At 54.8% G+C, this 136,846-nt stretch overlaps 4 protein-coding genes, 1 long non-coding RNA gene and 1 other non-coding gene across 9 annotated transcripts in view; 2 read left to right on the forward strand and 4 right to left on the reverse strand.

The window, feature by feature from the left end:
- Positions 1 to 1,423, forward strand: part of ELP6 (elongator acetyltransferase complex subunit 6) — a 19,517-nt gene extending 18,094 nt beyond the window's left edge. For both annotated transcript variants that reach the window (XM_086614689.1, XM_086614690.1), the window contains one exon: positions 478 to 1,423. In XM_086614689.1, the coding sequence (XP_086470815.1) occupies positions 478 to 606 (129 nt within the window). In that variant the 3' untranslated portion in view covers positions 607 to 1,423. The remainder of the gene's footprint in view (positions 1 to 477) is intronic.
- A 17,406-nt stretch (positions 1,424 to 18,829) lies between these two features.
- SCAP (SREBF chaperone) lies at positions 18,830 to 82,778 on the forward strand. The gene is given in 26 exon segments (XM_086614384.1): positions 18,830 to 18,857; positions 31,388 to 31,605; positions 46,327 to 46,456; positions 48,804 to 48,961; positions 52,827 to 53,047; positions 54,844 to 54,949; positions 55,917 to 56,089; positions 56,780 to 56,906; positions 61,734 to 61,846; positions 62,743 to 62,837; positions 67,519 to 67,617; positions 68,524 to 68,742; positions 70,151 to 70,584; positions 71,272 to 71,466; positions 73,414 to 73,615; positions 74,483 to 74,598; positions 74,741 to 75,314; positions 78,460 to 78,545; positions 79,045 to 79,127; positions 80,032 to 80,198; positions 81,005 to 81,085; positions 81,967 to 82,059; positions 82,061 to 82,148; positions 82,151 to 82,173; positions 82,518 to 82,658; positions 82,660 to 82,778. Coding segments are annotated over 25 exon segments (3,951 nt in total). The 5' UTR covers positions 18,830 to 18,857; positions 31,388 to 31,483; the 3' UTR covers positions 82,765 to 82,778.
- Positions 82,779 to 84,806: 2,028 nt separating this feature from the next.
- On the reverse strand, positions 84,807 to 102,853 carry PTPN23 (protein tyrosine phosphatase non-receptor type 23). The gene is given in 50 exon segments (XM_086614824.1): positions 84,807 to 84,974; positions 84,977 to 85,043; positions 85,045 to 85,169; positions 85,171 to 85,210; positions 85,212 to 85,393; positions 85,479 to 85,571; positions 85,573 to 85,596; positions 85,710 to 85,774; positions 85,777 to 85,883; positions 85,960 to 86,055; positions 86,336 to 86,477; positions 86,480 to 86,516; positions 86,727 to 86,824; positions 86,827 to 87,290; positions 87,292 to 87,519; positions 87,561 to 87,615; positions 87,618 to 87,813; positions 87,816 to 87,879; positions 87,881 to 87,900; positions 87,955 to 88,104; positions 88,107 to 88,310; positions 88,313 to 88,426; positions 88,528 to 88,740; positions 88,742 to 88,947; positions 88,950 to 88,972; positions 89,188 to 89,367; positions 89,627 to 89,778; positions 89,926 to 90,053; positions 90,056 to 90,096; positions 90,534 to 90,631; positions 90,633 to 90,823; positions 91,253 to 91,327; positions 91,330 to 91,359; positions 91,362 to 91,404; positions 91,784 to 91,854; positions 92,201 to 92,337; positions 92,522 to 92,559; positions 92,561 to 92,602; positions 92,880 to 92,939; positions 93,106 to 93,161; positions 93,438 to 93,489; positions 93,491 to 93,499; positions 93,640 to 93,771; positions 95,047 to 95,127; positions 95,590 to 95,721; positions 96,292 to 96,341; positions 97,090 to 97,166; positions 97,809 to 97,936; positions 100,146 to 100,220; positions 102,765 to 102,853. Coding segments are annotated over 50 exon segments (5,343 nt in total). The 5' UTR covers positions 102,849 to 102,853.
- A 2,301-nt stretch (positions 102,854 to 105,154) lies between these two features.
- On the reverse strand, positions 105,155 to 118,340 carry MYO1G (myosin IG). Of its 2 annotated transcripts, none has more exons than XM_086614375.1 (22): positions 118,246 to 118,340; positions 116,294 to 116,502; positions 115,935 to 116,028; positions 115,025 to 115,190; positions 114,889 to 114,942; positions 113,034 to 113,117; positions 112,821 to 112,943; positions 111,873 to 112,079; positions 111,654 to 111,799; positions 110,858 to 110,972; positions 110,084 to 110,254; positions 109,943 to 110,013; positions 109,457 to 109,531; positions 109,224 to 109,356; positions 108,607 to 108,773; positions 108,332 to 108,539; positions 107,905 to 108,128; positions 106,833 to 106,977; positions 106,637 to 106,741; positions 106,440 to 106,553; positions 105,395 to 105,549; positions 105,155 to 105,311 (listed from the first exon to the last, which is right to left on the reverse strand). In XM_086614375.1, the coding sequence occupies exons 1-22, from the start codon at positions 118,338 to 118,340 to the stop codon at positions 105,155 to 105,157; spliced, it is 3,018 nt and encodes a 1,005-aa protein (XP_086470501.1). The 2 variants fall into 2 exon arrangements, with proteins under 2 accessions (XP_086470501.1, XP_086470502.1); XM_086614376.1 differs by having other exon boundaries at positions 112,821 to 112,928; positions 113,022 to 113,117.
- A 467-nt stretch (positions 118,341 to 118,807) lies between these two features.
- On the reverse strand, positions 118,808 to 119,942 carry LOC147528405 (uncharacterized). 2 transcript variants are annotated; one of them, XR_015222269.1, is made up of 4 exons: positions 119,907 to 119,942; positions 119,442 to 119,485; positions 119,141 to 119,216; positions 118,808 to 118,936 (listed from the first exon to the last, which is right to left on the reverse strand). It is a non-coding gene; the product is annotated as an uncharacterized LOC147528405 (long non-coding RNA). The 2 variants fall into 2 exon arrangements; XR_015222268.1 differs by lacking the exon at positions 119,907 to 119,942 and adding an exon at positions 119,862 to 119,897.
- LOC147528406 (small nucleolar RNA SNORA9) lies at positions 119,573 to 119,705 on the reverse strand. The gene has a single exon (XR_015222277.1). It is a non-coding gene; the product is annotated as a small nucleolar RNA SNORA9 (small nucleolar RNA).
- Positions 119,943 to 136,846: the final 16,904 nt, after the last annotated feature.

A 136,846-nucleotide genomic window follows, 5' to 3' on the forward strand; every position in this document is an offset into this window, starting at 1 on the left:
GACCAGCCTGGTCTGCAGCGTGGTTAAGGACTAACGAGCAGCCTTGCTGCAGGCACCAGGATCTGCTGGAGCACCTGGCTGTGACTCTGCTTCTGCAGGAATGTTTTAGGGACATCCTGCTGCCAGCCCTGGAAGCTGGCAAGGGTTTATACAGCAGCTGCGGTGCCCGCTGTCCCCTGCACCAAGGTGATGGCAAAGAAAAATATCCAGTTCCTGGGAAGCTTCCTCAAAATGTCCTGTCGATAGACCTCAGCCTGGCTGCAGTGGTCTCTTCTGGGCTGGGAGGGCAGCTGGGTGGCCTGGTTGCTGCGTGGTCACCCATCAGGGGCTGCCACCCAGGGGGCTGGTTAGAGGCAGCTCTGTGATGGTTTTTCTGCCAGTGATCCCCTTCCCTGCAGACCAGCAAGAGGTGTGGGATGAGGATGCTGTGCCTGGGGCAGCCAAAGGGATGATATTGCTGTTCCTTTCCCTTTGCAGATTAAAATAATTAAGAGAGTGTCCTTGGAGCTGACGGCGGAGCAGGATCTCGTCCAGATCTACCAGTATAAGATCCAGGACAAGAACGTCACCTTTTTTGCAAGAGGGCTGTCAGCTGCAGTCCTGTGATGCAGCGCTGCGAGAGCGGCGTGGGCTGGCAGGTACCCATAGTGTGGATGTGCCACCCTGGATGTACGGGGAGGCAGGTACCCATAGTGTGGATGTGCCACCACACCAGTCTGGCTGCGTCACCAGTGTCTGCCAGGAGCCGGGCAGCAAACTGACCCAGGAGGGCAGCTTCCACGCGTGTCGAACTGTGTGCCAACGAGGGGATTAAGCCTGCCCAGAGCTTGCGGCATCCCTTTGTCCTCCCACCCCATTCCCAACGTACGCAAGCCAAGAGGAAGAGCAAAAACCTGCAGGAATGGCCCTCGGAGCGTGTAAATACAAGCAGGGGGGATGCCCCGCGGGCTGGGCGTGCTTCACCTTTTCCGGTGCGTTATGGCATGGCAGTGCCAGGCACTGCTGCGTGGGGGGGATCACCCCACCCTCCCGCTGGCGTTTTCACGAGGTGACACAGCACGGGTGGAGGCAGGGATGGTCTGGGAGCGTGTTGCAATTCGTACCTTTCTCCCAGCTCTGGCACAGGAGAGAATTTGCTCAACTCCCAACTTTTTTTTTAAAAAAAAATCTATCGCCACATGTGTAGTCCCTCGCCTCGCTGCTGTAGGACCTAAAGGCCGCCTCGCTTGCTGGATCCCTTATTTTTTTTTTGTTACTTTCCCTCTTTTCTCGTGAAACCCCTGTGCCTGTGTGTGTCTTCCCAAGCTCGTCCTTGGCTCCGGGTGACAGACGGATGCTGGAACTTGAGCCTCTGTGTCAGCCGCTGCCTCCTGACCACAAATCATGACGAGCAGTTCTATGACCTGCCTGTATTGAAGCATTATTGTGGGCTAATAATCACTAATTTTAATTAGATAAGTGTACAGTCATTAAGTAACCGTGGATCTCTGTATGGGAACTGCTCCCCACAGGCTCCTGTGGGAGGGGAGAGAAATGGGCATCTCCTGAGCCTGGGGGAGGAGATGGCTTTGGGTCCCCCTCCCTCCCCACGGATTTGAGGGCACATCTCAGACCTGGACGTCTCCTGGTAGATGCTCTGGCTGCAGCGGGCTATAAATAACACCCCGCACGCTTGTGAGAGACCTGCGAGCCCTTTGCAGCTCCAGAGCCGGGGTAGCAACTCTGGCAGCGGGCTGCATTCCTGCTTTTTCCATGCAGGAACGCTGCATGGCCCAGTGACCCGTCCTGCCACGAGTGTTGGTTTGAGTTTGGGGGCCCTGGTACGCTTGGAGGCTGCAGCTCTTGTCATGGGCCCAAATTTTCTTTGGTGGATGAGCCCCGAGCTGCCCCTGTGTGTGTGGCCCAGGCAGGCAGCTGGATCCCGAGCGTGGCATGTCGGCGGTGTTTAGGGTGCCCGGCCCAGCCTGGCAGCCAGCTAGGAAGCAGCCGGATCCACAGCTTACTATGCCCCAAACCCCGTCCAACCTCCATGTAGAGGCAGCACCGGGGAGACACCACCATAGCTTGTGCCCCTAAGTGTGCACAGAGCCCTTGGGGAAGGTTCGTGGTAGCTGCTGGTGCTTGGCCCCCACCGTGGTGCTTCTGCTGGTGAGTACGAAGCACTGTACCCTGCCCTGGCACAGGCAGGCTGGTGGCTTGGTCTCCTCCCAGGGCACACGAACCCTTGGGCTGGTGCTTGCAGTGCCTCGCTGGGGTAAAAACGTGTCTCTTGGCAGAGCCTGGCGCAGCTGCTGCCAGCCCAGCGTGGTGGCAGTGCCCGGGGGACAGTGCCCAGTCACAATCTGCAAAGGGAAGACAAGACCAGTAGGTTTTGGGGAAGGGAGCTGCTGGCTCCCGTCACTGCGGGCACTTGGGCGGCTTAAAATCCCCTGTAATGGGCATGTAATGGCGTGTAATTGAATACCTGTGTGATTGGCATCCCCTTGGCAAGATCCCAAAACATCCCTGCGCCAAGGCTCTGCCTCCCTCCTCCGAAAGCGGCAGGGTGACCGCGCGACATCGCGGGTGGCCTTTGCCCGGTTCTTCCTGCGCTCAACTGCTGGCTGCATCCAAGCAAGAAACCAGAGGCTGCCCTGGGCTGGGCGTCAGTGTGTCCTCAGGGCATGCGGGCTGGGTGCCATGTGGGGAGCAGCACCCTGGCACCCCATGTCCCCGTGCAGGGGGGACATTTCCCTGGAATCCAAGGCCCTTCCCTTTGCCAGCACCGTGGACTGGTGAGGGCTCGGACAGGCAGCATCTGGGGGATGCCTCCTGGAGAAAGGGCGGTGAAACGTGGCGGCTCCTGGTTCACAGCGAGGACCATGCGCAGCGTTTCCTCCATCCCTGCCCGCCGTCCAGAGCTGGCATCTGCCATCAGGACGCAAACGCCAGGCTGATCTCACAGCTCGGCTGAGCCAAGGCCACCCGGCACGGCCGTGCCAGAGCCGAGACCTTGCCCTGAAGCTGGTGCTGTGGGGAGGCGGCGCAGGAAGCCCGGGCTCCGGAGGGATGGGATGGATAGCAGAACAGGGTGGCCTTGCGCAGGGGCGGCCACCATCTGCATGCTTGGGGCCACCGCGACACGCAGCGCTCTGTTGGTGAGCCAGAGCTTGCGTAACGCCAGCCTTGGCCGATAAAGCAGGTGGCACTTGGCCGGAGGGCTCCGGACTTTGTTCCCTCGACTTCGGCGGGAGCAGCCTGCAGCCTTGGCCCGGCAGCAACCAGGGAAGGGTCCGCCAAGGCTGGGGCTGGTGGGGCAGGGGTGCAGGTCACCTGGGAGAGGGGCAGATGCGACGGTGTTGGGCAGGGCTGCCAGCAGCAGGGACTGTCACCAAGGATCAGAGCCCGATGGCTGCAAGAAAGGCCCTGCAAAAGGCCAGTTTGAGGCGCTGCCTCAAACTGGTCCCATTTCTGCTCCTTCCCTGCTCCTCGCTCTGGTTTTCCACCAAGACCTGTCTTCTCTGGGCTTTCTGGCACCGCCTCTTTCCCCTGGGATTTCAGAAGTGGTGCTTGGCAGCCAGGATCCGTGCCAGGGGTGACTGCTGAGCTGGCAGCACCGGCACGGGGCCGGCTGGCTGTGGGGCAGCGGCAGCTGGGCTGCCATCCACCGTCCCTCTCCATCCATGCCGGCACCGGAGCTTTGCTGCAGACCTCAGCCTGCCCATGGCTTCCTCTGGCATCAGGGGAAAGGATGCGATTGACTTTGCTCCGATGCCACAGGGTAAGCCCTGACCCTGCGGGCACCCTGTGCCTGGGCTGCGTGGCATCCCACGCCATGCCAGGGCTGTGCTGGCAGGAACAGCATGGGCATTCCTGGGGAAAAAAAACCACATCCCTTGGTCTCTGGGTGCCACCTGCCCCTTCCCCTGGGCACCTCCTTACCCCTTGCCCTGCTGCTCCACAGGGCTCTCGCTCTCCTGCCAGAGGAGCAGCCCTCTGAACCCAGCCCATGCCATCTGCCACTGTCCCCTCTGTGCCCAGGGCTCCTGGTGCCTGGCCCTCTCCAGTTCCTGGGAGCTCTGGTATCCAGTTCCCCTCTATCCCCCGTGCCCAGCCCCAGGGCTCCCAGTGCCAGGCCCTCCTCCAGGTCCACTCTCACCAGGTGCACCCAGGGCACCTGGTGCCCAATCCTTCCCCTTCACTCCCCACGTTCGCAGGGCCCCCCGCGCCTCACTCCCTCACTCCCGCCATTCCCCCGTGCACGGCCCGGGCCCCCTCTCCCCCCTGAACCCCGAGGCGGCCGGTGCCCCCGCTCCATCCCCTCTCCCGTGATCCTCTCTGTGCCCCACGATCCCCCGGCCCCGCCGTTCCCCCGTGCCGCCCGGTCTGACACCGCCCGCCCCCCCCCGCCAGCCCCTCCATCCCCGCTCCACGTGTTCCCGCCGCCACCGCGCCGCTTCCGCCCTCCCACGTGAGCGCCGGCGCGCCCGCCCCGCCGGGGGGGCGTGGCCAGACGGCCGAAAGGGGCGTGGGCTGCAGCCAAGGGGCGTGGCTATAGCGGAGGGGGCGTGGTTAGGGGGCGGGGGCGTGGTTAGAGGGCGGGGGGCGTGTTCAAAGCGCCAGGGGGGCGAGTTGGCAGTCAAGGGGCGTGGCTATAGCGAAAGGGGCGTGGTTATAGCGGAGGGGGCGTGGTTATGCAGACGGAGGCGTGGTTAGGGGGCGGGGGCCGTGTTTAAAGCGCCAGGGGCGCGGGTTGGCAGTTAAGGGGCGTGGCTATAGCGGAGGGGGCGTGGTTTGGGGCAGGGGCGTGGTTAGGGACGGGGGCGTGGCCTGACGGCCGAAAGGGGCGTGTTTAAAAGCCGGGGCGCGGGTTGGCGGTCGGGGGGCGTGGCTATAGCAGAGGGGGCGTGGTTATGCGTCGGGGGGCGTGGCCACGCCTGCGGCGGCGGGAGGCGTGGCCGCGCGCGCGCGTGGGGCCCAGCAGCAGCAGCGGCGGCAACGGGGGGAGGGCGGGAGGGGGTGGGTGAACCGGAGAGGGAACGACGGGCCAGAGCGGAAAGGTTTGGGGGTCAGGGAAGGAGTTAAACGGGATCAAAACTCAAGAGAAATTTAAAAAAAAAACAAAACAAAAAACAACACGCAAACCCGAAACGGACTCACGGCGGCGGAGAGGTCAAAGGTCGGAGGTGAGGAGGAGCCGCTTCCCCCCCCCCCCGTCGTCGGTGAGGTGAGAGCCACCGGCGAGCGCGAGCCGGGCACCGAATTATCGCCCCCCCCCCTCCGTTAGCGCGGTTCCCGCCGGGCCTGGGCGCGCGCCTTCCCCTCACGCACACGCACGCGCGCGGCCGCGCGCGTGCGTGTGCGTGAGGGGAGGGCTCGCGCCCCCCCCCAACCGTTAACGGCCGTTTAACGGTCGCTCGTAGCTTTTACCCCCTCCGCACTCCTGAGGGAACCGCGGCCTTTAGGCCTCTCCCCAGCGGGGAGGCCCCTCAACCGGGGGCGGGGGGGTTTCCCGCCTTTTTGTGGGTGTCTTGGCGTGAGGGGGGTGGGAATTTGGGGTGTGGGGAGGCCGGCGGGATCCTTTCCCACCCCCCCGGCAACCTGTGGTGCTTCAGGTGCCTGGTGGGTTTGAGGGTGGGTGTCTTCTTCGAGGGGGAGGGGGTCGCGTTTTATTTTGGGAACGTGTTTTTTGAGCGTGAGGAAGAGGGTGGGTGTTAGCGGAAGGGATGAAGGTTCGTTTTCTTGTTTGTGAAGAGCGAGGTGCTGCGCTCGCCCGAGGCGTGCAGGAGAAGGGGCTGCGCTGGGCTGCTGAGGGTGAAGAAGCAGGTGGTGTTCGTGGGGAGGAAGGTTTGGGGTTGGGTGTTTGTGCAGAGGGTCTGCTGAGGGCCTGGAGGAGGGTTCAGAGATCCCGCTCTGGCTGCAGGAGGATTCCGAAGGAATGGGGATCAAAAGACAGAGCATTGGCTGCTTAGGAAACTGGGAGCCGTCAGCTTGAGGTGTTGCTGTGCTGGAGGAAAGCAGGGAGTGGAGAGGAAGGAATCATGGAAAAATAGAGTCATGGAATGGTTTGGGTTGGAAGGGACCTCAAAGATCATCCAGTTCCAACCCCCCTGCCATGGGCAGGGACACCTTCCACTACACCAGGTTGCCCAAAGCCCCATCCAACCTGGCCTGGAACACTGCCAGGGATGGGGCATCCACAGCTTCTCTGGGCAACCTGTGCCAGTGCCTCACCACCCTCAGAGGGAAGAATTTCTCCCTCAGATCCCATCGAAATCTCCCCTCTTTGAATTCAAAGCCATTGCCCCATGTCCTGTCACTACACGCCCTTGTAAAAAGGGATGGTAAGTGTGAGGAAACATGTCTGAAAGAGGGGTGTGGAAAGTTTTGATGGGTCAAGGATGGGACTAAACCAGTGAAGAGGGTGAGACGAAGGAAAGAGTTGATCATCTCTGCTGCGGAATCAGGAGAAGATGCTTTCTAGAAGAGAAGGCGGCATGTGTACGTAAAGGGAATGACCGGAATGTGGAGCGAGCTGCTCTGCCTGGCAGGTTTGCTTGGCATCTTGGTAGGTGGTGACCAGCCACTTCAGAACCAGAACTGTTCAGCTGCTTTGGTTTTTTGGGGACTTTGCTCGGTGATGACCACACGATGCTGCAAGGGTCTTTCACTCTGGCTGATCGCCCTAGTCGTGGAAGTTTGGTTAATATTTAGGAATCAACTTAAGTATATGGGACCAGATGAACATTTTTCGATAACTTTCTAATATAATGAGCAGGAACTGTGTGAATCTTGAAGCGATGCGGTTGTACTTTTGTACTTGAGAGAATCCTGAGGAAAGGACTACTGACTACATGCCAAAATTTCCTGAATCCCATGTGCTCCTATTTTCCAGGATTGTTGACAGACAAATTAAGCTTCCTTTCATGAAAGGGACAAAGATGACGCATGATCTCACTCTTTGTGAAACCTGTAACTGTTATGACAGTGTACTAGTGGGATAAATTTAGGATTACACGAGCTGTTGTGTAATGCAGAAAGGAGATTAGCTGACTTAAATTCAGAAGAAGGGGAGACTCCCTGGGATTTTCGCTGAATGTGTGGCACATAGGGAGCTGTGCTGTTAGCCCCTGAGTCTTTCCACCAAAACAATCCTGCTTAGTATTTTCAGTTACAAAGCTCAGCTTGATCCAATGCTGTTTATTTTTCCAAACGTGATTCAAACACAATGTTAATCACAAAAGAGTGAAGAAGAACCAGGTTTTGTCTCAGGAGCATTAAAATAGTTTTTTTAAGTGTCAAAATCTCAGTGATGAATGAATTTGTCGCGCTGTCTCTGAAGGCAGCTGTTGAGTTATTCAGTGTTATTTTTATTCAGTGGGTTGCTGGGCCTGCCTGTTGTCAGAGTTTGTATAATTATGCATAAAAAAGTCTTTTTTTTTTTCCCTCTCTGATGAGCAAAGAGTTTAAAAAAAATAGACTAGCTGCAGCTTGATGAACAGAAACAGTTTTACCGGCCTGTAGAGGAACGTGGTAGGTGTGAGCAGAAGGGGAGTAGCAGCAGCACAGCAGTTCCAGCAGATCTCCCGACCTGGGAATCCTCCTTCCTCTTCTCCACTGCGGCGACTTTCTGTGCCGTGCTTGTGGAACGGGCCTCCCTGGACTGTCTTTCCAGGGAGCTGCAGCTTTCCAGGCAGCTTTCTCCCACTTTACCTTACAATTCCTTCAAAACTTACCCGCTGGGTTAAAGGATGAGAAAGAAAGGTCCTAAGGAACATTAGGAAGTTCCGTGGTCGTGCAGCCCTCTGTTTCAAACTCTGTAAGCTTTACTTCTCACACTTAAAATACCAAAAAGAAGGTGGAGGAACAAGGTGGTTGTCTGTAAGTGAATCTTTTAATTTCTGTCCTCAGGTGAAGACACAGTCCTGGTGTTACAGAACAGCCTATGTTCTTTCTGTGTAACTGGGTTTCCTTGGGAAAAAAATAAAATACTAAAGCTCCCCTGAGTAAAAAGAGTGAGTTTCAGCTGCAGTGAGAGCGTGGTGGTGAATGACAAGGGGAGGAGGGCTGCATTTCTTTGGTAAAAACGGAATTAATCTTGTATGGACCATTGTGATAAAGATTCTGTGGGAATAATAGTCGGTTTGTTTTCCAAAGACAATGTCCAAGTCAGACTTTCAGACTTGTTATCTAGCAGGGTAGTTTTGGGGTTGTTTCACTGTTGGGAAGAAAGAGTTTAGTGATTTGCTGACCCTGGGTTTCTACTTGGTGATTATTAGAAAGAAAAATATTTAGTTCTGTGCGATGGTAGAGATGACAAAAAGATCCCTTATGGAACGTTGGGAGTCCTGGTTGTTTGCTCATTTGGGCTTGCCAAATGTTGCTTCTGTAACCTGGAACCTGCTGAAAATCAACCCCGTGCAAGTGACTCACCTTACAGGTGTGTGTGTTCCCCTGTGCCTTCTCGGGGCACGCCTGAGAGATCTTCAGGTGCAGACTTACTTTCTGATAATGAAAACTGTTCTCATTAAAGGTAGGGTGTTTTTTTTCAGGCAACAATGCATGGAAATGCATGCTGAAGTTTATGTCTTAATTTTTGCTTTCTATTTCATAGACTAAACAGTCAGAGTTGTGGTGTTGTCTCCCTTATTTCTGTCGGTGTTAGCGTCCTGCCTGTGAGAGGATCCCTGTTAATTAGATGACTGACACGGCCAAAACTTGCAGCATTCACAAATTTGGAGTGAAAATACCACTGAAGCTCTAACTCTGGGGAGTCGTGGAGAGAGTCTGTGTGGAACAGGAAGCACGTTTCCCCAGAGAGCCACAGGTAGATTTCTGTTTTTCTGCCAAACCCAGAAGTTTTAGAAACTCTTCTGTTGATAGCTGTCAGAAGGTACCCAACTGGCACTACAGAAACCAAGGCCTCCTCCTGAAACGGGCAGGTTATTGTTTCGTATGTTTCCACAACTTATTTTTCAGGAAAGTGATGGTTCTTGATGCATGAGCTTAGTTTGATCTGCCTCCAATTACAACTAGTCAGGAAATTCTGCCAGCGATAGCTGCTCTTTGTCGTAGGGCTGTGTTTGTAACGTGACCACGTGGCTCACTCAAAAGCTGTTTCTGAATATTTTTTGAGGGAATTTTTCTTCTAGGAGGCAAATGATCCAGTATAAGCTGTGATCTTAGTAAACCACAAGCATAAAACTACTGTTGCATGGACAGAGATCACCAAAGCAAGCTGCTGAAGTCGAAGGGTTGTGGGAGCGGTGACGGAAATGGTGATGCTGCTAAAGGTGCTTGAAACCCCCGTGCTGGCAATGCAAGTTGCAGCAGGAGGAAGGGACCTAAAACACCTCTTCTGCCCTTCCGCTGTTGAAGGCAGAGGCAGAACTGGTTTCTGCATGCTGGAGGGACCGTGGCGTGGTATGGGGGAGCAGAGCAGCGCGTGGAAAATGCAGAAGTCTGCTGGAAGTGTTGGCGTAGGTGTGGTTTACCTGGAAAGGTTTCAGAAACCCGCTGCATCGGTAGCACCCAGGACTGAAGTAGCAACCTATACGTAAGCCATGGTGTAGTGGGCTGCTGAATGAACCACATTTCCTTCTGAGGACTGTTTGCCTGTTATGGGCATGTCTAGAAGAGGTGGTTGTCCTCTTTAACTTCCTCTGCCCCCTAAAGCTCTTGAATGAAGTATGGATGTTAAGCATTTATCGTGGCATAACCTCGTAAAAGAGAGTTGCAGTCCGTGGTGGTGTTCAGATACACAGCCAAGACCACCCGTTTGAGAAATAGAACTGAAAACCGTACAGGCAGAATCTGTGGGTGTAAATTAGACAGTGGTGGTTTGGATTTGTTGTTGTTTTTTTTGTTTGTTTTTTTTGAATTGAAGTCATTAGCCGTTAATTCTGTTTTCTGTCCTGAAGGAGAGTTTTGAATCAGGAAATGTGTCCTTGGCAGGGAAAGCAGCCCCAGCTGTAGATACACATGAGCCGGCAATGTGCTCTTGCGGCCCAGAAGGCCAACCGCCTCCTGGGCTGCATCAAGAGGAGTGTGGCCAGCAGGTCGAGGGAGGTGATTCTCCCCCTCTACTCTGCCCTTGTGAGACCTCACTTGGAGTACTGCGTCCAGTTCTGGAGCCCCCAACATAAGAAGGACATGGACCAGTTGGAGAGGGTCCAGAGGAGGGCCACGAAGATGATAAGAGGGCTGGAGCACCTTTCCTATGAGGACAGGCTGAAAGAGTTGGGGCTGTTCAGCCTGGAGAAGAGGAGGCTCCGGGGTGACCTTATAGCGGTCTTCCAGTACCTCAAGGGGGCCTACAGGAAAGATGGGGAGAGGCTGTTCAGGAGGGCCAGTTATGATAGGACAAGGGGTAATGGTTTTAAAATAGAGGGAGGTAGGTTCAGGTTGGATATTAGGAAAAAATTTTTTACTATGAGAGTGGTAGAACACTGGAACAGGTTGCCCAGAGAGGTGGTGGATGCTCCATCCCTGGAGACGTTCAAGGCCAGGTTGGACAAGGCCCTGAGCAACCTGATCTAGTTGGAGATATCCCTGTTCCTTGCAGGGGGGTTGGACTAGATGACCTTTGAAGGTCCCTTCCAGCCCTAACCATTCTATGATTCTATGATTCTAAGTTCTGCTCGTTTCAGGTAGTTATTTGATGAAGTGAGTAATTGCAGCTGCAGAACTGTCAAGAAAAAAAAGAGTGGATCTCTGATGGGTATGTCGTGATAGTAAATGACTGCCTGCCAGAGCTACTTCTCAGTTACATGAACTGTGTCTCAAAAAAGCAGTGCTGGAGCTGGGTACAAATCACATCTTCAAAATGTGACTAATGACAAAAGTTGCTTTCATCACTCCTGTGATACGAGGGTTATTCAAACCCAGAGGTGTTTCTGTGTTTCACTTGAAGAGTAGCAAGACCCCACAGGAAGGATTAAGACAGAAATCAAACCTGACTATTGGAGGCCATCAGGGGATGCAAAAATTATTCTGTGAATGTCTAAATAGTGAGGAGAGGGTGGAGGAAAGAACGTAGAGGAAAACTGACTGTCCAGTGTGACTGAAACCAACCTGTTCAATATCTTTTGACTCTTACTGAAGACCAAAGCCAGCTGGCCAGCAACTAATGCTAGTGACAGACTAGAAAAAAGCAAGAGCAGGTTTGCAAGCAGTCATTTCAGTGAGATATTTTCATCCGTGTACTTACAGTACCGACTGAAAAAAGAACCTTAAAAGCTTTAGTAGGCGTCTTTTGAGAAATGGAAAATAGGTGATGTTTTGAGAGGCTGGGGAGGAGCGAGCAGTTGTGTGGGTGAAGGAGTGGGAGGAAGCGAGTGGGGAGGAGTAGTCATCTGAAAATCCTGCAGCAAGTAGTCGAATGATTTGTAAGCACCTGGAGGATTACGGGGAGCACGCAACAGCCGGTGCTGCTTTGCCCCAGGGGCTTGGCAAAGGGAGTTTGCTTCTTTCGAGGTGTTGTGGTTTGACCCGGCCGGCAACTAAACACCACGTGGCTGCTCGCCCGTCCTCCCCCACCCCGGGGAACGGGGCAGAGAATTAACGGGGAAAAGGGAAGGAGACTCATGAGTTGAGATAAAAAGAATTTAATAATAATAATAACAATAAAATAATGACTATATGTAAAAAAAGATAATCATATATGCACTGTGCATCACTTGTTTGTGATTGCTCACCGCCTGGTAACCAACACCTGTCCCATCCCAGCAAGTGATCCCGACACAGATAAGTCCTGACATCGCAAACCTGGAGGAGTGAGAGGCCCGAAATGAGAATGAGAGAGAGGCGGAACTCAGAGAGCCCCTCTGGAAGAGAAAGATTCCAACTTCCCAGTCAACTCTCATCGAATGCTGCCCTGGCCTGCTTGGCCCTCAGTCGTAAGTCCCAGTTCAAATCCTAAGGGGAGCTGTGTCCCCCCAGCCTGTTGTGCTCCTGCACGCTGACGAAAACACGGGAAGCTGAAAGGTCCGTGATGTCTCAGCACCAACTATCAACATCAGTGTGCTGTCAACTTTCTTCTCTTCACAAATCCCAGATTAAATCCAAAACACAGCACTATTCTGGCTGCTAAAAAGAAAAACTGACTGTCCCAGCCGAAACCAGGACACTAGGATAAGACACCAGGCCTGTTTCTGGCTACAGAAACAAAAGCTTCTGTGTATCTTGAATTCAGGAGGGGTTTGATTTTTGTCCTAATAATATTCTCAAGTAGGTAAGGTTTAAAAAACCCCTCCAGACTTGAGAAGGTGCTGCTGTATAATGGATACAGAACTGTTTAAATAAACAGAGAGCACCAGTGTGTTGGGGGGTTACTGTGGGGGCTCTGGGTTTGCATTCATGGCTGAAGTGGCAGAATAAACTGCATGTTACAGGTGTAAACGACACAAAGCTGGGCAGGACTGCAAACGTGCTATCTGACGGGATTAAAAATGGAGAAATTGATTGGATGACTTAAAATTTTGCCTGAAAAATAGGCTATGGGTCAGTAAGAACAGCGGTAAGGTTTTCTATTCAAGCAAAAAGCGATCAGCTGCAGGCATTGGAATATGGATTAATTACAATCCAGAACTAAAGGAGCGTTTTCATTTGCAGTGATGACAGTGATCTCCCGTGGGGAAAGGAGGAGGGGAGGCAAAAGTTTTGCTTGGGTCTATAAACTGGAAAATAAACTGCAGGTTATGAGATAACTCTCTGTTCCACTCAGTGAAAGTTTCTCGGGACACTCCATGACCTGCTTTTGCTGTGACACTGGAGAAGTGGCATGAGCCAAGTGGAGAGACTGTGAAGCAGAGGCGTTGGTCTCTGGAAAGCGTGACCAGGGAAAGCTGTGTGCCCTGGGAAGGCCGAGGGGAGACTCAAGGAATTTATTTGTGATAATTGCCACTGAGGCTCTCCTGTTCTCGTTGGCCACTGAGAACAGCACAGAGGGACACAGGTGAAATTTTACACAAAGCCATGTAAAGCATAGTGCCAGAGTACGTTCTGTGGGGTGGCTCTCAAGTCTCCAACTAAATGCTTAAGAGCGAGTTGGATGAACATCTGTTGGGAAGATCGTGTTCATCTCTGAGTGAAGTGCAGTTAGAGCCCTCGGAGTCCCTCCCAGCCCCATCTCCTCTCCTGCGTGAGCTGTAGTTACTAACGAGGTTTGCTCTGTGCCATGGTTGAGTGCTGGGCAGGATGAAGGGGGCAGGTGAAGGGCAGCCTGCCTTGCTGTCAGGGCCTTTGGCCGCTCGCAGGGTGAGCCACGAGACACGTGAACGGGAAGGAAGAGATTGGTCTTCAATGCAGAAGCGTGTGACTGCTCTGGTGTGCTTCACAGCATGCTGGCACGGTTGTGCTGAAGTGTTCATCTTGATTTTTTGCGATTTGTGTGCTTTAGTGGGGTGGGAGGGCTGATCTTGGGAGGTTGTGACTCTTTATTGATAGTCCATAATCCACATAGTGCTTGGAAGCTTTTCAGAAATGACACTGAGGATGGATCTGACAAAGTTACCACTTCATAGAATCATAGAACAGTTTGCGTTGGAAGGGACTTCAAAGATCATCCAGTTCCAACCCCCCTGCCATGGGCAGGGACACCCTCCACTACACCAGGTTGCCCAAAGCCTCATCAAGCCTGGCCTTGAACACTGCCAGGGATGGGGCAGCCACAGCTTCTCTGGGCAACCTGTGCCAGTGCCTCACCACCCTCTGGGTGAAAAATTTCTTCCTTATATCCATGAATGACATCCAAAAACATTCTACGTATATCAGAAACAAAAGATGTGGGCTGAGATGTTAAACTTGATCTGGCAGAGGGGTTTAGAAAATGACATTAGTAGAAATTGTCACTGTAGTAGAAAAACCAAGTGTGTTGCAGGTCTGTGCTGGGTGAGCTGTTTGGGTACCGCTCCCGGAAGTCTTGCGTAAAGTGCTGCAACGATACACAGGTTGCAGAGATGGCTATATCAGGAGCCGAGCTGATGACGTTGTGTTGAGGAGGAAGTACGAATGTAGGTACAGCTACTTGGTATTACAGCGATGGAGCTTGACTGAGACCTACCAGAAGGTAAATAACACCGAGGTAATGCTTGGAGTCCATATCTGCCTTCAGCCCTGGCGTCCCCAACATCAGAAGGACATGGAGCTGCTGGAGCGGGGCCAGAGGAGGCCACGGAGATGATGGGAGGACTGGAGCACCTCTGCTCTGGAGACAGGCTGGGAGAGTTGGGGCTGTTCAGCCTGGAGAAGAGAAGGCTCCGGGGAGACCTTCCAGCACCTTCCAGTGCCTAAAGGGGCTACAGGAAAGCTGGAGAGGGGCTTTGGACACGGGCGTGTAGTGACAGGACACGGGGTGATGGCTTTAAACTGGAAGAGGGGAGATTTTGATGGGATCTGAGGGAGAAATTCTTCCCTCTGAGGGTGGTGAGGCACTGGCACAGGTTGCCCAGAGAAGCTGTGGCTGCCCCATCCCTGGAAGTGTTCCAGGCCAGGTTGGATGGGGCTTTGGGCAACCTGGTGTAGTGGAGGGTGTCCCTGCCCATGGCAGGGGGGTTGGAACTGGATGGTCTTTGAGGTCCCTTCCAACCCAAACCATTCTGGGATTCTATGATTTTTTTTTTATAGAAATGAATTTTCTCCATACTTTAGAAATTTTAAAATAGAGATTTAAGATGCCTGTTCAGTGCACTCCTGTAGACAAGTTATATCCTAAAAAAGATCAAAGATACTCTTTGTTGGTTTCTGTTTGTATCTTGGCATTAGTTTCTCTATAGCTGGAGTCAGGAACTTCCTGAGTGGCCAGAGAGTGACAAGTTGACCAAATTCCTCAGCGTTTGTGCCTGGTCACTGAGTTGGGGCACACTGCAACAGGCCAGCATGCTCTTTTGAAGTGAGAGATGGATTTAATGGTGAAGCTCTGATGTGTAATTGCATGTGGGTGTTGCATCAGTCTCTTGGTATTTTTAGGAGAAAGCGATTCCCTCGCCGTTTGCTGTGAAGCGGCTGCATCGATAAACAAAAAGCAGCAGAGCAATCCAAAAGTGATCATGTGAGATGCGTTGCACAAGGATGGTGCTGGGTCAGACTGGCAGCCTGTTTAGGTTAGGATCTGGTTTCTGAGTGTGGTCAGGACTTAGGACTGGGGAAGAGATGGGGATACTGGCAGCCAGCGCAGAGTTTGGGAGAAGTGGCCGGTGGCAGAGTGGCTTCTCGAGCCAGAGGTGCACCTTGGCTTTGCGCTGAGCAGTGCTTAATCACAGAATCCCAGAATGGTTTGGGTTGGAAGGGACCTCAAAGATCATCCAGTTCCAACCCCCCTGCCATGGGCAGGGACACCCTTCACTACACCAGGTTGCTCAAAGCCCCATCCGACCTGGCCTTGAACACTGCCAGGGATGGGGCAGCCACAGCTTCTCTGGGCAACCTGTGCCAGTGCCTCACCACTCTCAGAGGGAAGAATTTCTCCCTCAGATCCCACCGAAATCTCCCCTCTTCCAGTTTAAAGCCATTGCCCCCTGTCCTGTCACTACCCGCCCTTGTCCAAAGCCCCTCTCCAGCTTTCCTGTAGCCCCTTTAGGCACTGGAAGTTGCTGGAAGGTCTCCCCGGAGCCTTCTCTTCTCCAGGCTGAACAGCCCCAACTCTCCCAGCCTGTCTCCAGAGCAGAGGTGCTCCAGCCCTCCCATCATCTCCATGGCCTCCTCTGGCCCCGCTCCAGCAGCTCCATGTCCTTCTGCTGTTGGGGACCCCAGAGCTGAAGGCAGCACTGCAGGGGGGTCTCCCGAGAGCAGAGCAGAGGGGCAGAATCCCCTCCCTCGCCCTGCTGGCCAACCTTCATGGCTCACTCTTCCAAACATTTCTCCGCTTGCTTTTTCAACACACGTGACACGGACGGTGTCCTGGGGTAAAGATTTCCGCAGCTGAGCTGTGTGTTTATTTTGAGCTGCCACTTTGTGGTTTTGTTTGATGCTGAGTGATCCCAGTCCTCACGGAGGCAGCTCTCCCCTGCCCAGTTGCCTCAGATCACCTCTGATTTTTAGAGAGATCCGTTGTAGCTGTTTGCTGATAAAATCTTTTCCAGATTGAAAAGTCTTCCCATGTGTTTTTGTTTTTACGGAAGCCGCTCCCTCTCTTTCACCGTCCTTGCTGAACTTCTCTGTGCCTTTCTAGTGGTCCTGGACACCCTTTTTGAGATGAGGAGGAAGAACGACCAGGATTGTGTATAGCACAGGTTTACACGTGAATGCAGTGATTTCTGTTCTTTCTCCGTTCCATTCTATGCAAATTGTAGATTAGGAACTGGGTTTTTTTGACTGCATCGAGTTCACATTTTCAGAGAATTAACTATTAGGACTGAAGTTATTTCCCAGCTCTTCACTCGGCCTGATTGTTGCCACCATGAATAATGGACAACTGAAAGTGTTACTTGTGTCAACACAGCACCTTTATTCCAGGGAAACCGTGTATGTGTCAAACAGCACAGTGCCCTGTCGGACTGTCTGGTTGCCTCCCTCTATTAAAAGAATCAAACATTTGTTATGATCCTTTTTTAACCTCTTACAATCAACTTCTAGCCCTAAGAAGGCCCTCCTTTGTCATGTGAGGCTGATCTGTGATAGAGCCTGATGTCCCTCCTAAGAGGATTTGTGCAGGGAAGCTTCCTTCCCCTTAGCTTCTCCTCTGTGAAAATAAATTCAAATTTTATTGTAGCTTTTCTTCTGTGCTTTTTTTTGTTCTCTTTGTGTTCTCCTGATCATCTGTTGGTCCTACAGACTCTCTGGTGGAGTTGCTGCTGGTGGTATCTGACTTAGCATTTATCGTTAGCTCTTCTGCCTCTTCCTCAGACCCCCTTTTGACCTGCTGTATACTGTTCTCATACAGAGTGTGCAAGAACCTCTCTCCTTGTCTTCCTCATTTGGACACGTCTTCAGCTCTTCACTGATTTTTTTGATACGTGATAGACATTTCTTCTGAGCTTCCCATGGAATATCTCTAAGTAGCCTCTGTCCCCTCCAAACATTTTGCTCTTCTAATTCCACTTAAGATTTATTTAAAAACACTCTTTTTTTATGTAGTCTCCCCCCGCCTCACTTATTTTTTCCCTACTTTGCTGTTATCCAAAGCAGCGGGTTTTTTTTTGGACTCTGTTATTTCCTGGAAAGATATAACTTTAGTTGTCAGATGAGATTTTCTGGTAAAAGCAGAGCCACTGTCCAAACGTGCGTCTTTGTGCTTTGCTTGTTGAGAATTTAAATACAGAGTTAATTCAAGTGCCGCTTAGGTCTGATCCTGTTGAGGTGGTGCCACACGTGGAGGAAAGTTGTAGATGCCCCGTCCCTGGCAGTGTTCCAGGCCAGGCTGGATGGGGCTTTGGGCAACCTGGTGTAGTGGAGGGTGTCCCTGCCCATGGCAGGGGGGTTGGAACTGGGTGGTGCTTGAGGTCCCTTCCAACCCAAACCATTCTGGGATTCTATGATTCTATGAAATCAGACCTAGTGCGAACCAGGTGATGGCTCAAACCTTTGTTCTTTTTTATTTCTGTTGAACCTTTTAAGGAATTACATTACAACCTGGTCCTGTACGCCCTGCTATGATGCCATCGACAGGGAGAAGTGCACCAAAGCCACAAGAGCTGAGCTGAGCTTGGCTACCAGCTACACAACTAACCCTGTAGCAAAAATAATGGTGCAAGAGCCTTTAGCGGGCTGAATAATAATGAATTGGTGTTGATCTTGTTGATAGAGAAACTCAGTGAAAAACGTGCTCGACGGCAGGTTCTGAACTCAATGAATTCCTTGATAAAATGAGGGAATTGCCACTTTCCAGTTCAGTACAGTCTTTGCTGATAGATGGTGGAGGAAGTTTATGAGGCATTTGGAAAAGTCTTTTTTGAAAGACTTTCTAACTACCATCGTTTAATAGCACTTGAGAGTTTATATCCTTTCCAAAACTCCTGGTAGTTTTTAATTATAGTGTTATATAACTGTGGACGTCTATTTATCTAAGTAAACATCTATTTCCTGTAGTAAAAAATTCAATAATTAAATTAAAAGCCAAAAGCTACAATCTGATTTGTCTCTCTTCCCTTCTTATCTCATTAAAGTAAGAGTTTAGTACTCAGTGGCCTAAGGCCTGGAGAAAATAGAACGTTGTGGTTGCGCTTTTAAAATCCAATTGCAGCTGATACATTGGTATTGTGGAAAAAATCCACCTTGACTGGAAATCCTCTGACTCGCTCCCTGACAGACAAAACAGCTGGTTTCTGGAGGGCTTAGGGGCTTTATCTGGTTGAGATTTGATGTGCTGCTGGGCGTGCTAGATTGGAAAACACGTTCTGGTGGAGCGGCGAAGAAATTAGGAGATTGATGCGTATCTTCCTGATATTTACAGTAGCAGCTTTGGAATTGGGATTCTTAGCTGTATATTTCACGGTATTTTTAATGGAATCAGTATAATTTACTTTCCTTTTACAGACCAGGAAGAAGTGAGTCTAAAGAGGGCAAGCTTTTTGTCCAAAATCTGCTCAGCAGCTTAGTGCCAAAATTGGAAATTACATTTGGGGGTTCTCCGTGTGTTGTGTGTCCTGCACCTTTTCTTCTCCAGACCAAACCTTGTCCTAACTGATTTCGCCGATTTTTCTATCGTGTGTCTCCATCGCTAACCCTGCACCAGTTACGTGCTCATAATATTTCTGAAATTGAAATAAACGATGCCGAAACAAGCTGAACCCATCGTTTAAGGGAGACACTGTCTCATACGATCGTGTTTCTCTCTGTGTAGTGAAGTGCCAGCGGAGAGCAGAACATTGCTAACAAGACCCAGGTTGGGCAAGAGCTCTGCGGGCAGGAGGAAGAGTTTGGGAAATGTTTCCTCGTGTTTGGTAAGCTGCCAATATGCTTGATAAACGAGTAAGCTTCCTGCGGCTGGGTGCAAAAAGAAGAGTAAACTTTGAAGTTGTAGGGTTTTTCTAAATTTGGGTGCTTTCTGTTTTTGTTACCTCTCTGACTTCTGTGTTTGCTGGTTCTGCACGTGGAACATCCTGTCGTTTCATCCACACCGATAAGTGGCAGTATTTTAGGAAGCAAGAAAGGACGTTTGAGAGGAACTACGTTCAGTGAACTGCTCTTCTTAAGCAGGAGTTTAGCTGAGGTTCTTCTCCTGGCAGAAAAGTCCAAAAGCTGTCCTGAAACCAGGCTTAGAAACTTATTTTGAATGCCAGTCCCTTATTTAGTAGTAGATAACATAGTACAGAACTGTAGAATCATTTAGGTTGGAAAAGACCTTCAAGATCATGAGGTCCAACCGTTACCCGGGACATTAAGGTTGTTCAGGTGCTTGTGGTTTGAATCTTTGTGGCAATGTTTCTCTGTTGATGTTGCTACTCAAGCTTGTCAGGATATGATAAAAAATTTGTAAAATGAGTGAAATGCCACTTGTAAAATGGGACCTATTTCAGATAACTTCTGGATTTCTAAAATCTCGAAACGTAAATGAATATTGAAGGGGGAGGAAAACAGGCTGAAAGGTGAGAATGAAGGGAGTAGCTGCTGTTAATTTATGTCAAATTTTGTATCGAGATGTGTGTAACTCCTTCATCTTTAAACCTCTTAAGTTCCTGGCAAACATGCTCTTGTTTGTTTTTGGTGGTTTGTTTTTAGTTTGAGTTTGGAAATGAGTTGCCAAGCAAGTTTAGAGCACAGAGTCCAAACGTTAGACCGGTGCGAAGAGCTTTGAGGTGTCCTCAGAGGAGGACCAACGAGAAGGGAAGGATGTGGGATGTTTGGTCCTTGCAGTGCAGTGTTGTACTGTTGAGAACTCACAGGTCCAGCTCCCATCAAAACCAGCTTGTTTCTGGCCACGTTCTGACCCGAGGAAGGTGAGACTTGCGCTGAGGATGCGTGTGCGTGATTGTCCTGGGCTTGGTGCACGTTTTGCATATTGAAATCAAGTTCAAAAACTCAGTGCAGACTTTTAATACTGTTTTGGCCATGTAGCTGGAATGGAGGGAAATTTAATTTATTGATTAATTTATTAATGGAGCCTGAAATTTAATTAATTGAAGGATTTCTGCTTTTTGAATATGAAAAGTGCCCTTCTATGAAGAATACTCAACTGAGAACGTACAAGCTGTTCTGGAGCCTTGTTTCTGAAAGAGCAGTGTCAGGATTAACCCGTTCTAGACACCAGCCTCCAGGAGGTTAGTGCACTGGTCGTGATTTTCCCATAGGAAGTGTTCTGTTCCTCGTGACCTCTCTGTCCTTTCACTGCACAAAGCACGTTATTCTTCTCATGGGAATGCGAGTGGAGAATAGGAACTTAGTGTTAGAGCTGATTGTGTAGCATTTCTATGAAGGGAGGTTAGTGTCTCGAGCGTATTTCTTATTTTCCCACCTCTGAAGTCTTTGGAAGAATGCTTCATCGCTGGCCCTCGTTGAAGGAGACTCCACACTGGCTGAAGAGGGAGAACTGCTTTCCTGAGGGCTGTTCCACCCACTCTTCCTTCCCCTTCTCCCTTTTGCTGATGCTGGGATGCGAGAGCTCCTGCAGCAGCTGACACCAGTCATTTTTCTGAGAGGATCGCAGCGGGGATAGCTTCTAGCATCTCAAGGATACGAAAGCACCTCTGCAGTCCAACAAAGGGCAAGAAAACCTGTTTTTTCTGTGCTGACGTGTGAGTGATCTAACATCTGGCCGTTTGCTGCCCTGGCAGGGAACCTCTTTGATTTCACTTGTTTTCGGAGGGTGTTTGTGGTACTGAGTTTCTAGCACTGTCATGAAATCATAGCTGTGGCGAGGACTGAAAAGAGGTCCGAGAGACATCTGCAGGTTGAGTAGAGACTCTAAGTCAGACAGGAGACTCAGTATTGGTGATCACTTCCATTTCTGTTTGTGTGTCCTGGTTGTAGCCCAGGAATGCATGAAATACCAGTAGCCATGTGTGTTGGTACGTCCCCGTTGGCTATAGAAGTGCTGCCATGTGAAGGAGATGATACATGGATATGAAGGAGATGTTGTCCTGTACGGACCCTCTGTTCTGTGGCTCAGGATCTTTACTGGAGCCCAGATAAAACCATTTCTCGTTTGACATACGATTTTGAAGTAGCCTGGCTAATCTGGTCTCCAGCAGCATCCATCCTGCTGTCTGCACTTGTTTTGTGATAAATTGGAAGGCAGAAGGTTGCTCCGCTGATTCGGCTGTCCCCGGGGAGCCTGGGTTGGATTGATGGATACGTGGCAAATGACTGCAGCGTTGGGAGGGTGAATTATTGCTAATGGTCCACATGCCTGCTGTGCCCTCAGGTGCTGAGAGAACAGCACTCAAATTGATCTGCTCTGCTGGCAACAGCAGAGAGCCACTGAGTGACCTTTATAAATCTCAATTTTTAATAAACTCTTTCTTCTTTCTCCTTCATTCCTCCCCTTTCCTTCCCCAAATAACAGCCAGGGCAGGAAAGCTGCTGAAATTCTGCCTCAGATCTGAGGCTGCTACAGTGGTGTGATGTGTCGTTCTTCCTGTAAGGAACAGGTATGTTGGAGAGACAAGTCACGCGTTCGACGTGTTAGGTCCCGGGGGGATGCTGTGGCTGGTGGTAGGGGCTTGGGGGGGGCCAGAAGGACCGTGTTGGATCCGTTCCTACTTTACCAAGCTCGATGTTGTAAATGGAAAATGTTGGGTTAAAAGTCATGTTGAAAAGTTAGATATAGGACTTTGCTATAGGCAACAAGATGGAGCAAATAATTTTCTGTATCCAAGTGTAAGAAAAATTACTGCAAGAAAAAAAAAATCACTGCAAGAACAGTGATATTTTAATATATATTTTTTTTCCCTCCTCTTCGCTAGCTCAGTAATATGTTTTTATAACTACCTAATGCTAAGACCTGATTCAAGAACATTTTATGGAAAACTGAGATGTTGGATATACTTTTTAAAAAAAACAGGCTACTGTTTATTGTAAAGGGAGAAATTTCTGTACATTGGGTAATTTTCCCTCTACGCTTACAGTGGGCTTGTGTTGTCTGAGCTGCTGCTACCTACATACGAGCTGCATTTTCCTGTGCTTCTGTGGTAAAGGGAGGCCTCTGTGAAGGCTGTGAAATGTTCTCGGGCAGAAATGCAAAGAATTTGGAACATGTAGCAATTGTTAAGTGAGATAAAAGCTTTTGTCTTGGGAGAAGGAGTATCATTCAGCATCTGTTAGTTTGAGTTTATTTCTGCTGCAAAAAGAAGTTCTGCATTTCTTCCTTTGCTGGTCAGTCTTGTTTTTTCGAAGAATTTGCAGTACAGGCAGCAAACTAGAGCAAGAGTAGGAGTTTTCCAAGAAAGCATAACTGTTCCAGCATCCATAATCCTATGGAATAACAGCAAGCTTGCTCTTCTTGTGTTTGGAGCAGTTTCATATTGGCTTAGCCTGGACTTTTGTGGTCGTACACACAAATATTTAGTAAGGAAATGTTAGAGGCTCTTCTGGTTCTGCGTTCGAGTGTCGCAAACCTCACGTGCTGCAACAGCGGGATGAGAAAAGCTGCTGTCTGTACACAGAGATCTTGCACTGTGTTTCTTAAACCTTAGTGAGGCTTGTAAAACCATATAGTGGGCTACCCACTGACAAAGCAACTTTTCAACCAGAATAAAGCACCAGCATTACACTTCTGCTACACCAGGTTGCCCAAAGCCCCATCCAACCTGGCCTGGAACACTGCCAGGGATGGGGCAGCCACAGCTTCTCTGGGCAACCTGTGCCAGTGCCTCACCACCCTCAGAGGGAAGAATTTCTTCCTCAGATCCCATCAAAATCTCCCCTCTTTCAGTTTAAAGCCATTGCCCCGTGTCCTGTTGCTACACATCCTTGTCCAAAGCCCTTCCCCAGCTTTCTTGGAGCCCCTTTAGGCACTGGAAGGTCTCCCCGGAGCCTTCTCTTCTCCAGGCTGAACAGCCCCAACTCTCCCAGCCTGTCTCCAGAGCAGAGGTGCTCCAGCCCTCGGATCATCTCCGTGGCCTCCTCTGGCCCCGCTCCAGCAGCTCCATGTCCTTCTGCTGTTGGGGACCCCAGAGCTGAAGGCAGCACTGCAGGGGGGTCTCCCGAGAGCAGAGCAGAGGGGCAGAATCCCCTCCCTTGCCCTGCTGGCCACTGATTCCTGTGGTCACACACTAGAACCAGTTGCAGAGAGGCTGTGGAGTCTCCATCAGTGGAGATGCTCAAAACCTGAGTGGGCATGGCCCTGACCAACCTGCTCCAGGTGACCCTGTGTGGGCAGGGGAGCTGGGCAGATGATCTCCAGAGGTCTCTGCCAACCTCTGCTGGGCTACGATGTCTGTGAAATCATCTGGGTTCGGCTTCAGTGCAGCTGCATTACCCGGCTGCAGAGCTGGCCAGCTGAATATTTTTCAAATGCTCCACCACAAACCCCTCGTTAGAGAAAAGCTTAAAGAGAAAGAGGAAAGTGGAACATCTGTTCAGCTCTCAGACAGGTGGGATATGGAAGAGGCTGAGCTCCTGGCGGCTAGCTGGAAATCACGGTGAGCCAGAAGGAGTTTTAATGAGGGGCTGGGATGAAGATCCGCTGTGCTGGCGTGTGCCGAGGGGATGCAGGGAGCAGGTGGTATGGTGCAGTGCTGTGAAGCGCCGATGCTGGTGCTTTATTCTGGTTGAAAAGTTGCTTTGTCTTACGCCAGCAATCAGCATGGAGTATATTACGCATTAACTGGTGTATAACATGATGTGCTTTCTGATGAGGATAAAGGTCAGCTTGAAAATGGTGGCCTTGGGGCTCTAAAAGCGCTGTGGGCATTTAATATTCTCCCTGAAGAGCAAATAAATGATTGGGCTTTCTCTTGATGAGATGGTAGAAGCCCTTCTGGAGTTGCAGCGTTATGTATGAGAAGAGTTTTTGGCTGCTCGAGAACCTCGTTAGTAAGTCTGCGTGTGGCAGAGGGTGTAGAACACCCAAAAAAGTACAAAGCTGTGGGGTATAACATGGTATCAGAAAATATTCCTGGTTTTAGTCAAATTTCCCTTCCTATCTGTGGGAGAGTGAAGAGGATTCAGAGGGGAACCGCATTCCAGCTGGGAAGCACTGTGGTTTTCTGACCCGCGTGGCGTATCAGCCAGGTTGTCGGAAAACTGTCCGTGGAGGAGTTAGCAGGAGAGCCAGGGATGCTGGGCGGCAGCAGAGGACACCGGATCCGGCATCTCATCTTCACCTGGCCTGTGCTGCTACATCAGCTAGTCGCAGGCCATCCAGATTTTTGGGATTTGGGGCAGTACTTGCTCACCAGCTGAGCTGTGGTACGTGTACGTGTCCGTAGCACCCCGATCGTGCAGTGTGCTTATTCCCTGTGGGATGTAATCTGCCGTGGTTCGCAGCGAATTACGGATTAGACGATGGCAATCGGATTGTTTCAGCAATTGCTTTTTCTCCTCTGTGCAACACGAGAATGGGGGAAAAGATTCTGCTCACAAGGTAGCAAATCCCCTCTTCTGCAACATTCCGGGTGTTGTGAGCTTGTTATAATCCAAATTCTGTTTTCTGGCTGCAGCACTGAATTTCCAGTTTGTGGCAAATTTGTGGCCTTAGTGAAAAATCTATTTCTCGAGGTGTGGATGAGTAACCTCGGTGCAGGGTGTCCTTCCTGGAGCTACGCTCCCTCCGCGGGCCCCCGCTCCGTGCTCCCCCATCCCACCCCTGCCCAGCCAGCCCCGGGTAACAGTTACCATGGGAGGTGCTGCAGCTCCATGAAATGTTGGAATTGGATGTGTGTGTGTGTGGAGGGGAAAGCATCTTAGATGAAATCACACCTGTATATAGCTGAATTTGTGTAATTCTGGTAAAAATCATGTTTTATGCCTCTCTAAATGGAAGGAATGACTAGTGAGTCTAAGCAATTGCTTGGTGTGTAACTTGGTTTGGAAATTGGGAGACTTTAAAAGCCAAACCTTGCTCCTTCAAGCCTGCTGTTAGCTTTTGTTTCCTATGATCTATCTCTGAACTTCGTTGTGTTGTATCCTTGTATCCTTCCATGGATAAGGAATTGGCTGGATGGTCGCACTCAAAAGAGTTGTGGTCAGTGGTTCGATGTCCACGTGGAGGCCAGTGACGAGTGGTGTTCCTCAGGGGTCGGTACTGGGACCAGTGCTATTTAACATCTTTGTTGGAGACATGGACAGTGGGATTGAGGGCACCCTCAGCACGTTTGCAGATGACACCAAGTTGTGTGGTGTTGTGGACATGCTGGAGGGAAGGGATGGCATCCAGAGGGACCTGGACAGGCTGGAGAGGTGGGCCTGGGAGAACCTCATGAAGTTCAACAAGGCCAAGTGCAAGGTCCTGCACGTGGGTGGGGGCAATCCCATGCACAAGTCCAGGCTGGGCGGAGAATGGATTGAGAGCAGCCCTGAGGAGAAGGACTTGGGAGTGCTGGTGGATGAGAAGCTCAACATGAGCCGGCACCGTGCGCTGGCAGCCCAGAAAGCCAACCGTGTCCTGGGCTGCACCCAGAGCAGCGTGGGCAGCAGGGCGAGGGAGGGGATTCTACCCCTCTGCTCTGCTCTCCTGAGACCCCACCTGGAATACTGTGTTCAGCTCTGGAGTCCCCAACACAAGAAGGACATGGAGCTACTGGAACGAGTCCAGAGGAGGCCACGGAGATGATCCGAGGGCTGGAGCACCTCTGCTCTGGAGACAGGCTGAGAGAGTTGGGGCTGTTCAGCCTGGAGAAGAGAAGGCTCCAGGGTGATCTTATAGCAGCCTTCCAGTATTTAAAGGGGGCTACAGGAAAGCTGGAGAGGGACTTTTTACAAGGGCGTGTAGTGATAGGACAAGGGGCAATGGATTTAAACTGAAAGAGGGGAGATTTAGATTAGATATAAAAAAGAAATTCTTTACATTGAGGGCGGTGAGGTACTGGACAAGGTTTCCCAGAGAAGCTGTGGCTGCCCCATCCCTGGCAGTGTTCCAGGCCAAGTTGGATGGGGCTTTGGGCAACCTGGTGTAGTGGAGGGTGTCCCTGCCCAGGGCAGGGGGGTTGGAACTGGATCATCTTTGAGGTCCCTTCCAACCCAAACCAGTCTGGGATTCTATGTGTCTGTCTCTTGTGCCTGAAGCGAACCAGAAATGCAGCATATCGTGTTGCAAGGCTAAGGAGACGTCCTGATGTCCTCTTGTTTCCAGTCAAACTTTGTCCTGGGTTTGCCATCATGCAAAAGGGAAGAAATACTCTGAATGGATTCTACTTCAACATTTGCCCTAAAATCAGAGGGTTTATTTTGAGTTAGCTGATATTTGTTTGCAAAAATGACTTTGAGTAGGAATAGTTCCCACTTTTACGAGCACTGTTGTAGCGTAAGGCTAATAAAGATTTCAGAATTTAATATGCAACCCCAGAAAAACTAATAAGCAAATAATAGCTTTGGAATGTTTAATGTTTTCTTTTTAATGAAAGCTGATGTTTCACATCGGGTGAAGCGAGTAAATACGAAGTTTTCCTCTTTGCAATTAGTAGAAACTGTTCCCAGTGTGATGCTAACCCCGAAATTGCCGTTAGAGAAGGTAAGGCTGGTCAAAGAGCCTGACGTCCTGCTGCCACAGAGGCAGAATATACGTGGTGTTCCCAAGTTACTCGTGGAACGAGGCTCGGAAGGAATGGTCCAGTCTTGACACCCAGCCCATCAGATCTGCTCGGCCCTTTCTTCCTGGGGTGCAGCACCCAAGTGTTTGTGGACACCCAGGTCACTGTTTAGTTACAGGGAGGAGCAGAAATGGCCATTTATTTGCACTTTAAGGCAAAGGTGGAGAATCAAGTGCCACGTACTTGGACTGCAGGGATGAAGCCAGGATGGCGTTTGCACGACGTGCGAGGAAGCTGGTTCTCGAGGTCGGTCTACCGTAGTAGGCAGCAGGTGAAGCAGCAGTGGCCCCGCTTGGCCCGCGCGGTGTCGTGGAATCACAGAATCATAGAAAGGTTTGGGTTGGAAGGGACCTCAAAGATCATCCAGTTCCAACCCCCCTGCCATGGGCAGGGACACCCTCCACTACACCAGGTTGCCCAAAGCCCCATCCAACCTGGCCTTGAACACTTCCAGGGATGGGGCAGCCACAGCTTCTCTGGGCGACCTGTGCCAGTGCCTCACCACCCTCAGAGGGAAGAATTTCTCCCTCAGATCCCATCGAAATCTCCCCTCTTCCAGTTTAAATCTATTGCCCTGTGTCCTGTCACTACACACCCTTGTCCAAAGCCCCTCTCCAGCTTTCCTGGAGCCCCTTTAGGCACTGGAAGGTGCTGGAAGGTCTCCCTGGAGCCTTCTCTTCTCCAGGCTGAACAGCCCCAACTCTCCCAGCCTGTCTCCAGAGCAGAGGTGCTCCAGCCCTCCCATCATCTCCGTGGCCTCCTCTGGCCCCGCTCCAACAGCTCCATGTCCTCCTGAGCCTTCTGTGTTCTGACTGCAGCCATGGTGATGCTGTCTCTTAGCCATGGAAAATTTTTCTTTACGTTTCACCTACACTTGATGTTGCGTGTGTTATGTGTGTCAACTTGAGTTTTTAAATAGTCTAAACTCGAGGGTTTTTTACCCGCTCTCCACTTCTGGGACTTCTTAGAACAGAACAGGATATTTCAGTTGGAAGGGACTTGGATCATCTCATCCAGCTGCCTTCTAGTGCTCGAAGCTTTTCTCGTAATTCCACTTCTTGCACTTGCACCATTCATAAATTTTATTACTAATGTAAATTAGGCTAATCTGAAACATATTGATGGTTTTTTGTTGTGGGTTTTTTTTTTTTTCCCCTGTCTGCTTGCTTAGGCTGGGCCATCGGGTAGGTTTGCATCCTCAGGAGATCAGATCTTCTGTTGTAATGGGACAGCCATGGAGTCTGGGTGCTGAAAACCAGAGGTTTTGCTGTGTGCTCAGTGTTGGCTTTGCTTTTAAGGGCTGTTTAATTTTTGCTTTTTTTTTTTTTAATCCCTTAGATGAGGGATATGATCTGCCTGTGGGAGCCCCAGCGTAGTGCTTTCTAGCTCTAGCAAGACTCAACGCTGAAAAAAAAATCACCAGTGGGATGAAGCCCTGTAAGTTTGAGTTCCAGTATACTTGTGTGCAACTTCCTTTCCAATTCTGGTGGCACAGGCTGTGAATTTTCAGTTCAGTTACTGCCATTTATTCAAAAGGTATTTTCTGATGATGATTTTCAGTGGTCTGCTCAGAGTGCTAGGCTTGCGTACGCAGGGATTTTCCGCATTATTTCCCACTCTGTGAGCAGCTCTGGAAGATGGCTTTGTCATTGGAATTTTAAATTTGATCATTTTTCTACTCTCTCCTAAGACCTAGAATAGAAAGTCTGCGTTTCTGGTGATTCCAGTGCACCTTTAATTTTGTTTTTAAATTGTCTTTTTACATTTGCCCTGGACTTGATTTGAACAGGTCATATTTGCCACTGAGCCTAAGTGAGCTAAAAGTTAAAACCCAGGCTTTTCTGACGGAACTTCTACAACTTCTAAACATATTCCTATATGCTGTATGTCTCTTCCTTTGTGAGGTGCCATATTTTAGGTTCTCTGTGTGACTATAAGAAAGAAACTTTCTATTCTCAAGGTCTATCCAACAAGGCCAGGTTGGATGAGGCTTTGGGCAACCTGGTGTAGTGGAGGGTGTCCCTGCCCATGGCAGGGGGGTTGGAACTGGATGATCTTTGAGGTCCCTTCCAACCCAAACCATTCTGTGATTCTATGATTCTATTCCGCATGGATGCGATGTGTAGCGTTTTGGCTAGTTCATCCGCCCTACCCCTTGCATTGTAAGGTCTCCAGGCAGCAAGAGCACGCTTCTCTTCCCTTCCATCTCCCAAAATCCAGAAACATTCATGTGGCTGCTGGACTGTAGGCAAACTGAAATTGCCCACGACTGAAAAAGTCATATTGATTCTTATGGAAAGATGTAGTGCCTCAGGAAAAGGTATGAACAAAAATATTAATCCAGGTTTTCCATTTGGTCATTAGGCCGATATACTCGTGCTTCTGCTGCTGAAGATCTGATTGGTTTTAGTTGCATTAGTGGGGGGAAAATTAGGTAAATTGTTGTAAAATAGTCCTGTGGGCATTAAATAGAATTTAATCTGAAATTAGAAGCATAATGGCTGTACTTAAGGTTTGGCTTCCCCTGTATGCTTTCTCCCATATAGCTGAAAGTGGATGCTTAGCAAAGAATATAAACCAAAACAGCACCTGTGATGCCTCCCCCAGCCTCTAAATATTTGCAGTTCAGAGAATCATAGAATCCCAGACTGGTTTGGGTTGGGAGGGACCTCACAGACCATCCAGTTCCAACCCCCCTGCCATGGGCAGGGACACCCTCCACTAACACCAGGGTGCCCAAAGCCCCATCCAACCTTTCCTTGAACACTTCCAGGGATGGGGCAGCCACAGCTTCTCTGGGCAACCTGTGCCAGTGCCTCACCACCCTCAGAGGGAAGAATTTCTCCCTCAGATCCCATCGAAATCTCCCCTCTTTCAGTTCAAAGCCATCGCCCCGTGTCCTGTCACTACACACCCTTGTCCAAAGCCCCTCTCCAGCTTTCTTGGAGCCCCTTCAGGCACTGGAAGGTGCTGGAGGGTCTCCCCGGAGCCTTCTCTTCTCCAGGCTGAACAGCCCCAACTCTCTCAGCCTGTCTCCATGGCAGAGGTGCTCCAGCCCTCGGATCATCTCCGTGGCCTCCTCTGGCCCCGCTCCAGCAGCTCCATGTCCTTTTGCTGTTGGGGACCCCAGAGCTGAAGGCAGCACTGCAGGGGGGTCTCCCGAGAGCAGAGCAGAGGGGCAGAATCCCCTCCCTCGCCCTGCTGCCCACGCTGCTCTGGATGCAGCCCAGGACACGGTTGGCTTTCTGGGCCGCCAGCGCACGGTGCCGGCTCATGTTGAGCTTCTCATCCACCAGCACCCCCAAGTCCTTCTCCTCAGGGCTGCTCTCCATCCATTCTCCGCCCAGTCTGGACTTGTGCTTGGGATTGCCCCAACCCATGTGCAGGACCTTGCACTTGGCCTTGTTGAACTCCATGAGGCTCTCACATGCCCACCTCTCCAGCCTGTCCAGGTCCCTCTGGATGGCAATTCCTAAGCCAGATCTTATTATATGTATAGAAGCCCTTACGGATTTCTTGCCTGTGTGAATCTATCAGACCTCCTCCTCTGGCATTCTCTCTGTTCGCTTCCCATGCAAGATGGTGAAGGTGAGGAGTTCCAAATGTCAAGCGACCAGCTGGTTTTAATGGGCAGCCTGGCTTTAGGTCTTGGATTGAATTCTCTGGCACGATCAGTAACGGCGTTTTCCTGGGGACAAAATGACTTATTTCATATGCTGTGGGTGTCTTACTGTCTCGGTCTTATTCTGGAGAAGCCAGGAGAAATGTCTTTATTTCCTCTCAGATAAAAATCTTGGATAATCATAGCTTTGAACTGTAGGAAAAAAATCTGTCTTGCATTCAAGCCTTTCACATCTCAGAACATTGTTGTGAACCACGTGCTTTGCATTTAGCCTGAGGCTTAAAAAGAAAAAAAATAAGGGAGTAGGTTTCTCCTGCTAGAAATGTCTTTCCTAGAAATTTAGTTTGTGCTTTACTGTAATGTCTAATTTTAACCTTTTCTTAGGGCTTTTTATATTGAATTTTTTGTACTTTGTAAATCAGATCGCAAGTTTAGGTGGACCGGTTCTGACATCTGCCATGCAGTTGGCACTGGGCGAACAGCCCAGTCCTAAGTCTCCCAGTCAAGTCAAAAGAGGTTTTGATGGGAAGCGTCGGCGCCGATTTATTTTCCTGTGTGTCGTACTCTGGCTTAATCTGCTGCGCTGTGTCTGCGTCCCTCCCGCGCTCCCCATGCAAACACGGCTTCCTTTGGATTTTCTCAGCTGCAGAGCCTGCTCTGGTCTCCTCTCTCGTTGCTGGTGTGTCGCTAACAGTTAAAGCGCTGAAAAGCGCTTCGGTCCGTGTCCAAGAGCACTTCCCTTAAGACGACGTTGCTGACAGCTCGCCTCAATCCTTCTTTTCTAACTGGCATTTTGGCATCCCCTCGGAGTGCTGTGCAATTCTTCTGCTGCTGAGCTCCGTTTCTTCCTTCCTTTCAGCCAGTTTAGTTCCTAGCTCCGTTCCTGCCTGTTTTCTCCCACCCAGCAGCTCAGGGCAGCATCTCTTCAGCTGGTGTTCAGTCTCTCCTTGTGTTTTTTGTCCTTCCTTCCCCTAGGCAAAACCCAATCATTTGATCAGGTTGCCTCTAGGCTCATAACAAGTGCTCAGTGTGTGGTGTCGTTTTCTCCCTTTTCTTCCGAGGAGCTGCAATGCTGAAAGTCTTTCTAAAGAGAGTTGGTCATGTTTATTTTCCATTTATTTATTTTTCTCACGAGCCTGCTTGCTTTCTTTCCAGTTTCTAGCTGGATACAGTGCCTTTGCTGAAGCGTTGTGCATGCTGGAATTGCCTTGACCCCCTGATGTATTCCGGGATGGCAACGAGGTGACGACAGTTGAGGATGACCCTGACTGAAAAACTGCGCGAGAGGATATCGCGGGCGTTCTACAACCACGGGCTGCTGTGTGCTTCCTACCCCATTCCCATCATCCTCTTTACTGGTCTCTGTATTCTGGCCTGCTGGTAAGTCACACAAAGTACAGGGTGCTGCTGCTTTGTGGGGTTTGCAGAGCAACACCATGAATATGGTCGGGTTTCCCTGTCTTGTGGGCTAGTCCAGAAGTTCTTCTTTTTTCCCTTTTTTTTTTTTGAAAAAAACTTAATAGGCCTTTGTCATCTCTTTTTGTGGGACAAAAGAAAAGACAGGGATGAAGTACTTTCATGTGGTTTAGTAAGTAGATAGTAGAAACTAATTGAGTAAGTGAAGTAAGGCAATAAAACAAAAGTAATCCCCAAACACCTGGTGGTGGACTTCAAAACCATGAATTAAAAGTGGGAGAAGGAAGGCTGATCTTTCTCTCCGTGCTTGCCTATTCTATTCTTCGTGAAGCTTGTACCCTTCTTTTTCAGCCCTTGCCTTGCCATGCATGGGTCGTGTGTTCCTGTGAATTCCCTGCTGTCCTTAGGGATTCTCATTTGGAAATGAGTTGCAGCTGAATGTATTTTCACTCTCGGAAATGTTACACAGGCCTCTCAATAATTGTTTCCAGTGGGGCACTATTACTACTGGAGTTGAGAGAACTTGTGTGCAGACACATGCACAGACAGCTTCTGTCATCGAGGTTGTAATTCTGAGTGTCTTGTCTCTTTTGGCCAAAAGAAGCCCTATGTGATGATGCACTCTGCTTTTAGAAAAGCTCCACCTGTGTCGATGTAGATACAGATGTAATTTTTTCTTTGAGCGTCGCTGAGGACGAGGCAGACTTCTTTCACATCTACCCGTAAAAGATTATTGAAGCAATTTTCGTGTGCTGAAAACCTGTGGGATCGCTTCTCGTGCCTGTGACTCTTCCAGGTTGTGAGCAGCAGTCGAGGTGTTGCGTTCCTGGTTTTGCACTGCTTCGTAGGAATTCTCGTAAACGTTAATTACAATAGTTTTATTTTCAGATCTCTTGATCTGTAGAAATACGAAGCTTCTACAAAGTCCAAGCAAGTGGATTCTGTGTCCTGTTTATCTTTGTAGATATAGTTGCAAGTAACAGCTCTGTCTTTTGACTTGAGCTTTGCTGGCCGCTGCCTTTGCATGTCAGGCCAAAACCAAGCTTAGGGTTTGTTGTTTTTTTTTTTAGCCAAACCAGAGTTCTACCACGAGTCCTGAACTGCCATGCCACAGCGCTTTTGCGTGCTGGTTGCTTCCCAGAGCTGCCAGTGGTATCTGGCCCCTATTTTCAGTTACCTTTCAGGTGCTGTTGCTGGGGTAAATGCAAGACAACTGCTTCAGTATAAAACGTTTATCCATACAAATGTTGTTTTTTGGGAGGGATCAAAGTAAAAACTGCGTGCTTATTCCCTTTCCTAAATTTAGGATTTTTCAGACAGGAGGAAATCTGATCTAGGATTACTAGAAGGTGTCCTCATTCTTCTCAATAACCTTGAGCCTGCTAAGCCAGAACTCGTCTGTCCTGTCTTCGTAGTTGTGTGTTTAAAGCAGCCTGAATTAAGATGTTTCCACTGAGTCCCTGATGCTTCAAACCAGGTCGTCTTTGGCAGAGTAGCCACTGGTAATTGTGTGTTTGTGGAAGTGTCTGCACCACTCAGTGCTGGTAATTGAGGATTCTGCAGTTACTGGTTTCCTTTAGACTGCAGAAACTTGTCCAAGACACGGTCAAACATAAGTCTCTATTTTCTTTAATGAGTTTCGGTAATTCATTAGAAAAGCAAACACTGGCCCTAGGAGAGACAAGGGTTTAAAAATTCTGTGACACCCTTTGTGAGCCACAGTACCGTGGCAAAAAATTGAAGCGCAGCGTGGGTAAAGTGCTCCCTCTTTAGGAGCGATTTTTGGAGATGTTTCAGTTCCAGTTCAGAGCTGCTCTGTATTAACTGGTGTCAGCCAGGTGTTAATTCTGGCACTACTAACTAGGTCAAAACTATTCCAGAGTACAACCCGTCTACACTCGAGCGTTTCAGTGGGGTAGGACTGAACTTTGACAGGGTATCTGTGCGCAGGATTCTCTGGGATATTTGTTGGCCCTTTAGTTTTGGGTTGAGGTCTTCAGGTCTTCCTTTTGGTTTGAGCCTGAGGTGTGACTTCTTCGTTATTGGTGTGGATGATGGGGTGGACCCCACACTCAGCAAGTTTGCAGATGATACGAACTTCATGTATCATGAACTGGAAACTGGATGAAGTGGCTGGATGAAAACTGGAGAGAGTGGCTGATCCACCAGATGGCTGCGTGGGCAGAGAGGAACCTTAGGAAGCTGGACACAAGGAAGTGTAAAAGGAAGAATATCCCCAGGCACCTGTACGGACTGGGGTTGGCTCCCTGGAAAGCTGCACTACCAAGTATATCACATCTCAGGTTCCTGGGCTTGTACTAGAATTCTTGCCAGAGCTCGAATTCAGGGGCTGCTCTCTGCAGTGGGCACTTGATAAATATCCTTAGAAGTCCAAGAGATGCCTCCTCCTTGTTTGCTCTGTGTGGAATAACCCGATACTCGTGGTGTGTGGCTGCACACAGTTGTTAGCTCTGTGGCATGTGCAACTGTAGCTGTTGAACGCTGATCTCTTAACGACTGGGTAGGGACTACCAGTGTGTAAACCTGAAGCTTTTCAAACTGTACTGCACTGGAATCCTTCTAAACAAGTCTTTTCATCAGATCTAGTAAAATTTTCTGGTTTTTTTGAGGGGCAGGGTGCCAAGGCCAATGAAAGGACTGTAATTCCTTTTTCAATCAGGATGCCTGACTGTATGAAACAGTATGAAATAACAGGAAAAGAGGAGTCATCAACAGTCATCTCGATAACTGCTGGCTATGGGTGGAGCAGGAAACTTCAAAAGTATTGTAGAAATTATTTAGGAAAATTATTTTTTAGCTAATACACTAACTTACTTTAGGTTGAAGTTAAGTCCTGAAACTGTGTCACGTGGTGGACATTTCATTCTTTAAACGCTCGCCCTATTCCTCTGCTCTTTCCTAGGGGTCTGCTTTTGGCCATTGTAAGAAACGGGCTGCTGGGCAGATGGACCTTTAGTCTGACCCAGCACAGCTGTACGTGTGGTTGGTTTAAATCATGTCCATCTGAGAGTCAGCAAGGCCAAGTGCCACGTCCTGCACTTGGGTCACAACAACCCCCTGCAGCGCTACAGGCTTGGGGAAGAGCGGCTGGAAAGCTGCCCAGCAGTAAAGGACCTGGGGGTGCTGGTCAACAGCTGGCTGAGTGTGAGCCAGCAGTGTGCGCAGGTGGCCAAGAAGGCCAAGAGCTTCCTGGCTTGTACCAGAAATAGTGTGGCCAGCAGGACTAGGGCAGGGATTGTCCCACTGTGCTCAGCACTGGTGAGGCTGCACCTCGAATGCTGGGTTCGGTTTTGGGCCCCTCACTACAAGACAGACATTGAGGTGCTGGAGCATGTCCAGGGAAGGGGAATGAAGCTGGTGAAGGGTCTGGAGCACAAGTCCTGTGAGGAGCAGCTGAGGGAACTGGGGTTGTTCAGCCTGGAGAGAAGGAGGCTGAGGGGAGACCTTCTCGCTCTCTACAACTGCCTGAAAGGAGGTTGGAGCGAGGTGGAGTCAATCTCTTCACCCAAGTAACAAGTGATAGGACAAGAGGAAACAGCCTCAAGTTGTGCCAGGGGAGGTTTAGATTGGATATGAGGAAAAACATCTTCCCCAAAAAGGTTGTCAAGCGTTGGGACAGGCTGCCCAGGGCAGTGGTGGAGTCACCATCCCTGGAGGTGTTTAAAAGCTGTGCGGATGTGGTGCTGAGGAACATAGTTTAGTGGTGGACTTGGCAGTGTTGGGCTTATGATTGGACTTGATGGTCTTTAAGATCTTTTCCAGCCTAAATGGTTCTATGATTCCTAGCCTTCCAGAACAGAAAACTGTGTGGGTTGGGTGCTGCCTGCAGGAGCTGCTGCAGACTGTTGCTTATGGGAGCTGTCGGGTGGCCACCTCCTGTGGGAGATTCTGTTGGCTGGGAGAGGAACTCGCTGATGGCCACGAAGTGTCACATCTGTTTTGGTTTTGCTTTTTTTCAGCAGTCCTAGTGTGAGGGCACTGAGTAATGGTCTTTGGCACCGACTTACTGCTGGAATTTAATTAGTTTGTGCTCTTCAGAAGTGTTCCGTTTTATTAGGACAGATCTCACTGCTTCATCTCTGTCACCTGACTGCAAAAATGAGTGAGAAACGGGCTGAAATTTACAGGAAGAAGCTGGTGGAAAAAATGAAGACCCAGCTTCAAGGTGGAAGCTAATTTAGATGACGTTTCTGTCCAACATGATTGGTGAGAGACCCGCAGCACTGTTTGCATAGTAGGGTTAGGGTCTGAAACAAGCATGGACCAATTAAGTAGTAGGAACTACAGGTCCTTCTAATGAGGAAAGGAGATACATAAGTGACCCACTGGTTTCATATTGACTTATATCAACAGGGAAGAAGCTAATAATGTCCTTGGTGTTGCCAAGAAGGTTAAACTCTGTTGCTGAAGAAGTGAGTGGAGAAAAGGAGAAGGTGGTAGAGCAAAAAGGAAGCATTCTGTGTTCTTCAGCCTTAACCATGGTTAATAAATACATTGTGGTGTTAAAGCAAGCAAGAGTGGGTCCTACATCATGAATTCTTGAAAGGAAGAGAGGTTACACAGAGTCTTTTCTTCTGCACCTGTATGCACCCAGAATCAAGGAAAGCTTATAAAACTCTACTGCAGAAGAAATTAGATGTCAGAGCAACTGACATCATCTATCTGGACTTGTCCAAAGCATTTGACACTGTCCCACACAACATCCTTATCTCTAAATTGGACAGACATGGATTTGATGGATGGACCACTTGGTGGATAAGGAACTGGCTGGATGGTCGCACTCAAAGAGTTGTGGTCAGTGGTTCAATGTCCAAGTGGAAGCCGGTGACAAGTGGTGTTCCTCAGGGGTCAGTACTGGGACCAGTGCTATTTAACATCTTTGTTGGTGACATGGACAGTGGGATCCAGTGCACCCTCAGCAAGTTTGCAGATGACAGCAAGTTGTGTGGTGTTGTGGACACGCTGGAGGGAAGGGGTGGCATCCAGAGGGACCTGGACAGTCTGGAGAGGTGGGCTACAAGAAAGCTGGAGAGGGACTTTGGACAAGGGTGTGTAGTGACAGGACACGGGGCAATGGCTTTGAACTGAAAGAGGTGAGATTTCGATGGGATCTGAGGGAGAAATTCTTCCCTCTGAGGGTGGTGAGGTGCTGGCACAGGTTGCCCAGAGAAGCTGTGGCTGCCCCATCCCTGGCAGTGTTCAAGGCCAGGTTGGATGGGGCTTTGGGCACTCTGGTGTAGTGGAGGGTGTCCCTGCCCATGGCAAGGGGTTTGGAACTGGATGATCTTTGAGGTCCCTTCCAACCCAAACCGTTCTGGGATTCTATGATTAACTCAGTTGTTCTGGTTTTCCTCCCCCACACCTGAGCAAGACGTGACCATCTTTGTGTTCAGATAACTGTTTTAAAAGGTGACATAAACCATGTGGTCCACAACTTATCCAGCATCAGTTCTGGTCCTCAGTCAATGTGACAGCAGTGAACAGGCGGCTGTTTCTCCTGCTCTAGAAAGGTCTCAAGGATCAGGTGGCACCATCACCATGGAGTGTCTGATTGATTGTGTTCTGTCTTTAACCTTGGAAGTATTTTGTGTAGACAGTTTTCTAGTGTGTCTGAAGACACAGAATGTCTGGTTTTGCTAATAAATTAATATTCAATGCAAAAGCAGAAACGCCTATGACTCATTCTTAATCGAAGTCTGAACATCCAAGTTAGTCCTCACGTCAGCGTGAACTCCCCGCTGGCCAGTGTAGGGCTTGTTGGTGACTTCTTGTTTTACTGTGTATCCCTTTGTAGGTTCAGTTCGTTTTCATCATCCCATTTAAATGGATTTGCACCAAGAGGCATTCCAGTTCCTTACAGGGACAAACTTGAGTGTTTCCTATTTTTTTTTTTTACCCCCTTGCAGAGTGGGAATGCCAGTTAGGCCTGTCTGACACACGAGGAGTTCCTCCTCCTCAGCTCGGAGAATCGGAGAATCCCAGAATGGTTTGAGTTGGAAGGGACCTCACAGACCATCCAGTTCCAACCCCCCTGCCACGGGCAGGGACACCCTCCACTACACCAGGTTGCCCAAAGCCCCATCCAACCTGTCCTTGAACACTGCCAGGGATGGGGCAGCCACAGCTTCTCTGGGCAACCTGGGCCAGTGCCTAGAAGAACAGATGATACCTCTAAATCTGGTCATCAGGGTAAATTTGAAACTCCTGTGTCGTTCTGAAGAGTAGAATCATAGAATCATTGTTTTTAGTTATTAAAATCAAACAGCTTACCCCGTGAAGCAGGTTTAGGAGGATTAAGCAGAAGGTGAGTCTCTGCCCCAAGCACGAGGTTCTGAAGAGCTGTGGAACCATCTGGAACCAGAGCCCTGTTGCGTGTGTGCATGTACATCTGTTCCTTTCTGAAAGAACATCTCACTGAGCTGCTGGCAGCCTCTCGGTGCTCCAGAAGCCCCAGAGCACACGCTCTCCTGTGGGCATGAGCAGCCCAGAAGCAAATTCTGTGTAACGAGGAAGAGGACGCTGGCAGCGCAGAGCGAGGGCAACCTGGGCTTCTGCAGAGCAGGGTTTTGAGGGTCCTGTCAGTGGGAAACAGTGCGAAGCAAACGTCATTTATTCAGAAACAGGTATTGTTTATGCACGTACTAACGGGGAACTGTGCCAGATATCTGGCCTTATCTACCCTCTGGCAAGACCTTTTTATCAAATTTTGGATCCTGTGTGCAGTTTTCAGGTGGTTCTATCTTCGTGGTAGACAGTTGAGACTGGAAACAGGCTAAAATCTTGTTCCAGCGCGCACAACAAGGGTGGTAGCTATTTTGAGGCAGTATATCACCACCTGCCCTGCTACCTAAGACCTGGCAGCTCCCTCCTTCGTGTTCACCAGCAGAAGACTATTCTGGGGTGGTGATGATCTCTGCTTTGATTCTGAGGAGGAGGAATATGCAATTGTAGGGTTGCAGTTCTGTTGCCTTGCCAGGTGCCTTGGGCTGACCTGGCACTTCTCCATCTTGGCCCTCTAAGCTGTCTTGAAAATATGTAAAGTAGTTGGATGAACATCTTTACTTGAACCTACCTCATGCTTGGTAGCTAAAATGTGCTCTTGTAGAATTCAGCAGTAATAACTTGCAGATGATCTATTTTTTCCTCTGTTTCAGGTTTGCAGAAGGGTGTCAGGGTGGGCTGTCACATGAGCAGCTGAAAAGAACCTTTCTCAAACCCAAAACTTCTTTTTGAGCTTTCCTGTCATTTCCTGTCATCTGTTTTAGCTCCTACTTTTCTTCTCTTCTTTTTCTGTGCTTTCCATTCTGGCATTTCACCTCTTTCCCTGACAGTCAAAAAAATCTCTTAACAAAGAAAAATGCAAGGAGAATCAAACCTGAGTGCTAGAAATTGCCTTCTTGTTGCTCCCTTGGAGTGGTTCTCACATTTGGTAAGAAGTGCACGTGGAAATGACCTGGGCCTGTCACATCTCACAGTGATTAGTGTCTGTGGGAAGCCGAGATGCTTCTGACAACTCAGCAGCAGCTCTTGGTTTGGTTTTTTAAGTCTCTCTTTACTTAACAGATGCTCTATAGATATCTGAAGTAGTAGGTCTACTGAACATCTTGGTATCATTGCGTGGTTCTTTCTCACTCTGTCCTTTTTTATCTCTGCTGTTGGTCTGTCTCAGGTACTGTTGACTAGATCAGCTGGTGTCACATGCCTATGGCAGGCTAAATTTAACAAAAAATATAACAACTAATGTTTTAGTGTCTTACTGAAATAGCTTACAACGAGTGCGATCTAGAATCGTGGACTTGGTGTGTTCTTCCACCAGACGTTCTCGAAGCCTTTCATAAGCCTGAATCCTCAAACATCACTGTGATCTGAGTAAATATATGTCCCTTTTTCTCTTATGGGGACATGTGTTTGTGCTGGAGTTGGCTCAGGATGAGGGAGCTTTGAAGAGTCCCAGTAGCAGGTCTTGTTCCTGAGCTCTGCTGCAAAACAACGCCATGAGCAGTCTGTACCACCCAGGTCGTGCTGCCATAGGGACTGTAGGAGCTGAACATAGATGTGTACGGACAACAGGGTCTCTTTTAACCTTTTATTTAAATCTTTTAACCGTGGATTTCCAGTGGGACCTTTTCCCTGAAGATACTTGCTGAAAAATAGGAATTATAATAAAAAATAGTTTCGACTTTTTTTTTTTTTTGTGTACCAGGCAATCTGCCAGCAAGTCCTGTTCCTAACAGGTGCACATCTGTGTCTTCTAACACCACAGCTGCTACAGCTCTTGTAGTCTCAGTAAAATGTAGAATCATAGAATGGTTTGGGTTGGGAGAGACCTCAAAGATCATCCAGTTCCAACCCCCCTGCCATGGGCAGGGACACCCTCCACCAGACCAGGTTGCTCAAAGCCTCATCCAACCTGGCCTGGAACACTGCCAGGGATGGGGCAGCCACAGCTTCTCTGGGCAACCTGTGCCAGTGCCTCACCACCCTCAGAGGGAAGAATTTCTCCCTCAGATCCCATCGAAATCTCCCCTCTTTCCAAATATGAAGACAACATCACCAAAGACAAAACCTCTTGCTCCTGGTGAAGGTAATAACCTTGGAGAGCAGAGCCCTAACTGGAAAGTGTTTTGCCTCTGTGTCTCTAGCAGTGATGAGTGTTAGAATTAGGACTCATTAGCTTATGGGGAAATGGCAGGAATTGTGTGCTACTTGGCAACATGGCTTTTGTTGGCTGCGCAGCCTGGAAGTGTAGAGGAAGCTGAAGGAGCCCATCAGTGTGACCCACTGAACACTTCAGCCTGGATGGAGAAAATCTCACCCTGGTTTGTATCACACGAGCAAGAGGCAAACAGTTTGAGTAACTGCAGTTCCTCTTCCTTGCCTGCTTGTAGGGATGGATTAAAATCAGGGATTGGAGGGAGCATATAGATCTTTTCCTACAGCATAAATTCTGTTTCCTATTTGTGATTTAATCAAATTGCAGGGAAATGCTGAAGTTGATTTAAATATCAACAGATCTGCCCTGACCTCAGGCCTGAAGAGGATGGTGGAATATGGGAGTCTCGGTTGCCTTGGCTCCACGTAGGATACAGTCCTCAGCAGTGCATAAACGTATCTAGATTTTTCCCATTTTTCTTCTGTCAAAAATTTTCCTTTTTTTTTTTTTTCCCTCCTCATTTTGTTGCCCTTGAGTCTTCCAAGAAATGCCATTTAGTCTTTCCTCCGTTACATTTGCATGTACTTCCAAATTATTTTGGACAAGTTTGAAAATCCTAACGTGAAAAATAAAACCCAACAAAACAAAAATCTTGGTCATTCAAAAATGCCATGGAGGAACTATGAGTTGCTGTGTCCAGTATTTTGGGAGGTGGCTTGCACTTAGAGATGGGAGTGGTTTGCTTCTTCCCCTCTGCAGAAAATTAAACTATTTTTTTAACTTAACCTTCCTATTAGCTGCTGTGAGGCACCCTATCGTGTCTTGCATCGTTCTCCGAGGCCTTGTGTAACCCTGAGCCAACTGAAAGCTGTTTGTCATTGTTCAGATGAACTTTCCTCCTTCCCAACTTCTCAGGTAGCTTCCGTAGCTAAAGCCAAGGCTCTTGTGAGCAGCTGGAACGTGTGTAGGAGGAAATTGTTTGATAGTAGAGGAGTTGATGACATACATCTCCACTCCACTCTGGTAGAACAGGCATGTTTGTTGGTGATGAAATGGTTTTATTCAGGTGTAAATGTATTAGTGGCTGAGAAACAACATGGTGGAGCAACTGACAACAATCTCCAGAGGGTAGGTTTTTTTTTAAAGCATAGGAAAGGTCTTTTCCAAGTTTGTGTGATATGTAAGCTGGCATGTTAAGGCTTTCCTTTGTGGCCTCGAGCACAGAAGGGGCATAACAGAATCCAGAATTGCTTGATGTGGCATGCTCGATACTGGCAAAACATCTGTGATCATGGCCAGGTGGTTATTTTGCAGCCAGCTGTGGAAGTTCAGGTCCTTCACCTTTGCCAGCTGTTCTCCTGTCCCTCTACTGGAAGTTGTGGCTCCCACAGCTCTGCCAGCAGTTCGTGTTAACCCCCTAATCCACGATGATTGGGGTGAGGCCCGTTTAACATCGCTGTTAATGACCTGGATGGGGGAGCAGAGTGTGTGCTCACCAAATTTGTAGATCGTGCCAAAGGTGGAGAGCACAGTTGCCATGCATAGACGCTTCGGTGAGTAGGGAAGATGGACCGACAGGACCCTCAGGAAGCTCAGCAAAGGCAAAAAAGCAAATGCAGAGCCCTGCGTCTGGGATAGAGTAAGCCTCTGGAGCAGGATGGGCTGGAGAGAAGCTTTCCAGCACAGGACAAGTTGGACATGAGTCAGGCAGAGTGTCCTTGGAGTAGAAAGGTCAACTGTTTCCTGGGCTACACTGGCAAGTGTGGCCAGCAGAGCTAAGGAAGGGAGAGAGAGCTAACCCTCTGGCCTTTGTGAAACTATGATCCTGCGTCCAGTTTGGTGCTCTGCAGTATGAGGAAGGCATAGGCATACTGGAGCACATCCAGCTATCGGAGTGGAGAGCTGTGTCATGGAGAAGGAGAGGCTGAGAAGACTACCTTCAGCCCTAAGAAGTGATCTTACTGCTGGCCTACAACTACTGATTGGAGGGCATAGAGAAGGTGGAGGCAGGTTCTTCTCAGGGTACGCAGTGGAAGGACAAGAGACAATGGACAGATGGGAAATTCTGACTAGATACAAGGAAAAATGTTCATTATGAGAGTTATCAAATACTAGAATAGGTGCCCAGAGAGGCTGTGGGACCTCAGTCCTTGGAGATACGCAGACCCAGCCTGGACATGGCTCTCAGCAACTTGTTGGCCCTGGTTTGAGCAGGAGTTTGCACTGGAGCCCTCCAGAGATCCCTTCCACACGAGGGGTTCTGCGGTGTCTGGAGGTCACTGCTCAAAGCAGGGCCAGCCCCAAAAGTTGGACTCAGAGCCCTGTCTGCTTGGCTTTTGAATAGCTCCAATGATGGAGAGTCCACAGCTACTCTGGTCCCTTGTCCAGTGTTTCACTGCTCTCATTGTGAAGAATTTTTTCCTTATGTCTAGTTGGAATTTCCCTTGCTGCAGCTTGTGTCCTTTCCCTGTACACCCCTGAGACAAGTCTGGGGTCATCTTCACCGTAACCACCAATGCATTAGCTGGAGACTGTGTTTTAGATTGTCTCCTACAGGCTGGATGAGTCCAGTTAACCCAGTATCTCCTTTTGCACCATGTTGTCCTGCCATGGCAACATTTTGGTGACCTCCACTGGACCAGCTGCGGTAGCACAGGCTGGTGAGGCTGGCAGGCACCTCTGGAGGTCATCTGATCCACCCCCTGGCTCACCCTGGATTTAGGGGTGCTATACCGAGCGAGCAGGATGAGGAATCCTGCTGGCTCCCTAGGCTACATCTAGGTGACTGGGACAAAGGGAAGGATGCAGTCATCATCCTGGGAGGTGACAATTTATTGCTCCTGTAGGCTGAGCTCATTGCACCCACTGGAGTGACTTTAATCATAGAATCATTTAGGTTGGAAATCTCGACCTTTAAGATCATCGAGTCCAACTGTTGACCTAACCCTGCCATGTGTCCCTGATCTCTGGCTACAGAAAATAGTTTTCCCCACCTAGCAACTGGTAAGAAGCCAAAATCCTTGTGTCCTGGCAGGTCTTTAGGAAGCGAGAAAAAAAAAAATCCACCTGCGAGTTAGACCTCTGCCAGGATTTGGGGTGGTTTTGCTTTGGAAGACGAGCGTTGAAAGAGTTTCCAAGGTAGGATGGCGTGCAAGGCTAGCTGAACTTGCTAAACCAGGAAAAAGTGAAACGTTCAGCATGAAGAAGAGCTCAGTGTTTCCGTCACCCTTTACTTGGTGCCGTAACGGCGACCTCTGGCAGCGGTCAGGTCTTCACCGCTGGCTGTGGAGGTGCAGCCATCGGCCATGTTGCTCTCAGCCTTTCCCACAGCTTTGGATATCGAGGCTTCCTGATCCGGTGCAGCACCGAGCGCTGCTTGTTTTGGCGTATCGGACAATTGCCCGGTCCTGGGTATGGAGGAACAAAGTCGTTTCTGAAACCCGAGCAGCTCCACCAGCGCTTGTTGGGTGAAAACTGGCATGGCTATCAACATTGAAATCATCTGGTGGAAAAGTCATTCTTCCTTGGTCACCTGTTGGACTCTTTCTGCTCTGTTTATCGCCTGTACTCGATTTTTTATTTTAATTTATGTCTCTCTCGGCCTCAGTCGGGCGCAAGAGGATTGCTGTATGTATCTCCCCCAGGCTTTTTGGGTTTTGAGCAGATCATCTGCAGGTGCTCCGTGTCGTTAAGAAGGACTGATTGCTGCTTCTGGGAGAGAAGAGGCTGTGCTGTGTCTCCAGACTGTGGCTGTCGTTGGGCATTTTCACCTCTGATGTTATTATGACATGATTTTATTATTCCTTTTCCTCTTCCCTCCCACTGCACAACAAAATGGAAGATGTCCCTGCCCATGGCAGGGAGGTTGGAACTAGATGATCTTTGAGGTCTCTTCCAACCCAAACCGTTCTGTAATTCTGTAAAATGGTAATAATTAGATGTCGTAATTTTGTCAGACTGATAAAACAGCGAATCCGACAAGCTTTGCTTTGGATTCCATTGTTCTTTTGCAGCCTTTTGTTGCTCAGTCTGAAGCCTCGTCTTCAGCTGTTGCTTGTCCCCTCCACGGCCTCTGATGATTCAGGCTAATCCCTAACGAGGTGGGTTAACAACCATGAAAACAACCCCAAGGCCTTTCAATTTCTTCTGGCAATATTGCAAGAAAAGTTCAGCCATAAATGAGAAAATATGTCAGAAGTTTAAGGCCTGATAGATGGTCGTGCACGAGACAATAAAAATCAAGTTATTTCGCCAGCAAGCCCAGGAAACTCGGGTCTCCAGTGCGTTTTGGTGCTGGAAGTTCCCGCTTGTTGGTCGATACCTCTGTACCAGCAGCCTTGCTTTTGCCACCGCTTCAATTCTGATACAGATTTAATCACTTTTGAGAACCTCCAGAGCTAAAACCACTATTCTAAACTCTCTGAAGCCTCATTTTCTCCACTTTCAAACAGTTTGAAGTCTTTGTTGTGGGGGAGCTGCTACAACCATCTGAAGGTTGTAGTAGCGAGAACAGAAATATTGCGTGGCTGGTTTGGTGTCTCATTGCTACTGTTAGAAGGACCAGTGACGTTAATGGCAAATACTGGAAATAGTTGAAAGCCTAACGAGGAAGATTAGGTGATGAGCGTGGTGTTTGGATCAGGAAAGCAGCTGTTTATTTACAGTGCTTGTCTCGTTTTTGCGGAGGCTATGGAGCAGTTGGGACGTGGCTGTGCTTGATGTTTTTAGCACTGCTAACTTTCAGGTGATTGAGAGTAATTCAGGTGAGGTTCTGCAAGGAGAACATCCCTTCTTCTTCTCCCAGGATCTTTAGTTGTCCGTTTCCAACGGACAAAGACCAATTTTCTCTTGTGTTGAGACACATCAAACTTCCTATGAGAGCTGGAGCCCTCCTGTATGGCCGCCGTGTCTCGTGTCCAGCAGAGGTTGGATTGAGCTGGAGCGAGCTCATTTTTCGTGACCCGTTCATAGAGACTGTCTAAAAGCCAAGTGTCGTGCTTTAGGCTGATCTGGCAACTAAACTCCACACAGCTGCTCTCTCACTCCTTCTCCAGTGAAGTGGAGAGGAGAAAAAATGTAATAAATGGACTGAGGGTTGAGACAGAGACAGAGAAGGAGCACCCACCAACCATGGTCCCAGGCAAAACAGACTCGGCTTTCTCAAAGCAAAGCAATTTATTAACGGTTACTTGAAAGGATAAAGACAAAGAAAACCAGTTACTTGAGAGGATAAAAAGAAACAAAGCCAGATCTTAAAAACAACACCTTCCCCCTGCTTTCCTTTTCTTCCCGGCTCTACCTTCTCTCCCAGCGGCACAGGGGGACAGGGAATGGGGGAGTGCAGGTCAGCTCATCCATGATGTTACTGCTGCTCCTTTCTTAAAGGAGGAGGAGTCCTTACACCATTTTCCCTTGCTCCAGTGGATCCCCTACCGACAAGGAAAAATCCATGGACTTCTCCAGCATGAGTCCTGCCTGCAGGATGCAATCCTTCCCCATCGGATTGCTCCAGTGCGGGCTCTTACCAGTCATGGATTCTTAGGGAGTTGTGGCCACTCGCTCTGGTGTGGGTCATCCCACGGACTCTAGGTGTGCCTCTGCCTTGTCATGTGTCCCATGCTCCACAACCTCCCTCAGGCTCTGGCATCTCTTCTCCAATGTGGGCTTCTCCACGGGCTGCAATTGTGTCTCTGCCCCACCGAGCCCATCCCTGGCTGCAGGGGGCCGCTGCCGTCTCGCCACCGGCTGCAGGGGAAACTCAGCTCCGGGACACCTCGTCCCGCTCCATCCTCACTGACCCGGTGTCGCTGTGGCCGTTTCTCTCAGATCTCAGCCCTTTCTGGGTGAACACGGCCCAGCGGGCACCCCAGGAGTGGGGCACTCCCGAGTTTCCCAAGCGGCTCCACCGTGGCCATCTCCAGCCAGTGGTGCCAGCCCGGCGCGGGAAACCATCAACCCCTCACACCAAGTGAAAAACAAACGGCCATGTTCCTTCCTTGTCTTAACCACAGTTACCCGCTGCTGAAGCTGCCGCTGCCCGGAACAGGACCTGTGGAGTACAGCACCCCGGTGAAGGATTACTCCCCACCTTCTCCGGACGCTGGTGTGCAGCAGGGGGATCTCGGCGAGCGTCCCGACTGGGTGAGTCCTGCGCTGGGGCGGCTGAGCGTGGACGGCGGGGAGACAAGATGGGTGAAACGTCCCCACTGCGTTACCCGCGCTGTGCTGTCATCAGTACTGGTGCCGTGTTGCTTTGTGTAACTGCTGAGTTGAGGCTGTGTTTGTCTTGTGGTAGCCTCACCGTATCAGACAAACGCTGCCATTTCCTCTTCCCTCCCTCCTTTAACCCCTCCAAAGCTGTTCCTTGGCATCCATAGTCAAAAAAAAAAAAGGTGATGGGGCAAAAACTCCACCAAGTTGAGGCTACCCGAGGTGCCAAACCAGTCCAAAGAATCCGTGTGGAAAAGCAGCAGCCTCCCAGGGTTCCTCACCCTCTCCTGCCGTAGGGGTAGGAGAAGGTCTTCACTGGCTGGGTTATCTCCAGGTAACGAAACTCGCTCAGGTTTACTCTTGTAGCCATTGTGTGGAACCCTTTCTCTGAGGGGTGGTTCCCTTGCGGTTCCTTAGGGTGTCCCTGCCCATGGCAGGGGGGTTGGAACTGGATGATCTTTGAGGTCCCTTCCAACCCACACCATTCCATGACTCTGTGTTAGGCATTTGGAAGAGCTAAAAGCTCTGAAATGCCGTTTAAGAGCCCATTTTCAAGAATAATTTCATCTAAGGCAAGCAGTACACTTCTTAAAAAGCATTATTAGGTTTTAAATAAGTTTAGTGATGGATTCTGGGATAATGTCATATGAAGGCATGCTGCCTCGAGCAGCAGGACAAGCCTCCTGCTGACACACACCGCTTTGTGTACTTGGCCTCCTCTGAAGGGGGAGAACAGGATTTAGTCAGCCTTTCCTGCTCTAACTGTGGAGATGCTCCCAGTGATTGCAGTGGTGGTTTTGGTGTTGTCAGCCTTGCTCTTGAGGGATCTAGGTTCTGGCTGTCAACCAGTCGACCCTTTGAAGATCACTAGCTCGCTAGTAGCATGGGAATGTCTGTCTGGCCTGGAGGTGGAAGGCAGAGTGTCCAGCTCCTCGGCACTTGCAATTTTCTCTCCTTTAACTTTAAAATACTGCATCTAGCAGGGTTTTTTCTGATGATGTAGGTAGTCTACACTACACCTCCAAGACACAGGATTTTTTCTTAAAGTTTACAATCATAGAGACAGAATGGTTTGGGTTGGAAGGGACCTCAAAGATCACCCAGTTCCAACCCCCCTGCCATGGGCAGGGACGCCCTCCACTACACCAGGTTGCCCAAAGCCCCATCCAGCCTGGTCTTGAACACTTCCAGGGATGGGGCAGCCACAGCTTCTCTGGGCAACCTGTGCCAGTGCCTCACCACCCTCGGAGGGAAGAATTTCTTCCTCAGATCCCATCGGAATCTCCCCTCGTTCAGTTTAAAGCCATTTCCCCATGTCCTACTGAGTTTTTTTCATTTGAATTTGAATTTAGACAGCCAAAGACAGACTGTGGAGCTAGCTACTACCAGCTAGTCTAGAGAGTGTGACTTGGGTATAATCCAAAGGTGGGGTTTGGTTTTGGTTTGTTGTTTGTTTTTTTTAGCTGGCTGGTATGCAGGTCAACTAGGCTTATACCCTTATGTTAAGGATAAGGAATGAACTTCTCTTTTGCATGAACAAACTGGAACCCTGATGCTTTCCAAGAAGGCTGATAGCCTGGTCCAGGGAATCAGGAAACAATTCTAAATTCATCCTTCGTGACCTGTGTTGTTCTTTTTCATTCCAGAGTCTCTCTTACGTAGAACTTACCTGTTGGATTAATGATTTTGATGCCTACAGCTCTCTACTCTCTCCATGTGTGCTCTTTTCGCTGTGATTGAAACCATTTGCTGTGTTCTACACTCCCTGGTGCCACCGAGAGCTTTTTGCACTACGCCGTTAGCTCGGGCTGCTGCTGGCTGATTAAACCTTCCCTTCTGCTTTGTTGCCTGGTTCAGCTAATAGAGCACAAAAGTTCTGGCTGCCACGGCGTGCCAGCGCTGCAGTCCCCAGGGCAGGGTCAGCAGCCTGGGCACAAAGAAACGGCCCACAGCAGAATCAGCACAGGTTGGGAGAGGTAGGGAGTCTCTGCTCCTGCCTTTCATCCCGGTACCAAATTCAGCAGGAGCTGAGAGCCTCTGCCTCACAAAGAAGTGGAACAGAGTGATGCCAAAATGGCCAGTGGCATTGTGCCTCTTTGAGAAACAGACTCTTTTTGTTCTTGCTGGGTTAGTACTGTCATGTTTCACCTCTAATTCGGGAAAGGCACATACAGTCTGGCAAACCCCTTCCTGAAAGGTTGCCAAGCTGTGGTCTAATTCCGCTGAGCAGCTTCCCACTCACCGTGTGGTTTCGTTCTCCCTCTGGTTTTCCCCGCAGTACGTTGGAGCTCCCGTGGCCTACATTCAGCAGATCTTTGTGAAAGCCATCGTCTCCCCATGGCAGAAGAACTTCCTTGCTGTCGATGTGTTTCGTTCTCCACTCTCCCGCGTCTTCCAGCTGGTGGAGGAGATTAGAAACCATGCCCTGAGAGACAGGTAATTGCTGTTGGTTAAAGTTTGTGTAGAAGGCAGACTGACCCACTGTGGTACGCACCCATCTTCTCAATGACTGCCTCGTAAGCCTGATTATTAGCTTGGAATTTGTAAGATTCTCAGAATTAAAAGAAAATGAGAGATCGCTGCTAACAAGTGACCTCATATCCACCCTACACGTAGAGCAGTTTAGCTTTTGTGCTAGAAAACTTGCCTGTCCTCTAGTTACTGATAATTTTCAGGAACTTTCCAGGCAGAGTCCTAGGCAGAGAGGTCTGGAAGGGGCGTCCAAGGTCATACCTGTTACAGCAGATAGCAGCGTCGTGTAGTCTCTTTGTAAGCACGGGAGTGTTGTATTAAAGCAAGTTCATTTGACCCCGCCGTGCCTATTGTGAAGGTCAGAAACCTTCTCCTGGCTTTCCACTTCAGCTGTAGAATCATAAAATCATGGAATGGTTGAGGTGGGAATGGACCTCAAAGATCATCCAATTCCAACCCCCCTGCCATGGGCAGGGACACCCTCCACTACACCAGGTTGCCCAAAGCCCCATCCAACCTGGCCTGGAACACTGCCAGGGATGGGGCAGCCACAGCATCTCTATGTTTAGGAGTGGTTTGTGCCTGCTTGGTTTTGTCCTGACACAGCCTTTGTACAAAAATAGCTTTCCTTTGCTTCCAGATATTTACAGGGAGCGCTCATGCTCCCCACCCCAAATCCTTGTTTGTTAAGCTAAACATATGAAACTCTTGGCTTACTCTGTAGGCAGTTTGTCATCCTGGTCGCTCCTCTTGGCACTGTTAGTGTATCATTCCTGAACATGGGAGATCAGAACTGTACACAGTGTTCTCAGAGGAGTCTCATTTGTGCATTATTTTCCATGGAAATGCCTTTCCTGAAAACAGTGAGATTGCAGGTCCCTTTTTCCTGGCCAGCCACATCGATTTTACATGTTATGAAGTGATTGATTAACTTCCCCGTGTCCCTTTCTGTCTTTCCAGCTGAGGAGCCACTTCACAACAGAAACTCTTGTCAGTCCCCAAGTGCGTGGTCCTGCACTTCGTAGTGTTAGAAGAAGGGGGATTAAATTTATTCCAGCCCTCGCATCATCCATCTCAGATATTCTGCTCCTTTTCTGTGTTAATGGTGTTTCTTTATTTTGTGTCTTTGGCAGATGTCCCGATATCTTTTTCCAAGGTTATTAATGAAAATATATAATAATCCTGGCTCTCTGAACTGTCTGTGAGACATTCCACTTGGTTTTTCTCAGTACCAGTAGTTCCCCTTTCAGCAGCCCCACGACCGTTTTCCTGTTAACCTATTTCTTTACTACATCACAATTTTTGTGCTAACTTCTGTCTTTCCTGTGCGTTTTCTGTGTGGTGCTGCTTCCAAAGCTTTTTTGAGGCCCAAGTAGTTGAGATCTGCTGTACTTCCCTTATCCAAGAAGTCAGGCATTTTACAGAAAAGACCACTCAGATTAGTTTGGCATATTTTCTCTTCGAAAGCCAAAAATACATTTCATACATGTTAACTTGGGTCTGTTTTGTTGTTTGTTGTTTTTTTTTTTAAATAAGTTTTTCTTCAAGTTCTAAGTTTTTATTTGTGGTCAAGTTCTTGGCTAGGTTTGCTCTTGAAGGACAGAAAAGCTTCCCTCCTTGTCTGTCAGTGTTCAGTGAGAATAACGACGCCGAGAGCAGACCGGGTGTGGTGAAAAATGGGGAGATGAGAGTCTTTGATCATCTCCTGGCTCCTCAGTCAGGAGCTTCCTTCAGTCTTTGTCCTCTAACTCACACGGATAGGGAAGATTTACTTCTTGTTTGTTATTCCTTGACAGCATCCTTCCCTGCTTCATTTTTGAGAGTGTCCACTTTACTACTCTACCTGATGATTTGTCCCTTTCCTTAAACCATTCCTGTGTCATGGTTCAAAAGATTGAAGATTCATGAGCTGCCTGCTCTCTCTGGGGTGATTTTTCAGAAATGCCATTTATGCTGTTAAACATGGAGCTCTTTCCTGCCATCTCACAAAGCCTTGGCACTGACATTCTGTCTGTGTTTTCAGTTCTTCTTCTCCTTTATCATATGTGTAACATTGGATCGTAATCGGTATATAGTTGCCAATTTTAGAAGCAACTTGCTCCCAGGACGTGTGTTTTCGTCTCATTGCAACTTGGTGTTGCCCTTGATGAACAGTGATGCAGCACAGAAGCAAAATTAAACTTACGTAGCCACCAGAAGAAAAAAGATTTAAGTGCTTAGACCTAAACCTTGGGATAGGGGCTCCCATTTTGGGGATGGACTCAGGAATTCAGGAAACATCTAACTTTGAGATAAATTCTGAAATTACCTCCAGTCATTATGAAGTTCCTTGTTGTCAGTTGCTTTTGTCGGTATCGAAGTTAAGCGCAGCTGATTTTCTTCGTATGGAAGTACAGAAGAAGCTGAAGATTATCGACAAGTGGATAAGAAACACCAGGTGATTGTATGTTCATCAGCTGTAAGCTTGCTGAAACTTTGAGCAGTCATCATTTGTAAAAAGTCAGAAGTGAACTGGAATTTGTAGTTTGCTCCAGTTCGTGTTATTGGCATCGCCCTCTGCATCCAGAGCGTGCTGGCAGGGGCACTGGCGGTGTGCGTGGGCTTATCTGCAGCATGAACTGTTACGATGCAGAGTCAGCTAAAGCTGAAATACAAACCAATAATCATCTTACTCTTCCTGGAGCTGTTATCAGAGGCATCACTGCGTCAGTTCCTTTAAATTATCTTTCAGAAAGCTTCTGTTACTATAGATAAAGTATTTTCAAGCATATTTTCTAGTATTTTCTTTTGATAGCTGTGACTTTTCTAGATATTCTGCCATATAGTGATAGGATATAGGTTCTGGAGGGAGTTTTCACCAAGACATAACTCAGATCATCAGTGGTTGGTTTCCACGTTTGTTCTTCGTAGTCATTATAGAAAAAAAAACTTTTCCTTCAATAGGACCCTAACTGCTTTGTCTTCAAGAGCCACCTTCTCTGCAATCTGCGAGGCTGGAGCCAGGGAAGACTGGTCTCTTGTATCTTAACCTTTGGTAAACACACTCTTCCCGTGCAAATCCCACCAGTTGCCCGAATCACGTTGAGGGAAGCATTTTCTTCTGGGTCAGCAGCTCTTCCTTGTCCGGCTACACAGCGTGCTGGCAGGTTATGTCGCTAAACTTCACAGTCAGATCCTGTTGTAAGCCCAAGTTGAGTCTTGCTTGAATCACTGGTTGATAAGGATTATGTAATTGTGTTAAAATGAAGCTTGGGAACAAACACAAGTTCCATTTCATACCAGTTACACCTCTATTAGTTTCTGAACCCGTGAGGCATTTTATTTTCCATACAATGCAGAGGAATTCTGAAAGCATTTTGCACAGTTGCAGATACTGAATCCTTTGTGCATTTTAGAGCACTCTGCACACCTTAAATAATCCACCTCAGGAGGACTAATAAGGATTTCTGTAAAATGTTCCATGGCATGTGTGGAAGGAAGTATGCAGAGGAGTTTAAGGTCTTTGAAGAAGAATTCCAGGGAGACAGTTTCTCTGTAGACTGGAGGTATCTTAAACGTGGAACTGAAAATTGTGGTGCTTGGGATGGGTGAAGAGTGAAAGCTGCATGGCCAGGCAGTATGCAGAGAAAGGATAATGGGGTTCTGGAGCCTGCACACGTGCTGCAGAGAGATCCCAGTCTGTGGCCCGAGGCTCTTGATCCTTAGTTATGAAGAACAAGAGCAGTAAGATGGTGGTGCAGCTCCTTGGGGTATTCATCTCGCAGCTTTGCCTTTTGTTTGTGAGAGTTGCAACACACACGGCAGTGTCTAACCTTTGTTTGCATTTCAGTTCTGGTGTCAAAAGCTTGGAAGAAGTTTGCCTTCAGGTAACAGATCTTCTGCCTGGCCTCAAGAAGCTGCGGAATCTGCTCCCCGAACACGGCTGTCTGTTACTGTCTCCAGGGAACTTCTGGCAGAACGACCGAGAGCGATTCAATGCTGACCCAGATATCATCAAAACCATCCACCAGCATGAACCAAAGACGTTACAAACATCAGCTACTCTCAAAGGTGAGATGCTGAAGTGCCAAAGAAAATGTGAGAAATGCCTACAGCTTGCATGGCTGTTTCATCCTCGGTATCTCCGACATCTAGACTGCTGAGATTCCTAAATCAGGTGGCGTTTTGTTAGTCACAGCATCTGAAACAAAGCTACCAAATATATGTCATCTCTCATTTTATATCTGTGTTTGAACTCAGTTCTGTATTCGTGGAAAGTGAATAATTCCACTTGGACTCCTTTCTGTAGGTGTAAAAATAGCAAGTGACTTGTCCAAGTCTTTTTATTCTTACTCTACCTGTGCCTGTCTTTTTCCCTCATGCTATTGTCTGTCACACTCAGACTGCCTCATTGTCACCGAAAAATGAACATTTATCCTGCTCCCTCTTGTGTGTTCACTGGTAGTTGCTTGTATGTACCCTGAGTTGACACTGGATATCATAAAAGTATTCTTTTCTCTAATTTGAAAAAATAAGTCTGACAATGCCTGGAATCATGTTATTCAGTGATTCCATAAGGCCAGACAAAATGCTGTTCCTTCATTTTTAAATGAACTTTGTAGGTCTCAGGAAGCCGTATCCGAAAAGGAGTTTTGTAACCCTAAAGCGAGTTTGTTTTAAAGGTTGTTTTTTGAGCACCCAGAGCGTGTGCACGCTATGATTTGGAGCACAGGAGCCTCTCTTTGAGGACTCATTTGCAACCAAGTTAGAGGTCCCCAATATCCTGGGAATTCCCGAGAACAGCGATAGTGTTTGTCACGATGCAGAATTTGTTTGAGGTCTGCGTTTTAGCGCACAAGATTAACAGAAGAGACATTAAATAGTCCTTTGCAATGCAAAGTCTGCCTGGAACCTCTGGTTCACATCAGACGCTGACACACGCGAAAACAAGGTTTTATTTGGCTGCATCCTTGAAGATAACACCCGTCTCCTCTGTTGAAGGACAAAGTGGGTGCCCACTTGATGTGCACAGGGTGTGGGGAGCAAACAGGAGGAATCAGAGGTGTGTGCAGCTGGAGGGCTACAACCCCATGCAGCTCAGAGAGACGGTGTGGGGTAGCTCACAGTACTGGGGGGCTGCTGGGGGTGGATATGGGCTCCTCAGGAAGGACAGGCTGGGAGGGCAAGGAAGGGGACTCATCCTCTGTGTGACAGAGCCCCAGGAACGCGTGAAGCTTTGCTTCGGAATGGGTGATAAGTCAGTTGAGAGCTTATCGGTTAGATCAGAGGGCAGACCTGCCTGGTCAGGAAAGATAATGAGGACAGATAACTTCCCCACAGGAAGGAAGATTTTTTTTGTGTGCCTGTTTAAAGGGAATTTCCCTTGTTTTAATTGGTGCCCATTGCCTCTTGTCCTGTCACTGGGCACCACTGGGAAGAGACACTCCAGCTTTACTCCCCTGCGTCAGGTATTTAAACTGAAAGAGGGCAGATTGAGGTTAGATATAAGAAAGAAATTCTTTACATTGAGGGTGGTGAGGCACTGGCACAGGTTGCCCAGAGAAGCTGTGGCTGCCCCATCCCTGGCAGTGTTCCAGGCCAGGTTGGATGAGGCTTTGGGCAACCTGGTGTAGTGGAGGGTGTCCCTGGCCATGGCAGGGGGGTTGGAACTGGATGATCTTTGAGATCCCTCCCAACCCAAACCATTCTGGGATTCTATGATTCTATTTATACACATTGATGAAGTCTCACCAGAGCACTGAGAACATGCCTCCTGCAAGAATGATGGTTCTTCCCAGTGAACACCTCTGTGTCCTCTCTTCTTTGTTTGGTCATCCTGGTGTTTCGTTCACACTGTGGTTTTGCAGATCTGTTGTTCGGACTGCCCGGGAAGTACAGCGGGGTGAACCTCTATAACAGGAAGCGGGTGGTGTCGTACACTGTCACCCTGGGTCTCCAGCGGTATGACTCCAGGTAAGGAGCTGTAGCTGTGCTGGTTTTGTGTTAGAGATCCCTCATTCGGTTCTTGGCAACTTTGCTGTTTTCTCTCCTCTGATTATTGTTGTGTTTTTCTTTAATCTCCATTTTCTTGTGTTTTAGAGGATTTTAGAATCTTCTGAGTGTGCTATAGAAAAACAGGTGGCTGGTTTTGGGAAAAAACTTGCTGGGTTTTAGGGAAATAAAACACTATCAGTTCTCAATTTCTCTTTACAAAAAAATACATACAATACCCAAAGCTGCCCATGGGGGTTCCCCTGGTGAGGGCTTCGTCTGCACGCAGAGCTGTCATTGCTGCAGCCAAGGCCCAGTAGGCTGTTTTGACCCAGTTCCTGGTGCATGGAGTGGTTTGCTTTCCAGTAAGCACTAATTCAGCTGGTACCAACTGTGAAACCGCTTTGGCAGTGTTGGCAAAGCCAGCTTGGATTGAGTGGATCTTAGGACTAAATGCTCCGCTCTGCGCTGCACAGAATTCCCCAGGGAATGCCTAGGTCAGGATTGGCAGCACAGGAGCCAGAACTCGCTCTGCTGCCGCCCATGCAAGAACTCTTCAGCGTCAAGGGCTGTCATGTAGCACCTTTCATCAGCTGTACTTATGTAAAATTCAGGCAATGTTTGAGATGACAGCATGTTCTGTTCCTCAGGGCCAAGATTTTGGATGATGAGTCCTTGCTTTAAATAGCTTTGCTGAGTCTTCACAGTTATCTTTGCCTCTTCATGGAAATCAAGGTCTGTGAGATTGCGTTCGTCACATCTGTGCGGTGGCAGCTTGAGCTGCGGAGGAGCAGACTTGGCAGTCAGGCCTAGGGAGAACTGTGCTTTTGAAGTCTGCTTGAATCTACAGAGCTTCTTACTGCCTGATCTATTCCCACGGAGCTCCTCCTTGGACTTGCGTGCCGGTTGTTAGGTACAGTGACATCCTCCTGCTCCCTTGTCATCTCAGGTTCCTCAGCAGCCTCCGCTCTCGCCTCAAGCTGCTGCATCCCAGCCCTAACTGCACGCTGCGAGAGGAGAACATCGTTCACGTCCACTTCAAGGAAGAGATTGGCATTGCTGAGCTGATACCCCTCGTCACCACCTACATTATACTCTTCGCTTACATCTACTTCTCCACACGTAGGTTTGTGGGGTGGAGACCCTTGAGGGGAGAGCAAGCTAATAAGCCACCTGTGCACTTGCCAGCTGTAAGGGATCAGTGGCATGGTGCCCTTTCCCTGGCTATAGATAAGAGAGACTCGTGCCCACAGCGGTTCCCTCCTGTTTCAGCAGGAAAGGTGGTGTTGACATTTGCCCCTGAACTGTCTCATAGAGAGTTAGTAGTCCTGCTTATCTGATTTCTGCTAATTTGTCCCTCTCAGCCAGCGTGGTGTTATTCCTTGTGATATCTTCTGAGGTGTTTTCTGGTTTAGGCAGCTTTGAGTGCCACAGTAAGGACATTTTTTCCAGTTTAGAGAGACTAATTTGTGTCAGACAGATCAAATACACGTTCTGGTGGTCTCAGACCTTACTAGCCACATTTCAGTTCCTTTTTTAATGCCTCAACAGTGCTGTGCTGGAGCTAGTTCGAGCTGCAAGCCACGCGTTATCCTCTGTCCCACCCTTCTTATAGAACCTCTTACGTTCTGGGGGGGTCTCAGACCTGGGAGCTGCATTTTAGGCATTGAAGCTGAGCTACCATTACTCCTGGGTCGCAGGGTATTGGGCTGCCTGCTGAAATAAGTCAGGATGAGGATCCCTTCTTGATTTTTTTATTGATACAGCATTTTCTTTTGCTTGGTAACCGAGACTGTGCGTTCTGTTTTTCAGGGAAGATTGACATGGTGAAATCCAAGTGGGGCCTGGCGCTGGCAGCGGTGGTGACGGTGCTCAGCTCTCTGCTCATGTCCGTTGGGCTGTGCACGCTCTTTGGTTTGACGCCTACTCTTAATGGAGGGTATGTTTCAGCACCAGACCTCTTCCTAGAGAAGGGCAGATGGAGGTGAAATTGTTTGAAAACAGCTGCTAAATGCTTGGTCTTTGAGATCTTAGCAGATCTTTGAGCTTAGCAGTTGGCTCTTTCTGCCTAAAGCAGAAGGAATTGTTGGGACAACGTCTTATTCATAACTCGATTTCCTGGCAACTAGGTAGACTCTCGCATACCTTCCTCCTGCAGTGACTTCTGGTAGCATCCAGAAGGGTTTGTTACGTTTTCTCTGGCTGATGGAGGTTTGTCACGTTTGACTCACAGAAATATTTAAAGGTGGCAGAACTGACCTGTGGTATTTGTGCCTGGGAGGTGACTTCGCACCCACCACTGACAGTTGTGGGCTCTTCTTTCAACTGGGGCTCCTGTGCGTGTTAGAGTGGGCGTTTGGGACTTTTGATGTGGTTACTACGATGTGTTATATTTGTATCAAACTGGAAACCCCTGAGAAAACTCCAACTGGCACCTGACCTGCTTGAGTTCTACACACTCTTCATTTCTCAGTAATTAAAGTTCAGTTCAGAATCTTTCTTTTGTTTTTCAGATCCCTTTCCTAAGTAGTTTAGGAAATATCTATCATTTTTCTTCCCATCTTCTTTTCTCCCCACCACAGGAGCAATGAAAAGTCTGGCCTATGAGGGACACTCCTCAATGCTGGTGGTAGTTTACCAGGAGCCAGACCTAGATGGAGGAATTCCTCTCCTAGAAGCCTAAAAGAGCTATGAGTAATTGACTTTAGAAGATGAAGTATTTGCTGTTTCTGGTTTTACTGCCTTGGAACCTTAATTGTGGATCAATTCCACGTTGTTCTGTGAGCTCTACAAATAAAATAGATACAATCCACTGGGATTTCACAGTTTTAATGCAAGAAAAAAGGCAATATTTGGATGCAGATATGTGGGAGTAATCCAAGGGAACAGTTTTGGTTAGTGCAAGAACCAAGATCTTTGTACACTGTCACCCTTACTGTTGTCACGCAGAAGGACTAAACTGATCTAGTTATTCCTCCTACAGGATAGAAAGAGTTAATTCAGTCCTTATTTGTAAAAATAAGTTTCCAGCAAAATTTCTTTGCCTTAAAATGACTGCATAGACAGTTTCCTTTGGAGATGAAAATTTTTGCCATGCTCTATAAATGATGGAAGACCCTTGGGATTCTGTGGTGATGGGGTCTGATGACACTGAGGGTTTTTCCACTTTTGACAAGTGACCCTTTCCTGATTCCCCAGTGTCTGCTGGAGCATTTTCCCTCGTTACCTGATTCCCCACTGGGCACAGAGTGTTCTTGGAGTGTCATATACCAGTGGCAACATGCTAGGATTTGGCCAGCTTAGGGTGCAGAGTCTGGTTAAACTTTGATCTTTCAGCCTTTTTTATCAGTTTTGCTTACAGCAGAGCCTGCCGGATGTGGGTGTGTTTGTTTCTAATGGTACCTGTATTTATCATAAGCCTTTTTCCCTCTCTGATTTTTGTAAGGTATTAGAATAAAGCTTGTTGCTTACAGATTGGTATAATGCATAAACTGGACCTTAATCATTATTCATCTTCTGTAACGAAGTAAACTTATTATAGGTGAGGTAGGCATTAGTCTTGTGTCACAGGAAAGAAAACTAAGTGGAGAGAGGTGGCATGATCCATGCAGGGTTTAAGAAAGAATAAAGAGTGAAGTTGAGCAGAATACGTGGAGTTCACTGGAAGTGGGATCCTGCAAGCTGGCAAACTGGGAGAGTCTCTAGATGAGTCCAGAGCAGAAGCCACCAGCCCACAAGTTGGCATCTCAGCTAGGTTAGAGGAATCATGGTCTAAAATAGGAACTAATCCTCCTCCTTGTTGACCAGAAAAAAAAGTCTAAACTGACTATAAGGAAAGCTGGAGAGGGACTTTTTACAAGGGCATGTAGTGATAGGACAAGGGGCAATGGTTTTAAACTGAAGGAGGGCAGATTTAGGTTAGATATAAGAAAGAAATTCTTTACATTGAGGGTGGTGAGGCACTGGCACAGGTTGCCCAGAGAAGTTGTGGATGCCCCATCCCTGGAGGTGTTCAAGGCCAGGTTGGATGGGGCTTTGGGCAACCTGGTGTAGTGGAGGGTGTCCCTGCCCATGGCAGGGGGTTTGGAACTGGATGATCTTTAAGGTCCCTTCCATCCCAAACCATTCTATGATTCTATGACTAGCTCGAATGTGAACATTTACATTTTCGATAACAGAAGCTGAAGTGATAAATTCCTCAATCTTCCAAACGTTTTGGATAAAGCAGAGATTGTCTCTGTTCACAAGTATATATGGAGTCAGAGAAGATCTGTCTTCTTTAGGAGTTAACTGTACCGTTTCTTTTGGCTCTCTGGGATGCTGGATCATGCTGTGATGCAGCACCTTCTGACATCAAAGTGATAAGTGAAGTGTAAATGTTTCAGTAGATGGACACCATATGATGTCTCCTCTTGCTCGTCATCTTCCTCTTGTAAGCTCTTTCTCAGTGCTTGGCACTGTATGGCAGAAAGTATAGAATCATAGAACGGTTTGGGTTGGAAGGGACCTCCAAGATCATCCAGTTCCCACCCCCCTGCCGTGGGCAGGGACACCCTCCACTACACCAGGTTGCCCAAAGCCCCATCCAACCTGGCCTGGAACACTGCCAGGGATGGGGCAGCCACAGCTTCTCTGGGCATCCTAAGAAATATAACGAGGATCTCTTGCCGTCTGCCTCATTCTGAATGGGGACAAAAAAATCAGAGATTTTGGAGTTGCAGGGCTTGTGTTTGTCCTGCACAGAGTCACGTTACTCTTCAAGAAAACCTAATGCCTCATTGCTTTTAACTCCTGGTCTTTTAATGCGACAACTGCTGACTCTTCAAGGACTATCGAAACTCGTAACGTGGGACTCTGAGTCAATTGTCTCCTGCAGTAGAAGCCACTGTTTAAAGACGTAGTTGATGAGAGAATTCCAGGTTTCTTTGCCGTGTTTGGACTGCCCTGTGAAGGCTGGCGGCAACTTATCTGGAAATGATGCTAGACCCCTGCGTATCTTGCAGGACTGTGCGCAAGGACGGCGCCCTGCAAGGGCTCTGCAGGAACATACCCTTGCAGATAACGTGCTCCATGGGCTGGGCAGCAGAACTCTCCCTTGTGTTTGTTGGCTTCTCTTTATTTAGCAATTCCCATTCCAAAGGATTGCGAAGAGCTGTTCTCACATCTGGCTTTTGTCCTCCTGCTTGGAGGAATGACGCAGGTTATGAACTGAAAATGCTTTCGATAAAGGCAGAACTAAGTTGTACTTTCTCGATTTTGGATTCTTTGACGTTAACAGGAAGCTGCCCATGAGAGGCTTATATATATTTTGTGCTTTTTTCACTAAGTAGGCGCAGGTTTTGGACAAGAGGTGAATGGACCAGTGTTTTGCACAATTGGTAGAGGTCAAATTTGGTCAGGATGCCTAGAGAAACGTGCGTGGAGCGTGTTTTTTGGTTTGTGGAATCTTGCTTTCCATGGAGCTCTTGCTGTTCCAGCGTACCGTTTGCTCAGGGAATCCGTTGGAATGACTTGGCTGAGTTAGCAGTGGTTCCACTGGTTCCGGGTGGTTTTCCCCAGCGGAGCTTGTCAGGTACAGGCTGCTGACAGCTGTGTGCGTGCAGATGTTGAAGCCCATGTCAGATGGCTGCAGGCCATCGAAAGCAGCGTTTGGGAAGATGGTCCTTGGGGGTTATGGCAGAAAGCGGGAGATGTTCTTCCAAAACCCTGGCTGTTAGTGATTTGCCAAGGGGTGTGTGTGTGTGTGCACGCACGCACGTTCTCCTTTTGGGTCTGTACATACCAGCACAGCACAAATCCTTTACCCTCCACGGTGAAAGATTTAGTATTTTGCTTAAGTTTAGCTGGAGGGAAGTGAAGAGATTTACTGTCTACCATGTTCTGGCATGGAACAGCTTTTTTCTCCGATCTGGACTGCAAGTAGTTCAAAAGAGAGAAAAAAATTCAGGGGTGAGAAGAAGAGTTGAATAAAATCACGGTGGTGACCGTGGGTAGCCTTGCTCTTCTGCGTGCCTATTTTCTGAAGGGCAAATCCATTCCGGTGTTTTCTTGACTCTTGAGTAGAAACTACCCCTGGCTGGATTTAGTTTATTTATGTACAAAGCATACGTACATCGCGTGTTGTTCTCAGTGTTGCAGCTTCTCAGCAACCTGGAGTACTGAGAACAGAGCTCCATGCATGTTAATTATCTCCTCCCAACAAAGAAGTCCCTTCATGTGTCTTCTTCGCTGCCCAAGACTGGATTGCTTACAGCAGCTGCAAGGTGTGGAAGCTTTTGCCCACTGGGTATCTGAACCAGGCACTGCACGTGCTCTTCACTTGAGAATTTTTTTTGAAAATTCTGTTCAATGTAATGCTTAGCCACGATTGACCGGGATTTTCACTGGTGGTGGTGGGACGTGCTCCCTGCCCTCTTGTTGCAATGCTCTCTCGCTGACTAATTAATACTGAGTCTGTCACGGTGGTGTTCAAAGTCCATTTTTGAGCAAGAGATGAACATTAAGACTAATTTAATGGTGGTCTGCAATGGCCATTTTCCAGAAAATCATGCAGATTTGCAAAAATGTTAATATCTGTCCAAAGCAGATGAAATGCAGAACCCTCACCTCATCATGGAGCAGCATTGTACGAGAAGGGATTTGGCTGGGAGCACTGGGTAGTGTTTCCTGGCCCTGACTCTGGGATGTGTATTTGCTATTTAACTTGCTCTCTTCCTTTCTTTTCCACTGAGGATCTCATTCTCAGTTCTGGTTTTGTTTCCTCTAGAGAAATATTTCCGTACTTGGTTGTGGTGATTGGCCTAGAGAACGTGTTGGTTCTCACCAAGTCGGTTGTCTCTACGCCCGTTGACCTGGAAGTGAAGCTACGCATCGCCCAAGGTACGCAGCCTGCTCGGGAAAAACGTCGAGATAGAGGAAATTAGGGTAACCCAAGGACTGGGATGTGGGGAATTGTCTTAATTCTGGTCTGTGAAGGAAACAAGGACTGTGCGTGTTGAACATGGATGGTATTCTGTTAGTCTTTTCGTACTGTTTTTGATAATTCCAAGAACTAATGCAAGCTTGGAATTGTGGCCACTGTTAAGATTGTTGACTGAAGCATTGGCTAAACAAATTCTAAAAAGTGTTAGTAAGAGAGAGCTGTATCTGCTGGTATAGACATTTAGCACCTTGTCCTCTCGTGTGGTGAATATCGTCAGTGCAGCCCACAGGTCATACCAAGTTCTGCTGAGTCTGTGACAAAGTGGCTTCTCTACTATAGATACGCTCTGCTCCTGCAGAACTATTTGAGCGTGCTCAAACCGTGGAGTTTGCAAACTTAAAAGGTGTTTCTAAACATCAGGGAAGAGAGATTCCAGAGTAATGCCCCGAAAAAATCTCTCTAGTTTTGAAAAGACAAGTGGTTTGTATCCTAGATTGAAAACAGGACTCAAAAATTCAGTGATTGTTTGCGCTTCTGAATCCCTGTATTGCCTTGTGCAGTGCCTTGTCCTGCTTAAATCAGGACAGTTTTGTGAGCAGAGAGTCATCCCGAGCTCCTGTTGCAGTTAGCAGTAATCCAGCTAACAAAGACACTGGCAATCTACAGTTCGTTTCCTTGACTTAGATATTCAACACAGGTCAGGTGAATTTTAGCCTGAAAGTGCCTTGTTTTGCCTGTTGTCTACAGATGCCTAATTTTAAAGAAGGGGAATCCAATGAGGAGACCTTTGTGCTCCCGTTTGTCCACTAGTGAACTGTCTCCTTTTACCTGTCTGTGTGTGTTCTTTCTCCAGGCTTGAGCAACGAGAGCTGGTCGATTATGAAGAACATGGCGACAGAGCTTGGCATCATCTTGATCGGGTATTTCACCCTTGTCCCAGCCATCCAGGTGAGTGTTTGGAGTTTGCAGGACAGAGCCTTGCAGGCACTGTAGGAATGCTGTGTGCAACGTTCAGCTCCCCTCTCTGGCTGATGAGGATAAGGGTCTGTCAGTGGGAAACACATACATCTGTAGAACGTGGATGCCTCCAGGAGCTGGCCTTCTGTCCAGCAGCTGCCCCTGGATCCCCAGTTGGATCCTTCCAGTAACTGGGCTTATGCATTCAGTTCATCCAGTAGTTGGCCTTGGATCCTTGTGCTCCCCAGTTGGCTCTGAGTCATCCTGCAGCCCCACAGTCCCTCTGGCACTTGGTCTGGAGCCCCTGGATCATCTGGTAACCAACTACCTCCAGCTGTCTCGCTCACGGACACGCACATACTCGGCTCCCAGGCCTCTGCCCCTGCTCACCAGCTGCCATTTGGGATCACACACTGGCGTGCATACTCTGACGTGCTCCAGTTGCTGGTGCTTAGACCCTGCTCGTTCCAGTTGCCGGCACCACAGACACAGGGGCTCGTACAGGACACGTGGGTTGGGAGATCCTCTCTCATTGACTCATCGTGGTGGCTGTCACCCCCAGAATGTGGGGCTGATCACTTTGCTGCGACAGCCCTGCGAGGAGCTGGAGCAGGAGCTCGTTTCTCTCCTGACCATCCGTCTGTGCTCCTTGTGTTTGCTGAAATGAGCTTTTTGTCGCAGAACTTAGCACTGCCTGGTGCCTCTGCTATGGGGATGCCCTTATTCCAACCTAAAAGTGCCTTTTGTGAGCTGGCTGATCCTCTTTCGAAGTGGATGAAAACAAAAAACCACCCTAGTGCAGAACATCTGCTCCGAGCGTTAGGGTGGACAGGACTGTCTCTTCAGGGCTGTTTGACCAGACTGATGAATCTGTAGGTGTTCCCAACCACAGACATCATTGTCTCTGTTTCGTGGGTGGGTGAACTGAAAGCTCGAGGTAGAATGATCTGTCATGGGTCATGCTGTTGGGTCTGCTTAGCACCGAAAACAGGGTCTTCTGCCTCGCCTTGTGTTACGTCCTGAGCTGCACAGTCGCCTTTTCAGGACTTGCTGAGTCGCATCAGGACGTTGACACCGGTCGATTTCTCATCCTTGACCAAGCAGAGCTTGTGCCTGGTGGGCTACGTGAACAAAAGTGCTGCTTAGACAAATCCTCATCGCCGGTTCCGTAAGCACCTCTGCAGCCCGACTGCAGGGAGGTGTCAGCCTGCTGCCTGTGGAAATTCCTAGCAAGCGACGACGGGAGCACCCCGGCATCTGCCTGGTTGGAGGCTACTCTGGGCCCTCTCTAGGTGCTCGCTGGCCACGCGTGACCTCTGTGAAGAGGGATGGGTTGTGTATATCCTTACTGGGGACTCACCAGTAGAGACTGCATATTAAAGCTTATTATAATAAACACTTATTATAACACTTCCCTGAAAGTGTTCAAGGCCAGGTTGGATGGGACTTTGGGCAACCTGGTGTAGTGGAGGGTGTCCCTGCCCATGGCAGGGGGGTTGGAACTAGATGATGAACACTGGAACAGGTTGCCCAGAAAGGTGGTGGATGCTCCATCCCTGGAGACGTTCAAGGCCAGGTTGGACGAGGCCCTGAGCAACCTGACCTAGTTGGAGATATCCCTGTTCCTTGCAGGGGGGTTGGACTAGATGACCTTTGAAGGTCCCTTCCAGCCCTAACCATTCTATGATTCTATGATCTTTAAGGTCCCTTCCAACCCAAACCATTCTAGGATTCTATAATTGAAGAAGATTAAATGTTCAGGTTGGACCGGAGCATTGCAGGCTGAGCTTCGCAGTCCCTGAGCTTCTCTCTCAGTATCCAAGAGGACAGCAAGAGAGGAGCTACAACAGCATTCCCCAGGCTACAGCCTATTGTGAGACCTATTGTGGCCTCATTTTTTGTATTCGAAGCTGATTGCAGAGATTGCTCAGCTCAAACACTGGCGTGGTCCATCCTTTGGATCTAAACTGGGCTCATTCATGCAGTGGATTAGCCCCTTCTGGCCTCTGTGTCATTGCTCCTCAGAAAGGGAAGCTTGACAGCGTCTGTGGAGCAAACCCTGCCGTGTGGATGGTGCTGGGACAGCGCAGGTTTTTGGGTCACTCTGCTGCAGAGGAGCTCGCAGGGTGCGCTGGTTGCTGCAGATAGAGGAGTGTGATGAAAGGGACGGGGCAGAGCCGTGTGACAGTGTCAGCAGAGCCATGGGGAGAGGTGGCACCATGCCCCCACCCCCGTGTTATCTCTGTTAAATTATTCCTCTTTATTACAGCGTTTTGACACATGTGATGACGTCTGTTCTCCATGTGATCCCTGTCTTTCCTTGGCTGCTTGCGTTTTCCAGAGGAAGCACCTCGCAGGGCTGCTGTCTGTTAAAAGAGGCTGGTGTATGCCCCTTATCTTCGTCCCTGAGAGCGAAGGACACTGGACGGATAACGAGCTCTGCTCGCGTTGCAGAGTCCAAGGAATCTGGCAGAAAGAGAACCAGGCTGCGTAAATCTGGCAGGGACCTGGGACCTTGGCTGCTAGAGGGAGCAGTGCCGTGCTGGGGTCGTTCAGGTGCTCTCTGGTTTTGGGAATACCAGAAGAAGGAGGCATTTGTTTGCTGAAGGCTCCCACCTGCCCCAAGGGCTGTAATGGGTCTCCTCGTTTTTCTCAGTTACTCCTTGGCAGTGCAGCTCGTTTAGCAGAAGGGAATTTACTATGTTTTCCGTGATTCTCCTCGTCCTAAAATGAGAGTTTGGTTTCAGATGAGAATTGTCCATTCACTTTAAATCCCTTATAATTGCAAGCAGCAATGAAATCCCCTTGCCTTGCGTTGCGGGTGGGCAGAGACCCCTGTCCTGCTGGTGCTGTTGAAGGTCCTGAGATGCTGCAGGGATGCGTGCCGAGCGCTCGTCCTGTGCTTCCCGTTGCTTATCCACCACCTTGTACTGGAGTTCATAGACCAGTCCTGCACCCAGGGAAATCGCTTGGGGTTTTACCACAGGGTGTGCAGTATCCAAGTATAAGAAGATTTTAGATTTCCAGGGCTAGCAGCTTCAGAGGTCTCTAATCCTACGTGGAGTAACTGGAGGTATTAACAGAATTAGTATCTCTCTCTGCAGAGCCTCCTGTTTGTGGAGTCTGTGCTGGCCGAGGTGTGGGTGAAATCCAGATGGATGTTGCTTTCCTTCTGGTTTTCTCCTTGAGAGAGGAACCTGTGTTGTGTCTCCATCCCTCTGCTTCCAAAACCTCCTGTCAAGATATCGGGGAAGGGGCTAACGAGAAAAACCTGGTTTGGAGAGGGGCAGCTGACCTGGTGGGTTATCTCCTTTCATATCACCCTGATTTTTAAATAACAAGCAATTAATTGCTTATCTTTTGACCACAGTTTGGACAGGATGGAGAGGCTGCCATGGTTTTTTGGAGGTTTTGGATAGCCTTTCCCACTGTCTCTTTTCATTTCACTGTGCTGATTTTGGCCTCCAGCCTTGTGCAAGAAGCCGGAGCAGATGTAGGAAGGAAGGGGACAAAAGAAATGAAGCTCCACGGCCTCTCTCCTTTGCCTAGGTGGATGTGCCCTGGCGTGGTCTGCAGGCAGGGAGAATGCTGTGCCCGGGGCACCAGCAGGCAGTGAGTGGCAGCGGGTGTGTGCCAGCTCCGTTCTGCAAGTGAGGGCCAGAATCTTTGATCTCTCCTTTAGCCTAAGGTTTTTACTCCTGCTTACGTTCAGCTTTCTTGGTCTCTCCGTGTTTACTGGATCCTTTTTGGGTCCTGACAGCTCCTGGCAGAAATTTGTACCTCCAAGGGGAACAAAACGCCTCTCAAAAATATTTTGATTCTGTGTTGCTGTGAAGTTTTGAGTGTGGTGGGGAAGGTGGGACGGCGCTTGGCACTAATGGGGATTAGAGTAAGAGCGTGCGTTTGTTTTATAGGGATAATCTGGGAGCTGACTGTGTTTCTCCTGCTGGGCAGAATCTTTTAATCCTTATTGCTGCAATGGCACCTGCTGGGAAAAGTGGAGCATTACAGCAGGTTTGGGAAACACTGACTTTTGCCAACGTTGTTGCCCATATACTTGGTGTTTAGAGACCTCTGGGGCTTTTCTTCCAGGGACATAGGAATGAAATTTGCCCGTCAAATTTACATGAGGCAAAAGCACGATTTAAGCAGAAGTGGTTTAGCTGGAGCCCTGGAGAACGGCCACGAACAAGTGCACAGATGGACAGTGACTCCAGTGCTCTGTCTTTGGTTGGAGAGTGATTGATCCAGTTCCTGAGCAACCTGTGTTCCTGGAGGCATTTTGAATCGGGGCTGGGGTTCATTGGAACGCGCAGGAAGCTCACCGTATGGGGCGTTGGGCTTTGTCATCCGAACGCACGGCCAGGAGGCTGAGAGCTCTGGCCGCAGCCCTGCCACGGCTCTGTGAACTGGGAAAACATCCTCTGCTGTTTTTTCCTGTGGTGCTTTGATGTTTCATGGCTAAGAAGAACAAAGAATGCAAACCAGTATGGTCTTGAGTTCTCGCACGGACTTTTTTAGCACTAAACTTTCAACTGTTACAAAACACCGACAATAGACTCAGGCCTGCTCTCTGGGCAGGAGTTTGCTGAGTTTCCCTTTTTCTGAAGCTGAAATATTTACCTTTGTCTCTGCAGCTGCCGTAGCTAATCCTCGTGTGTCTTGTCTGCAGGAGTTCTGCCTCTTCGCTGTGGTCGGCCTGGTGTCTGACTTCTTTCTGCAGATGTTTTTCTTCACTACTGTGCTGTCCATTGACATTCGCCGTATGGAGGTAAGGAAGGGCTGAGCACACGGGGTGCTGCCTTCTCTGCTGTTGTGGAAGGATTAAAGGAAGCACACCCCGTGATTTCCACACTCTAGCCAGAAAAGACCGAGCTGTGGAAGTTACGGGGCAGTATTTCACAGAATCACACAATGGTTTGGGCTGGAAGGGACCTCAAAGATCATCCAGTTCCAACCCCCCTGCCATGGGCAGGGAAACCCTCCACTACATCAGGTTGCCCAAAGCCCCATCCAACCTGGCCTTGAACACTTCCAGGGATGGGGCAGCCACAGCTTCTCTGGGCAACCTGTGCCAGTGCCTCACCACCCTCAGAGGGAAGAATTTCTTCCTTAGATCTATTGGAAATCTCCCCTCTTTCAGTTCAAAGCCATTTCCCCATGTGCTGTCACTACATGCCCTTGTAAAAAGCCCCTCTCCAGCTTTCCTGTAGCCCCTTTAGGTACTGGAAGGCTGCAATAAGATCACCCTGGAGCCTTCTGTTCTCCAGGATGAACAGCCCCAACTCTCCCAGCCTGTCTCCAGAGCAGAGCAGCTCCAGCCCTCAGATCATCTTTGTGGCCTCCTCCAGACCCACTCCAACAGCTCCATGTCCTTCTTGTGTTGGGGAACTGTATTTGCTTGGTTACGCATACGCAGGGATTGGGGACAGGACCCTTGAGGGAACAAGACACCCTCAGGTGTATAAACGTGCGGATCTGGGGTAAACGGGCTGGAAGGAGGCAAGGTCACACACAGGGGACCATGGCTGGGTGAAGAAGAGAGCACATGCCAGACTGACTCGAGAGAAGGTGGGAACTCAGACGGAGGCACGTATCAAAGGTGGCTGATGTGCACACGTTTCTCTCGGGGGACCTTGTCACCGCGGCTCTCACGTGTTCGCTTTCCTCTTGGCAGCTCGCTGATCTGAACAAGCGGTTGCCAGCAGAAGCCTGCATGCCCCCGGCGAAGCCCGTCAGCCGCTCTCAGCGCTACGAACGCCAGCCAGCTATGCGACCTGCCACCCCCCACACCATCACCCTGCAGCCGTCGTCTTTCAGGAATCTGCGCCTGCCAAAGAGGCTGCGGGTCATCTACTTCTTCGCCAGGACCCGGCTGGCCCAGAGACTCATCATGGTATGCCATGTGGGGGTTGTTATCTGCTGCCCCTTCCTGCTGGACACTCAACAAACCCAAATAGGCTTCTGGGGGTGGAGGGTGGCGGGAAACCCAACGTTTTTCGTGCATCCTTGTTCCCCTGCAAGACTTATGCTGCCCCGTGGTAAATACAGTTCCAGAACTGGTCAAGGGGCTGGAAAATAAAACTTATGGGGAGCGGCTGAGGGAGTTGGGGCTGTTTAGCCTGGAGAAGAGGAGGCTGAGGGGAGACCTGATTACAGCCTACAAATACTTGAGAAGGGATGGTGGGGAGGTGGGGGAAGGGCTCTTTACATTAGTGATGGGAGATAGAACAAGAGGAAATGGGTACAAGCTTAGTCAGGGCAGATTCAGGTTGGATGTTAGGAAGTATTTCTTCTCTGAAAGGGTTGTCAGCCACTGGAATAGGCTGCCCAGGGAGGTGGTTGAGTCCCCATCCCTGGATGTGTTTAAGAATAGGGTGGATGACCTACTTAGGGATATGGTTTAATGGGGATTAGGGACGGTTGGACTCGATGATCTCTAAGGTCTTTTCCAACCTAGAAAATCTATGAATCTATGAACTACTTCCCTAAGAACACTGCTCTGCATGAAATAGCTCCAGGGCTCCGCTGTTCTCAGGATGTTTGGGTGGTGGTGGGTAATTTTCTGATATTTGCTTTGCAGCAAAAATCCGCTTTTATATAAGTGGATTTTCAAGGACTGTATGAGTGGACAGAGAAGATTTTGGCAGAGCAGAAATCATGTTTTGTTCCTACAGATAACGTGCAATAAAGACGTGGAGATATTTTGCTGCCTGCAAGACTAAGGCTTTTCCTTTCGCAGGTGTAACTGCAGCGGTTACACCAGTTGCTGCCCCTGTTGGTCACCCATGATGGAGGCAGAGGAACGTGTGTGTTCCTCAGCTCTACAAACCACAGCCCAGTCTGCTACTGTCGACTGACACTGGTGGTAGTTTAAGTTAAATCAATACATCAGTCTGCGAACCGCGGCTGCTGCAGTAGCTCTCGCAGAATTCCTGAACCAGAACCCCAGATTAAGCCCTTCCAGCCCTGTTTGAGGGTGGCAGACGTGCTGGTCCCAGCCACCAGCAAGGATCCTCTTCCCTGTTCTGCATTTATTTGTGTGGGAGAAGTGGGATTCCCACCGTTGGGTTGAGTCGGATGGCTCACAGAAAAGCGGCGTTCGGTTTTCGCGCGTTCTGTGCAGCCTCTCCCAATCTTTTTGGAGGATCGGTGTCTGCTGGGGGTAAGACCATAACGGAGCACGGGGCGTTATCCCCTTGGTTGGGATGTTGGTGATCAGCTCAGGCAGCTGACCAGGTGTTGGAGGTGGAGTGTGCAGGCCGTGTCCTAAACGAGCTTGTCTCTTTGCTCTTCGTGTGCAGGCTGGGACGGTGATCTGGATTGGAATCCTGGTTTACACGGATCCTGCTGGTCTCCGCACCTACCTCACGTCACAGGTCACTGAACAAAGTCCTTTGGGTGAAGCAGGTCTGCCTCCTATGCCTGTTCCTGGAGGGGTCCTACCTGCTGGGGACCCCAAGATTGACCTCTCAGTCTTCCCGTCGGACCCTATAGAGCTGTCGGAAAACCAGACGCAGCAGCGTGAGCAGAAGTCAGGGCTGGAGTCCCTGAGCAGGCTGGGGACAAACCAGCACACGTGGGCCCAAGGACCAGAGGGCAAAGGGAATGGACAGACGGAGCTTGGAACTGAAGCAGTGGTTACCTGGGGAGCAGAGGATGAGGAGATTTGGAGGAAGCTTTCCTTCAGGCACTGGCCATCCCTCTTCAGCTACTACAACATCACTCTGGCCAAAAGGCAAGTGGGCTGGCGTCGAGTGCCCGGGTGCTTTGGATTGTGGAGTTGACCCCAAGTGTTTTTCTTCCTGCTGTCCTTCTGAGTTAGATAGTTTGTGTTCCACGTGACTTACTCCCAATGCGTCTTCAGGAGGAGACTATTAAACAGGCCCTCCAGTGTGGTGCAGAGGTACCAAACTCTCCAGGGCTGTTTGTCTGGGAGTAAGGGTTGTGTTTCTGTGCTCTTGGGTGCATTACTTGCTTGTTGTCTTCCTTTACCCTGGAGGTGATGTTTAGAATTTTGTAAAACAACATACCATCATCTGTAAGTGATGGGGATGGTGCATGTGAGGAATAGAGACGTCTGAGCTGAAGAAACTTCTTTGTGAGATCATCTGGCCTGCGGTGTGCAGGAAGCTGGACCAGATCTTTATATCCTTACTTCAACCTGTGTGATTCATTTGACCTCATCAGTACTTTATTCTGCTGTTGGCTCTTAACCTCTACCACAGAGTTAAGGGTTAAGACCTGGGAAATATATTTAGAGAAAAATATTTCAGAGATCTTTAGTTTAGAATACCTGAAACTACTGGATGAAAGTACAGCCTGAGACCTACCTTGTGAGAAGACGAGCTGGGAAACCTCTTTGGATTTTTGTGTCTTTTGTGTTTGTTGTTCCTAAGCTGTTCTCGTCTTTCCATTCCTTCAGATACATCAGCATCCTCCCCGCAATCCCTGTCACGCTGTACCTGAACCCACAAGAGGCCTTAGAAGTGCGGCACCCCCAGGAGGCGAACCGCTACCACCCCTTCTTGTCTGCCGGCAGTGGGAAGCTGGATGGCAAAGCTCAACCTGACCAAGCTTCACCCAAGCAGCAAGGGCACCAGGATGTCACCCTTTACAAGTAAGAGAGTCCTCCGTACAGCCTTCTGACCGTGCCTTCTCCCTTGGAGACACGGCTTGCTCTTGGCTTTTCTCCTGGTGGGAGACCAAAAAATATTTGTAAAGCTTCAGCGCAAAATCCCGTAATGCTCAGGACACTCTAGCTCAGCTAGTGCAGCATTAAATTAATCTCTCACTAATTAGTTCCCTGACAGGAGATGGCGTGTGCAGCCCAGGTTGTTAGTAGACATTGCTGTTGGTGGGAGCTGCTTGTCAGTATATAGTGATGACTGTGGACGAGTGATGTACAAACTTGATGCATATGCAAGAGTTCACTATAATCATAGAATCACAGAAGGGTTTGGGTTGGAAGGGAATTTCAAGATTATCCAGTTCCAACCCCCCTGCCGTGGGCAGGGACACCCTCCACTACACCAGGTTGCTCAAAGCTCCATCCAACCTGGCCTTGAACACTGCCAGGGATGGGGCAGCCACAGCTTCTCTGGGCAACCTGTGCCAGTGCCTCACCACCCTCAGAGGGAAGAATTTCTCCCTCAGATCTAATCTAAATCTGCCCTCTTTCAGCTTAAATCTGTTGCCCCCTGTCCTATCACTACACGCCCTTGTAAAAAGCCCCTCTCCAGCTTTCCTGTAGGCCCCCTTTAAGTACTGGAAGGCTGCAATAAGATCACCCTGGAGCCTTCTCTTCTCCAGGCTGAACAGCCCCAACTCTCCCAGCCTGTCTCCAGAGCAGAGGTGCTCCAGCCCTCCCATCATCTCCGTGGCCTCCTCTGGCCCCGCTCCAGCAGCTCCATGTCCTTCTTGTGTTGGGGACCCCAGAGCTGAAGGCAGCACTGCAGGGGGGTCTCCCGAGAGCAGAGCAGAGGGGCAGAATCCCCTCCCTCGCCCTGCTGCCCACGCTGCTTTGGATGCAGCCCATAATGTAGTCAGCTGCTGTGCAATTAGTCTGTGTTTTGAAGATTAAGCTGTATTTTAATCGGATGGCTTGGTGATGCTCAGACTGTTGCTCCTAGCACCCACATGATGCATTACGGGGTTTGTCACTGGGTAACAGGGATAGGAGTTTGTCTTTGGGAATAAACGTTGTGATCCAATAATTGTTTATTGAGTGTTAAATCAAACTCTGATGCAAGCAGGGACCCTCCTGTCATACTGAGAGGACGGGCGCCCACCTTACCCTGTGAATCTGCAGTTCTCCTTTGGCTGTGTTGAACGCACTTTGTATTATCCCGATCCCCGTCTAGTGTTTTTCTTACTGTCTTAATTGCTGCGTACTTTTGTTAGTGAAAAGACTGAAAATCTTGTTGAGATTGACATTTTCCCATTTAAAAAATCCTTTCATTTTCCAGAAATCACTGTAGCTTATTGGAAATTGTGGTCAGCTGAAAAATTTAGACTAGCAACATGTGTAATGCTTTTCACAGTATTTTTCAAACTCTGTCCATGGACTGGAGGATTGGAGCACCTCTGCTCTGGAGACAGGCTGGGAGAGTTGGGGCTGTTCAGCCTGGAGAAGAGAAGGCTCCGGGGAGACCTTCCAGCACCTTCCAGTATCTGAAGGGGCTGCAAGAAAGCTGGAGAGGGGCTTTGGACAAGGACATGGAGTGACAGGACAAGGGGCAATGACTTTAAACTGAAAGAGGGGAGATTTCGATGGGATCTGAGGAAGAAATTCTTCCCTCTGAGGGTGGTGAGGCACTGGCACAGGTTGCCCAGAGAAGCTGTGGCTGCCCCATCCCTGGCAGTGTTCCAGGCCAGGTTGGATGGGGCTTTGGGCAACCTGGTGTAGTGGAGGGTGTCCCTGGCCATGGCAGGGGGGTTGGAACTGGATGATCTTGAAATTCCCTTCCATCCCAAACCATTCCAGGATTCTATGATTCTATGACTAGTAATGGGAACTTTATCTCACTTTCTTTTTGTCTGTGTATCTCTTTGTCTTTCCCACCAGGGTGGCTGCTCTGGGTCTGGCCTCAGGCATTATCCTGGTCCTCCTGCTCTTCTGCCTGTACCGGGTGTTCTGCCCCAAGAACTATGGGCAGAACGGGCTCTCTCACAGCAGGAGGAAGAGGGGGGACCTGCCCTGTGACGACTACGGCTACTCCCCACCCGAGACTGAGATCGTCCCCTTGGTTCTCAGGGGTCACCTCATGGTAGGTCGGACGGTGCAGCCCTCACAAGAAAGGCATTTTACTCCCTTGTGCCACACAGCTTTCGTTTTCTTTGTTTTATTTAAATAACAGCCCTCACGAAGGGCAGACCAGCTGTGCAGCCGTAGCGGAATGCAGCCGTGGAGGCAAACAGCTGGGCAATTTATCTGTATATAAGGATATTGCAGTATGAAGTTTCCTGTAGGACTTTTCCATTTCCTCCTGGGACTCACTCTGAGCTTATTACAATTGCTGTTATTCCCTTCTCTGCGTAGCCCACTCTTGGCTTTTATTGGCTGGGCTGATCCAGCTTTCTTTGCTGGGGTAGCTCCGGATTCCCAATATTTAATGCCTAGTGGATCCTTTTTTTTTCTGCTTCCCAGAAGTTAGTGCATAGATTTGGGCTTTTAAATGTTGTTTCCAGAGCTGAAAGCATCCAAGGATTTGCACAGAAGCGTGTTGCTGCTCAGTTAACTCATTTTTCTTGAGAGGAAAGACGCTTCTTCCCATTCTGAGATGAAACAACACACTTGGGCACCCAGTCAGATGGAGTTTGGAATGCTGTGCCATGTGTTCCGGAGAAGCTGCACCTCTGTTCCTGATCCCACCATCTCTTTGAGCCATACTTTGTCAGGGAAAGGGAAGAGAGCTGGAGTCTGTTGGGTTTGCAGCAGTTTAGTGCTCGTCTAGGACTCTGGCCAAAGAGGTAGTCACGTTCTCAGAGCACCCCGAGGTTGCTAAGCCAGCCACGTAGTTCCAACATAAAGTTTATCATCTGTGTAGCTCCTCAGCTACACGCACGGCGATTGGCAGAGTCTGGGGGGCCTGGGTGATGCCACGCGCTCAGCTGTGCCTGTCCTTCCTCCCCAGGACATCGAGTGTCTGGCTAGCGATGGGATGCTGCTCGTCAGCTGCTGCCTGGTGGGCCAGATCCGCGTGTGGGATGCTCAGACCGGCGACTGCCTCACTGTTATTCCCAAACCGAGGTACGTGGTGTCTGTACCAGGTCATTCCCCTGCAGGAAGGTCCCTCCACGGTCGCTGCTCAGCAGCTGGTGCAAACCCTGCTGGCAGAAACGAGCCCGCTCGGTCGAGGTGGGAGAAGTGACCTTTCGTTGCTGTGTTTCAGGTTGCGAAGAGACAGCAGTGGCATTTTTGATTACCAGGAAAGCTGGGATCATAGTCCGGATGGCAAGAATGGTCTGGATGACTCCTTTGAGAACAGTCACCAGCTCAAAAGGCTGCTCAGCCCTCCCCAGCCTCCGCTCTTCTGCGACCAGCCAGACCTCACGTCCCTCATTGACACCAACTTCTCCGAGCAGGTGAAGGTGCCCGAGTCGGAGACGCGGCTCCGCGCTGTGGGCAGTCGCCAGAAGGAGACCGCCGGGTATGACTTCAGCAGCCTGGTCGGCAAAGTGTACGAGGAGCACGGCACCTCCAACTGCATGAACTTCCCTGGCCTCTCGGCCCCGCACGGACAGGCCGGCTTCTGCGCGGGGAGCGGCAGCCCCCGCTCCCTGGGCTGCGGGACCGAGGACGGAGGCTGCAGCGGCCGCAGAAGGAGCCTGGGGGACGAATCGTTCACGGGATTTGAGAAATCGACCCCGATTCCTTCCTGGGGAGGAGACTTGGAGAGCTCCGTCTGGAGCCTGGACCTGCAAGGGAACCTGATTGTGGCTGGCAGGAGTAACGGGAAGCTGGAGGTGAGGAGCAGGGCTCACTGCCAGCCTGGGCACCGCTGCCACAGTGGCTCTGCGCAGGGCTGGTGCCGCTGCCTGTGCCAGAAGCACCAGCACCAGGCACGGAGCCTCTCGGGGTGCGGGTGAGGTCAGGTCCCAGGGCAGAAGTTGCTCTTTCTGCATTGAAAATCTCAGCTTCAGCTTGGTGGGGTTAGAGAACAGAACAGCATTTGTAGTGTGACGATCACCCACGATCGATATATATTTGAAAATTCAAAAAATTCAAAAATTCAAAAAAAAAATTCAAATTTTTATATTTGAAACAGCTTCTCCTTTGGTCAGTACTTTGCTTATCTTCTTTTCTCGTTCCTGAGTGTTCAAATATTCCATTTCAAAGGGGGTTCTCAGCGTAAGGAAAAAGATTCTTCAGGTCGTGCTAAATGATAGCAGCTCCTTAAGACTGAAGAAGCTTCAAGATTGCCATGTCATTAAGTGATGTTACTGGTCAGTCAGGAAATAAAGTCAAATTAATAGGAATTCTATAGAATGATACAGTTTTGGAGCAAATCTTTTTCCAAAATTTAAATCTCCAATGAGAAACGTTCAGAATTAGTTCAATTTTAGTTTGATTTGGGAAATTAAGTCAGAATTCTTCCTTCAAAATAAATGCAGGGTTTTTTTTGGAAACAAGCACATTTTGAAATATTTTTTTTAGTGGTTTTTGACCTGTACTTGCATGTGAGTGGCTCCCATTCTTCCCAGCAAAGACACAGGCGGGCCACTCCCGTTGTTTTTCTTTGTCCTTTGAGTGTGGTTTTGAGCTCAGATACCTTCTCCCGAGCACCTGCCTTGAGACACTGGCTGAATTTTGCTGCCAAATCGTCTTGCCAGTCCACATCACAACATTGCTTCAAAATTTGGAGCACGTCACGCTCGGAACAGGGCAGACCTGGGGTTGCAGCAGGAGCCTGTGCTGCCGCAGGGAGCACGTGTGGTGCTCTGGGGCTAGAGATCGTTGTGACCCCAGTAAGGAAGGCGTGCAGACTGGGAAGCTTTGATTAAAATACCATTTATTGACAATAACGCTAGAAGGAAAGAGAGGATAGTGTGAGCTACACCTCTCCTGTTGGGGGGGGCCCCACGTGCGGCGCTGGACGCCTCCGGTCGGCAGGGCACACAGGCGGATCGTGTCCCTGGAGAGGTCGACCAGCACTGTGGTCCTTAGAGCAGCTACGGGATTTTCTTTGAAGAAGAGGGTTCTAATCATCATTTTTAGTGTCAAACTAAAGGGTGTTTGCTTGAGAACTTGCTGCTTCACTTTTAGATCGATGGAAGGACATGCAGGTGTGTAGTCACTGGTGTAATCACTGGTGCCAAATGGGAGCTGCCTCCAGGCTCCTTCGTTAAGATCAGACAGGCACAAATACAGACTGGGCGGAGAATGGATCGAGAGCAGCCCTGAGGAGAAGGACTTGGGAGTACTGGTGGACGAGAAGCTCAATATGAGCCGGCAATGTGCTCTTGCGGCCCAGAAGGCCAACCGCGTCCTGGGCTGCATCAAGAGGAGCGTGGCCAGCAGGTCGAGGGAGGTGATTCTCCCCCTCTACTCTGCCCTCGTGAGACCTCACCTGGAGTACTGCGTCCAGTTCTGGAGCCCCCAACACAAGAAGGACATGGACCAGTTGGAGAGGGTCCAGAGGAGGGCCACGAAGATGATAAGAGGGCTGGAGCACCTTTCCTATGAGGACAGGCTGAAAGAGTTGGGGCTCTTCAGCCTGGAGAAGAGGAGGCTCCGGGGTGACCTTATAGCGGTCTTCCAGTACCTCAAGGGGGCCTACAAGAAAGATGGGGAGAGGCTGTTCAGGAGGGCCTGTTGTGATAGGACAAGGGGTAATGATTTTAAAATAGAGGGAGGTAGATTCAGATTGGATATTAGGAAAAAATTTTTTACCATGAGAGTTGTAGAACACTGGAACAGGTTGCCCAGAGAGGTGGTGGATGCTCCATCCCTGGAGACGTTCAAGGCCAGGTTGGACGAGGCCCTGAGCAACCTGATCTAGTTGGAGATATCCCTGTTGCTTGCAGGGGGGTTGGACTAGATGACCTTTGAAGGTCCCTTCCAGCCCTAACCATTCTATGATTCTATGATTCTATGACAGCTGAGGGGGCCAGGGGATGTGTGTGGCACAGCACGGGTTGGCTGTTACATGGGTCAACAACTCATAGAATTGCAGAACGGTTTGGGTTGGAAGGGACCTCAGAGAGCATCCAGTTCCAACCCCCCTGCCATGGGCAGGGACACCCTCCACTACACCAGGTTTGCTCAAAGCCCCATCCAGCCTGGCCTGGAACACTTCCAGGGATGGGGCAGCCACAGCTTCTCTGGGCAACCTGTGCCAGTGCCTCACCACCCTCAGAGGGAAGAATTTCTCCCTCAGATCCCATTGAAATCTCCCCTCTTCCAGTTTAAAGCCATTGCCCCGTGTCCTGTCACTACACACCCTTGTCCAAAGCCCCTCTCCAGCTTTCCTGTAGCCCCTTTAGGCACTGGAAGGTGCTGGAAGGTCCTCCCTGGAGCCTTCTCTTCTCCAGGCTGAACAGCCCCAACTCTCTCAGCCTGTCTCCAGAGCAGAGGTGCTCCAGCCCTCCCATCATCTCCGTGGCCTCCTCTGGACCCGCTCCAGCAGCTCCATGTCCTTCTTGTGTTGGGGGCCCCAGAGCTGAAGGCAGCACTGCAGGGGGGTCTCCCGAGAGCAGAGCAGAGGGGCAGAATCCCCTCCCTCGCCCTGCTGCCCACGCTGCTCTGGGTGCAGCCCAGGACACGGTTGGCTTTCTGGGCTGCCAGCGCACGGTGCCGGCTCATGTTGAGCTTCTCATCAACCAGCAGCCCCAAGTCCTTCTCCACAGGGCTGCTCTCCATCCATTCTCTGCCCAGCCTGGACTTGTGCTTGGATTGCCCCGACCCACGTGCAGGACCTGGCACTTGGCCTTGTTGAACTCCATGAGGTTCTCACAGGCCCCACCTCTCCAGCCTGTCCAGGTCCCTCTAGGTGACATCCCTTCCCCTCCAGAGGGACTGTGACAGGCTGGAGAGGTGGGCCTGTGTGAACTCTTTGAGTACAACGGTCTTCTAGGTCAGGATCACGGCACTAATCGCATCTCTTTGCAGGTTTGGGATGCTATCGAGGGCACCCTCCGCAGCAGTAATGATGAAGGTCAATCCGGCATCACAGCGCTCGTCTTCCTGAACAACAGGTAATTGTGTTTGTGCTCGGTGACCTCCTGCGAGGGGAGGAGAACACGTGGTGTAGGCCAGGACCCCAGCCCTGACCCTCCTGCATGGAGATCAGGCAGCTCCAGATGGCAGAGGCTCAGCTGGGAAGTCTCTTCCTTCCCACATGTCCACCTCTCAATCCGGGCATGGTGGAGTGAGCTTTCCTGGGTCCAGGTCTGTTCCAGCAGCCGGTCGTTCTCCGTACAGTCAGTCTTTCTTGTAGCCGAGTGTCTGGAGTAGCTCAGGGCTGGGAGATGAGGCCTTTGGGTCACTGGTTTCTGTTTGTTGCCATCTGCTGGTTTACCTCTGTGGTCAGAGCTCGTTCCAGTTTCCCAGCCCTCCGCTTGCAGTCAGGAGTGGCACCTCACCGGGGCAGCCCGCGTGGGTTGGTGCCCTGCCTCGTGACGTGTCTGGTCTCGGGGCTCCTCACCGTGAGAGCGGGGAAGGGCTTCTCCCCACGTTCCTGCCTTTCTCCCTCAGGATCGTCGCTGCCCGGCTGAATGGCTCCTTAGATTTCTTTTCGCTAGAGACACACACGTCCTTGAACCACCTGCAGTTCCGAGGTGAGCCTTTCCCCCTCCCTTGCCTCCTTCCTGAAGAGCTGAGTCTTCCTCACACCCGCTTCATAAGCTTTTGTAATAATGCTCCGCTCCGAACACCCCGTGCTGCCGAATGCTGAACCAGATGGTGCAGAGGTGAGAAATACTTGGGGAGTTCCCTGTGCAGGGAGAGAGCATCTCAGGTGCTGGTTTTTCCCAGTCCATATAGGTCTGGAGGCTGAGCCGTGCGTTCCGGGTCAGCTCTGCCCCGTACCCCTTTCCTCTCCCCCCTCCTCACTTACTTCCTCCCTTGGCAAGGTCCGTTCTCCTCGTTTGCACACCGCATCGCCCCACGCAGTCGTGGTGCCGCGTGGGGGCCTGGGCACAGCCACGGCACGCACAGAACCGGTGGGTGCTGGTAACTGGTTTGCAGTGCAGTGGCTCCTTTGGTTCTGGAGTGGCCTGGAGGGAAGAGAAGCCCTGGCCTTACTCCCAGAGAATGGTTGTATTCCTGGAGGGATGCCCTGGGATCTGTCTTCCAGTAGACCTGGAAAGGACTGGCTGTGGAAATGAGGTTTCCCCGGAGGGCGCAGAGTCTCGTGCCCAGCTGCCTGTTCTGCCTCTCGGCCTCTGGCTGATAATGGGGGACCTCAGTCTTGCAGAAGACTTACTGCCGTGGGGCCGCTCATCTGCAGAAGTTCTGCAGCTGAGGACCCTGCTGGAGACCCTTCACAGCGCTGAGCAGCTGTAGCATCCGTTGGTGTCAGGCACAGTGCCGAGTGTTTGGTTCTTTGGAACAACAGCTCCAGATTCCTTAAAGTTCAGCATCCAGGTGTCCCTGGTGCCGCACCATTTCTGGGTGATGCTAGTCCTGGAGCGTCAAGTTGTGTCTGCTGCAGTGAGGTCTCACCTGCGTGTCTCGCCACAGGAGCCCCGAGCAGAAGCAGCATCCCGTCCTCCCCCGTCTTCAGCAGCAGCGACGTCATCGTGTGTCAGCTCACCCACACCGTGTCCTGCGCCCACCAGAAGCCGATCACGGCGCTGAAGGCTGCGGCCGGACGGCTGGTCACCGGGAGCCAGGACCACACTCTGAGAGTAAGCCCTCCGCGGCGGCAGGCCGGGGGTGTGGGTGCGGATCCGTCCTGCGGGACGCTGTGGGACATGAGCTTGTCTCCTGCGTGGGTGGGGGGCAGAGCTGGTGAATGGACGTGCACAAAGGTGGTGGTTGGAGTCCAATCCAGTGCATTCCCCGGCTCCCCATGTTGGATGGGTCCTCACTGGAGTCAGAAGGACAGAGCCCTCTGCGGTATCGTACTGAACTGTGAGATCACCTTGCCCTGGCGCTGGGTGACTTTGGGGACAGTGAGGTCTGGGGTCTGGGGCACTCCCTGTCTCTGTCATAGGATCATTTAGGTGGGAAAAGGCCCTTAAGATCATCGAGTCCCACTGTTAACCCAACACTGCCCAGTCCAGCACTACCCACATCCCTCAGCACCACATCCGCACAGCTTTTAAACACCTCCAGGGATGGTGACCCCACCACTGCCCTGGCAGCCTGTCCCAGTGCTCAACAGCCCTTTTGGGGAAGAATTTTTCCTAATACCCAATTAATTAATTACTCCAAGGGTTCCCCTTGTCCCTTCCAGCAGCAGCTGTCCCCCTCAGCCATGCACGTCGCTTCCCTGCCCTGTCACTGCCCCATGGCATTGCCCTCTGCCCCTGCCCTTAGCAGCAGCATCCAGTGACCTCACTGTCCTGGATCCGTGACGGGCTCTGACTCTGCCGTGGGAGGAGATGGCACTGAGGAAGCTGAAGTGGGATCTGTTGCTCCGTTAGGAAGAGCGATGAGGCTCGGAGGTGTTGCTTGTGTGCCCCTCACATCCGCCTCTCCTGCCCTGCAGGTGTTTCGGCTGGAAGACTCGTGCTGCTTGTTCACGCTGCAGGGCCACTCGGGAGCCATCACGGCCGTGTACATGGATCAGGTGAGGTACCACCGGCTCTGCCCCGGCGAGAACGGCCTCGGGTAGGGCTGCTGAGCCGCCGGTGCAGCCAGAGGGACCCAGCTGGGACCCTCTTCTGGTTTGCACATGGAGAAGTTGATGTGGGAACTTCTGATGTGCTTCTCTGAGAGTTGGGCGGCCGCTGTACTGATGTGCTCACCGCGTGCCCTACACGCCAAACCAGTATTTCCCATCCAGCTCCCTGCGAGTGCCACCCTCCCCTTCCCAGGAGGTGGTTTGTCTCCCTGCCTGGAGCAGGAAAGCCCCGTTCCCACTACACCTGTGCTGCCGGGTCAGCCGTTCCGAACGTGGCTCTGAAGCCACAGAGCCTGGGGAGGCAGAGCCAGGAGCACGGGGCTGAAACTGGCCCAGGAATTGCTCCCTGCCCTGCTGGGGCCCGGCTTAGAGGGAGTGTAGGCTTAGCTGAGCTGGCACGCTGCCAGGGCTGGAGAGGTGGGCAAGGCTACGACAGGGTCTAGCAGAACGTGCCCTGACTCTGCAGCGAGTGCCCGCGGAGGCTTCACCTCCCAGCTCCCTTCGGAAAGGGAACGGCATGAACTGGGGTTTCTCTGCACCTGAAAGTCCTGGTGGGCTTGGGGTTTTGTTGCCTCCAGCCTGCTCAAAATGCACGTACAACGGCAGGGAAGGCACCGAGCTGGCAGCTGAGCTTCCCATCCCGCATTCCTGAGCCCTCCTCCATCCTGGGAGCGTGCCCAGAGCACTGGAAGCGCTTGTGTAGGGAACTGGCCTGCGTGTTCAGCGGCTTCCCGTGTCCGTGGCACTGCGAACCCCCGGGGGGCAACGGAAGGGCCACTGCCCACCGTCTGCCAAGCCCTGACCCCGCCGTGCCCGTGTCCCTGCAGACGATGGTGCTGGCGAGCGGCGGGCAGGACGGGGCCATCTGCCTTTGGGACGTGCTGACGGGCAGCAAGGTCAGCCACATGTACGCCCACCGCTGGGGACGTCACCTCCCTCACCTGCACGACGTCCTGCGTCATCAGCAGCGGCTTGGACGACGTGATCAGCATCTGGGACCGCAGCTCCGGATCAAGCTCTATTCCATCCAGCAGGTTGGTAGCTGGGGAGCAGCCAGGGAGAGTTTCGGGGCGGCTTCTGTGCTTTCCTGAACCCCACAGCCCACCTCTGCTGGGCTCGTGGCGTGAAGGGGTCGCCGTTTAAACTCCACGTGCTTTGGAAAAACGTCCCTGTTTGTACAGAAAATGTGCCAGAGCTCGGAAAAGGCTCAGTCTGTCCCAGCTGCGAGGCCCTGCGGCCCCGTTCCAGCACGTGTGCCCCTGCGGGGCCGGGCTGGCAGAGGGGCTGTGGCTGAACGGCCCCTTCCTCCCTCGCAGAGGAGCTGCTGCCAGGATGCCCGCCGCGGGCTTTGGCTCTGACGTGCTCTCCTCCTGCGCAGGAGATGGGCTGCGGTGCCAGCCTGGGCGTCATCTCCGACAACCTGCTGGTGACGGGAGGCCAGGGCTGCGTCTCCTTCTGGGACATCGGCTACGGCGACCTCCTGCAGACCGTCTACCTGGGGAAGAGCAACGAGTCGCAGGCCCGCGCGGCAGATCCTGGTCCTGGAGAACGCCGCCATCGTCTGCAACTTCGGCAGCGAGCTCAGCCTGGTCTACGTGCCCTCGGTGCTGGAGAAATTGGACTGAGGAGGAGGAGGAGGAGCAGGCGCTGGAGCCTGGGGGGAGCGAGGCAGGTGGGATGGGGTGCCCAGGTCCCTTCCGTGGTTGAAGGCAGACGAGGGGTGGGCTGCGGGCAGCGCCGTGCCGCTACCTGCAGGTGAGGGGACGGGGGACACCAGCTCCACCGCTCTGTCCGTGCCTCGGTTGCCTTCCCTCCGTGCAAACTGGACTCCTGGTGCCCACCTCTCTGCAGGGCCTGAGCCCACCTCTTCTCCCCATCTCCGTATGGTCACTGCGGCTCCGCAGAGGTGCTGTGGCCCCGGCGCTGCGCCGGCTGGCGCAGAGGGACACGTGGGGGTGCAGGGACGGAGTGCCCGCAGTGCCGAGCTCCGCTCCAGCACCTTGCTCAGGACAGGACTGGAGATGGGAACAGCATGCAGCGGTGGGGGTGGCTCCCCGGAGCTCACCAGTGGGTGCCAGAGCATGGCACAGAGCTGGGGCAGTCAGTGTTGACACCTGGCAGGAGCTGAGCCCAGCAGGTTCCAGCCTGGTCGCAGTGGGGCAGGAGCGTGGGCCATGGCGGGCAGTGCTGCCCACCCTGCCCACAGGAGGGTCTGCAGCGGCTGGCCCAGCCAACACCCCGCTCCCTGGGCACCAAGAAGAGCCCAGCCTGGCCGGGAGCAGCCACAAGCTTGAGCCCCAGGCCCTGGAGAGCAACCGCAGGGGGCTGCCAGCCCGCAGGGCATCCTGGCACTGAGCACAGTGCTCGGCAACCCGCGGAAGGCTGGGGCTGACCCCGCCTGGGCACTTGGCGTGGCCTCCACGTGCCTTAGAGCGTGGGCAGGGCCCCGACCCGCCCGGGCTGGCGGGCACTGCACGGCGGCCGTCCCTGCCCTATTTATTTATAGCTGTATATATTTATTTATTCTGGCAGGAGCACGCGGGGGCAGCAGCCTGGCAGCGCCCGTGCCAGCGTGGGCGCCCTCACCCCACCGAGCTGCCGTGGCAGAGCTGCCCCTGCACTGGGCATGGTCCTGGCACAGGACCGCGCTCCCGCACGCAGCCGCCCTGCCCGGGTCGCAGCAATAGCACCTTCCTCCTCCTCCTCCTCCTCCCGCTGCCGGGCCAGAGGAGGCTTTTCTCAGGTTGGGAGCGGGCAGCCCTGGCCCCCAGCCTTCCTGCAGGAACGGGGGCAGACTGGCCCGACTGGCACTTGGGGGAGCCGGGGGGGGGGCACTTGGGCAGCAGTGGACCAAAGCACCGTGCCATGGGCTGGCAGCACCCCCAGCTCCTCCAGCGCGTGCTGGGGGGGCTCAGCTCCCCTCCCAATTGCACTACAGGTCCCCGCTCCAGCCCCAGGCAGCGAGGGGGGCAGATGGGGGGGGCACACGCAGCTGCCCCCCACCCTGGCAGGGGTTCAGCAGAACCGGCGGGGGGGGGGGGGGGCGCCAAAACCTTCCCCTGATGCTCCCAGCCCTCCAGTAAACGCCGCTGATGTCTGTTAATGGAATCCGGTGATTGTAAGGGCAGGGGGTCCCGGGGAGCCCCCTGCCCGCAGGCACGGCCCCCCCGGCCCCCCGCCCCGCCGCCGCACGGTGCCTCGGGTGGCCTTAGCGCAGCTGTACGCTTTGTACTGTACAGGGGACGCGTTTTGTACCAGATCCATTTTGTAACTGGGCGAGGACACCGGCCATTAAACGGAACTACCCCAGCCTGGCTGCACCGTTGGCACCCCCGGAGCACATCGACAACCCCCCACCTGCGCCCCCCCTCACCCTGGCACCAGGGCCCAGCCCCCCGCAGAGCAAACTCGCTTTTATTTTAGTAGCAAAGAGCTGGAAAAAAAAAAAACCGTTTTAACTGGAATCAAATCACATGGCGACCACTGATGTCACACCTGTACAAAGAGGGGGGGGGGACGGGAAGACAGACCCCTCCCCCACGGTCCCCCCATCCCTCGGGGCACCCCGGCCCCCGCTGCTGGCGTAGCTCCCACCCCAAACGGGCTGGGGGATGCGCCCAGGGAGGCAGTGCCCGCAGGGGTGGTGCCCAGGGCTGTAGTGCTGGATTTAAGGGGGGGGCACAATCCCACCACACCCTCCTCCCCTCACGTCTTGTTGAAGTGGTCCAGAGCGGGTCTCGAGCATGCTGAGGGGGGTCGTCGCTGGGCCGGTGGTGCCCGGCAGCCCCTCGCCCGTCTGCGCCTGCAGGAAGTTCTGCTTATTCATCCGCTGTCTTGCCCTTTGAGGGAGGCGTCCAGGGTGAAGGCCTCGGGCGTGAGGGATGCCAGCAGCTCCAGCGAGGAGGGGGGGGGCAGCGGGGGGCACCGCTGGCCGCTGCCCGGGGGGCTCATGGCTCTCCGCCACGTGGTTGCTGCTCTCGGTGGCACCAGGCGGCTCAGGGATGGGTGGTCCCGGTGGGGGCGGCTCGGTGACAGGTGGCACCGATGCCATCCAGCATGCCGTCGGGCAGTAACCGGCAGCGCCTCCGTGTCTGCAGCTTCGGGTGGGGGGGCCACATCCGGCACCCAGCCCCCCCCCAGCTCCCCACTGGCCCCCGCCGGCTTGATGCTCAGCTTGGCGATGGTTGGCCTGGATGGAGCTGATGGGCATGTCCCCCCCCAGCACCAGGCCTGGGGGTCCTGCTGGAAGTAGAGCTGTGGGAAAGAGGCCCCATGAGCCCTGGGGGCAGTGGAGCCCCCCCCCCATCCACCCCACACCCTCCTACCACCCTGCACCCACCTTGGGGGAGGCACTGTTGGTGGCCCATGGGCACGGCGGGGGGCACCCACGCCGTGCCGGGTGCAGCACCTGCTCGGCGTGCAGCAGCACCGCCATCGTAGCAGAACTTGAGGTGGAGCTGGAGGGGAGGAGAGGGGCAGCGTGTAGCCCCCCCCACCCCAGGCAGTGACCCACCACCCCACCCCCCCCGCCCCCGGGGGGCTTCAGCCCCCCTCCCCACAAGCCCCCTACCTTCTCCTGCAGCATGTGCTTGCGCTGCTGCCAGCATCCCTTCACCAGCGCGGCCAAGTCGGGATGCCGTTACCGGCCTCCACCTCCTGCATGGCCGCGTAGAGCAGGCAGAAGGCCCCGGTGCGGCCCACCCCAGGAGCTGCGGAGAGACCCCCCATCCCGGTGGGGACAGGCCTGGGAGGGGGGGACAGACACACCCCACGCCCCCAGCCCCCACGGGAGCCCCCCAGCCCCACTCACCTGCAGTCACGGACGATGGGGGTGTTGGAGCGGGCGCTGGTGCAGGTAGTGGCCGTGCACCTCCTGGATGAAGCGGAGGAGGCTCCCCTTGCTGTCGGGCAGGCCCCTGCGGGGGGGGGGACACAGCACCCGGGCATGGGGGGGACTCCGAGACAGCACACAGGCATGGAGAGGGGTCCCCAGCTCAACGGCCCCCAGAGGGGGCAGTGCCACCCAAAACACCCTCCCACAGCAGGGCTGGAACCTGAGATCCAGCAAGGTAGGAAGCAGTTCAGGGGCCCACGGGACTCCAGCTGAACCCCCCCCCCCCACCTTCAGCTGCAGCAGGACACCCCCCCCCCCCCCCCCGCCATCCTCCCACTCCCCCCGTGCCCCCCGTGCCATACAGCTCCGGCCAGGAGGTGAACTGGAGGTGGACAATGGTGCGTTTGAGGCTCTGGTCGCGGTACTGCAGCGTGATCATCCTCTCCACGTGGGTGGGGGCGACCTTCGCGCTGGTGAGGATGAGGGTGATGGGGCCCTGCACCACGGCTGGCCTCGCTCCGAGGGGAAGTACCGCAGCACCTTCTGCTGTGGGGGGAAGGGAGGGGGTGTCAGGAGCGGGTGCCCCAGACACCCCACCAGGGTAAGCACCTCCCCGTGGGGGTGTCAAGGGACCCTCCCATCCCACCCTGGCACCCGTCAGGGCCTGGAGCTGCCACACTGCAGGGAGAGTGCAAGGGGCACCAGGGATGCCACAGTGCCGTCCCTCGGGAGCGTGCCCAGGGAAGGGGCTACCTTGTCCAGCTCCTGCTCCGACACCAGCATGACGACGACGGAAACCTTCTGCTCGTAGATCATCAGCCAGAAGTCGGCGGCGGTGCCCAGCAGCGGGCCTGGGTGGCGATGATGGTGGGGCAGTAAGGCGAGAGGTCCTCCACCCTGCTGGCGTTGATGTAGTCGTCCTTGCCCGAGCGGAGGACGACACGGTTCCTGTCGTAGGGCATGATGTCCTGGTGCCGGTTCTTCATGGAGTAGCAGCGGGCGATGGCGATGGAGAGCTGCCGGGCATCCCGCTCCTGGGCATCCTGCAGCTCCTTCCAGACTGTGTCCAGCTCCGTGGCACCGCCGGGCCCCGGGCGCTCGAGCCGCTCCACCAGCCCGCGGAAGCGGTCGAGCTCCGCCAGCAGCCGCAGGACTCGCTCCGGCTTCTCGTAAGGATCGTTCTCGATCAGCTGCACCGCTTTGGGCTTCTGCCCCTCCTTGGCATCCGCCTTGGTGGGCTGCAGCAGCGGCTGCCCCACGGCCGCCTTGGAGCCACCGTGCTGGCTCTCGGGGCTGGAGGACAGCAGGTCATGTGGAGGAGCTCTGCCGCTGGAAAAGGGCCTCACTGGGGCCTGGCGTCAGCGAGGGCGGGGGTCTCTGCGGCAGGTTGCCCGAGCCGGGCACCAGTGCTGGGGGCTGCATAGGCAAGGCCGGCTGTGGGGAGGGTGCCGGGGAGGGGACGAGGGGGCCCTGGACCACCACCGTGCCCTGCATCTGGCTCAGGCCAGGGCTGGGAGAGGGGGTGACGTGGTGGGGGCCTGCCTGGCTGGCGGGTGCGGGTGGCGGGGCCCAGGGCCATGGTGCCACGGGCATCTGGCTGCTAGGGGAGCGGGGCTGGGGCAGAAAGGCAGAGCGGGGGAGCTGGCGGGCACGGCTGCAGCCCCCCCAGCACTGGGGGGCCACTCTGGCTGGGGGCCCTGGGGAAGGGAAGGGCCCCCGTGGGCGGGGTGAGTCCCTGCGGGGGCAGCTTGTCCTGCCCCGGGAGCTGGTAGAGCTGCGGCGGCAGCGGGGGCTGCCCGGGTTGCCCCCCGGGGCCGGTGAAGGGCTGCTGGGCAAACTGGGCCTGGGGGGCAGTGGGGGCCGGGCGGGCGGCTGGAAGGGCAGTGGGACCTGGGCTCTCGCCGGGGAGGAATGGAGCTGGGGGGAACTGATGGGGGCCCTGGGCCCGAGCGGGCACCTCCATGCCAGGCTGGAGCTGTGCTGTGGGAGCAAAGGTGTGTGGGTGCTGCCCAGGAGGGAAGGGGTGCTGGGCCGGCTGCCCAAAGGGCTGCAGTCCCCCTGGCCATAGGAAGGGGGTGGGGGGTGCCGCTGGGTGCTGAGGGGGCAGGAAGGGGCCTGTGGGCACGACTGGCCCCTGGCACGGGAGCCGCGGGGAGCAGTGCAGCTGGGGATGGGGGCCTGGACGCTATCCACCGTGGTGGTGGCCGGCCGGGCACCTGGGGCCGGCTCAGGGCCACCCACTGGTGGCTGGGTACCCACGGGTGCTGGCCCCAGGGTGGGGGGTCTGAGGGGGCCGGGTGTGGGCACCCCGGGCTGGCCCAGGCCATAGGAGGCAGCGGAGCGGGGCTGGGCATGGGGCCGTGCTGTGGGGACGAGCGCGGGGGAAGCACGTGGGGCCCCATGAAGCCAGGCTGCACCGGGGCCGTGCCAGGTTGCACTGGGGCTGTGCCAGGCTGCATCGGGGCCGTGCCAGGCTGCACTGGGCCTCGCATCAGCGGGGCAGCGGGAAGAGCTGGGGGGCAGCAGATGGGGCTGAACTTGGGGGGGGCCCAGCCGCCTGCGGGGCCGAGGGCTGCAGGAGCTGCACTGGAGCCCCCCCGCCAGATGGAAAAGGGCCCGGTGTTGCGGTGGGTGCCACCGGCAGCCGGTAGTGCCCAAGGGGGGCTGGGGGTGCCGGGAAGTGGGCAGGGGCAAAGGGCTGCAGCGGGGCGCTGGCCAGCCTGGCGGCGGGCAGGAGGCTCGGGGCCGGGGGGCCGCAGCCCGGTGGCCAGGGCTGGGTTGAGGGCAAGGGCGGCCAGCGCGGGAGGTGGCAGGCGGGCCAGGTGCCCGGCCAGCACGTCCGGAAGGCTCCGCAGCTCCTCGGGCAGCTCCGGAAGCACCAGGGAGCCCAGTGGCGGCAGGTCGCCGGCGTCCAGCCCGCTGGCATCCAGCTCCAGCGGCTTCTTCGGCAGGGCGGGTTTGGGGGCCGTGGGCCGGGGGGCGGCTGCTTCTTCAGCTCCCTGCCAGGCAGCGTGGCTCAGTGCGGGGCTGCCGGTGCCCGCCAAGCCCCCCGGTGCTGCCCACCTCCCCCTTGGGCGCAGGGAGCCACCGCACCGAAGCCAAACCCTCTGGCCGCAGCCCGGCTCACCCAGCAGCACCCAAAGGTGCTTCCCACCTCGCAGGGGTCGCACCCAAGCCCAGCTTGATGCCCCACGACGCGCGCGGCACCACCTACTTCTCCAGGATCTGCTGCCGGTTGGCCTCGGCGGCCTGGCAGGCGGCGCGGGCCTTCTCCAGCAGTTTGGCAGCTTTCCCTTCCAGGTCGGTGTAGAAGTCCTTCCCCTCCTGCGATTTCTTCATCAGGTCCTCGTAGGCTTCGTAGGAGGCCACCAAGGTCTGGACGGTGGTGTTCCACCTGGGGAGACGGGGCAGAACGTAACGCCGGGCCAAAGCGGGCGTCCCGGCTCCTGGGGAACCCACCTGGGACAGACAACCGTGCGGGGCAAACAGCCACCAGTTGACACGGCAAGGGACAGACCAGAGAAGCTGCTACTGACCCCACACCTCTCCTCGGATGGGAGAGGGCTGTTCCCGTGCACCCAGCTGCCGCCAGCCCACCGAAGCCCACTGGGGAACGCTCTCCCCCCCCCCGGCCAGCCCCGTGCACCACTCACTTGTGCTCCACCTCAGCCAGCGCCTTGCGCACGGCCGCATATTTGACATTGGCGTCCGTCAGGGCCTTCAGGACGTTCTCCTGGGCAGCCAGGTTCTGCTCCAGGTAGACCTTGATCTGGTCGTACTTCTTCAGCTGCTCCTCAAAGAGTTTCTGCCGAGAGAGAGGGGAGGATCTGAGGGGCTGCAGGCACGGAGGATCTCGGGGGTAGGCTGGGATGGAGCAAAACTCTTGCTGCAGCCCCGACCACGTGCGCGGCACAAGAAGGGGCATCCCCAACGTGGCGGCTGGCACCCCCACCTTCATCTCGGAGCGGTCGGTGGTGACCAGCGAGGTGGTGATATCATCCTTCTGGATCATCTCGCGCAGCTGCTGCTCCAGGGACATCCGCTGGTCCCTCATCTCCCTGCCCTTGCCCAGGATTCGCTCAGGTTCTGCAGCACCTGCTTGTCGTCTGGGGGACAGGGAGGGCTGAGCGGCCGCACTGGACCCCCCCTGAGCTCCGGCCAGCCCCCCTGGCCCGAGCCGCTCGCAGGATGCGCTGCACCGAGGGGAGGGAACCACAGGGGCAAGGAGCCAGCCTGGGGCTGTCCTGGCACGCCCGGTGGTAAAAAGCCAAGCGTTTGCCAGGACAGTAACCAGGCTCTGCCCGCTGTCCCCACACCATGACCCAGGCTGCACGTTTTTCAGGAGGACGAGCCCCCACCGCAGCTTGCGAGGGACCACACAGCCAAGGTGGCACAAGCCCAGGCACAGGGTGCATGAGGGAGCCCCGGCGAGGCAGGGGGGAGAGGACCTGCCCTCCCGCCAGCCCGCGGTGCGGGTGGGAGGCTGGCACAGGTACGGCCGTGGCCATGGGCAGCCCCTCCCCGGGGCACGTGGCACCACTCACCTTCGGTCAGGTGGGCGAGGGCAGCGCGGCGCGGACCTGCTCCAGTTGGCCCGCTGAGCAGGCGCAGGTTGCCGATGTGAGGTTCATGGCTTTGTGGAGCTCGTTGTTGGTGAAAGCTGGCCTTCTCGTGCACCTCCATGTACTTGGAGCACTCCTTGCTCACCTCGGCCAGCCCCGGCACCGGCGGAGGACCCCTGGGTGGTGGGACCTTCCCAAGCAGCTCCTGCAACTTCCGCTCCTGAGCCTCGTCCTCCTCCAGGAGGTCCCCGATCTCCTTCAGGGAGGCCTCCACATCGGTGAGACCCCAGAGAGGACGGCACAGGAGAGACACAAGAGGCTGCCACTTGCCCCAAGCCTGAAGCCAGGCTCTGATGCAGCAGCCCGAAGAATAAATCTGACTGTGGGCAAGCAGAGGAGGCACGGACAACCGCAGCCCAGAGGCCTGGGTGCTGGGCTCCGGGCCCGCCTGTGCTGGGGAGATGCCGTTGAAGCGCTCCAGGCAGCACCGAGCCCCTTGTGATGTGACACTGGCCACCAGGAGGTCTGACTTGCGAGGAGCAGAATCCTCCATGAGTGGCCAACGGGGAAAAATGCTTTGGGGTTAAGGAATTTATACCAGCAAAGGATTGATTAGCCACGGAGAGGCCGCTCCCAACACCAAGACCCAGCCGGGGAGCAGTGTGCCTGACCCCAGGGTCAGCCCAGACACCCACCATGTCCCCCAGTTAGGTCCCACGTCCCTACCCTGCATGGACTGGACGAGGTTCTTGACGGTGTCGGGGCGCACGCTGAGCGCGGCGCATTTCTCATCAGGACGGGGGGGATGTGGCTGTACATGTCCAGTTGTCCACGGTCTCGGGGTCCAGCTGCATGGAGTCCATGAATGGCTGCAGGTGACAGACAACAAGCCCTGAGAGGTGGCAGAGCCTCCCCGTGGGGGTACCCCCCCCTCCCAAACCACAGCCACCTCGGGGCGCAGCACCCTGCATCACCCCGATGGCCTCGGCAAAGCTGCAGGCTGAAGTTGGGGACCAGTCACCAGGACTGGAACACGCTGGGGGATGGGGTCTGCCCCAGAGCTGGGCAAACTGGGACATGACCGTGCACAGCACGAGGGTGAGAGATCAGTAATGTCGGTGGGTACTGGGGTGGGAGACCCAGCAAGGGGATAACCGGGACACTCGCTGTGCCAGGCCGGAGCCCCAACCACCGCCTGGGCATCCAGCTGGGAGGAACTGGTCAGGGCCCCATTGGGCACGGCCACACGTACTCCAGCACTTCGTTCTTGGCTTCGATCTTCGCCATCACGTCCCTCAGCAGTTTGGCCTTCCTCCTCGCTGCGACACAGGAGCAAAAAATCCTTTAGTGCTGCGGCAGGAGTGGGGAAACCTCCGCTGAGCCCGGCGGGCATCGGCCAGAGCCCCGGCCATCCCTGGGCCTGCCACCCGCAGCCCTTGCCAGCTCCAGCTGCCAGGAGAGACGCTGGACAGGAGCCGGACATGAGGACAATGCGGGCGGCTCCCAAGGAAACCATCGCGCTGGTTTGATCCTGAGGCTCCCTCCAGCCCGCAGAGAGGCTGAGCCAGGGGGGCACAGGGCTCCTTGTTGAGCCTGGTGCCAGGGATCTGCCCCCCGAGCGGCCGACTGTCCTGCTCCGGCCTGTGCCGTGCCCGCCCGGGACACACCTGTACAGGGAAGAGGCCTCGTGGGCAGGCCATGGCACCAGCTTGGCAAAGATATCAGGGCCAGTGACAGCTGGATCCGTGGGGTTGACGGGGAGGGCTTTCACCAACGGGGCACCTGGGGTGGAACACACAACACTGATTATTCCCAAGACAATGTCCTCCAAAGGCCTCCATCCCTGGCAGATCCCTGGAGAGCATGGCATCACACCCCACTGGCCCCACGGGCCCCAGAGCCCCCAGGGATTGATTCGCCGTGTGCCACTGTGCCCGTGTCCCTCTCCATCAGGAGCTGGCAGGAAGGGCACTGCCCCACCCTCACCTTTCAACGGACTGCAGGTTGTCCAGCGCTGGCACAGCCTTCGTGGTAGATGAAGTCGTTGTCCTTTTTGGCTGATTGTACCTAGAAACAAGAAGTGATGCCCTGCGTTGGCCGAGGGGCGGACAGCGTCCCTGCCTCCCTGAGCTTGTTTCCCAGTGAATCAGGCCCTGGGTCTCCTGGGTTCACTCCAGGGAGATCAAAAAAACAACTTCCATGGCAGCTGCATGTCCCGAGAGCCTCGGGCAGCACGAGGTCTGCGCGTCGGGGACAGCGGGGCCGCTTCCCGGGCCACTGGGCATTTCCGAGCCACGGAGAACGGGACAGTTACATCCAGGGGTGCCCGGTTGCACGGACTCACTTGCCCCCCGATCACATCCATGGTGAATCTCAGGGCTTCCTGGACGGTTTCTGGCTGGCCCTGCAGAAAAGAGAGCGAATTGGCGCAGGCAGAGGAACGGGTAACCACTATCCCAGCAGCCGATGGCGGCCCGAGCGTGCCCGGGAGCCAGCAGCAGCCTCTCCAGCCACCTCTCCCCCGTGCCCCACAAAGGAACCAAGACGTCTCTGATGGAGAAGGAACGTACCTTTGCCAGCTTGATGGCTTCGTTGAGTTTATCCAGCGCGCTCTGGAGTAGATGACCTGCAGAGAGACCGGGAATTAGGGTTTGGCACAGACATGGGTGCCCTTGCTTCATGGAGGAACACCACCAGCAGTCCCCAAGGGTCGCAGGTTCCTCCGGCGTAACGGGGCTTTCCGAGAACACCCACGAACGCTGGCAGGAGGCAGGACGCCGCTGGTGACACTGGTGTCCCCAGGGCTGCTGACACCCCGGGGTGTCAGGGGTCGCTTCCAGGACTCAGCCTCCCCAGGGCAGGACCGCGATCCAGAGCCCGGAGCGGATGAGAACGGGCCGACACGGCTCTGCTTACCCTTTCCCAAACTTCTGCTGCTCCTCAGCCTGTTTTCCCCATGTGCAGCTGCAAAAAAACCCACACATCGGCGGCGTCAGAGCTCCGGAACTCGAGGGAGAGGTGTGAAACGGGCAAGAAACCCCCCCAGAGCAGCCAAAATCCCTCCCAGTGCAGCCCAGCAGCCCCCAGTTGAGCTCCCCACTTACATGGGCCACAGCAGCGAAATAATAGATTTTCATTTGAACCAACTTCTTCCAGTCCTTCTGGATCTTTCCCAGCAGCGAGGCTGTCTCCGAGTTTTCCAGCGCCCGGCAGGCCTCTTTGTAGTAATCCACCACCTGTGGAGAGAGGGACGGGGTTTGGGAACCCCCAGAATGCCGGAACCAGGAGGAGCCAAGAGTGGCAACGGAAAGCAGTATTCACCGGCACCAGCGTTTGTGCCCACGGCCGCAGATGGCAAAGCGGCGCTGGGAACTCACGGATGTGGTTTGGGTCAGAGCTACGGACTAGTGACATCACCACAATAAACCACACGGTGGGTTAGAATCCCAGAACGGTTTGGGTTGGAAAGGACCTCCAAGATCATCCAGTTCCAACCTCCCTGCCATGGGCAGGGACACCCTCCACTACACCAGGTTGCCCAAAGCCCCATCCAACCTGGCCTGGAACACTTCCAGGGATGGGGCAGCCACAGCTTCTCTGGGCAACCTGTGCCAGTGCCTCACCACCCTCAGAGGGAAGATTTCTCCCTCAGATCCCATCGAAATCTCCCCTCTTCCAGTTCAAAGCCATCACCCCCCTGTCCTGTCACTACACACCCTTGTCCAAAGCCCCTCTCCAGCTTTCCTGTAGCCCCTTTAGGCACTGGAAGGTGCTGGAAGGTCTCCCCGGAGCCTTCTCTTCTCCAGGCTGAACAGCCCCAACTCTCCCAGCCTGTCTCCAGAGCAGAGGTGCTCCAGCCCTCCCATCATCTCCATGACCTCCTCTGGCCCCGCTCCAACAGCTCCATGTCCTCCTGCTGTTGGGGACCCCAAAGCTGAAGGCAGCACTGCAGGGGGGTCTCCCAAGAGCAGAGCAGAGGGGCAGAATCCCCTCCCTCGCCCTGCTGCCCACGCTGCTCTGGGTGCAGCCCAGGACACAGTTGGCTTTCTGGGCTGCCAGCGCACGGTGCCGCCTCATGTTGAGCTTCTCATCAACCAGCACCCCCAAGTCCTTCTCCTCAGGGCTGCTCTCCATCCATTCTCTGCCCAGCCTGTCCGTGTGCGTGGGATTGCCCCGACCCACGTGCAGGACCTTGCACTTGGCCTTGTTGAACTCCATGAGGTTCTCACAGGCCCACCTCTCCAGGTCCCTTGGGGTGACATCCCTTCTCTCCAGAGTATCTTACACTCTCCTTTGAGGAGCTGGTGGTTGTACTCACAGCCCGAGGCGATGGCATCACCCCTACCACTGTTTGAAGCAGCACTGATGCTGCACAGGGTCTGGGACACCCTCCCTGAGCTCCCAATCCCAAGTCATGCCCCGTGCAGCCGGAGCGGGGGCCGTGTTGGGAACGGCACGTGCTGAGGCAGAAGGGGCAGAGTTCAGCACAGCAGAGACACCCCGGAGCTCACCTGGGCACTGATCCGGGCCACGAGGAAACTCTTCCTGTTGTCCAGCATGGACTTCTCCAGGAGACACTCCTGTGCCTGGCCCTGCCAAAGCCAAGACGGGAATACTCGGTTTGCCCCTACACCTTGGGACACCCTCCTGAATCCAAGCCGGTGCCAGACCCCCATCCCTGGCAGGATCCACCAGCTACAGCCCCTTTCTTGAGGGGTCAGTCCTGAGGGGACCGGTGAGTCCCAAGAGACGCCCCAAAAGCCTGGGGATGAGCGGAGCAGTGCAGAGCCTTCCCTCTTCCCCACCACCTCCTAAAATCTCCATCCCTCCTGCAGGAAGGAGCCCCTCTTGCCTACAGCAGCGCAGACCCTACAGACAACCCCCCATGCGGCACTGGGGTCCCGGCTCACCCAGCTCCAAGCACCTGGACTCCGCAGGGAGCACCCACCCCTATGGACACCCCTCTCCCAGTCAAGCGGCAGTCGCCCTTGAGGTGTGCAAGGCGCCATCCCAGCGTGACCAGTGCCCTGGCGGAGGCAGGACCCAGTTCCTACCAGCATGAGGTTGATGTTGAGGTTGAGGATCTGGTGGCTCATGTCTACGCTGTAGGAGTGGGGGAAGTGATCCCGCAGGTACGTAAACGCCCCGGCGGCACACTGGAAATGGGTGCAGGAAACCTTCATGCCCTGGGGAGGAGGGAGAACACGTCAGGCGCGCGCAGCCCTCTCGCAGCCGACATCCGTAGGCACCTGCTGCTGGACACCAGGAATTTGCGGAGACTGGGCCAGACTGGAGAAACAGCGACCTCCTTTCACACGGAGGGCTCAGGGTGATAAACCCCAGCTCAGCAGGGGTCAGACGTTCCCCGTGCTGCTCCCGCCTCCTCTGAGACCCCAAAAAGCAGCTGCCACAAGCCCGGAGCGAGTCCCTGGGACTCAGCGGCTCAGCGGCACGTGCCCCGAGCTGCGCCAGAGCTCTCCCCTCCCGGCCCTATGTGCTGAGGGTGGGAGGAAGGTTGGCCCAGTCGGCACGTGGGCAGAGCCTCGCGGGCGCAGGGATGGCAACACCGGGGCAGGGAGGGACACGAGGTGGCTCCTTGTAACACTCTACAGCGGCACTGGGTCACGGCAGACATCCAGAGCCCTGATGTCGGAACCAGCCAGGTCACGGTGGAGAAGTCCCCGGCGCTGCCGGCTGGCAGCTGTTAGCCACACTGGAGAGGAAAGTCATTGAGGGGGAGCCCAGGGGATCGTTACCTCCTCCGACACCCTCTTGTCCATGGCGCCCAGCATGGAGTGCAGCGCACCTGCGGAAAGAGGATGGTGGCACTCAGGATGCCCATCTCGCAGGGCGCCCGCGGCAAAGACCACGCACGGAGGAGTCGTTCAGCACAGGAGAATCCCGGCCGGAAACCAGCCCTCAGCATTATTAAAAAGCGAGTATCTGACCCCCTCCGGGTTGGACAGACGCGTTTCCACCAACTCCAGGCAACAGTGACCTCTCCAAAGGGGCCCTGCTGCCGTGGGCCATGCAGCGCGTGGCGGGATTTACGCTAAACCCGTGCAGGGTTGGCTGGGAGAGCGCCATCGGAGCGTCTCCGGCCACGGGAAGTGTCACCTTCCCTTTGGAGCTGCCAAAATTCCTCCACTCTGAGCTGGGACTGCCCACAGCCAGAGAGCAAAGGAGCAGGGGGACAAGGGTTGGATGTGCTGCTTTTGAGGAGGCCAGGTGCTGGATGAGCCGGACACAGCCTGACTGCGGCCGGCCGTCACTGTGCCACAAAGGGCACTTGGAATGCTGCGACCTGTGCCCGAGGCACTGGGCAGCACTCAGAGCATGCAGAGGTGAGGCTCCAACACTGAGCACCCCCAGCCCCGCAGGCGGCACCGAGGAGGGGAAGAGGCACAACTGGGCTCAACCACGGCTGCTGGTGGGACCAGGCACGCCGTGCTGCTGCCAGGGCCGCTCTGAGGAAGGCTGACGAGGAGCTCAGAGCAAAGGCTGGGAAGAGAAGAGGGACGGAGAAGAGGGCAGCAGGTCTCCCAGGCCCTTACCCAGGTTGTAGAGGATGCAGGCCTGCTCGTACTTGATGTCCTCATGAGTCACCGTCTTGCCTGAGAAGATCTCAGTCCTGTGAGGAGAGAAGCCCGGTTACCAGCTGGAGACAGAGGTTCCTGTCCATGGGCCGTGGGCCAGGAAAAGGATTTGTCCAGAGACGCGCTCCCTCAGAGGTTCGGAGAAGGGATCCTCCTGCCTGGCATCACCCTGGGCATCGAACCAAGGTGCCAGTGGCGGTGGGAGCTGGTGGGACGGCGTGTCTCCACATGGCAGCTCGGGTTTGGCTTTGTAAGCACACGGACACCCTGGTGACATGCAGCCAAGCCCCTCTGCCACCCCAGGGGATCTCAGCACCGTCTCCTTGCAGGGTGACACTGTCCTGGCACTGCCCTGCATCTCCTCGGAGCCAACGCTGCTGCCTCCAGCTCGGCTCAGACCTCCTGCCAGATCCCCGGGGCAGGACAAACCGTTTCCCAAAGGGTCCCCGGGACACCCCTGGGACACCCTGAGACACCCAGGCACAGCCACCGGCTTCGGGGAGGAGCGCCCCAGATGAAGGCAAAGGAGGTGTGCAGGGAAGAAGGAGAAGCTGCTCTGCTTTGGTCAGCCTCCTCGTTTCGGGAAGCTCCTGCTGGGAGCCGACCCCCCCATCCGCAACGCCCCGAGCCCCACGCCGGGGAGAGGGGAAGGGGAAGGAGCTCGAGCTCCTCCTCACCACGCGACGGGCACTGCCGCCTCCTGCTCGGCACCCATGGGGATGCGGCTCTGCAGGTAGTGGAGTTGGCCGAAGTACTTCCGCAGCGTGCTGCAGCCCTCGAAGTCCCTGGGCACGTTGACGGCACTCTGGAAGGGAGAGAGGAGGAGGAGGAGGAGGAAGAGGCTGCCCTGGGGACAGGACCACGCTGCCAGGCAGGGACAGGAGCCTGTCGGGTTTGTAGCAAGATCCACAGGCAGGAGGGGGCACCGGCCGGCTCCCCTGGGATGAGGCGGCCCTGCGGGAAGGAGCAAGGCTTGACAGAAAACACCGGTGTAACGCAGCTGGAAAAACAGGTCTGTTCACCTAAACAGACCAGTTTGCTTTGTGTTCCTCAGGGGTCAGTACTGGGGCCAGTGCTATTTAACATCTTTGTTGGTGACATGGATAGTGGGATCGAGTGCACCCTCAGCACGTTTGTGACAACACCAAGTGTGTGGTGTGGTGGGCACGCTGGAGGGAAGGGATGGCATCCAGAGGGACCTGGACAGGCTGGAGAGGTGGGACTGGGAGAACCTCATAGAGTTCAACAAGGCCAAGCACAAGGTCCTGCACGTGGGTCAGGGCAATCCCAAGCACAAGTCCAGGCTGGGCAGAGAATGGACGGAGAGCAGCCCTGAGTAGAAGGACTTGGGGGTGTTGGGTGATGAGAAGCTCACCATGAGCCGGCACCGTGCGCTGGCAGCCCAGAAAGCCAACCGTGTCCTGGGCTGCACCCAGAGCAGCGTGGGCAGCAGGGCGAGGGAGGGGATTCTGCCCCTCTGCTCTGCTCTCGGGAGACCCCCCTGCAGTGCTGCCTTCAGCTCCGGGGTCCCCAACACAAGAAGGACATGGAGCTGCTGGAGCGGGGCCAGAGGCCACGGAGATGATGGGAGGGCTGGAGCACCTCTGCTCTGGAGACAGGCTGAGAGAGTTGGGGCTGTTCAGCCTGGAGAAGAGAAGGCTCCGGGGAGACCTTCCAGCACCTTCCAGTGCCTAAAGGGGCTACAGGAAAGCTGGGGAGGGGCTTTTTACAAGGGTGTGTAGTGACAGGGCATGGGGCAATGGCTTTAAACTGGAAGAGGGAGATTTCAATGGGATCTGAGGGAGAAATTCTTCCCTCTGAGAGTGGTGAGGCACTGGCACAGGTTGCCCAGAGAAGCTGTGGCTGCACCATCCCTGGCAGTGTTCAAGGCCAGGTTGGATGGGGCTTTGGGCACCCTGGTGTAGTGGAGGGTGTCCCTGCCCATGGCAGGGGGGTTGGAACTGGTTGGTCCTTGAGGTCCCTTCCAACCCAAACCATTCTGGGATCCTGTGATTCTAAAAATGAGGCTGGAGAGAGACACTTTACAGACCCAGAGCAACCGGTTCAGGGAGGAAGAGTCTCTGCTCTCCCCAGCACAGGCTCCTACGGGTGAAATTACCAGGAGGAATTTGGGAGCGAGTGACAAGGGGTGTCCTGGACAGGGCACGGGACCTGCTGCTACAGCAAAGCCATGCTGGGAGGAGGAAGGGAAGAGCAGGAGACACCAGAAAGGTCTCCCAACCTCCCACTTCAGGGCTAAGCCCACAGGCAGAGGTCAGAGCTCCCCAGCTCCTGGGCTGGAGGTGTTTAAGCACCACCCACCACTATGCCCTGGGGACTCTGGTGGGATGGCCCCAGTGCCAGCACCAGGAGTTCCCCCAGCTCCTCCCTGCACAACAGGCTCACAGCCCCACTACAAAGCCCACAGCACGGCACAAACCGACACCAGTCCCGGCTCAGGGTGAGTCTCCGACCATCTCCAACCGGTTTTGCCATCCACATTTCAGCTTCCAGCTGCTCGGGGCCGAGACCGTGCCTCTAACCCGCTCAGTGACCCCAAAATCAACAAGCCCAGTGACTAACGCAACTAGTTGGGATCTGGAGCTGAGAGTCAGGGGCTGATTTATTCCCTGCGAAGACCTCAGGCACCAGCCCGATGGGACAAAGCGATTCCTTCCACCCAGCAGGGAACCTGTATTCGACACAAACCCCCCAAATTCAGGGAAGTGGACACAGCAGAGCCCTAACGCCCAGCTCCTGCACGCTCCTTGGGAAGCCCAAATCATCTGAGGAGCCCAGGACACAGCTCAACTGCCAAAACCCTCATCCGTGGGCCACTGGTGAGGTCGAGGAGCAGCCACGGCAGCGCTCCAGCACTGGTCCCAGTCCAGGGAGGCGGTGGTAGCCAGTGGCTGCATCCTGGAGCACAGGGTGGGCGATGAACCAGCTCTCCCAGTTTGGTTCTGGCAGGTCTCACAGGGGCTGCAAGCGACTGGGGACGGAGCCCGGCTTACCTGCCGGAGCAGCTCCAGCTTCCGCAGCTCTTCGTTGTAGTTCTCCGGGTTCTCCCCATAGTTTTTCAGGACAAACTGGAGGGGGAAGAGAGGGGTGAGAGCCTGGCCCTGGCCTGACACCCAGAGCCACCTTCCCAGCTCCCCAGCTGGCAGCTCTCCGGAGAGCCTGGGAAGAGCCCCCACGGCAGGTCTGGCAGCAAGAAGGGGGCCGTGCTGTCTTGGGGCCCTGCACCTCCTGGTTCGGGGCTCGTTTGCCCCCTAAAACCCCCCAGTCTTGCCCGGCTCCTGCTGAACCTCAGCTTAACGCAACGCCAGGGCACAGGGTCCTGCACAGATGCCAGGAGGCAAAGCCCTGGGGAGAGGCACTGATCCAGCACACGCCCGGAGCTGATGGGAACCTGAGGAGTCACCAACGAACGGGACAGGGCGAACTGGAGTCACTCCGGATTCACGCCTGATACCCCCCTGTGCTTGGATGAAAGCAGAGCCGACCATCAGACCTGTCCCTAGTGAGGCTTTCGACACCCCTGGGATCACGATGGTGTCAGCAGGCACAGCATTTCCCGCAGCTCGGAATCCTCCGAGGTTCCAGGCAGGAATTCATCCGGCGGGGACAGCCGCAGCCCTGCTTTGCCCCAGCCCGCCCCAGCAGCTGCCAGGGCAGGGGAGGTGGGCACACCGGAGGGCTGCGTGCACCCTCTGCCACTTCAGCAGAAGGTCAACGCAGCTCAGCGCTGGAGAAACGAGGAAAGTTTCCTCTCCGCGCTCTCCGTTTCGACCAGGGGCCACGTTGCTACTCGCTGTCACTCCTCACGAGCCACCAAACCAGAGTGTGTTTCCACCAAACACCGCAGGCAAACCCAGGGCACAACAGATTCCCACCCCCTGCCATACACAAAAATTCCACAAATAACCCACTTCTGACAAGTCACTATCCCCCGGACACAGCTTGGACGTGGAGGCCACCGTGCCCTCGTGGCATGCCACCGCGCGGCCCACAGCACCACCGGTTCCACTAGCGCTCGTGGGCACACGGCAGGGCCGGAGCCGGAGCCATGCCAGCGGCTGGCACACCTTGTCCCGGCCGGCACGGCATGACTCAGCTCAGCCATCCCATGACACCTTGCTCCTGGCACAGGGACGTCCCCGTCGCACTAGCACCGCTGCCGGGGTCTGACTGGGCATCAGCACCCCGGAAACCAGCAGGGTGGGAAGCAGGTGGTGGCACAAATACAGGAGAAACCCTCTCTGTCCTCCCTCCACACCAATAAACCATGTTTGCCATCCGGAGGCGGCACTAGGAAATGCCAGGCGTCGGTGGAGCTGGTTTACAGCACCTCAATTGAGCACTTGGCCTCCCTTAAGCCAGCAGTTGGGTCCGTGCCGGCGTGGCAAGGGCAGGCCACATCCCTTGGGAAGGAAGGAGCCGGTCACTGCGTGCCCACCGTACCCTCAGCCCTCCTCCGACGGCGCCGTGGAGGCACGGGGGCTTTGAGTCGACTGACCATCGGTCAACTCCTCCCTCCCTCCTCCGTTCCCCCTTTTCCACGAGCCCGTGGGAGCGGAGGGAAAGGAGACGTGAGAGATCGGCCGTCGCCGACCAGGCTTTCCGAGCGACACCCGCCGCCGGCAGAGGCTGGATCCGGCGGCTGTGGAGTCAGCGCGGTCACATGCGGCACAGCCAGACTTGCCAACTCACTGCCTGCCTCCGAGGCAGCTGGAGAAGGTTGTGCCTGGGATGGGGGCACTCTGGGGACTCCCCTTCCCCAAACGCTGCCCCTCGGCTGCACCCACTGCCCCTCGTTGCCAAGGGAGGCCCTGCAGCGAGCGGGGCCGAGCCGGGGTGGTGGCTGATGGGGCACAGCCGTGCTCCCAGTCTCGCTCCCTCCGTGCCACACCGGACAGATCCACCGCAGATCCCACCAGTGCGCCTCACTCAAACCCCCCATCCCTGCTCCATCCCACTCAGGAGGGGGGACCTAGACCTGACAGTGCCCCCAGCAGCTCTGCCCTGCTCCCCGCCCAGGGCACAGGCCCCCACCACGACTCCCTGACCTGCAGCACCCCCAGACATCCCCAGCTATAATTTCCTGCCCCCCCAGAGTCCCCTCAAACCCCTAAGCCCCCGCGCTCCCACCCTCTGTGCCCTCTAAAGACTGCTCATGCCCCAAACACCCCCCATGGAGCCCCCGTCCTCCCCTGCTCCCCTCCTCACAGACCCCAAACACCCCCCCCAGAGCCCCTCTTCCCCCCCTCACGCACTCCTCATCCTCACAGACCCCAAACACCCCTCAGGTAGCCCCTGCCCCACACCCCACGCACCCCCCTCCCTCACACACCCCCTCCCCACCCCCTCTCAAGCCCTCTCCTCCCTCGCAGGCCTCCCCCCTCCCCTACAGCCCCCTCCCCACGCACCCCCCTCCCTCATACACCCCAAACATCCTTCACACAGCCCCCTGCACCGCCCTACCTCACATCCCAAGCACCCCCCTCCTCACAGCCCCCCCTCCCAGACGCCCCCTCCCTCCCAGGCCCCGAGCGCCCCGCCCCGGACAAGGCCCGCCCGCCCCCCCTGGGCCCCTCGCAGGCCCCAGCCGCCTCCCCCCAGCCCGGCCGCACCTTCTTGACGGCGGCGCTGAAGGCGAACTCCCCGGCCTCCTTGAGGTCGAGCCAGATCATGGGCATGCGGGGCACGGCCTCCATCCCGGCCTGCGCCCGCCGGAACCGCCCGCCCGCCGGAACCGCGCGCGGAGCCTCACGGGAAACCGAGTCCTCCAGCGGGAGGACCGCGCCCCGCCCCTTCCGGCAGCGTCGCCACACCCCCGGCGCCGTTCCCATGGAGACGCCCCGCCCTCCCTGCGACGCGGCACCGGCGGTTCCCATGGCGACGCTGGGCCCGCCTCCCGGAGCTGCTCGGGGGGTGACGCCCCGCCCCCTGAGGCGTGGCAAGGGCTGTTCCCATGGCGACGCCTCGCTCGCTGATAGGGCGGGACCGCTGTTCCCATGGCGACGCTCCGCCCCCAGACACGGCCCCCGACTGGCGCCGCGGCGCAATGAATGGCGCAAAACGGAAGGATGGACATGGAGTAGTTGGGGCGGGACGGGAATCAGCCCTTTTCCCTTATCTCCCGCGGGTTCTTCGCGATATCACGACATAGATTTCAGGTTCCAGGTCCGTACTCCGCCCTCCCTGTTTTCCCATCCCTCCTTTTCCAATTCATCACTCCCCGGGACATTGGGACACTGGGTGTCGGGGACATCGGGACCCAGGGACTTTGGGACACGGTGACATTGGGACACCGGGTGTCAGGGGCACAGGGATGTCAGGACACTGGGTGTCACGGACATTGGGATCCGGGACACAGGGTGTCAGGGATATCAGGACCTGGGACATGGGGGCGTCAAGACACAGGGATACTGAGACTTGGGGCACAGGGACATCGGGACATGGGTATCAGGGACATTGGGGCCATGGGGACAGTGGGTGTCAGGGACACCAGGACCTGGGACACAAGGACGTGAGGACATTGAGATGTGGGATGCAGAGATGTCGGGACGCAGGGTGTCTGGGATAACGGAATGTGGGACATGAGGACATCAGGGCCATAAGGACATTGGGGCCACAGGGACATCAGGACCCAGTGACCTTGGGATGCAGTGACATTGAGACACTGGGTGTCGCGGACACAGGGATCCAGGTCACAGGGACATGAGGACATCAGGACACCAGGTGTCTGGGACATCGGGACCCAGGGATGTCAGGATACAGGGTGACAGGGATATTGTGACCCGGGGCATGGGGACACCAGGACATGGGGGCATCAGGATACTGGGCATCAGGGACATCAGGACTTGGGGCATGGAGACAGTGGGTGTCAGGGACATGGGACACAGGGAGCCCAGCTCATGGGTCCCCAAGGGCCCCAGGCCCCCTGGCTGTGGGGTGGCACCACGGGGACAATGTGGGCAGGGGGTGCCTGGCACAGGGGTCACGTGGGGAGTCTCCAGGAGCAGAGGGCTGGGGTGTGGGTGAGCCCCGGGGGGGATGAAGGGTCCCAGCTTCCCCCTGGTGCTGTGGGCAGGCAGGAACGGCCCAGCCCTGGCCTTCCCACCCCAGCCCATGCTCTTCTGCTCATCCCATCCCATCTCACCCCATCCCATCCCATCTACTCCAGCCATCCCACCCCATAGATCCCAGCCCAGCCGAGATTCCATTCCATCTGTTCCTCCCACCCCATTCCAACTGACCCCATCCCACCCCATCTATCCATGTCATCCCATCGATCCCAGCCCATACATCCATCTCACCCCATCCCATAGACCCCATCCCATCCCACAGATCCCATTTGACTGTCTCACATCTCATCCCATCCTACAGATCCCATCCCACCCATCTCATCCCACCTCATTCCAGAGATTACATCGAATCCCTTCATCCCATCCCATCTGTCCATCTCACCCTAGCCCACCCCATCCCAGAGCTTCCATCCCATCCTGACTGATCCTGGTCCATCCCATAGATCCCATCCCATCCCATCCAATCCATCCATCTCACCCCATCCCATCTCATGGATCCGAGCCCACCCTATCCCAGAGATTCCATCCCATCCATTCATCCCACCACATCAATCCCATCCCATCCATCTCACTCCACCCCACCCCATAGATCCCAGCCCACCCTATCCCTGAAATTCCATCCTACCCATCCTATCCTATCAATCCCATCCCACCCACCTCACCCCATCCCACCCCACAGATCCCATCTCACCCCACCCCATCCCACAGATCCCAGCCCATTTCCATCCACCCCATTCTCCATCCAGCTCTTTATTCCCGGCGCGCACAGAGGCTCCAGCATCACCCCGGGGGGTGCCGCCGGGCGGGGGGACACATGGTTGTGGGTGACGGGGCCGTGGTGGGGCCGCGGGGTCCTGAGCGGAGAGCGGTGGGGCGGGATGCAGGCGGGCAGGTGGGATGCGGCGTGGGGGTGGCAGAGAAGCTGTCCCCCCTCATCTCCCGGGCCAGTAAAGCACGAAGCCATCGCGGCTCTTGCCGAAATCGGGGGTGGCCACGTTGGGCCGCGTCTCCACCGTCAGCAGCCGCCGGCGCCCGCGTAGGCTCAGCTGGATGCGGTCGGAGACCTGAACCTGCAGCTCCCGCTTGGTCCTACAATGTCGCAGCATCAGTGGGGGGGGTGTTGTGGTGCCAGGACCACCCCCCCCCCCCCGGCACTGATCCCCCCAACTCACGCTCGGCAGTGCTCCAGGAGGACGCCCACCAGCTCGCCCACCCGGTTGTCCTCCGGCGGCTTCATCTTGTGCAGGCACACGGCCAGGTCCTCCTGGCTCTGGGTGTGGAAGACCACCAGCTGCGCCTGGCAGCTCGTCACGCTCAGCCCCGTCACCTGCGGGGGCATCTGGGTGTCACCGCTGCAGCCGGGGGGCTTGGGGCCATGGCACAGCCAGCGTGGCATGGCCAAGGTGCCAGGACTGATCCACCATGGCCGGCGTGGTGGGGACACCATGATGGGGACAGCACGGCAGGGACAGCGTGGTGGGGACAGCGTGGCATGGTCAGTGTGGTGAGGACAGCATGGTGGGCATAGCATGGCATGGTAAGCATGGTGGGGACAGTGTGATGGGGACTGTGGTGGGGAGAACATGGCATGGTCAGCGTGGTGGGGACAGTATGATGGGAACAGCATGGTGGGGACAGCACAGCATGGGCAGTGTGATGGGGACAGCATGGTAGGGACAGCATGGCATGGCCAGCGTGGTGGGGACAGTGTGATGGAGACAACATGGTGGGGACAGCATGGCATGGTGAGCATGGTGGGGACAGCGTGGTGGGGACAGCATGGTGGGGACAGCGTGGTGGGGACCGCATGGCATGGCCAGCATGGTGGCGACAGCATGATGGGGACAGTGTGGCATGGCCAGAGTGGTGGGGACAGCATGGTGAGGACTGCATGGCATGGTGAGCATGGTGGGGACAGCGTGGTGGGGAGAGCATGATGGGGACAGCACGGCATGGCCAGAGCAGTGGGCACAGAGTGGTAGGGACAGCACTGTGGGGACAGTGTGGCACGGCCAGCATGGTGGGAACAGCATGACTGGGACAACGTGGCACAGCCAGCGTGGTAGGCACAGCGTGGTGGGGACAGCGTGTCAGGGACAGCATCGCACCACTGTCCCAGGGGACCTCACCCTGCCAACGCCATGGCCCGGACACCCAGGTGCCCCCTACCCCAGCTCGCCAAGACACAGGGGGCCCCCCGGCCCCGGGGACACTCACGGTGCTGAGGGGCAGTGCCCGCAGCACGCGGTACTGCTGCCGGGGGTGCAGCTTGTAGAGGTGCTGGTCCGTCAGGAGCACGGCGCGGTCCCGGCTCTTGCCGAAGCGGTTGATCTGCGGGACCGGGGCCGGGTGAGGGGACGCACCAGGGGGTGATGCGGGCACAGTGGCCGGGTGGGACCCCCCCCCGCCCTCACCTTGCGGACATGGCAGGAGAAGAGGACGGAGCCGAAATGCACCTTGTCCCGGAGGGTCTGGAGGCGGCGGGCGAAGGGCAGCGCCAGCCCCGGGTTCTCGCTGGGCTGCGGGAGCCGCGGCGTGGGATGAGGTGGGGTGGGGGTGGCACCCCCGGCTGCGCCACGGGGCGCCCCCAAACCCGCCGCCAGCCCTTACCGAGGAGAGGTAATCCCGCGCCCAGCTGCGCCCGCAGCCCCAGTCCTTCCGCAGCCCCTCCAGCACCTCCATGGCGGCCACCTTGGCCCGGATCTGCCCCATCTCCGATGGGGGGATGTTCTTGACGATCTGCCGCGCTCGCCACCTGCCCCGGGGGGCACACAGTGCCGTCATGTCACCGTCCCACATCCACATCCAGTGCCCCCATCCTCATCCCATATCCCTGTCCCACGTCCTCATCCCGCATTCCCATCCCATCTCCCTGTCCCGTCTCCCCGTCTCATGTCCCTGTCCCATGTCCTCATCCCACATTCCAGTCTCACATCCCCATGACGCACCCCCGTCCCATGTCCACATTCCCATCCCACATCCCCACCCACGTCCCCATCCCGCATCCCTATCCCATGTTCCCATCCCTGTCCCACATCCCCATCTTGTGTGCCATCCCTGTCCCACGTCCCCATCCCTATCCACATCCCCATTCCGCATCCCCATCCCATGTTCCCATTCCACACTCCACATTCCCATCCCACATACCCATCCACGTCCCCATCCCGCATCCCTATCCCATGTTCCCATCCCTGTCCCACATCCCCATCTTGTGTGCCATCCCTGTCCCACGTCCCCATCCCTATCCACATCCCCATTCCGCATCCCCATCCCATGTTCCCATTCCACACTCCACATTCCCATCCACATCCCCATCCACGTCCCCATCCCGCATCCCTATCCCATGTTCCCATCCCTGTCCCACATCCCCATCTTGTGTCCCATCCCTGTCCCACGTCCCCATCCCTGTCCATGTTGCCATCCTGCATCCCCATCCCACGTTCCCATCCCTGTCCTTGTCGCCATCCTGCATCCCCATCCCATGTTCCCATCCCTGTCCAACATCCCCATCTTGCGTCCCCATCCTGCATTCCCATGTCAAGTCCCTGTCCCACATCCCCATCCCATGTTCCCATCCCATGTCCCTATCCCCGTCCTGCATTCCCGTCCCACGTTCCCATCCCACATCCCCGTCCCCCGTCCCCACGCCGAGGCGGGAGCGGAGCGGGATCCAGGACGGTACCTGCGGAAGAGGCGCTGGCTGGCCTCCTGGAAGCGCGCCAGCACGGCCGGCGGCTCCGGCCAAACCACGCTCTTGCCGAAATCAGGGAGGCTGCGGACAGCCTGGAAGCGGCGCAGCAGCTCCCGCAGATACGCCCTCACCTTGTGCCGCTTGTAGTAGGCCATGATGGCGTAGGCGGCGCGCAGCTGACGGCAGCGCCGACGTGCCAGGGTGCCGCGCCAGGCCTGCCCGACGCCGGAGAGGTCAGGGCGGGCGCTGCGCCACCGATCTCCCCGCCCAGGAACGTGTCGTGTGCCGTGTGCCAGCCCCACGTCCTGCCCTCTGCCCCGTGCCGCGCTCCGGACTGCATCCATCCAGCACGGCGGGCACCGCGGTGTCCCCCACCGGCGGAGCTGAGACCGGACCGGCTCGTGGCGCGCGTGCCCACCTTCTGCAGCAGCAGGACGATGATGGGGATGAGCTGCGCCCGCTCCTGCTCGAGGCAGAAGAGGGTGCGCGGCGTGCGGATGAAGACCTTGGTGTGGCCGTAAGCCACGTCGTCCTGGAAGCCGTGCTGCTCCAGGAGGGCTCGCGTGGCCTCCTGGTCACTGGCCATCAGGTGGTTGGGCCAAGTGTACTCGCAGGTCATCTTGTACCTGGGGGGCAGAGTGAGGGGGTGCGGCGGCGGGCAGCGGGGGGGACCCGGGGGGCCGCGGGTCGTACCGTAGGAGGAAGCGGTCGTAGGGCTGGCGGTAGGCGAAGCCGGCGCGGCGCACCCGGACGTTCTCCAGCAGCCCCAGGTAGGAGACCTGGTGGCGGCAGCGCTCCTCGTCGAAGAGCGTCGGCGACTTCTGGTCGTTGGGTTTGATGCAGCGCACGTAGTAGGGCTCCTGCGGGGACGCGGTGGCACCATGGTGGCACCGAGGCCACCGCTGTCCTGGGCTGGGGGGCTCTGAGCACACGGGGTGGGATTGCACTGGGCATGGGTGGCATGGGGACAGGAGGGCTTGGTGGCCCGGGGATGGGCCTGGTTTGCACCACGACATCTTGGCTGGCTTGGGGATGTGCCAGGCTGGCTCAAGGAGACATCTTGGTTGGCTGGGAACATGCCAGGTTGGCATGGGGACATGCTCAGCCAGCTTGGGGACAGACCTGGTTGGCTCAGGAGCATGACCATTTCTCTTGGGGCCATGCCCAGCTTCCATGGGGACATAACAAGATGGGTTGGGGACACTAAGATGGGTTGGAGAGGTGCCCAGCTGGCACGGGGACATGTCAAGTTGGTGCAGGGACCTGCCAGGCTGGCAAAGGGATGTGCCCGGCTGTTCCCGGTCCCCTACCTTGGAGGCGAGGTTCTCCACCAGGGCCACGATGGAGTTCTTGAAGAGTGTGCCAGTGGTCAGCGGGCGCTTGGTGACCTCAGTGATGCTCTGCTCGCCGTCGGGCCACATGGCACGCAGCACGGGGTCCGCGCTGGGGATGGTGTTGGTGTGGGGCTGGCAGCACTGGGCACCCCGCTCCCGTCCCATGGCTGTGCCACCAGCCCCCCAGGTGTGTCCCCTGTGTCCCCAACCTGTTGTAGAAGAGCCGTTTGAAGTCCTGGAAGAGCGTGTCCTTGTTCTTGTCCAGGAAACCCTCCACCGAGTACCTGAGAGAAGGGGACACCGCGTTGAGGGGCTCCTCCAGCCACCCTGGGGTGTTGGGGTGAGGAGGAGCTGGACTCTGCAGGACCCAGGTGTCTGGGCAGCCCTTCCTCCCCATAGTGGGCCAGGAGTCCCCCTCATGATGCCAAGGCCACTCATGTTCCCCTGTGGTTCTCCATGGCCTCCCCTGCAACTCCATGAGCACTCATGGATGTTCATAGTCCCTGACAGACACCCACACTCCCATGGCCTCAGCTGACAACCCCCCCTATAGTTCCCATGGTCCCCTTAGCGCCCCAGTCCCAAGTGGCTCCCCATGGTCCTCTACGCCCTCCCAAAGTCCCTCGCGGTGCCCCACGGCCACCTGATGACACCCCCAGCCCACCACGGCCGCCTGACGCCCCCGTGCTCCTCACGTGACATCTCCAGCGTAGTGCTTGATGCGGAAATCCCGGTCGAACTCCATGGTCTTGTCTGTGGGGCAGAGCTGGGGAGCCGGGGGGGGTCAGCCCCCCATCCACGGAGCTCCTCCACCCCCCCGACCCCCCGAGAAGCACCTTGCGGCTGGTGTAGTGGGGGTGGCGGCCGAGGCGGGCGTCCATGGAGCTGAGGAAGAGGGAGTCGGTGATGGTGCCAGCGGCCAGGCACGCCTCATCCAGCAGCGCCAGGATGCCGCGGTGCGGCTGCTCCACCAGCTCCACGATGGGCTCGTTGCTGAAGTACTCGATCTTGGGGAGGGGCGGGAGGACAGGGGGGTGGGCACCCCGAATTGTCCCCCCAGGTACCCCGATTTGTGTTCATGCACCCCAAATGTCACCATGCCAGGTGATGGTGTTCATGTCTCTGCCATGTTCCCCGTGTCCCCGTCATGTTCTGCCAGGCCATGCGCCCCGTGTCCCCCTCTGAGCCCTCCAGGCTCTGCCAGGTGATGCCATCCACGTCCTCCCCACATCCCTCTGTCCCATTGTCCCCCCAAGCCCTACCAGGTGATGCCACCCACATCCCACCCATGTCCCTCCATCCCATTGTCCCCCCCAAGCCCTACCAGGTGATGCCACCCACATCCCACCCATGTCCCTCCATCCCATTGTCCCCCCAAGCCCTACCAGGTGATGCCACCCATGTCCCACCCACGTCCCCCCGTCCCACTGTCCCCCCAAGCCCTACCAGGTGATGCCACCCATGTCCCCCCAGGCTCTACAAGGTGATGCCCTCATGCCCCACCATGTCCCCTCTGAGCCCCTCATGCTCTGCCAAGTGATGTCTCCCATGTCCTCCCCATACTCCCCCCACGACACCCACATCCCCTGGTGTCCCCCCCGTGCCCTCACGCTCTGCCAGGCGATGCCCTCCCGCTGGTACTCCGCCTGCTCCTGCCGCAGGATGAGCTCGATGAAGAGCTGCTGCAGCTTCTCGTTGCAGTAGTTGATGCAGAACTGCTCGAAGCTGCAGGCAGGGGTCAGGATGGCCCCGGCCCCCCAAGAACGTTCCCTGTGCACCTGGCCCTGCCACGGGGACCCCCGAGCCACATGGCCCTGCTGGGGACCTCCTGGTCCTGTCCCTCCTGGTCCTGTCCCTCCATGGGTCCCCTGTGGTCCCAGCTCTCCTGGGTCCCATCTCCTTCACATGTCCCTCCTGATCCTGTCCACGTCCCTTGGGGTCCTGTCCCTCCACGTGTCTCTCTCAAGCTCTGTCACCTCCAGATGTTCCTCCTGGGTGCTGTCATCTCCATGGGTCCCTCCTGGTCTTGTCACCTCCACATGGCCCTTGGACATCCTCCGCTGCCATGTGTCTGTCCTTCCCAACCCCTGTCCCTCCACGTGTCCCTCCTGGGTCCTGTTCCCTCCGTGGGTCCCTCCTGGTCCTGTCCATGTGCCTTGGGGGCTTGTCCCTCCATGTCACTTCTGGGTCCTGTCCCTCCACGTGTCCCTCTCAAGCCCTGCCACCTCCCGATGTTCCTCCTGGGTGCTGTCACCTTCGTGGGTCCCTCCTGAGCCCCTGTTTCCCCCAACCTGTCCCCTCCCGGTGTCCCTCCCAGGTGTCCCCCCATCCCCTCCAACAGTCCCTTCGCCCACCATGTCCCTCTACGTGTCCCCATGTCCCCTCCCCACCCCTGGGCCAGGTCACCTGTTGGTGTCAAAGATCTCAAAGCCATAGATGTCGAGGACGCCGATGACGGTGCTCTTGCCATGCCGGCGGGCATCGTAGCCGCGGGCGGCGATGCCGGCGTTGATGCGCCCCACGATCCAGCAGAAGAGCCGCTCGTAGATGGCCTGGGGACAGCGGGACGGGGCGGTGGGCACCCCAGAGTGCCAGGGCGGGGGTCTCCCCGCGTGCCCTCCCTACCTTGGCGCAGGCGTCGCGGGCGTAGGCGGCCTCCCGGGGGCTGTGGCCCCTGGCGATCAGCTCCCCGCCGCCGGCCGCCACGGTGCGGCTCAGCAGCGCCTGGCGCAGCGGGTCCGGTGCCGTCGCCGTCAGCTCTGCCAGTGCCGTCAGCTGTGCCATGTCCTCCACCGCCGCCGTCTCGCCCTCCGCCACGAACCCGACGTTGCCCTGGGACGGTGCCGCCGCCGTGGCTTCAGGGGGTGAACGTGGCAGGGGGGATGCCCAGTGCCCAGGAGCCCCCGGGAAGGGGCCGAGGTGTGCCAGCACCCGGCTCTGCCGCACCGGGCTGGGCTGGGCCATACGGGCTGTGCCAGGCTGTATAGAGCTGTACTGGTCTCTATAGGGCTGTACTGGGATCTATAGGGCTATGCTGGGCTCTATAGGGCTGTACTGGGTTCTGTAGAGCTGCGCTGGGCTGTATAGGCTGTACTGGGTTGTATCGGGTTGAACTGGTTTCTACAGGGCTGCACTGGTCTCTATACGGCTGCACTGGTTTCTATAGGGCTGTGCTGGTCTCTATAGAGCTGCACTGGGCTGAACTGGTTTCTATAGGGCTGTACTGGCTTCTATAGGGCTGCACTGGCTTCTATAGGGCTGCACTGGTTTCTATAGGGCTGCACTGGTTTGAACTGGTCTGTACTTATTGTCACTGGTCTGTACTGGGCAGGGTGAGGCTATGTTAATTTGCACGGGGCCGTACTGGTTTGCCCAGGACCATACCAGTGCATGGAGGGCCGTACTGGTCCGCCTGGGGTCGTACTGGTGTGGGGGTTCTGTACTGGGGGGGGAGTTGTCTGTACTGGGGGGAGTCTGTACTGGGAGTGGGGGGTTTGTACTGGTGGGGGGCCATACCGGTGTGCCTGGGGGCACCGGTTTGCCACGGTGTGTGCCGGGGCCACGGGGGCTCACCAGGTGCAGGATGGCGGCCAGGATCCGGCGCACGGAGCCCACCTCCTCCGGGGAGAAGCCAGTGACGGCCATGGCCTCCTCCACTGCCCGGTACCCGGCGGCATCGTCCTCACAGGACTGGGCCTGGGGTGGGGGGGGGCATGAGGGGCCGGGACCCCCTGCTGCCCCCCCTGCTGCCCCACACCCCCCCGCCCCACTCACGCTGCCCTGGGCACCCTCCCGGGTGTAGCGGTAGGCGCCGGCGTCGCGGCAGAGGTGCAGGGCGGCCAGCAGCGCTGCGGGGGCTCCCAGTAGCAGCTGGGGGGTGGGGGGGGTCAGCGCCCTGAGGGGGTGGGACCCCCAGTCCGGCCGGGCTGGTGCCCCTCGGTGTGCCCCTGTCCCACCCCGTCCCATCCACCATGACCTGTTCCGTCTCCTCCGGTCCCATCCATTGTCAGCTCATCCCGTGCATCCCAGCTGTCCCATCTGCCCCATGGCGTCCATCCCATTCCATTCCATGGATCCCACCATCCCATTCCACCCATCCCGTCCTCATCCCATCCCACAGATCCCATCTGTCCCCTCCCAACCTTCTCATCCCATCATCCCGTCCTCATCCCATCCCACAGATCCCATCTGTCCCCTCCCAACCTTCTCATCCCATCATCCCGTCCTCATCCCATCCCACAGATCCCATCTGTCCCCTCCCAACCTTCTCATCCCATCATCCCGTCCTCATCCCATCCCACAGATCCCATCTGTCCCCTCCCAACCTTCTCATCCCATCATCCCGTCCTCATCCCATCCCACAGATCCCATCTGTCCCCTCCCAACCTTCTCATCCCATCATCCCGTCCTCATCCCATCCCACAGATCCCATCTGTCCCCTCCCAACCTTCTCATCCCATCATCCCATCCTCATCCTGTCCCACAGATCTCATCTGTCCCCTCCCAACCTTCTCATCCCATCCATCCTGTCCTCATCCCATCCCACAGAACCCATGTCACACATCCCATCTGTCTTATCCCAACCTTCTCTTTCATCCATCCCATCGATCCCATTTTATCCATCCCATTCCATCCCATAGATCCCACCCACCCCACCCCCATTCCACCCATCCTGTCCTTCTCATCCCATCCATCCTGTCCCTATCCCATCTCACAGCTCCCATCTGTACCCTCTCAGCCCTTTCATCCCATCTATCCCAGTCCCACCTCATCCCATAGATCCCATTTCAACCTTCTCATCCCATCTGTCCCATCCCCATTCCATCCCATTTCACAGATCCTATCTGTCCCATCCCAACCTTCTCCCTCATCCCACCCATACCCATCCCATCCCATAGATCCCATCCATCCCATTCCAACCTTCTCCTTCATCCATCCCATCCCCATCCCATAGATCCCATCCATCCTGTCCCATCCCACAAATCCTACGCATAGATTCCATCCATCCTATCCCCATCCCACAGATCTCACCCATCCCATTCCAACCTTCTTCATCCATCCCATCCCCGTCCCATAGATCCCATCCATCCCAACCATTCCATCCCCATCCCACAGATCCCATCCATCCTGTCCCATTTCACAGATCATAACCCATAGCTCCCATCCATCTCATTCCAACCTTCTCTTCCTATCTGTCCCATCCCCATCCCATCCCATCTCACAGATCCCATCTGTCCCATCCCAACGTTCTCCTTCATCTGTCCTATCCCCATCCCATCTCATAGATCCCATCCATCCCATCCCATATATCCCATCCATCCCATCCCATATCGCATTCATCTCATCCTATCCCACAGATCCCATCCATCCCATCCCAACCTTCTCCTTCATCCACCCCATCCCCATCCCACGGATCCCATCCATCCGATCTCATCCCATTCTCACAGATGCTATCCCATAGGTCCCATCCATCTCATTCCAACCTTCTCTTCCCATCTGTCCCATCCCCATCCCATCCCATCCCATCTCACAGATCCCACCTGTCCCATTCCAAACTTCTCCCTCATCCCACCCATCTCACCCCATCGATCCCATCCCAGCCTTCTCATCCCATCCATCCCATCGCCATCCCCTGGCTCACCTGGTAGAAAGCGTGGAAATTCCTCTCTCCCGGCTGCTGCTGGAGGATCCGGGACTGGAAGAGGGAGCAGGGGGTGGGTTCCAGGCAGTGGGACCAGCATCCACCCAGCCATGCCCACCCGTGGCACCACCCGCACCTTCTCTAGGAGATAGTTGTGGATGTGGCCACCGGTGGGGTCGCCCTTGAAGTCGAAGTTGATGTCCATGTACTTGCCGAAGCGGCTGGAGTTGTCATTGCGGTTGGTTTTGGCGTTGCCGAAGGCCTCCAGGACGCAGTTGGACTTCAGCAGCACGTTCTTCACCCTGCGCGGCGCAGTGTGGCACGGCACGGCACCATGGCACCACAGGGCTGCAGCCTCACAGACACCCCTGAGCCCCCCACACCACCCCACAGGCCCATGGGGCACCCGTGGTCCCCCCCAAACCATCCCTATGGACATGGGGCACCCCTGGTCCCCCCGCCCCACAGGCATAGAGCACCCCTGGTCACCACAGACCACCCTATGGGCATAGGGTACCCTAGGGTCTCCAAGGACCACCCCACGGGCATGGTGCACTCTTGGTTGCCCCACACCTTCCCTATGGGCATGGGGCACCCCAGGGCCACCACACATCATCCTTTGGGGAATGGGACACCTCTGGTCACCCCACAGGCCAATGGGACACCCCTGGTCCCCTCAAACCATCCCTAGGGGCATGGGGCACCCTAGGTCCTCCCGGGACCACCCCAAAGGCATAGGGCACTTCTGGTCACCCCACACCTTCCCTATGGATCTGGGACACCCCAGGACCACCCCACGGGCATGGGGCACCCCTGGTTGCCCCACACCTTCCCTATGTGCATGGGGCACCCCTGATCACCCCACAGGCTCACGGGGCACCCCTGGTCACCCCAAACCACCCCTATAGCCATAAGGCACCTTAAGTCCTCCCAGGACCACCCCACCAGCATGAGGCCCCCCTGTTCCCCACCACCCCGACCCCTGTGCTGGCGGGTCCGTGCCCCAGCACCCGTCCCTCCTGCCGGCGCCACAGGGCCAGACCCACCTCTCCACCTCGGCGCGCTGGGTGGGGTTGGTGATGGCGGCGATGTACTGCATGATGTACTTGCTCGCCTCCGTCTTGCCCGCTCCACTCTCGCCTGGCGGGAGAGGACAGGGGCTGGGCTGGGGTGCCCACCCTGGGGTGCCCCCCACCCACCCCGGGGTGCCCCTCACCCACCCTGGGGTGTCCTCCACCCACCCCGAGGTGCCCCCCATCCTCTCCAGAGTGCCTCTCACCCACCCCGGGGTGCCCCCCACCCACCCCAGGGTGTCCTCCACCCACTCTGGGGTGCCCCCCACCGACTCCGGCGTGCCCTCCACCCACCCTGGGGTGCCCCCCACCCACCCGCCGCCGGCTCCTACCTGAGATGACGATGCAGGTGTCCTTGGCGCGGCGCTTCATGGCCTTGTACGCGGCATCGGCCAGGGCATAGAGGTGGGGTGGGCGCTCGTAGAGCTCGCGGCCGCGGTACTGCTCCACCGCCGGCGGCCCGTACAGCGCCAGCGCCCGGTACGGGTTCACCGCCACCACCACCTCCCCGATGTAGGTGTAGATGCGACCCTGCGAGAACCTGCGCACAAGGGTGGCCGTGGGGCTGGGTGACACCCTGGGGGGTGCCATGGGGCAGGATGTGTACCTTGCAGGGTGCTGTGGGGTGGCACCCCAGTGGGTACTGTGGGGTGGGGTGGCACCCTGAGGCGTGCTGTGGGGCAGGGTGCTGTGGGATGGCACTCTGGGGGGAGCTGTGGGGCTGGATGGCACCCTATGGGGTGCTGTGGGGCAGGATGTGTACCTTGCAGGTTGCTGTGGGGTGGGATAGCACCCTGGGGGGGGCTGTGGGGCTGGGTGGCGCCCTAGGGGGTGCCGTGGGGCAGGATGTGTACCTTGCAGGGTGCTGTGCTGTGGGGTGAGGTTCTGTTAGGTGGCATCCTGCAGGGTGCTGTGCTATGGGGCAGATGACACCCTGCAGGGTGCTGTGCCATGGGGATGGGTGGCATCCTGCAGGGTGCTGTGCTATGGGGCAGATGACACCCTGCAGGGTGCTGTGCCATGGGGATGGGTGGCATCCTGCAGGGTGCTGTATTATGGGGTGGACGACATGCTGCAGGGTGCTGTGCTGTGAGGTGGTATTCTGCAGGGTGCTGTGGGGCAGGGTGGCATTCTATGGGGTGCTGTGGGGCAGGATGTGTACCTTGCAGGGTGCTATGAGGTGGGTCTGGGTGGCATCCTGCAGGGTGCTGTGCCACGGGGCAGGATGCACATCCTCAAGCATGGTGCTGTGCTATGGGGCAAGATGGCATCCTGTGGGGTGCTGTGGGGCAGGATGGCACCCTGTTCCATGGGGCATGATGGTGCTGTGGGGTGACACCCTCCAGGGTGCTGTGAGATGGGGTAGGGTGGCACTCTGTGGGGTGCTGTGCCATGGGGCAAGATGCACACCCTGGAGGGTGCTGTTCTGTAGGGTGGGATGGTGCTCTGCTATGGGGCAAGATAGCACTCTGTGGGGTGCTGTCACGGGGCAGGGTGGCACCCTGCAGGGTGCTGTGTCATAGGGCGGGATGTACATCCTGTGGGGTGCTGTGTTGCGTGGCAAGGTGGCATCCTGTTACGTGGTGTGGGGCAGGATGGCACCCTGCAGGGTGCTGTTCCGTAGGGTGGGACGGTGCCGTGCCATGGGGTAGGGTGGCATTCTGTGGGGTGCTGCTCTGTGGGGCGGCATGGCACCCTGCAGGGTGCTGTTCTGCAGGGTGGGACAGTGCCGTGTGATGGGGTAGGGTGACATTCAGTGGGGTGCTGTTCCGTGGGGCAGGATGGCACCCTGCAGGGTGCTGCGCCGTGGGGCAGGACCACAGCAGAAGCAGAATACTGGGCACTATGGGGCAGAGCCAACCACCCCGCAGGTGTGGTGGGGCTGGGTGGTGCCGTGGGGCAGCGGGAGATCAGCTCTTCCTGTCGGCAGCACCCACAGGCACCGGAGGCGGCAGAAAGCACCGGGGGGTCCCATGGGTGGGGCACGTGGGTGTGCACCCTCCACCTCCCCCCCAGCCCCCCAACTCCCCCCGCCAACGCCCCAACCCGCTCCCAGTGTGGAACGTGCCTCAGTTTACCCTCACCGGCACCGCCCCGATGCTTCCTGCTCAGCCGGTGTTTGGTCCCACAGCCCCCACAGGATTCGGGGGTCCCAGGTGGCGCACGGGGTCTCACGGCACACGGTGCCCACCAGGAAGCGCCAGCACCCATGGGTGCCAGGGTGGTGCCTTGGGGTGCCACCAGCCTCACCCACCCACCCCACAGCACCCCCCACTCTCCGTACCGCAGGCGCAGGTTCTCCAGGAACTGCTCCATGGTCACCTCATCCAGGAGGACGAAGTCGGCTTTGCCAAATTCAGGACCCTCCAGCTCCGCCATGCCGCGCCCGCCGGGCACCCAACTTCCCCCCTCTCCGGCTTCCTGTGCCGCCAACGAGCGCCGGCGCCGCGACGCAGGCGCGAGGGGGACCCCGTCTCACCGCCGCTTCCCGTGGGGCGGGCGTGGCGGTGTGGATACCCGAATCCGTGGGGTGGGGATCTCGGCCCCACCTCAACCGTTGCGGCGCCGACACCCGGCCCCACGGCGAAGGGTGGGCACGCAGCGGTGCCACACCGAAGGGTGAGACATATGTGGGGCAGACGCCGCGACTGTGTCCCCCACCCCAGTTATGGTTACGGGGTGTTACTTCCCGCCAGTAGCCAGTTGCATCCGGTGCGGATGACACGCCGCCACGGTGAGGGTCACCGGGTGCCACCGCACCCCACGGCAGCATGGCGGCATTCCTGAACCCGTCACCGTGTGCCCCCTTCCCTGTTACAGCACCATTTTGCCAAAAATCCACTGGGGAAAGCGGTTATTTTTTTATTCAGATGCCCACGTCACTCGTTCTCATCCCGGTTAAACCCCAGAATTCTGGGAAAGACAAGTTCAAGGTGAGGATCAGCAGAGATGGGGACCCCCAGGCCAGTATCCAGCTGGAAAAGAAGCGGGATAATCGTTAAGACGACGAGGGTCGCAGTGTTAACGAGGCGGTGAACGCGGTGAGGGGCTGCCAGCGGAGTCTCCAGGGACCACCGTTCCAGAGACTCTGCCGGCAGCCCCTCGCCGGGATATAAATTTCCCAGCTTCAGTTTTTCAACAACAAAAATGAGTCCTGGTAACCAAAAAAAACTCCTTACCAAGCAAACGAGCTTTTCCAGCACGGCTGCCATCCGTTCTTTTCCTGGCGGTTTTGGTGATTTACCAGATTTTTACCTGAAATCGAATAAAAATGTCAAATAAAGCCGGTGGGATGAAGGGATCGGGCTGCGGCGCCAGCTTCGAGGGTCTCCGTGCCTCGCCGGCGACACCGGGAGCACGAGGCAGCGCGGGCGCGGCTCTCCGGTGGGATTCCGGCTCCAGAAGCTCTCGTTTGGTGCAGGTCGGGCAGAGCTAATTACACAGTTCCATTAATTACGACCGCAGGCGCGTTTAACCCACCTCATTCCCGGTGCCTTCCGACGGTCCTACGCCGGAGCGGGAACCTGCAACCGGAGAAAGGAGAAAACGGCATCAGGGGTGGTGGCAGCCGGTCGGGCTCCGCGGGGCTCCCCCCAGCGCGCCCCGCCATGGGGTGTCCGGGATGGCTATAACCTCTCCCCGGGGAGGGCGGGGAGAGGCCTCAAACCGTCCCGGGGCTGCTCTAGCAAGCTCGGTAGGAATGGCGGGGGCCACGGCGGGCCCCCCCACGCTGGAGGCTTGCTGGGGGTGGGGGGGACCGGGAACGGACGGGCCCCTGGGGACCCCCCGCTCCCCCCGGGGACCCTCACGCCCCCCGGGGACCCCCCGCTCCCCCCAGGGAAGGCCGTACGCGGCCCATGGAGGACTACCCTTCCCAGCATGCACCGCGCCCCACAGCACCTCACGGAGGCGGCGGCGAGGCCCGACGGGGCACGAGCGCCTCACCTCGCGCCGCCCCGGACAGCCGCCGCTCCTCATCCGGTCCGTGCGAGCGGTCCCGGTGGCGGATGGCGGCGGATGGCGGCGGGCCGGACCGGGCCGCACCACCCTCCCGCGCCTGCTGCCGCCGCCATCGCTGAGGGCGAGACTGCACCGGCGCGTGACGTCAGCGCGGGACGCCCCCGAGCAGCGCCACCTGGCGACGAGGTCTGCGCATGCGCGACTGCGCCACCGCCCCTCGGGTGGGCGGGGCCACGCTGAGGGGGCGGGGAGGTGGGCGGGGCTACACCCAGAGGAGGGTGGGCTCGGTGAAGGGGCGGGGCTGACTCGCAGGGATGGGCGTGGTCAGGGGAGGGCGGAGCCAGTCCCTCCCCGGGGAGGGATCGGCGCATGCGCGGTGCGGGCTCTCCGCCCCGCGCGGCCGGGGAGGACTGACGTCAGTCCTCCGGGCGGCGGGCGGGGCGCGGTGCACGCCGGGAAGCCACCGCCCAAGATGGCGGCAGGATTGAAAAGTTGTAGGTGGGGCTGAGGCGGCGCCGGGCGGGCCGCGGCCGAGAGCGGGAGCCCGAGCCGGGCGGGCGGTGAGGCGGGGCTGCCGGGCCCCGCCGCGCACCGAGGCCGCGCGAGCACGGCCGCTGCGGGGATGCCCCGGGGGGGGCCGGGGCCGCCGCCGCCGGAGACATGGAGGAGGAGGGCAAGAAAGGCAAGAAGGTGAGAGCGGGCCGCGCCCAGGCTGCCCGCGGGGCCCCTCGCCGCTGTGAGGCCGGAGGGGGGCCGCCCGCGGGCCCCGCTGTGCCCCGGGAGAGGCGCCGTCCCTCGGCCCCGGGCCCGCAGGCCGCCCCGGGGCCCTGCGGCCCGCGGTCAGCCGTGTCCCGCATCTTCCCGGGAGCGGCTGGAGCCCCTCGCGGCTGCTCGAGCCTTGTCCCTTCCCGCCGGGGGCTTCAGAGCTCGGCCCTGCCCGAGCGGAGCATCTCCCTGTCGGTGCAGCTGCCCTATGGGCTGGGGTCCCGGGCTGGGGTCCCTCCCCCGCTGAAAAACCCTTTCCCTGTGTGTGTAGAGCTAGGGGGGGAGCACTGCTGTGGCCTCACTGTCTTCCAGGCACCGCTCCCCCCGCTCAGCCATGGCGCGGGGCTGCCCCCTCCGCTCTGCCAGTGGCCCGACACCTATCGAGGGCCGGGGACCAGTTTACCCTTCTGTTTCGTTGCCCGTGCTGCAAACGAGACGACCGGTTCATGCCATGGCTTAAAACGTGTTCTGTACCAGCACTGGAGTGTCTTACCTACTGGTGTGGTGCTGAACTGGGAGCGCTGTGTACATTTTATGTGTGTTTCTGTGTGTATATTTTGAGTCAGCTGTGGTCAGGATCGCCGCGCTGTGAGGTGTGCCAGCTGCGAACGGGCTGCTCCAGTTTCTCCTGCTTGAACCCAGTTCTGTGTTGCGTGGGGGAGGCGAAGCTCGAGCTGAAGATTGAGGCTGGGCTGCTCGCTGGGAGCGGCGCTCCCCAAGCGGGGCTGGGGGGGGTTGGCTCCTTCTTTGGCCAAAAAAACTCTTCCCTTGATTTGATGGTGTAACCTGGGGGGGAACAAGTGGTTTTAATCGTTTTGAGGAACACCTGCAGTAGTTGTCATCTCAGAAGGTGGCAGCAGAGTCTCCTGCTGAAACTGTGCTGGGAAGCGATCAGAATATTCACAGAATGGGAAATATCAATTTTATTTTTTTTTTTTCCCTGAAGTTACAGTACAGCCTTCCCACAGAGCCACAACTGGGAAGTCAAACCACCGACGTCCCCTGGTGATGTCTGGTGACCCGTGTGTGGGGTGGCAGGATCAGCAGCCCAGGTAGGGAGAGAAATTATTCACCTGGATACGTAGTGTTCCTGCTTTCAAGAGGAAACGAGTCCAGGTGCTCACTCTGGGGGCTGCGGATAATGGTGGAGTAACTCTGATGTAAGTCAGTGCCTGCGACTGCGGGGCTGGAAGTGGTGCTCACGTAGACAAGCGTGGTACGTTGTGGAAGCGGAGTCAGCTCCAGTCTCTGCTGCAAACTGTTTGTTTTTCTGGCATTTGGGAAAAACCTGGGATTCTTTTGCCTTAGAGAGCGACGCTTTCTGGGCATGCTGCTTGCTTGTGTGGCTGGGTTGGCCGGAGGGAGGAAGCGCTGTCGTACCCACTGGTGTGGTCTGGAACCATCTGGGTGCTTTTGGTGTGAGAAGAGGCAGCTAGCTCCCGTCGTCACGGATCCTCGGGGTGGCAGGGACCTCTGGAGATGATCCAGCCTTCTGCTGGGAGCAGACCCCCTCCTGTTGGGTTTGGAGTATCTCCGAGGATGAAGACTTCGTAGTCTATCTAGGCAACCTGTTCCGTGTTCACTCTCTCACACTAAAGAAAGTTGTCAGTGTTTTTGTCTTATCCTTGAACAGGATTTGCTGCGTTCCAGTGTGTTCCCTCATGTCCTGTCACTGGGAAGGGCCTGGATTCTTCTTTCCTCCCCCACCAGGTCCTCATCTCCCCTTAATGTGATCCCACAACCTCCTTTTCTCCAGGCTGGATGATCCTTCTCCTCATGTGATAGATACTCAGATCCCTAAACCCCCCTCACAGCCCTTTCCCTGCTCCTGCATGTTCCAGTCTCTCGTGTACTGGTGACCCCAGACCTGTCTGCTCCAGTCCCCCTACTCCACTTCCCTGCTGCGTTGTAGGTGATCCTGATGGATGAGGAGCTCGCTGAGTTCCGCAGGAGCGGGGCTGCAGCCGGGATGGCACAGGGGTGGCATCTCCTGGGCCAAGGCACGGGCTTCCAGAGTTTCCTTGGTACCAGTTTTCCATCAGAGCACTAGCTAACCCTTGGAGCAGGCTCTCTTGGGCTTGGACCACTATTAGACACAGTCGATTTGGCCACGGAGATGGGCGTGTTCATCCCAGCTGCAGGTTCCCAGCTTCTTCCCACTTTTTACACACTGTGGGCAGGTGCTCAGCCCTTTGCCAGCAGCACTAGGGCTGCAACAGGGCAACTGAGTTTCTTCAGCGCTGCTCCGAAGGGATATTAGGGCAGGTTTGGTCAGGACTAGGGAGAAAAATCCCGGTCCTGCTTTGGGACTAACTCCAGTTTCAGACAAAGCATGTGCTTGGTAAACTGAAGCCCTGGAAGTCCTGCCGGGTGCTCGTGTTCTCCGGCTCTTGCTTCTCGTGGCTTGTGCCGATGAGATGATCCCAGCTGGAAGACGGGGATCAGGACGGGGCGCATCCAGCCCAATTCCACAGCTGGAAATGGCTGTAGTCACAAGAGCTGCATCTTAAAACCAGGTTTGGGATGAAGCACCTCTTCCTTGCTAATGTTGCAAGGAAGGATGGATCGATTCGGAGCGTGCTGGCTCCGGTTGTGCCGCCAGCCTGCGTGGCTTCCTCTGCACTTGCCAGTGCCATCAGCTGGGTTGTGGGAACCTGCCTGGACCTGGAGAGTGGTTGGTCTGGCTCCTGGGAGCCTGGGGCAAGGCTGGGATGTTCCTGGCATGCTCCTTCCTGGAAAGAGAAGGGATGGAGAGAGGACAGAGGCAGATTTCTTGGCTCCCCTGGTAATTATTTGCCTGTAGAGAGGATTTTTCCTGCTGATCTGTCGTAGAGGCTGTTACAACATCTCGGATCGGTAGGATGACTGCCGGGCTGCTGCAGGTGATCCAGCGCATGGTTTTCCCAAAGGAATTCTCTGTGGGTGGCATCAGATGTTAGCATAAAATTCCTGACTTTACCGGTTGGGGTGTGCCCTGGATCTGTGATCCTGGCTCTGTTTGCCTCTTCCCAGGCCTCTCAAACAGCCGCTCTGGCAGCTGCTGGATCATCCTCGTAAAGCTGATCTGGATCCGTCGCACCGAATTCCTTGTGGTTTCGAGTGCCGGTTAACACTGAGGATGTGGGCCAGGCCAGCAATTCCTTCTCGTGCACATCACTGGGAAATGTCTGCCAAAACCGGGCTTGGAACTCCACAGCATGCTTCGCTCCACGCCGCAGGACTCGGGCAGCGGGGTCGCGTTCTGCGCTGGTGTTTGTGGGAAGGAATGGAAAACTGGGAAGCTTCTTGGTGGGGGGAAGCGAGGAAACAAGCTGGTTCTTCCTGAAGCCAGGTGCAGAGCGAGCACTCAGCCTTAATGTTAGGAAAAATAGAGGGGCTGAGCTGGAAGTCACAGCTCTGCAGGAGTTTCTGCTTGCAGGACAAGTTGCTCCCCTCATTATCCCAAATATCCAGTTTGTCCATGCTGGAATAACAGCTGGGCTCTGACAAGCCCCTTGCCCAGCTCTTCCTCCCATCAGAGGCTTGATGGCTGCACAGATGGTGGTTCTGAGACTTGTCGAGGCGGACGGAGTGAGCGAGGTTCCTGGATTTTTTCAGCTCACTGGGGGGTTTTAGGCTCATCGGAGCACTTGGAGCCGTGCGGCATTGTGTGCGGAGCCTGGCTCTGTGCTCCTGGCTACAGCAAGCCATGCGAAGGTGGTTCCTGGAATTCTGTCACCTGGGGGTGTTTAGCTCCTTTCTCTGATCTCTGTGCAGGAGTCCGAGCTGTGATCTCAAAAACCTTCTTCCAGAGTAACTGCGGAGTCTGCAGTCCCAGGAGGAGCTTGAAGTGTTGGTGCTGGCCAAAATAACATGATTTGGGGTCCGGCTGTGGGAGATCCCCTCGAGACCCCTCCTCCCTGGCCTCAGAATTGCTGGTCGAGGCGCTGCCCTTCCTGCTCTGGGCGTTAATCCAAACGCCTGGACACTTGGTCTGCTGCAAAGCTGAGCAGCACTTCTGAGGCTGTCCCTGGCTGTCCTGCTCAGGGAGCAGTCTCCATGGCCAGTCTCCGTTCTGTGGCCAGAACGTAGAATCATAGAATCATGGAATGGTTTGGGTTGGAAGGGACCTCACAGACCATCCAGTCCCAACCCCCCTGCCATGGGCAGGGACACCCTCCACTACACCAGGTTGCCCAAAGCCCCATCCAGCCTGGCCTGGAACACTGCCAGGGATGGGGCAGCCACAGCTTCTCTGGGCAACCTGGGCCAGTGCCTCACCACCCTCAGAGTGAAAAATTTCTTCCTCAGATCCCATCGAAATCTCCCCTCTTTCAGTTCAAAGCCATTGCCCCGTGTCCTGTCACTACACACCTTGTCCAAAGCCCCTCCCCAGCTTTCCTGTAGCCCTTTAGGTGCTGGAACATGGCTCGCCGTGTGCCGCAGCTCGTGTTTCCAGACAACAGACTCATCTGAAGTGGCCGATGTTTGATCTGTGCCACACGGCTTTGTGCAAGCCTGGCTGGAGCTCGTGCAGGTGAGAACATCCAAAGATCTGGATACAGCTCTGACATCCTCTGAATTTCCACTGCTCATCCCATTAAACGGTGGTGGTTACAAACCCCAGCACTGTTTCAGACGGAGCTCGGGAAGACTCCCAAGCACAGCTTAGCCATTCCCTAATCCCACTTAAAAACCCTCTGCCTACATTCAGCAGCTCGGTAGGGAGTGAATTTGATGTCCCTGTTCCCTCTGAAGGGATGACCTCCGAGTCTTCGTTTTGAGAGATGTCTCGTGATCTGAAAGCCTCCGTGGGGAAGCTGGCCGACCCGCTCGGCTGGGTTTTAGGAGCTGCTCTCCTTGGAAGTTGCTGATGTGAGGCTCGGTGGGATGACCCTGTCCTTGCTGCTCTTGGCTGCTTTTGGCTTCGGCCCAGTTACGAGCAGGGATTTGCTCTTTTTTTCTCTTCTCGGTGCTTCCTCCTGCTTCCAGAGGAAGCCAAAAAATCTTCTGGAATATAAGGAGCAGAGGTGGGATCATCCTGGGTTTGGGCTTGGGGGTGGGGAGGTTAAATCTGGGAAGAAGCTGGCTGGGGAGGGAAGGGGCAGGAGTGATGGGGCTCTGGTGGGCTGGCCTCAAACAGGACAGGTCTTGTGTCCTGCTCTGCTTGGGGACATCTTCCTCTTGCTGCTGAACCTCTGCCGCTTGGCATGAAGGTTTGGATGGTTCTGGTGGGCCTTGTGGTGCCACACAGCTGTATGTGTCCAACTGGAAGCATTAGAAAATGCTTATTTCCAAAATTGAACTTAATCGTGGTTCTGAAGGTCAGTGAAAGTTGAGACTTGCCCAGCTGAAATTCAGCGTGATTCTGTCTCCTCGTAGGGTGTGTTTTAGTCTCATTGGAGACCCTCTGCCTTGTCTGGGGCAGAGCAGGGACCTGTGGTGTCATGAGGGGGTGGAGGACTCTGGAAAAATGTGTTGGTGGTGCCCTGCGGCATGGAGCTTTGCTCCCACATCTCCCAGGGGTCTGGTGGGGCTCTCGCCTTGCGTGGTGGGTGACCTCTTCCAGCTCTGAGGTCTGAGCTGCTGGAGGTGGTGGCAACTGTGGCATGGGACATCTCCAGCAGTCCCTCTCCTGGACTTTGGCCCTCCAGCCAGGAGCTGTAGACCCAGAGCAGCTGTAGGTGGGCATGGAGCACACCTCGTGTTGGTGCTTGCTCAGGAGGAGCTTACCTGGAGGACCAGGGTTTGAGAGCATCCTGGCTGCTGCTTCTTGTCTAGATGTCTCTGCCCCTGGTGCTTTCCACCTCGGCGCACATCCTGGTTGTGGCTCCTACGGATTTTGAGGATGGTGCAGCGGAGGGATGGGGCTGGTGGTGAGGGACAGGCCTGGGGGATCATCTCTTTGGGGAGCTCGTCTAGTGTGAGTGGTCTGGGGGATGAGAGGAGTCACTTATTTGAGGCTAAGGCTTCACAACCGTGGAAGCCAATAGTCCTACTGTAGACCTTCAGCCTCTGGTAACCTTCACTGTGCACCAGACGGCTGCTTTGCTGCTGGGATCGCCACGGGAAGGGATGGATTCTGCAGCAGAGCTTAATGTAACACAGATTGATTTTATTTTTTTTTTCCCCCTGGACTCCCATGCCTGCGTCGAAATAGTTTTGCTGTTGTGGGTTTTGCTTGGTGCAGAATAACTTTCTGTGCCCCAGCACGAGCCCAGTTCCAGCCCCAGATAAAGGTGGGGGGATCCCTGACCCTGCACCCCGGTGTGTTGTGTTTTGTGGAGCAGCGCCGAACCCTCGGACATCTCCCTTCGGTGCGTGTGACATCCAGAGAGGAGATAGAGGTGTCTGTTTCGGAGGTGCAGCCCGTTCCTGTGCTGGTGAAAGCCTGAAGCTGTGTGGGAGCAGCACTCTGGGGTGAGATGGTGCCTCTTTAGTCCAGAGACCTCCCTGGACCCAAGCAGTTTCCATATTTCCAGCTTGTTGCCTCATTGCGTGGGACTCGGCAGGCTGGCTGAGCTGGCAGACACGAAGCCATGCCCTGTGGGATGTGTTTCAGTCCAAGGCACATCTCCATAGACCCGTGGCAGGCTGCAGAGTGTGGTTCTCCAGGGATATGACCAGGAAGCCCCCAGGTTTGCTGTGGGACCACCAGGATCACAAATCATAAAGCGGTGACTCAGCAAAGAGTTAGTGACCCATCTCCTCAGCAGTGGATCTTCTGCAGGGCCCTCATCTGTTCCCCAGCCTGTGGCATCCTGCTTTCAGGACAGCGTTTCAGTCTTGCACGGGCTTCGTCTCCATTTATTCTACTTTTCACAAAGCTGTGTCACCCTCCAATGCCTTTTGATCCTTTTCACAGAATCCCAGAATGGCAGGGATTGGAAGGGACCTCAAAGGATCATCTAGTCCAATCCCCCTGCTGGAGCATCTGTCCCTCCTTTTGTCCCAAGGAGCATTTAGTTGCAGCAAAGAAAAGATAAATCAAGGGAGAACGTGCTCTGCAGAACCACAGAGCTTAAGTTGGCTCCAGAGCTGGAGTGGGGTGTAAGGAGAGGTGGTCACGGGTCTTGCGATGGTCTTGGTGACCACAGAAAAGCACTCGCCTCTCCTGCTGACCAAGTGGGGAAGAAGAGGGATGAGGTTGCACCCGTCCCGGTACCTGATGGGCTCCATGCCCCAGGGCCAGCTGGGTGCTTTCTCTTGGCACTTGTACACCACCGAACCCTGGGAGATAATCAGAACGTACTTGTAGAGGACACAGACAGATCAGCATCGCTGTGAAACTTCGGAAACCTCAAGCCTCGTGTTCAGTGAAGCTATTTGAGTCTCAGTTATGCTCAGACCACAGGAGGTGCCAAAAATACAGCAGCAAATGGCTTCGCAGGAAGGTGTGCTGCTAGCTGGGGAGCAGTCTCAAGGAGCAGGTTCCAGCTGGAGTTTGCTGGAAGCAAAGCCATGGCTGGCCGGTGCCTGGGAAGTTTTTATTTGCCTGGTTTAGGTTTGGGTCCTGAGGTTGCAACAGCAGCTACGGCTCGCGGTGCTCAACCTCAAGCACCTGCTTGAGGTCTTGTGTTCTAGTGCTGCTGGTTGCCGCTGTCTGATGGCTTCTCTGGTGGCATCTTCTCTTAAGCATCTCTGGCTTGTGCCCTTAGACCCCTGTAGGAGTTGTCCATCCTGACCGATGCAGGTGGTTTTGAGCCAAAGTCAGGCTGGGAGCGAGGTGCGCTCATGTAGCGATGAGTATCCTGAGAGCTCCGTGTCACCGAGGTGTTACTGAGGGTCTGTGGATATGGAGCAGAATAGGAGCAACCTTCTCCCCAGCCAGCACACCTGGCAAAGGTGAGCGGGGCTTAACTCTGTCTGAGTCTATTGGTCTTCTGCTGTTAGAATCGTGGACTCACAGAACGGTTTGGGTTGGAAGGGACCTCAAAAATCATCCAGTTCCAACCCCCCTGCCATGCGCAGGGACACCCTCCACTACACCAGGTTGCTTAGAGCCCCGTCCAACCTGACTTTGGATGTTTCTAGGGATGGGGCATCTACCACCTTTCAGGGCAACCTGTTCCCTCATTGTAAAAAAATTCTTCCTTATATCTAGCCTGAATCTACCCTCTTTTAGTTTGAAACCATTTCTCCTTGTCCTGCTGCAACAGGCCCTACTAAAAGTCTGTCCCCATCTTTCTTATAAGCCCCCTTTAACTATGGAAAGGCCACTAGAAGGTCTCCTGGAAGCCTCCTCCAGGCTGAACAGCCCCAACTCTATCAGCCTGTCTTCATAGCAGAGGTGCTCCAGCCCTCGCATTGTTAGGTTTTGGGTGACTTTGTTCCATTCCTCTTCTTTCCCAAGAAGCTTTGTGATCCTCACCTCCCAATCGGAGAACCTTACCTGGTCATTGCGTGTCTCCGTGCTGTGAAATAAATGGGATGAAATAAATGGGATTAATTACGTTCTATGGCATCAGGGGAGCTTGTGTGATTTCCCGAACGCAGCTCTCAGCTCTGAACTGGGCAAAATGGGAGATGTGGATCTGACCCGTAGGAGGCTGGAGGCAACTGCTGTCTCGGGTGGGTCAGCTTGTGCGTTTACAGGGCAGAAAGCACTAAATTAGCAAAAATAAATGAACTTTGGCAGGAAACCAGTGAAAGGATTTCTGGAGACCGATGAAACGGCCAAGCTAACTGCCGAAGCCAGAGTACGCGGAGCACGAAGGTCGGAGCCCAGCTGACCCGCCCGTGGATTGCGTGGAATGAGAGCTCGTCCTTCCTCTCTGCAACTGCATTCCTCCAGGTGGGAATGCCAATGGGAAAAGGATTCCTAAATCGCTGGTTTCTCAGAAGTCTTGGCAAAACTTGAAGTAAATAAATACTCCGGAGCGGTTGGTTCCTAAGAGGAAGGGCCGGGAGCCAGCCTGAGTGGGGCTGGAATCGCAGACTTTGCCCTCTGCCCCTGGCCAGCTCTGGAGCTTCTTGGCTTCCACGGGTGCCCGAGGTTGGGAAGCCTTGTCCCACCTGGAACCATCAGCATCCTTCAGGTATCTCCTCACCGCGGCCGGAGACAGCCGGGGCTGATCTGGCCCCTCCGGAGGGGAGCGGCAGCGGATGGGGTTGCAGTCAGAGTGAATGAGGTTTGCGGTGGCTGAGCCAGGCGGAGGCTCTTGCCCTGGGTTCTCACCTGCTGCCCATCCACCAGCCCGTGTGGGTCCTTACCGAGCCTGTCAAGCTTTCTTTTTCCATAAAAACCTCGGAGTTTTGGTCTGTGCTGGCTTGGTTTGCTTCCGAACCTGGCTCTGGCCGTTACATGAGCAGATACGCTGTGATATCAGAGCGGGGTGAACCCCAGGGGAGGGTGGGTTGGGGCAGTACCCCCATGCCTTGGCACCTGCCCTCCAGAAATGCATGGTCGTGTCCCTGAGAGCTGCTCTCTTACAGCGTTGCTCCTCTCTGGTTCGTCTCCAAACAGCTCGGGGAGTGCGTGCCAGCGGCACTTTCCGTGTCTGCGCTTGCCGGATGGCTAAAGCTGCGTGGGAACTGCACGGGAGCCCTGCCGGGCGAGGATGGGGGGAATGTCTGGTAAGCCCAGATCTTCAAGAGAGAGATTGGAGACTTCTTGGAACGTCTCTGCAAGTTTAGCTTGACTTGCATAAAATCCTGCTCTGCTTTATCCTGTTTTACTGGCTTTGCTGCTGAGAAGAGATCCGTAAAACCAGTGTTTTCCATAAAGTCCTTCAAATCCTTCGTGTAGTCTTGTCCAACTAGTGTGTGTCTGCAGGCTTGGTCACCTTTTAGTAGGCTTCTCTTGGTTTCCCAACGTACCTTTTTGGGTTTACCTAGCCAGAAGCGTAATTCCAAACCCTTCTAGTGGTGATGCAGTAAAAGTTGGCCAAGGAGGCTTTTCCTCAACCAAAACAAATATTCCAAGCTCTAAAAACCAACGTAGGGAGCGCGCTTGGTGCTGCTAGATGTGGACAGTGGGCTAAGTGAACTCCAGGGCTTTCCAGCTTTTGTTCTGTAACCTCGTTAGATTAGAAAAAGAAAGTAATTTCTTGATTAAAAAGAGGAAATGGCCACCTTTCCTGGTTTAATTTGAGATGGGAAGCCTCTTTTGAGAGCGGCTCGCATGAGAAGCAGGAAACATGGAAAATCTCCGGAGCCTGGCGGTGGTGGGACGCTGCCTTCATGACCCACCATCCCAAGTGGGACTGTTGGGTCGTGCCTATGACTGCATCTTTGGAGGAGGAGAAGGGATTCGAGGACCTTGGCAGGAGACTGGAAGGAGATGATCCAGTCCATCCCCTTTCACACTGGGAGGGTAATTGCTGTTTCTCTGATGCTGCTGGTGGGGATGGAAGGGGCTTCACTGCTAAAGCAGATCCGGGGCTTCTTGCTTGCTGCAACTTCTCCTTAGAAGTGTTTTCCAGCTGCTGATTATTGACATCTTTTCTTTTTTTTTTTTATTTTTTAATCCTCCATGTGTGTTGGTAGGTCTTTAGCTTGGGAATTGTGAGCACTAGGCAGGAGGCTAATTAGGAAGGGCTTGAGGACTTGGTTGCAATGCTGAGCTTTCAGTGTTAGAAGCCACCTGAGATGACTTGATCTGGTCCAGCAGCTTGGTGGTGCCCAAAGGGAAAAATCTAATCCCTTTCCTCTTCCTCCTGCTGGACATGATGACATGCTGGGCTGTTGGGGATGGGTTCGAAAGGTGTGTTTCTGTGGCTCTTGCTGTTAAAGAATATGGTGGAGCTGATGAAGCCAAGGGCTTAAGTGAGATGAGTGCAGCGTGTCGGCCAAAAGCTTTGTTTGGTGGGGAAGAAGGAGTCTTCTACACCCAGGCTGAAGATAAGCCTGCTCTGGGTGTTGCAGGAGACACTGAGATGGTTGGGCTAGCATGGTGGCTATGTTCCACATCTCTCAAAAATCAGTGCCTGTTTGCGAAGAGTCTGAGAAGTCATTAATCTTGTGATGTGGCCTTGCAGAAAGAGCTGGTATGTCTTAAGCTTGACTAGTAAAAGTTGGATTTGCCAAGTCCTCTTCAAAGAGGCCATGAAATCTTGGGCCTCTGACATAAAAAAACCAAACAAAAACCCCACAAACAAAAAAAACAACTGAGGTTACAACAGGGAAACCAGTGCTGCTGCATCTTCAGCTGATTTTGTTCATGGAGACCACTGATGAAGAGATCTTTGTGCACAGGGGGAGGCTGGGTTTGGGAGGAGGGAGTTCTAGAGCGTCTTAAAATAGTTTGGGAAGTCATCCCTGAGCTGTGGGGACACAAACTCAAGTTGCTCCACGTGACTCCTTTATTCTCCACTGTGCTGTGAATCATACGTGGTTATCTCCTGTTTGAGGGTGGTGAGGCACTGGGACAGGTTACCCAGAGAAGCTGTGGCTGCCCCATCCCTGGCAGTGTTCAAGGCCAGGTTGGATGAGGCTTTGGGCAACCTGGTGTAGTGGAGGGTGTCCCTGCCCATGGCAGGGGGTTTGGAACTGGATGGTCTGTGAGGTCCCTTCCAACCCAAACCATTCCATGATCCTGAGCTGCTCATACCGCAACGTGGTAAAGAGCTAAAGCCTGGCGTGGGAAGCACTGCTCCTAGAGGAGGAGGATGTGTCAGAGGCTGTGTTGGTGCCTTCCCTTCCCTCTTGCCGAGGGATCCACTTGGAGCATCCGCTGAGTCAAGGCAAACCTCCTGCACCTCTCTGCCTCCGGCCTCTTGCTCCAGACGTGTCAGCTCGGCTGCGCACCCGGAGATGAAATCCGTGGGTGGAGGGCCGAGCTGGGCGGTAGGAATCTCTTTGGGAGGAGGAACAAGGCTCTGCTAAAAATAGCCGGGGAAAATTCCTTTCCTCTTGCCTTAGAGGAAAATCCTGTCGGGAAGGCTGGAGCCCGGCGTAGCTGGCAAGGTGGTCCGAAACATGGGACACAGAGCTGAGCCTCGTTGTGTTTGAAGTTAGCCTTGAGCTGCTGTGTTGTTTGGGGTCTTTTAAGACTGACTTGGGCACCAGCTCGCTGTTTTTAGGGAAGCTGTGTTCCTGCATTGCTTTAAATTTAATACCATGCTTGTTTGAAGGAGCAGCTTTGAAATAAAATACAGTGTTTTGGGCCGAAATAGGAATTTAAGAAGTCCTGGGGCCAGAGGAGAACCATCTCCTGGAGCTCCTGTCCCTAATTCAGCCCAGTAGAGGTGAAGTCGGGTCTTGTGGAACCACGTGACGACGTGGAGTCGCTGTCCCACTGGAAAATTGCTGGACAGGGAGGCAGGATCATCTCCAGAGGATTCCCTACAAGATGGTCAAAACAATCTCAGAGATCCAGGTGCTGGCTGGGTCTGGGGAGAGCAGTTGGGGTTAGAAGGGGGGTGGATGACTTACACAGCACAAACGGAGCTGGAAAACCACCCACAGGGTGGGGTGGGAGGGACAGTGACCTCCACCAAAACCCTCCCTACGTGCCCTGATGACCACAAAGCTATTTTTATCTGGTGCTAAAACGCGGGAGCTGCATGTGACATGTTCTGCAGGTGAGGCTGCAGGACGTGCGTAGCCTCCGTGTCGAAGGGATTGATCTGTATCTCTCTTCTCCTGACCCCCACATCGGGCTGTGTTTTCGGACGTTCGGCTCCTCAGGGAGAGGAGGAGGCACTGCTACATCTGCCCTGGCCGGTGATCAGCTTGCAGTGAGCTCTTGCACTGGAGAAGCTTTGTGGTCGGGGCAATCCCAAGCACAAGTCCAGACAGGGTGGAGAATGGATGGAGAGCAGCCCTGAGGAGAAGGACTTGGGGGTGTTCGTTGACGAGAAGCTCAACATGAGCCGGCACCGTGCACTGGCAGTCCAGAAAGCCAACCGTGTCCTGGGCTGCACCCAGAGCAGCGTGGGCAGCAGGGCGAGGGAGGGGATTCTGCCCCTCTGCTCTGCTCTCAGGAGACCCCCCTGCAGTGCTGCCTTCAGCTCTGGGGTCCCCAACAGCAGAAGGACATGGAGCTGCTGGAGCGGGGCCAGAGGAGGCCACGGAGATGATGGGAGGGCTGGAGCACCTCTGCTCTGGAGACAGGCTGGGAGAGTTGGGGCTGTTCAGCCTGGAGAAGAGAAGGCTCCGGGGAGACCTTCCAGCACCTTCCAGTGCCTAAAGGGGCTACAGGAAAGCTGGAGAGGGGCTTTGGACAAGGGTGTGTAGTGACAGGACATGGGGCAATGGCTTTGAACTGAAAGAGGGGAGATTTCGGTGGGATCTGAGGGAGAAATTCTTCCCTCTGAGGGTGGTGAGGCACTGGCACAGGTTGCCCAGAGAAGCTGTGGCTGCCCCATCCCTGGCAGTGTTCCAGGCCAGGTTGGATGGGGCTTTGGGCAACCTGGTGTAGTGGAGGGTGTCCCTGGCCATGGCAGGGGGGTTGGGACTGGATGATCTCTGAGGTTCTTTCCAACCCAACCCATTGTGTGATAAACTTGCTTTCGTGTATGGATGCTCAGACACTGGACAGGCTGCCCTGGACACCACAGGTTCTCCTCCCTGGAGATGCTCAAAGCCTGCCTGGACATAGTCCTAACCCTCAGCTTCCCCTGGTACTCTTGGCCAAGCCTCTCTGCCCACAAAATGTGTGCTGCTGCTGTCCGGACCTGGCTGTTGAGGATGGAGGCGAGGGGAAATCCAGCAGCTACGGGCTGTGAAAGGGCTGCAGCCGGTTCCTGGGTCAGGAGGACCTTTGCCGGGATCTAAAATGGTTTTGGAACAGCTGCTGGTGTAGTCCCGTCACTGCCAGATCAGGAGTTATTGCTGGTGGTTCATTATCTGAGCAACCTGGTGTTGCTCTGAAGGGCTGGAGATTGTTCCGGAGTGATTCACCACCTGGCCGGGGACCCGCTGGTGTTGGGCAGAGCGGAACAAGGCTGGCACAGCTCCTTCTGCCCCGGCTGAGGAAGAGGAGGCCTTTTGGAAACGAGCCTCCGCTCAGCACCCAGCATCGGGACCCACCTGCGGTGATTCACATCTCGGCGCCTGGAGCTTGTCTTCACGGCGAGGAGGCGCGAAGGAAGCGGCAGACGCGGCGGTCGGTGTGAAACCAGGCGATTTCCCGCTTTCTGCCTCCATTTTTGGGAGGCTGAGCCCCGATCCAGCTCCCGGTCCCGCTCCTGTTGCAGCGCTTCTGTGCGGAGCCAAGAAACATAAATCATAATCCCGTCCTTTGGCAGAGTTTATTCCGCGTGCAGCTTTGCTTTGAGGATACCCACTGCGCACTCACCGCGTGTCTGGCTTTCCCAGCCCGTAATTCACACGTGCTCCCGTCACCCTCGGCCCACGGAGCGCCGTGGCCGGTGCCGCGGAGCCCGCCCCGGCTCAAGCTGTGCCCAGGCAAAGCTGAACCCATTAGGAGTTCTCTGGGTCTCTGAGCAATTGCTCCGGCTTTACCCCGAGCGTGGTCTGTGTCCCTTTAGGAACAGGATAACTGGATTTGGGATGCAGGCTGGCCCCAGGGATGTGCGGTGTGGTGGCTGGCAGCGGCATGGGGTGGCCAGTGGGAGCTCGGGCTCCGTTAATCTCTGTGCTGGGGAGAATTAGGCTTATAAATTTGCATTTGAGATAATCCACTGGATGGGGATTAAGAAGCTGTTCCTGCTGCGAAGGAGAGGGATGTGCTTTCTCCCTTGTGGTCAGCTCCAAGGCTTGAACGTGATTAAAGGGGCTGTCTGAGACCTCATGGATTTTTGGATCAATGGGTTCTGAGTAAAGACAGCCCAAGAAATTTTCCCAAACCCTCCACTGCTTCGGAGTAATAACCATCTAGATGAAATTTAAATCCTCTCTGTTCATGGAAATGGCTTTCTTGGCATTTCAAAGCCAAGTGGGAGCTGAGGATGGGATGCACTGCTGGCCGGGGGCTCGGTGGGGGCTGCAGGTGATGCTTCAGGGGGCCCTCATTTTCTTCCCCAGCAGCGAGGGGAAGGTGCGCATCGTCGATCATCCCGCCTCTGACGGCAACGGCGACTGCCATGCTTCTGCCCGGAGAGCCCCGCTCTTGCTGCCAGAGAGTGGGGGCTGCTTGCCTGGGGCACCAAATAAAGTGTTTTTTGGAGTCTCTGAGTTGTGAGGTGCTGGAGGGGAGTGCAGAGACCCGCAAGTGCTTTACTGGGGAGTTAATGAGGTTGCAAATTCTTTGATTTCTTAGAATCCCAGAATGGTTTGGGTTGGAAGGGACCTTCAAGATCATCTAGTTCCAACCCCCCTGCCATGGGCAGGGACACCCTCCACGACACCAAGCTGTGTGGTGCCGTCGACACGCTGGAAGGGAGGGATGCCATCCAGAGGGACCTTGACAGGCTGGAGAGGTGGGCCCGTACCAACCTCATGAAGTTTAACCAGGCCAAATGCAAGGTCCTACATCTGGGTCGTGGCAATCCCAGGCATAAATACAGACTGGGTGGTGATTGGATCGAGAGCAGCCCTGAGGAGAAGGACTTGGGAGTACTGGTGGACGAGAAGCTCAATATGAGCCGGCAATGTGCTCTTGCGGCCCAGAAGGCCAACCGCGTCCTGGGCTGCATCAAGAGGAGCGTGGCCAGCAGGTCGAGGGAGGTGATTCTCCCCCTCTACTCTGCCCTCGTGAGACCTCACTTGGAGTACTGCGTCCAGTTTTGGAGTCCCCAACATAAGAAGGACATGGACCAGTTGGAGAGGGTCCAGAGGAGGGCCACGAAGATGATAAGAGGGCTGGAGCACCTTTCCTATGAGGACAGGCTGAAAGAGTTGGGGCTGTTCAGCCTGGAGAAGAGGAGGCTCCGGGGTGACCTTATAGCGGTCTTCCAGTACCTCAAGGGGGCCTACAGGAAAGATGGGGAGAGGCTGTTCAGGATGGCCAGTTATGATAGGACAAGGGGTAATGGTTTTAAAATAGAGGGAGGTAGGTTCAGGTTGGATATTAGGAAAAAATTTTTTACTATGAGAGTGGTAGAACACTGGAACAGGTTGCCCAGAGAGGTGGTGGATGCTCCATCCCTGGAGACGTTCAAGGCCAGGTTGGACAAGGCCCTGAGCAACCTGATCTAGTAGGAGATATCCCTGTTCCTTTCAGGGGGGTTGGACTAGATGACCTTTGAAGGTCCCTTCCAGCCCTAACCATTCTATGATTCTATGATTCTATGACACCAGGTTGCCCAAAGCCCCATCCAACCTGGCCTTGAATA

Source organism: Tauraco erythrolophus, chromosome 7, assembly GCF_009769465.1.
Source record: "Tauraco erythrolophus isolate bTauEry1 chromosome 7, bTauEry1.pri, whole genome shotgun sequence".
In the NCBI taxonomy this organism is placed as follows: Eukaryota; Metazoa; Chordata; class Aves; order Musophagiformes; family Musophagidae; genus Tauraco; species Tauraco erythrolophus.

Bases quoted from the DNA above. Each gene is read 5' to 3' on its own strand.
- MYO1G (XM_086614375.1), bottom strand. From the start codon at position 118,340: ATGGCGGAGCTGGAGGGTCCTGAATTTGGCAAAGCCGACTTCGTCCTC. The intron at 114,943-115,024 runs GTGCGGGTGGTG...TCCCTCTTCCAG, and splicing joins ACAACTATCTCCTAGAGAAG to TCCCGGATCCTCCAGCAGCA. The intron at 110,255-110,857 runs GTGAGGGCACGG...CCCCTCCCCAAG, and splicing joins AGGGCATCGCCTGGCAGAGC to ATCGAGTACTTCAGCAACGA.